A 144,179-nucleotide genomic window follows, 5' to 3' on the forward strand; every position below is an offset into this window, starting at 1 on the left:
AGAATTCCTGTATATTTTTTTAGAAAAACATAGGTGGATCTTTTTTGTATGAAGGCACAAAGATCTATACAATAAAGGAACCCACAAATACATCAGTGTTGCTTGGTGGGATGACCCAAACCTTAATCTTTTGCTGGAGTCCAGCTCCAACAGCCAGGGTGTCCCTATGGGGATGGACAGTGTCGGCGAAGCACACAGAAACAGTCTCTTTGTCCCTTCTTTCAGGGCGCTGGACTGCTCAAATTTTATTAGCATAGGTAACAGTTTATATAGACAACTTAATTGTAACTTACATCACAGTGCTTAAATCATATTTTCAAAGGTTAAATTTCAGACTACATGGTACAGTAGATATACATTGTATTCTAAGAATTTTAATTAAAACTAACGGATACAGTGCATCATGTAAAATTATAATGGGTACAAAACATCATGCAGAAAAAAAACATTAGATAAAAATAAGAAGTTTTGGTACAAAGCATCTTGTGGTTACTACCTATTATTATGTTAAGCTAATCATTAACAGCCAGAAAGGTCACAGGCATAAGAATCTGACATTAACAAAGTTCATGTTTAGATTAAAACCTAGGGTAAAAAACTTCAAAGCATTATGGTCAGGGGACAGTATGAGAAAATATTTTTTATATCAAAGCAACTTAATTTCATAAAACTTAAAAGCTTTTTACAAAATTCATTAAAAGCAAGATTATTATGTTTCTTCATGTATGTCTAACCTATTGTACATAGCACAATTACCTAACTCTAAAACCTATTCTTACTTATAACAAACTAATGGATACTTTGTTTTACCTACGTTGGCTCTGAATAGGGGGAATTCAACCAAGGTGAAGCTCTTATTATTTTATTACTGTTCCAATTTTTTGTTGTTCCAATTTTATTGAGTCACAAAACAATATAGGAAAATAATAAAGAATAAGAAACAAATAACAGGAAAGATTGAACAATAAGTAAATAAACAAGAAAGACTGATTTTTCCAAGAAGCGATTTTTATTCTTGGACTGTTGTGCAAAGCCTTCATTTTGTTATTGTAGCCATTGTTGTTGGGTTAGCAGGTGAGCCTCATTATTTTTAGAACTTGCCCTCAGAACTGTACCGCCGGGTAAGGCCTTTTCCCTATTTCTAAACCTGCCTTCAGAACTGTGCAGGAGGGTAGGCTTTTTTTCCTCGGTTAGGAACCCTGCCTTCAGAACTGTGCCATCAGGCTAGTTCCCTTCCTCAGCCTCCTGCATCTCCTCGGCTCCCCGCAGTCTTTGAATGGTCTGGGCCATTAATAGTCCTGCCTGAATTGGATACTTGTAATTTTCCCTGTCTTTAATCGAAAGGCACGGTAATATGATACTCCTAAGGAATTTCCTATATTCAAAACACACTCTTCCTAACTTCCACTGTGGAATACTGGTCCAATGTCCCCCTGGTAGTCAGGATCAGTCACCTCAGCCAGCACAGTAACTCCCTTCTTTGTCTGTTGATTCAGAGCCACGAAAAGACCCCCAGAGTGCTGGGGCAGCAGTCTTTACTTTCATTTCGATGGAATTGCTGTTGCCTCTCCTAGTGGAATTATTCCTCCCTTTGGAACTGAGGCCTCTAGGCAATCAGATCATAAGGCCACATGGATAGGAAATAAAAATTTTGCTAGTGGACCACTAGAGGCGCCTCTCCCATTTTTACCCCTTGGTAGGATCCTGGACCCATGAATCTCGACTGTGGGAACAACAGCACCATATTCTGGATGCTGATTCAGAACATATACCTTCTTCTAGGGAACTTTGCCCCATTCCAAGAGAGTATTGCCCTCTGACTGACACTCTAACTGAGCCTTCAAGAGGCCATTCTTCCATGCTATCAAGCCCCCAGTTTCAAAATGGTGGGTAACATGATAAGACCAGTGCATTCCATGACCATGGGGCCCATCGCCACACTTCATTTGCTGTGAAGTGGGATCCTTCATCAGAACCAATCCAGTGCAGAATACAACCATGATGGAGAAAACATTCTCTCAGTATAGTGATGGTAATTTTGGCAGAAGTACAACATGCAGGGAAGGCAAGTCCATATCTCTAATGAGTGTTTATGCCAGTAAGAATAAAATGTTGCCCAATACATGATGGAAGAGGTCGAATAGCAACAATCTGCTGGCAGGTAGCTGGCTGATCACCCTGAGGATGGTGCCATATTGGGGAATAAGGGTTATTTTCAGTTGCTGGCTGATTGGGCACTTGGCAATGCCCATAACCAGGTCAGCTTTGGTGATTGGACATGCATGTTACAGGGCCTGTTGTGTATAATCATTATCCATGCCACCACAGCCACTTTGGGCAATGACCAGAGTGACTGGGGAAAGAGGCTGACTGGTAACCATAGAACAGGTCATCGTATCTATTGGATTATTAAAATCCTCCTCTGCTGAGGTCACCCTTTGAGGAGCATTCACATGGGACACAATATATTCACATTTCTAACTGTTTTGAGAAGTCTAGCCACATACCACTTCCCCAGACTTCCATGTCACCAATTTTCATTCATGTTCCTTCCAATTCCCTAAGCATCCAGCCAAACTATTGGCCACTGCCCAGGAATCAGTACATAATTGAATGTCTGGCCATTTATCCTTCCAAGCACCAGAAACAACCAGATGCACTGTTTGAAGCTCTGCCCATAGGGAGGATTTCCTTTTACTGCTGTCCTTCAAGGAGGTACAAGAAAGGGGGTGTAGTTGTACAGCTGTCCCTTCTTGGGTAGTGCCTGCACATCATGCAGAATCATCTGAAAACCAGGCCTGAGTTTTCTCTTCTTTGTCAGTTTCTGGAGCCACTCCTGCTGCACAAATCCATGAAGAGATTTCTTCCCGAGAGGGGCAAAGTTGAAAGAGAAAACAGTAAAATAAAACAGATAATTCAACTCTTTACCAGTTACTACTCTATGGTTTCACAATCTGGTACAAGGAATTTGCTTTTACTTACTTTTCAGATTCCTCATTTAGGGATTTTTTTACAATTTTGTCTAGAATCTTTAGTTATAATAGGGATTGAATCCAGCCACAGCTTCAACCTGCACCACAGCTGTGGCAGTGCTAAATCCTTTAACCCACTGCGCAGGGCCAGGGACAAAACCTGTACCTCCGCTGAAACCCGAGCCACTGCAATCAGATTCCTAACCCACTGCACCACAGCGGGAACTCTAGAGCCATTTTAAGTTCATACAAAAATTGAACAGAAAATACAAATTTCTCATCTATCCCCATCCCCACAAATATTCAGCCTCCCCCACTTTCAATACCCTATTCCAGAGTGGTACATTAGTTACTACAACCGATGTACATACCCCAGTCACCAAAAGTCCACAGTTTTCATTATGGTTCATTCTTGGTGTTGACATTCCGTAAGTTTTCACAAATGTATACTGACATGTATCCACATGGTTTTTGTATGCACATACGTTTTCAATGACTTTGGGTTAATACCAAGAAGTGCAATTATGATATCATGCAGAATAGTTTCACGCCCTAAAAGTGCTCTGTGCTTTGCTGATTCATCCTTCCCTCCCCTAACCCTTGGCAACTACTAATCATTTTACCATTTCCATTGTTTTGCCTTTTCTAGAATATTGTAGAGTTGGAATTGTATGTAACCTTTCCATACTGGCTGTTTTCACTTAGTATACGGTATATTCTTTCCCACCTATATAGCTTCTTTGCTGATGTGTCTGTTTAGGTCTTTCACTTATTTTTTAAAAGAGTTTGTTCATCCTCTTTTTGTGGAGTTTTAAGAATTCTTTCTACATTTTGGGTTCTCCCAGTCTGTGGCTTGTCTTCTCATTCTCTTGACAGTGTCCTTCAAACAGCAGTTTTAAATTTTGATAAATCCAGTTTGATTATTTCATTATTGGGTTGTGCATGTGATGTTGTATCTAAAATTCGCTGTGATATTTAAGGTCATGCAGATTTTCTCCTATGTTATCTTCTGGGAGTTTTAAAGTTTTGAACTTAACATGTAGGCCTATGACCCATTCTGAGTTAACTTTTGTGAAAGGCTGTGTCTAAATTCGTTTTTTTCATATATGTGTCCAGTTGTTCCAGAATCACTTGTTGAACAGACTGTCTTCACTACATTGTATTTCCTTTCTCTCTTTTTTTTTTTTTTTTTTTTTTTTTTTGTCTTCCTATGGCCGTACCCACTGCATACGGAGGTTCCCAGGCTACGGGACCGATATGCAACTGCTGGCCTACACCAAGCCGTGTCTGCAACCTGCACCGCAGCTTGAAGCAATATCAAATCCTTAACCCACTGAGCAAGGCCAGGGTTCAAACCTGCATCCTCATGGATCTAGTCAGGTTTGTTTCTGCTGAGCCACAATGGGAACTCTGCTCCACTGTATTTCTTTTGGTCTTTTTGCTGGGGACTGTTTCTTTCTATTTATCTATTTGTCTTTGTTTTTTGCCAATACCACACCATCTTGATTACTGTACCTCAATAGTAAGTCTTGTGTTCTCCAGCTTTGTTATTCTCCTTCAATTTATGTTGGCTCTTTTGCCTCTTCAGATATACTTTAAAATCGGTTTGTCAATATCCATAAAATAACCCACTGAGATTTCAATCAGGATTGCATTGAATCTATAGAGCAAGTTGGGAAGAACTGACATCTCAAAAACTTTGAGTCCTCCTGTCTATGAAACGGAATACGTCTCCATTTATTTAGATCTTTGATTTCTTTCATCGGAGGTTGTCATTCTCCTCATATAGATCTTGTACATGTTTTATTTATCTCTAATATTTCATTCTTTTGAGTGCTAATATATATCGTAATGTTTCTGATTTCAAATTCCAGTTGTTCATCACTGGTATGTAAGGAAGTAATTGACTCCGATATATTAAACTTGTATCCTGCAACCTGGCTGTACTTCCTCATTGGTTCCAGGAGGGTTTTTTCCTACATAAACAATCATGTTCTCTGCAAACACAGGCAGTTCTCTTTCTTTCTTCTCAATCTGTATAACTTTTATTTCTTTTTCTTGTGAGCTAGGATTTCCAGTATACTGTTGTAAATCAAGGGTGCGAGCAGCCATCCTTGTCTTTTTCCTGATCTTAGAGGGAAAGCTCACTTTTTGTTGTTAACTGTTGGGTTTTTTGCATATGTTCTTTATCAAGTTGAGGATGTCCGATCTGTTCTGACTTTTCTGAGTTTTAGTCCTGAATGAATGTTGAGTTTTGTCAAATTCTTTTTCTGCATCTATTTATATGATCATGTGAATTTCTTCTTTAACCTGTTCCCTCACTGGATTTTCTGGAGAATAAAATTGGACTGCAAACTGGATCAAACTGGTGGTCTGAATTCAACAGATTGTTTGTAGCTATAAACCACTCAAATGATGATTGCATCATTTTACGTTAATGAGTGTTCTAAAAAATAACGATGATTCCACTAAAGAGCAGAAAATATGAGCAACAATTGAAATGTGGGCAAAGGATATACTCTGAATGATGACTAAACCAAATGTAAAACCAAACATAGGATGGAAGGGCTTTCAGAGGCAGACAGGGGGTACCTTCTCCCCTTTTTGAGAATCAGAGGTTCCTCCCCACAATGCTGAGCACTGGCATGATGTTGCTCTTGCTCTCAGTTGAGATACTTGAGAGGCCAGTCCTTGTGCACAGATGCTCTCTTGTGGTGGAATGTGAATAGCATTCTCATACCTGTCCGTAGGCACTGAGCATTATTAAGTCATGTGCAAATTATGTTAGGGTTTAGATGTGAATCTTTACTTTTCATGACATGGAATAGTTTATATTGGCTAACTGGCTTTCTGCAGAGTCCCATGATGGGCATGCAATCTAGATCACCACATTCACATGGGATGACTAGTTTTGTGCAGAGTCAATATCCTTTCTGTTACAGTCCCCAGAACTATGTTCTAGTAAATGACAATGACTGCTACTGAAGCCGTATAAATAATGATAAAACATGTAAGTTAATGTGGAGTGTAAGCTACCTTCACGATCTTGTCCAAGAGACAGGGAGTCAAATAAACCTTGTGAGATTTGATCCCTTACATCAAGAAGAGTGGAGTTAAAATGGGCTTTTCACTTCACAGGCCAATTTATCTCCTGTAGCAGTGGATTTCTTTCTTAAAGGAATGGTTTAGGTTTCATTCATCCTCCCACCCCTCTCTCTCTTCTCATCTCATTACTAGACCCAGTATCTTGATCTCAGGGTGTCTTCTGCTCTGAGCCCTCTACCTGGCTGTTCCTGAGCCACAGCCTACAACCTCTTCACTTTCCGTTCTGGATGTCTCTGGTGCAGGGTTAGTCCAAGTACAAACCTGAGCCCCCTGATAATTTAAAGCATCCATTTCCTTTCATTCATGGAAGCCTGAATGAAGCCTCGGTCCCACAAGGACGTCTTGGTGTCACTCACCAGGCACAGCTCAGCCACCAGTCACACACTTTCCATGTTATAGAAATACCCGCCTTTGCCAGCAGGGAGCGTCTCATAGTCAAGACTGGAAGACAGAGGAAGGGCGGAGGCTTAACCAGTCACACCTAGAGGGCCACAGGCTTCTGGGTGTGTGAGCCCCAGGCCTGAGTGTCCCTCGGGGCCTCCCCCTCTGTGTGTGGACAGCGGGGGGCACCAAGGGCCAGCTCTGCCTCTTCCTCCTGGAGGACCCTGGTCCTAGTGCTGTTCAGTCTTCTGCAGATGGCCTTCCTCTCCCTCCTGCTCTTCTTCCTCCTACCAGAAGCTCATTTCCATGGTTAAAGGGAAGTTGGCATAGACTTAATCTTCTTTTCTCACTGAAGGGTTGCATCATCTGCTTTTTTCCACACGATGGACTGGCTCTCCTGCCTGGACACTGGGGCAGGACACTATAGCCTAAAGAAGCAGCCCTGGATCCTGGATATTGAAGTCACAACCCACAGCCTGCCCCCTGACCTACTGTGGGGCTGCAGGCCCAGCCCTTACCCTCTTTAGCCCTGTCTCCCCACATGCATGGTGGGCTCAATCATTTTCCCAGCATACAGGCATGAACTTAAAGGGGGGAACTGAAGAAACGAGAGAGCAGATTTGCCCAAGAGGGGGAGGAACAGATCAGAACTGGAGGGGAAGGTCTTACATGGACCACCTCAGGCATTGCCCAGGGTTGCCTTCCTGGAAGTGCTCAGGGCAGACAGTCAGGTGGGGAAGCCCCTGCAATCAGAACCCTGGGCCAGCGCACGTTGAGGTCCTCTCTGGACTGCCCTGGGTGGCCAAACACTTGTGTCACAGGCTCCTTCCTGTTGAGCCTCACCTCTACCTTCAGGAGTCCCGAGATGAACTCAATGAGCTCCCTGACCCATGGGTTCCTACGACCCCTCTACAGTATCCAGGACCATGTGTCACCATCACCACAGACCCTGGTGAGCCCCTGTACAACTTATCTGAACAGTGGCTCCAGGGTGTGGAAGTGATTTTGATGATGTGCCATCCTTGATTACAGCCAGAGTGTATCTAAGTCATTCTCTAATGGATGGTTAGGCAGTGTTTGGTTTACTTTTTGCCATTTTATGCTAGCTGCAGTGAGCACTCTTGTACATATATTGATACTCATATTGTAAGTCTGTTTGTAGTAGCTCAAAACTGGAATCAACCCAATTATGTGCCAACAGAAAAACATGTGAATAAATTGTATCAAATTCATAGCATGGAATACTACACAACTACAAGAAGGAATGAGCTAAGCACAGACAGACATAAAAATGTTAAGTGAAAGATCCAAAACAGGACACGTAATAGGATCCCTTTTGTGAATACCTCTAAAACAAACAAAACTACTGTTTAGGCATACATACACTGTGTTGAAACAGACGTAGAGAAAGCAAGGATTCTAACCTGCCTAATGAGCAAATTTTTAGATTTTTATTAACGTAGTAAAACTGATGTGCGTGTATAGTTCTGTGAATTTCAACACATGTACACACGCATGAAATAAGCACTGCAATCCATGTACAGATCATCTATGTCACCGTAATATCCTGAAATCTTTATGCCTCCCTTCTATAGACACTCCCTTAGCCCATCCCTAAGCCCTGGCAAGCACTGACCTGTTCTCTACTACTATATTGAGCCTTTTCAAGAATATCATACACTGGAGTTTCTGCTTTGGTGCAGTGGGTTAAGGATCTAGCATTGCTACAACTGTGGCATAGGTTGCAGCTGCAGCTTGGATTTCATGCCTGATTCACAAACTTCCATATGCTGTGGTTACGGCCATAAAATTTATACACACACACACATATATGTATACTACAAATGGAATAATAATGCCTATAAAATTTTGATACTCCTTCACTCGGCATAATGCACTTATATTTCATCCAAGTTGTTGAATTCATTCTTTGAATTGCTGAAAAATGTTCCACTGTATAGATGTGCCAAATTTTGTTTTTTTTCTCATGTAACAGTGGAATTTCATTTTAAAAGTAATGGTTTAGGTTTAATTGATCCCCCACCCCTCTTGAATAAAGTGGCCTTCCTGATCTTCTTCTCCCTTCCTATCCCCATTAATAGGCCCAATATCTTTATGTTAGGGTGGCCCCTGCTCTCTGTCCTGAGCTCTCAGCCCTCAGCCTAGCTATTAGCAAAACACACCCTACATTTGAGTTATTTCCAGTTTGGGGCAATGAAGAATAGAACTGCTATAAACATTTATACATCGGTTTTGCATAAAAATAAATTTTCATTCAGCTAAAGTAAGTATCCTAGAGGTTCAATTTTTCTAACACTGTTTGATTAAAAGGACTGTTTTTATACAATTGGCCACCAATACACAGGCAGTTGATTTTTTTACAGAGGTGTGTCTCTCTCTTGGTTGTGTACCACAATGTGAAGATTATTCTAGCATTGTAATAATCCTTGAAGTTTGCTCTTGTTCAAAGTTGTTTTGGCTCTTCTAGTTCTCTTGCCACTGCACATAAATTTTAGAAACAATTAGTCTAATACCACAAGCTAGAAGAAAAAATTCCTGCTGGGATTTTGGTTGGAATTGCATTAAATCATACATCAATTTGAAGACAATTGACATTTTACCTATATTGAGTCTATCAACCCATTAATGCAATGTGCCTTTCCATTTAGGTCTCATCCTGTTTCTTTCATTAGCTTCTCGTAGTTTTTCAGCACACATATTCTGCACTTCTTTTCTTAGATTGGCACAGAGCAGGTTGTAAATGGTACCATGGGTTTTTTTAAAAACAAAATTTTCCCAGTAGTTCCCAGCTAGTCTATAGAAATGTGCCTGCTCTTTGTTTGTTGACCTTGTATCCTGCAAGATTGTTTAAATCACTTATTATTTTTCAAATATTTTTATAGATTATATAAGATTTTTCTATGTAAATAATCATGTCATCTGTAATTGGAGTAGTTGTATTTCCTCTTCCCCAATCTATAAGCCATTTATTTATGTCACTCGCCTTATTTAATTGGCTAGAACTTCCAGCACAGTGTTGAAAAGCAGGCATGAAATTTGACATCCAAGCTCAGATCTTGATATTAGGGCAAACCAATTAGTCTTTCTCTATTAAGAGTGAAGTGAGATACAGTATTTTCTTGTAGTGGCTCTCTATCAAGGTAAGAAATAATCCTTCTACTCCCAGTTTGCTGAGTTTTGGGTTATTTGTTTGTTTGTTTGTTTGTTTGTTTTTAGCATGAATGTCTGTTGAATTTGTCAACACCTTTTCTGCATGATATGACTATGTGGTTCTATTTCTTTGGTATGTTAATAGGGTCAATTGCATTGATTGATTTTTGAATACTGAAGCAGTTTGCATTCCCAGGATAAACCCAGTTTGGTCACGGTGCATTATTCATTTATGTATTATTTTGTTCAGTTTAGTAATATATATTGAGGACTTTTTGCATCTATGTTCATGAGGGATATTAGACCATGATTTTCTTGTGCTGTCTTTGTCTGATTTGGGAGTCAGGATAATGCCAATCTGATAAAAAAAAAATGGTTTGACAAACATTTCTTCTTTTCTGCTTTCTTAAAGAGATTATGTAGAATTGCTGCTGTTTCTTCCTAAATATTCAATGGGATTTTTCCAGTGAAATCATGGGGGCCTAGAGATTTCTTTTTTGAGTTTTTCCCTTGTGAACTGGGTCTCTTGATAGATACACATCTATTCAGATTACCCGTTTATTTTGGCATAAACTTTGATAGCTTGTATCTTTCCATTGTTCCATTTCATTTACATTGTCAAGTGTATGCCTGCAGGGTTATTCATAGTATCCTTTTAATTACTGTGGCACCTGTAACCTACTTCGTTTCTAATATTGGTAAGTTTTGTCTTCTTTTACTTTTTGGAGGGGGTGGCAGTCATTGATTTTCTCTATTCTTTTGCTGCTCTCAGTCTCAGTGCTTTCTGCTGCAATCTTTATTTCCCTCATTCTGCTTGCTCTGGGTTGTTTCAATCTTTTTTTTTTTTTACTAGTTTCTTAAGGTGGAAGCTTTCATTATTGACTTGGGTCCCTTTTGTTCTAATACAAACATTCAAAGGTATAAAACTTACACTAAGTATGAGTCTCCCAAGGCAATAGAAATAAAAACAAAAATAAGTAAATGGAACCTAATCAAATTGCCAAACTTTTGTACAGCAGAAGAAAACATAAGCAAAACAAAAAGACAACCCACAGAATGGGAGAAATGCAAATCAAAACCACTATGAAGTGTGACCTCACATCAGTCAGAATGGCCATCATCAAAAAGTCTACAAATAACAAATGGTGGAGAGGGTACGGAGAAAAGGGAACCCTCCTGCACTGTGGGTAGGAATGTAAGTTGGTGCAGCCACTATGGAAAACAGTATTGAGCTTCCTCAGAAAACTAAAAATAAACTTACTGGGAATCCCCATTGTGGCTCAGTGGAATACGAACACAACTTGTATCCAGGAGGATGTGGATTTGATCCCTGGCCTTGCTCAGTGGGTTAAAGATCCAGCATTGCCATGAGCTGTGGTGTAGGTCGAAGATGTGGCTCAGATCCCGTGCCATTGCTACTGTGGCATAGGCCAGCAGATGCATCTCCAATACAGCCCCTAGCTTGGGAACTTCATATTCCACAGGTGAGGCCCTGATAAGAAAACATAAAATAAAAATGAAAATAAACTTACCCTATGATCCAGCAATTCCACTCTTGGGCATATATCCAGACAAAACTATAATTCAAAAAGATATATGAACACTTCTGTTCATAGCAGCACTACTCACAATAACCAAGACATGGAAACAAGCTAAATGTTCATTGACAGATGTATGGATAATGAAGATGTGGTACATATATGCAGTGGAATACTACTCAGCCATAAAAACGGATGAAATAATGCCATTTGCAGCAATATAGAGATTCTCATGCTAGGTGACGTAAGTCAGACAGAGAAAGAAATATCATATGCTATCACTAATAGGTGGAATCTAAAATATGATACAAATGAACCTGTCTACAAAACAGAGACAGATTTACAGACACAGAGCACAGACATTTGGGTGCCAAGTGGTAGGGAGGAGGGAGAGGGATGTACGGGGAGTTTAGGGTTGGTTAGTAGATTTAGAATGGATAAGCAATTAATTCCTACTATACAGCACAGGGAACTATATTCAGTCACTTCAGAAAGGCCATGAGGGAAGATAATACAAGAAAGGAAATGTGTTTATATGTATGGCTGGGTCACTTTAGCTGTACTGCATGAATTGGCATAACAGTGTAAACCAACTCCACTTCAATTTTAAAATATGTCTAAAAAATATCCCTGAGAAATTATGACGTAGGGATAGAGAATTGACAGACCCATCAGGTAGGACAGCGAAAGGGTATTGTTGGCCTTGGGACCTGACAGCAAACTGCTACTCATGGCCCCCAAGGACAGGGATGGAGAAAAAAAGCATTTTCTAGGTGAGTAACTGCATACCAGATACCATGGTATGTGTTAATTTGCTCAGGCAATGAAACCACATCTGCTACAACAGCTGCAATTGAAGTCACTGCCTAGTTAAGCTTACACTAAATCCACCGTCATTCTCCAAGATACATCTAAGTCTTCTGTATAGGTCAAACAGGAAAGCAGGACAGGGACATAGTGTGAGAATCTCCCATCTTGCCTCTTTCAAGTCCTTGATGGTGGCATTATTCTCTGCACTTCCTCCAGGGATGTACAACTGCTTTAGCTTTACTATATTCCTAGGGAGAAGGAGTTCTAATGACTTCCACTTGGCCTTTCCCACCATAATAGCCCTCACTCTCACATCAAGGAAACAACATGAGTATGTAGTCCAATTCTGTATTTAGCAGCTGACACATGTGTTCTGGTTATGCATTCCGGACTGGGGAAATAAACAAGATGAGTTCGAGGACCCATAGAGCTGAGTTAACATTCCATTGAACACCTGACCTATGTAAGTCCCTACTCTGACTGATGTGCCACAGTGATGTTTAGGGTTTCCTGGAATCAATGTCAACTCAGAGCAAGGCTGAGTAGTCTCTCAAAGGTCTGATTATTTCCTGTTCTCCATTGTCCAGTGACTCTGGGGAAACTCATTTGGGAAAGGCTTGGAGAAAGATTTACAATGCAAATGTTCAATAGCATACCAGAGTCCTTTTTCAAAGGATCTAGGCCTCCCCTTCATTCAAGGGATTCTAGGTCTATAAAGTGACCCCAGTCAGGGAATTGCTTGAGGGCTCATGACTCTGACTTTGTGACTTGAATTTAGATTTGTTCGCCTGACCCAGAACTTTTTTGCATATACATATCAGGAATTTAGTTGACTTCCTATATATTTCACTTACAGGAACACCATGATTAGCCAATACCATAGTTCCACATAAGGCAGACTACTCATGTGTGTGTGTGTGTGTGTGTGTGTGTGTGTGTGTGTGTGTGTATTTAGGGCTGCACCCACAGCATATGGAGGTTCCCAGGCCAGGGGTCAAATTGTTGCAGCTGTCAGCCTATGCCACAGCCATAGCAATGCCAGACCCGAGACGCATCTATGCCACAGCTCATGGAAACGCCATATCCTTAAACCAATGATCGAGGCCGGGGATCAAACCTGCATCCTCATGGATATTAGCTGGGTTCCTTACCACTGAGCCACTAAGGAAACTCCCAAGGCAGACTCTTCTGATAGCTGCTTTAACTCTGCTGTCCTTTGTGGTAACCACACCACCTTGCCTTTGGCAATTGACTGCTGCTTCTTGGCCTCTGTCACCTTAGGATCCAATTATATTTAGATTTTTCCAGTTGAGGGGCTCTGGTTCCCACTGTAAGTGCTGCACTAGAGAGAAGACCAGTCATGCTGCTCTTCAAGAATGCTGGGCTCTGCTCATAGCAGTGATGAATTTATTTCTCACAGAAGTGCTGAATGGTATGTCTTCTGGACCTTCCCAGTGTGGTCTTAAATGAGAAATTCACTCTTTACATTTCAGTTTCCCAAAGCTTCTGAATCCCTTCTCTATATGAAACCAGGCATTTTCAGTTCCCTCATGGTGGGCTGCTTTTTAGCCTGTGTTTCAGACAACAAACCAAACAAACTGTTAAAGCCCTTTACAACTCCCTGAGCTGCATTAAAAGCAGAATCTCTGCCTACTGAACCCAGGTTAATAAATTTGGCCTGATCTATCTTTATGGTCCTTCCACTGTTATCCCACACCTTCGTATCCATTCCCACATGTGTTCTCCAAATTTTTGCTGATATAAAATTAGAAATATCAAGCAGTGCTTTTTCACTTAGTCGTGAGTCCCACTTTGAACCTCATTTTTGAAGGTCTGCTGGAACTTGAGTGTAGTTATAGGTCTGGAAGCAAAGAGGAGTAGTTGGAGTGAGTCTTAAGGAGAATCAGCATTGTCTTCTATGGCAACTGCCTCAGGGGAGAGACAATTACCATCTCCTCAGGCAATGCAGGGGTAACTCCCTCAGACAGAAGTAGAAAGGACTATATTTTACTGCGGGTGAGGAGCCTTCCACTGCCTCTGGAGAGACCTCTTCCACTGGCAAAGAAGACTCATCAGAATTTATGGGCTCATTGTACCCAGCTTCATCAGGGCCTTGCCAGGCATTGTCATCTCACCTTATAGGATCCCATTTGTCCCCAATCAATCCTCCGCACTTTAACAGTGGACGCTCTGCAAGGCTAGGATTCAACTTGAAATTTAATTCAATCAATTGCAGGATGAGATTCTACATTTAACTTTCAGCAATTTCAGCTCTGCAGCTGCAGGAGACAAGGCTCTACTTCAGGGGACACCTACAAGGTCTGTGGTCATTTATTACTCAGAATTCGGAGACTTCAGCTCATCTATTTCTTTAGCCACTTTGTCCAGGGACATTAGAAAAACCAATCAATATCACTATATTCCTTACTCTTCCAAAAATGTTCAAAAGTATATATAGTCATTTAGCTCCTTGCTTCTTATAAGTTTTGATTAGCAATATCCAATGCAGTTATTCTGTGTCTCTATAAAAGTTCATGGACTATCATTCCTCTCTTTACTACTAGAAATAAATAGATCCATTAGCATTTTTAAATGTAATCATATTAGCCAATTCCAAAAATACACAAACCTATTCAGAAAAAAATCCTTAAGCTTTGGTTCTTTTAAACACACCTTTAGAGTTCCCTGGTGGCACAGTAAGTTAAGGATCCAGCATGGTCACTGCTGTGGCTTCGGTCACCATTCTGTCACAGTTTTGATCACCTGCCCAGAATTTCCGCATGCCATGGGTGTGACCAAAAATAAAAAAAAAATAAGGTCACTCTCAGTACCAAAATCTACATTAGTCAGAGTTCTCCAGAGGAGCAGAGCCAACAGGATGGATGGATGTATAGCAAGATTCATAGAAAGAGAAATAATTATAGAAATCAGCTCCTGTGATTGTGGAGTGTCACAAGTTCCATGATTTATTCTCTGCAAGCTGGAGAACAGGAAAGTCAGTGGTGTAATTCAGTCCAAGTCTGAAGTACTGAGATTCAGGGTCTGATGGTAAGTCCCACTCTGTGTCCAAAAGCATGAGACCAGGAGCACTGACATCTGAGGGCAGAAGAAGATGGATGTCTCAGCTCAAGCAAAGAGAGTAAATTATCCCTTATTCTAATTTTCTGTTCTATTTAGGACCTCAATGGATTGGATAATGCCCTCCAAAGTAGGTGAGTTCAATCTTTTTCACTCAGTCTACTAATTCAGACAGTCTCCTCAGGACACATGTTCACAGACACACACAGAAACTATGTCTTGCAAAGCTATCTGGGCATTCCTTAGCCCAGTCAAGTTGACACATAAAATCAATTATCACACCAGTAAAGCCACAAAAGACTTGAATCTCATTTAAGCAAAATATTTTGGGTTTTTTTTTTGTTGTTTTCTTCTTTGTTCTTTTTTAGTGAATTCAATTTCTTTGATCAGTATGAGACTATACATGTTATTTATTTCTTGAATGAGCTTTGCTAGCTAGTGTCAGTCAAGGAATCTTCCCATTTCATCTATTGAACAAGTTTGGAGGGTAATATTTTCTATAATGTTTTCTGCCATACATTTAATATCTGAAGATTCTATACTGATATGACCTCTGGAATTACTGATTTTGGTAATTTGTGTGCCTTTACTTCTCTCTCTCTCTCTCTCTCTCTCTGTCATATCAGTCTCACTAAATGTATATTAATTTCAAAGAAACAGCTTCTGGGTTCACTGATTTTTTTCTATTGATTTCCTGGTTTCTATCTAATTTGTTTCTATTCTTTTTAAAAATTTTTTTACTATAGTTGATTCCAAAGTTCTGTCAATTTCTGCTACACAGCAGAGACCCAGTTATACATGTATATACATTCTTTTTCCCATATTATCATCCATCATGTTTTATCACAAGTGATTGGATATAGATCCCTGTGCTCTACAGCAGGATCTCACTGCTTATCCATCCTAAATGTAATAGTTCACATCTACTAACCCCAAACTCCCAGTCCCTCCCACTCCCTCCCCTCTAATATTTATTACTTTTCCTTCTTCTTTCTTTGCGTATAATTTGAATTTATTTTTCCAATTTCTTCAATTGTAAGTTTAGGTCATTGATTTTTGAGACTTTGCTTCTTTTCTAATATAAGCATTTAATAGTACAAATTCCCATCCATATGCATTGCTTTAGCTTCATCTAGCAAATTTTGACCTGTTGTATGTTCCTTTTCTAATTTTCCTTGAGATTTCTTTGATTCCTACATTACTTAACTTCCAGTATTTCAGAGTTACCAGATATATTTCTAAAACGATTTCCTATTTTAACTCTTTCGTATTCAAACAACATATTGTATATAATTTCAGTTTTTTGAATTTGTCAAGATGTGGTTTTTTGCCCAGTACAGTCTAGTTTGCACCCCTCTACCACAATGGAATGTTGCCCTTTATCCCTAGTAATCATTTTCACTATCTTGTATGTTTTGTGAGGCATTAAGCAAGTTGGCACTTCCAACTTGCTTTTGATTTGTGTTTGCAGGGTATACCTTTTTCCATTCCTATACTTGTAACTTATAGTTAGTTCGTTTTATTTAAAGTGAAGAAATAGTTCTTTTTATTTAAAGTGAAGGGTTTTTTGGTCATCCAAAGATGACAGTTCGGGAGGTGGGGGATGCACTGGAGTCATGGGATGGAAATCTTATAAAATTGGACTGTGATGATTATTGTACAACTACAAATGTAATAAATTCATTGAGTAATAAAAAAACCCCAATCCGAGCAATTAAAACTAATTTCAAAAATAAATAAATAAATAAAGGTTTTTTAAGAGTATATAATTTTTTACTGTCAATTTTTTATTAATTCCCCAATACAATTTTTCTCTACTGTACAGCATAGTGACCCAGTTACACATACATGTGTACATTCTTTTTTCTCCCATTATAATGCTACATCATAAGTGACCAGACAAAGTTCCCAGTGCTACACAGCAGGATACAGAAATGTGACTGATTTCTTATATCCTGCTACTTTGCTGAATTTGTTGATCAGTTCAAGCAGGTTTGGGGTTGAGTCCTTAGGGTTTTCTACGTATAGTATCATTTCATCTGCCTACAGTGACAATTTTACCTCTTCTCTTCCTATTTGGATACCTTTTATTGCTTTTCTTTGTCTGACTACTGTGGATAGGAATTCCAGTACTATGTTGAATAACAGTGTTGAGAGTGGGCATCCTTGCCTTGTTCCAGATTTTAGTAGGAAGGCTTTCAGCTTTTCTCTATTGAGTATTATATTTGCTGTGGGTTCGTTGTAAATGGCTTTTATTATGTTAAGGTATGTTCCCTCTATACCCACTTTGGTGAGAGTTTTTTATCATGAATGGCTGTTGAACTTTATCAAATGCTTTTTCTGCATCTATTGAGATGATCATGTGGTTTTTGACTTTTCTTTTGTTACTGTGGTGTATGACGTTGATTGATTTGCATATGTTGAACCATCCTTGTGAACCTGGGATGAATCCCACCTGTTCATGGTGTACGATCTTTTTGATACGTTGTTCGATTTGGTTGGCTAAAATTTTGTTGAGAATTTTTGCGTCTATATTCATCAAAGATATTGGCCGATAGTTTTCTTTGGTGGTGGTATCTTTGTCTGGTTTTGGAATGAGGGTGATGGTGGCATCATAGAATATCATTGGGAGTGTTCCTTCTTCTTCAACCATTTGAAAAAGTTTGAGGAGGATGGTTATCACTTCCTCTTTGTATGTTTGGTAGAATTCACGTGTGAAGCCATCTGGTCCTGGACTTTTCTTTGGAGGGAGTGTTTTTATGACATACTCAATTTCGTTTCTAGTGATCGCTCTGTTCAGTTGATCTATTTCTTCTTGATTCAGTTTTGGCAGGCTGTAAGTCTCCAGAAAATTGTCCATTTCTTCTAGGTCATCAAATTTGGTGGCATATAATTCTTGATAGTATTCTCTCATGGTTTTTTGTATCTCTGTAGTATCCATTGTGACTTCTCCTTTTTCATTTCTTATTTTACTTATTTGGGTTTTTTCTCTCCTCTTCTTGGTGAGTCTAGCCAGAGGTTTGTCAATTTTGTTTACCTTTTCAAAGAACCAGCTCTTAGTTTTCTTGATTTTTTTCTTTGGTTTTTTATTTATTTTTTTATTTTTTATTGTTATTTCCCCCAACACACTTTTTTCCCCCACTGTACAGCATGGGGACCCAATTACACATAAATGTATAAATAATTTTTTCTCCCATTGTCGTGCTCCATTGTAAGTATCTAGACATAGTTCCTAGTGCTCCACAGCAGAATTTTTTCTGTTGTTTTTTAATCTCTATTTAACCGATTTCCTCTTTGATCTTTATGATTTCCTTCCTTCTGCTGACTTTAGGTTTTGTTTTTTCTTCTTTTTCTAATTCATTTAGGTGGTGAGTTAAGTTTTCAATTTGAGATTTTTCTTCTATTTGAGGAAGGCCTACATTGCTACGAACTTCCCTCTGAGAAGTGCTTTTGCAGTGTCCCATAGATTTTGACATTTATCCAGCAAGAATATAATTTTAAAAAGAAGGGGAAATAAAGAATTTCTCCAACAAACAAAAGTTGAAGGAGTACAGCAATACTAAACCCATTCTAAAAGAAATACTGAAAGGGCTTCTCTCAATTAAAAAGAAAAAATAAAGGAAGAACTAGGATGGAGCAAACCACAATTGGAAAGCAGTGACTTAAATAAGCCAGCATACAGATCTAAATATGAAGATGCTAAAAAAAAAAAGACATCAAAATTGTACAATGTGGGCAAGGGAAGTACAAAAATATAGATCTTTTTATATTTTAATGCTGTGTTTGAGCCTATATGATTTTCAGACTAAAGGAAGCAGATATAGGAAAGGGTTAACGTACTTAAAAAACAGAGCAAACCACAAAAACTGAAAAGAAAGTATACAAGCATAAAATAAATGGAAACCATCCAACTGAAAAAAGGAAAGAGATACATAGAATCAACTGGAAAAAAAAGTTTAAAATGGCAATAAATACATATCTATCAATACTCACCTTAAATGTCAATGGACTGAATGTTCCAATCAAAAGACACAGAGTGGCAGATGGGATAAAAATGCAAAAACCCTCAATCTTCTGTCTACAAGAAACTCACCTTAGGACTAAGGACACATATAGATTGAAAGTGAGGGGATGGGAAAGATAATTCATGCCAATGGACAAGACAGGAAAGCAGGAATGGCAATACTCTTATCAGACAAAATCGACTTTAAAACAAAGGCCATAAAGAAAGGCAAATAAGGACACTATTTAACTGTTAAAGGATCCATTCAAGAAAAAGATATTACAATCGTCAATATCTATGCTCCAAATATAGGAGTACCCAGATACATACAACAAATACTAACAAACATAAGAGGAGTAACTGATGGGAATACAATCATAGTAGGAGACTTTAACACCCCACTCACATCAATGGAAAGATCTTCTAGACAGAAAGTCCATAAGGCAACAGAGATCCTAAAGGACACAATAGAAAAGTTAGACTTAACCCACATTTTTAGGACATTACATCCAAAAAAATCAGAATACACATTCTTCTCAAGTGCACATGGAACATTCTCAAGAATTGACCACATACTGGGGCACAAAGCTAACCTCAACAAATTTAAGAGTATAGAAATTACTTCAAGTATCTTCTCTGACCACAATGGTATGAAACTAGAATCAACCACAGGGAAAGAAATGAGAAAAAACCTACTACATGGAGACTAAACAACATGCTACTGGAAAACCAGTGGGTCAATGAGGAAGTCCAGAAGGAAATTAAAAACTATCTCGAGACAAATGATAATGAAAACAGTATACAATTTGCTTTTGCTTTTTTTATCCAGTCCAACAAATTCTGATTTTTAATCAACATGTGTAAGCAAATTACATTTAGCATGGAAAGTGTATGCCTTTAAATCTACTATCTTGTTATATTTCTCTTTTGTCACATCTGCTTTTTGTTTGTTTGTTTGTTTGTTTGTTTTTGTCTTTTTGCTATTTCTTGGGCCGCTCCCGCGGCATATGGAGTTTCCCAGGCTAGGGGTCGAATCAGAGCTGTAGCCGCCGGCCTACACCACAGCCACAGCAACGCAGGATCTGAGCTGCATTTGCAACCTACACCACAGCTCACGGCAGTGCCGGATCCTTAACCCACAGAGTGAGGCCAGGGATTAAACCCACAACCTCATGGTTCCTAGTCAGATTCGTTAACCACTGCGCCACGACGGGAACTCCACATCTGCTTTTTAATTCAATGTTTCCTATCTCCTCCTTTCTTTTGGGTCCATTGACCGGTTAGGATCATACCAGTTCATCATCACTACAGGCTTATTAGTTATATATCTTTGTTTAACATTATTTATAACTTGCTTAGGGTTTACAATATATCTTTTCAACTCACAGCATGCCTTTAAATAATTTTACACCAATACATGGACAATACAATATCTTCACTTTTCTTTCCTTCCTCCCATCCTTTGTACTATAGTTAGTTGTCTTACGCTTTAATTCTACACATGTGAGAAATCCCATATTACATTGTTAATACTTTCTTTAAATATCAATTATCTGTTAAAGAGATCAAATAAGAGAAAAGTGTTTGTATTTACCTACCATTTTACCATTTCAAGTACTACTCAATCCTTTGTGTAGATCCACATTTCCTTCTGATGTAATTTTTCTGCCTAAAGAACTTCTTGTATTGTATTTGTAAAGTAAATCTTCTGGGAATGAATTAAGTGGCTTTTTGTTTATTCACATGTGTAGATACTTTTATTTCATCTTCATTTTTGAAAAATTCTAGAGAATTCTGGATTGCATAGATTCTGGGGAGAAGTCTGCTGTCCTTTTTAAGTCTGTCCCACTGTATGCTATGTGTCTTTTTTATTTCTTGTATTCTTCTGTGAGGGCACTAATGTTGGTGTGTGAGTCAGCCTCATCAGTAGCTGAGCTGGGCTTTGGTTATTTCTATAGCTGTTTTTTGTTTGTTTGTTTGTTTTGTCTTTTTAGGGCCACATGAAGCATATGGAAGTTCTTAGGCTAGGGGTGAAGTTGGTGCTGCAGCTGCTGGCTTACACCACAGCCACAGCATTGCCAAATCTGAGCTGCATCTGTGGCCTAAACCACAGCTCACGGAAGCACTGGATCCTTAACCCACTGAGCAGGACCAGGGATTGAGCCCACATCTTCATGGCTACTAGTCAGGTTCATTACAACTGAGCCACAATGGGAACTCCTATAGTTACTTTCTTTTTTTTTTTTTTTTTTTTTTGTATGTCTGGCACAGTCTTTATTTCACCATCATTTTTTTTTTTTTTTGTCTTTTGTCCTTTTGTCTTTTTTTGTTGTTTTTGTTGTTGTTGTTGTTGCTATTTCTTGGGCCGCTCCTGCGGCATATGGAGGTTCCCAGGCTAGGGGTTGAATCGGAGCTGTAGCCACCGGCCTACGCCAGAGCCACAGCAACGAGGGATCCGAGCCGCGTCTGCAACCTACACCACAGCTCACGGCAATGCCAGATCGTTAACCCACTGAGCAAGGGCAGGGACCGAACCCGCAACCTCATGGTTCCTAGTCGGATTCGTTAACCACTGCGCCACGACGGGAACTCCTCCTATAGTTACTTTCAATACTCCACAGACTTGACATTCCTTCAGCAGTGTTAATGTAGCATCTGGAACACTGGTGTCTCTCTCAGTGATCTTATTCCTCATTCAACTTTCAGCATGACATGTACACCTGGGCCACAAGGGCTCTCCCTCAGCAGTTGACAAGAGCTGCTCTTGGTGGAGGCTGAGGGGGTTCTCAGTATTTGTGCTCCAACCTCAGTCTTAGGCAAGTCCTTTATGCCTAACCTGCGGGGTGGGGCTTTCTCAGCTTCCTGCACCCTCTTTGTGTTAGCCGAATTTTTCCTTGTATCAGTGGGGGTCTTGAATGCAAGCAAGTTATCTGCCTCTCCCCCAGAGTAGCAGACCTCCGCCTAACATCAGTATGGGGTTTGGAACCAAAGGAGCCTTTTCACTTCTCTTCCAGACACATCCGTTGCTTTCACCCCTCCCTCGACATCACTAAACCTTCGCTAGGGACCCAAGATGAAAAGGTTTTTCCTGTCCCTCCCACAGTGGCTGATGTCTCTGTTTCAACAGGACAAGGTTTGAGGAAGCAAGCAGGATTTCTTATGTATGTGCTATGGAGGTGGCTCTCTCAGGTCTCTAGGAATTCCCTCAATCTTCACCATGAATGCAAACAGAAGTCTGCAAAACACAGCTGGCAGATGAACTTGGATTTTTGGGGGGGGGGGTCCTGAGACTTTCAGGGAATCCAAACTCTCTCAATAGCTTATATTTGTCCATTATGAATTTGTTACCATTTCAGTTGTCTTCTTCTCGCCCACTTTTATGAATGTCACTTCTTCCACATGTGCTTTTCCAGAGGCGAAGAATTTTGTATGTCCCAACTCTCTTCAGAGGGGCTTATCACCCTTCAGTTTCAGTTTACATGTCTGCCTTGTTGCCTCACCTCTCTCAAAGTTTAAAAAAACAAACAAACTTGTAGGTTCATCAAATGTAACAAGTGCACTAGATGTTTATAATGGGGGAGGTTATGCATGTGTGAAGGCAGGATGCCTATGGGAAATCTCTCCACCTTCCTCTTAATTTTGCAGTGAACTGACAACTGCTCCAAATAAATATTTTTTAAAAAATCTATAATGTTGCAGATTATTGGGCTTTTTCTTACTGTCGGAGTGAAAGTGACTTTCTCTTGAGGCTTGTAGAACTCTCATTTGCTAATACTATCTATGACTGCTAGCAGAAAAATTACATTCAAACTTTTGAATTAAATTATAATCCAAATATGGCTTTCAAGCTAAATTCAGCCCATCGCAGGTTTATGTATAGCCGTTGAGCTAAGGATGCTTTTTACTTTTATTTTTTGTTTGTTGTTGTTGTTCTTGTTCTTACATTTTATTTTTTATTTTTAATTTTTTATTATGATTGATTTACAATCATACAGTTGATTGATTTACAGTCATTTTCTGCTGTAAAGCAAAGTGTCCTTGTCATACATATATGTACATTCTTTTTCTCACATTACCTTCTATCATGTTCCATCACAAGTGACAGAAATATAGTTCCTTGTGCTATACAGCAGGAACTCATTGCCTTGCACTCCAAAATGCGAGAGTTTTTGTCTACTAACCCCAAACTCCCAATCCATCCCACTCACTTCGCCTGCCCCCTGGCAAACACGAGTCTTTCCTACATGTCCATGATCTTTTTGTTTTTGTAGATAGATCATTTGTGCCATGTATTAGACTGCACATATAAGTGATATCATATGGTGTCTATATTCCTCTTTCTGACAGTATGAGAGTCTCTAGTTCCATCCATGTTGCTGCAAATGACATTATTTTGTCCTTTCGTGTGGCTGAGTAGTATTCCATTGTATCTATGTACCATAACTTCCTGATCCATTCATCCATTTAGGTTGTTTCCATGTCTTGGCTATTGTGAATTGTACTGCAATGGACATATGGGTGCATGTATCTTTTTCAGTTAAATTTTTGTGGGGATCTATGCCAAGGAGTGGGATTGCTGGTAGTTCTATATTTAGTTTTCTAAGGTATTTCCATGGTGTTTTCCATAGTGGTTGTACCGACTTACATTCTCACCAACAGTGTAGGAGGATTCCCTTTTCTCCACATCCTCTAAAGCATTTATTAATTGTTTCTTTGCTAATGATGGTGGTGAGGTGGTAACTCACTGTAGTTCTGATTTGCATTTCTATAATAATTAGTGATGTTAAGCATTTTTGCATGTGCCTGTTGGCCATCTGTATGTCTTCTCTGGTGAAATGTCTATTTTGGCCTTCTACCCATTTTTCAATTGGGACGATTTTAGTTGTTGTTCAGTTGTATGAGTTGTTTGTATACCTTGGAGATTAAACTTTTGTCAGTTGAGTCATTTGCAAAATTTTTCTCCCAATCTGTGGGTTGTCTTTGCATTTTTTTAATGGTTTCCTTTGCTGTGCAGAAACTTTGGAGTTTACTTAGCTCCCATTGGTTTATTTGTGTCTTCATTGTCTTTATTCCAGGAGGTGAATCAAACAAGATGTTGCTGTGGCTCTGGGTCGAGCCTGCAGCTGCATTAGCTACCAGGCTCCTAGGTGGTGGCACTTGTAGTTGGGCTACAGAAACCGGGTTGCCGGGCACCAGATACAATAAAAGCAGAGGGCTTGAGGACAGGATTAAGATGGTGGAATAGAAGGACTGGAGCTCAACTACTCCCTTAAAAACAACAAAATTCACAACTAAAGACTGAGCACGCTTCATCCAAATGCACCAGAAACCTTAAAAAAGATATCCTACTGCAGAAGAAAAAGAGGAGGACACATCAAGATGTAGGAGGGGCGATTTCACGATATAAACAACCCCATACCTCCTGGGTGTGAAGCCTCACAGACTGGAAACTAACTGGTTTACAGAGACTCACCTACAGGAGTGAGAGTTCTGAGCCCCACATCAAATTCTCACGTGTGGGGATCTGGCCCTGGGAGAAAGAGCCCCTGGAGCATCTGGCATTGCAGGCCAGTGGGTCTTGTGCCCAGGAGCTCCACAGGACTGGGGGAAACAGAGACCCCATTCTCAAAAGGTTCACACGGACTTTCACGTGCACTGGGTCCCAGGGCAAAGCAAAGTCTCCATAGGAATTTGGGTCAAACCTGACTGCAGTTCTTGGAGGACCTCCTGGGAACACAGGGGTGAACGTGGCTTGTTGTGAGGGAAGGACATGGAAAGCAAAGCTCTCGGGAATATTCAGCAGCCCATGCCTTTCTATGGAGGTGGCCATTTTGGGAAAATCTGGCCCACCCATCACTCAGTTGCTGAGAACCTCCAGGGCAAACAACAATCCAGGTGGGATCACAATCCTGCCCCTCAGTAAGCAGGCTACCCAAAGACCCCTCAGGCACACAGCTGCCTCTAATCCCATCCAGAGACTAAGCTACATCCACCAGAGGGATCAGAATAAGCTCCACCTACCAGTGGGCAGGCATCAGCCCCTCCCATCAGAAAGCCTACAGCAAGCCCCATACCAACTTCAGGCACAGGGGGGTGGACACCAGAAGTAAGAGAGGCTACAACTCTATTATCTGTAAAAAGGTCACCACACCAAAAACCTATAAAAATGAAGAGACAGAGAACTATAACTCAGATGAGGGAGAAAGGAAAAACCCCAGAAAACCAGCTAAGCCATGAGGAGATTCTTAGCCTCCAGGAAAAAGACTTTAGACTGTTGATGTTGAAGATGATGCAAGACATTGGAAATAAACTGGAGGCAGAGATGGATAACTTACAGGAAACACTGACCAAAGAGATACAAGATATAAAACTTAAGCAAGAAGAGATGCAAAATACAATAACTGAAATAATAAATTCACTAGAAGCCGCTAACGGCACAATACAGGAGGCAGAAGAATGAATAAGTGAGGTGGAGGACAGATTAATGGAAATCACTGAGGCAGAACAGAAAAGAGAAAAAAGATTGAAAACAAATGAAGAGACTCTCAGAGAACTCTGGGACAACATTAAACGCACCAACATCTGTATTATAGGGGTGCCAGAAGGAGAAGAGAGAGAGAAGGAGACAGAAAAAATATTCCAAGAGATAATAGCCGAAAACTTCCCTTACATGGGGAAGGAATCACTCACTCAAATCCAGAAAGCACAACCAGTACCATATAAAATAAACCCAAGGAGGGACACCCAGAGACAAAGTTAATTAAAGACAAAGAGAAATCAAAATTAAAGACAAAGAGAAAATCTTGAAAGCAGCTAGGGAAAAGAAACAAATAACATATAAGGGAACCCCAATAAGGTTATTGGCAGATTTGTCAGCAGAAACTCTGCAGGCCAGAAGGGAGTGGCATGATATACTTAACGTGATGAACGGAAACAGCCTCCAACCAAGATTATGCTACCCAGAAAAGCTCTCATTCAGATTTGAAGGAGAAATCAAAAGCTTCACAGTTAAGCAAAAGCTGAGAGAATTCAGCAATACTAAACCAGCCTTACAACAAATACTAATGGAACTTCTCTAGGCAGAAAAGAACAAGAGAAGAAGGAAAGAAAAAAGAGCAACAAAAACAAATCCAAAGCAATGAATAAAATGGCAATAAGAACATACATATCAATAATTACCTTAAATGTTAATGGAATAAATGCCCCAACCAAAGGACATAGACTGGCTGAATGGATACAAAAACAAGACCCATATATATGCTGTCTTCAAGAGACCCACTTCACCTCTAGGGACACATACAAATTGAAAGTGAGAGGATGGAAGAAAATATTTCATGCAAACGGGGATCAAAAGAAAGCTGGAGTAGCAATACTCATATCAGACAAAATAGACTTTAAAATGAAGAATCTTTTAAGAAACAAGGAAGGGCATTACACAATGATCAAAGGATCAATCCAAGAAGAAGATGTAACAATTTTAAATATGTATGCACCCAACATAAGTTCACCACAATATATAAGGCAACTGCTAACAACCTTAAAAAGACAAATCGACAATAACACAATAATAGTGGGGGACTTTCACACCCCACTTACAGCAATGGACAGATCAGCCAGACAGAAAATCAATAAAGAAACACAGGCCCGGAATGATGCATTAAACCACATGGACGTAATAGACATTTATAGGACATTCCATCCAAAAGCAGCAGAATACACATTCTTCTCAAGTGCACATGGAACATTCTCTAAGATTGATCACATCCTGGGCTACAAATCCAACCTTGGTAACTTTAAGAAAATTGAAATCATATCAGGCAACTTTTCTGACCACAATGCTATACCACTGGAAACCAACAACAAGAAAAAATCTTCAAAAAACACAAACATGTAGAGACTAAACAACATGCTACTAAACAACCAGTGGATCACTGAAGAAATCAAAGAGGAAATTACAGAATACCTAGAAGCAAATGAAAATGAAGATACGACACTCCAAAACCTATGGGATGCAGCAAAAGCCATTCTAAGAGGAAAGTTTATAGCAATACAAGCCCACCTCAGGAAACAAGAAAAAGCTCAAATAAACAAGCTAATTTTACATCTAAAGCAGCTTTACAGAGAAGAACAGACAAGACCTAAAGTTAGTAGAAGGAAAGAAATCATAAAGATCAGAGCAGAAATCAATGAACTAGAAACAAAGAAAACCATAGAAAAGATCAATAAAATGAAAAGCTGCTTCTTGGAAAAGATCAACAAAATTGATGAACCCCTAGCCAGGCTTATCAAGCAAAAAAGAGGACTCAAATCAATAAAATTAGAAATGAAAAAGGAGAAGTGACAATGGACATCACAGAAATACAAAGGATCCTAAGAGACTACTATATGCAACTATATGCCAAAAAAACAGAAAACCTAGAAGAAATGGACAAATTCTTAGAAAAGTACGATCTTCCAAGACTAAACCAAGATGAAATAGAAAAGATGAATGGACCCATCACAAGATCTGAAATTGAAACTGTGATTAAAAAACTCCCAACAAACAAAAGTCCAGGATCAGATGGCTTCACAGGCGAATTCTATCAAACATTTAGAGAAGAGCTGACACCTCTCCTTCTGAAACTATTTCAAAAAATTGCAGAGGAAGGGATTCTCCCAAACTCATCCTATGAGGCCACCATCAGCCTGATACCAAAACCAGACAAAGATACCACAAAAAAAGAAAACTACAGGCCAATTTCACTGATGAACATCGATGCAAAAATCCTGAACAAAATACTAGCAAACCACATCCAACAATCCATTAAAAGGATTGTACATCAGGATCAAGTGGGATTTATCCCAGGGATGCAAGGGTTCTTCAATATCCACACATCCATCAGTGTGATACCCCACATTAACAAACTGAAGAATAACAACCATATGATCCTCTCAATAGACACGGAAGAAGCCTTTGACAAAATCCAACACCCATTTCTGATAAAAACCCTCCAGAAAGTGGGCATAGAGGGAACCTACCTCAACGTGATAAAGGCCATATATGACAAACCCACAGCGAACATCATTCTCAATGGTGAAAAGCTGAAAGCATTCCCACTGAGATCAGGAACAAGACAAGGATGTTGACTCCCACCACTACTCTTCAACATAGTTCTGGAAGTCCTAGCCACAGCAATCAGAGAAGTAAAAGGAATGAAAGGAATCCAAATTGGAAAGGCAGAAGTCAAACTATCACTATTTGCAGATGGCATGATACTATACCTAGAGAACCCTAAAGACTCTACCAGAAAACTGTTAGAGCTCATCCACGAATTTGGCAAAGTCGCAGGATACAAAATTAATAGACACAAATTGATGGCATTTCTATACACTAACAATGAAAGAGCAGAAAGAGAAATTAGGGAAGCAATCCCATTTACCACCGCATCCAAAAGAATAAAATACCTAGGAGTAAACCTACCTAAAGTGACAAAAGACCTGTACTCTGAAAACTGTAAGACACTGATGAAAGAAATCAAAGAGGACACAAATATATGCTCTTGGATTGGAAGAGTTAATATTATCAAAATGACTACTACCCAAGGCAATCTATAGATTCAATGCAATCCCTATCAACTTTCCAAGACATACTTCACAGAACTCGAACAAAATAGTTTAAAGTTTGTTTGGAAGCACAAAAGACCCAGAATAGCCAAAGACATCCTGAAAAAGAAAAATGGAGCTGGAGGAATCAGGCTCCCTGACTTCAGACTCTACTACAAAGCAACAATCATCAAAACCATATGCTACTGGCACAAAGACAGAAATATAGATCCGTGGAACAGGATAGAAAGCCCAGAATTCAACCCATGCACCTACAGCCAACTCATCTATGACAAAGGAGGCAGGAATATACAATGGAGAAAAGACAGCCTGTTCAATAAGTGGTGCTGTGAATACTGGACAGCCACATGGAAAAGAATGAAATTAGAACACTCCCTAACACCACCCACAAAAATAAACTCCAAATGGATCTAAGACCTAGATATGAGACCAGACACTATCAAACTCTTAGAGGAAAACAGAGGCCAAACACTCTCTGACGTAAACGACAGCAACATCTTCTCAGATCCACCTCTCAGGGTATTGACCACAAAAACAAAAATAAACAAATGGGACCTAGTCAAACTTAAAAGTTTCTGCACAGCAAAGGAAACCCTAAACAAAATAAAGAGACCACCCACAGAATGGGAGAACATCTTTGCAAGTGAATCAACTGACAAGGGATTAATCTCCAAAATCTATAAACACTTTCCACAGCTCCATACCAAAAAAACAAACAACCCCATCCAAAAATGGGCAGAAGATCTAAATAGACAGTTCTCCAAAGAAGACATACAGATGGCCAAAAAAACACATGAAAAGATGTTCAACATCAGTCATTATTAGAGAAATGCAAATCAAAACTACTATGAGGTACCACCTGACACCAGCCAGAATGGCCGTCATCCAAAAGTCTGTAAACAATAAGTGCTGGAGAGGGTGTGGAGAAAAAGGAACCCCAGGACACTGTTGGTGGGATTGTAAATTGGTGCAAGCAGTGTGGAGATTCCTCAGAAAATTACAAATAGAACTACCACTTGATCCAGCAATCCCACTCCTGGGCATCTACCCTGAGAAAACCATGACTTGCAAAGACACATGTACTCCGATGTTCATTGCAGCACTATTTGCAATAGCCAAGACATGGAAACAACCTAAATGTCCATCGACAGAGGAGTGGATCAAGAAGATGTGGTACATATACACAATGGAATATTACTCAGCCATTAAAATGAATGAAATACCAGCAGTTTTAGCAACATGGATGGACCTAGAAACTATCATGCTAAGTGAAGTCAGCCATACAATGAGACACCAACATCAAATGCTTTCACTGACATGTGGAATCTGAAAAAAGGACAGACAGAACTTCTTCGCAGAACAGATGCTGCCTCACAGACATTGAAAAACTTATGGTCTCTGGAGGAGACAGTTTGGGGGGTGGGGGGATGTGCTTGGGTTATGGGATGGAAATCCTGTGAAATTGGATTGTTATGATCATTATACAACTACAGATGTGATAAATTCATTTGAGTAATTTTTAAAAATGTATTCTACCTTAAAATAATAATAATAATAATCTTTCATATTTCAATTATCATTGTTATTACTTACTATCATTTTAAACTCAAGTTCTGGTAGATAGTGAAGTCTTCTTCTTTATTTGTCCTTTCAGTGGATTTCTCTTGCTCATTCAATTGGGAATAATTCCTCTGCCTTTTCATTTTACCTAACTTTGTCTGTTTCTATGAATTTAAGAGAAACAGTTATCTAGTGAGGTCTTTGAGAGGTGTTTTATGTGGGAGCATCCATGTGTATACTCTGTGTGTCCAATATCTTTGGTGTAAGGGCTGGGGTTTTTTGGTTTTGTTTTTGCATTTTTAGGGCCCAACATAGGGCATATGGAGGTTCCCAGTATAGGGGTCTAATTGGAGCTGTAGCTACTGGACTGCACCACAGCCATAGCAAAACCAGAACCAAGCCACATCTGCAACCTATGGCACAGTTCATGGCAATGCCGGATCCTTAACCCACTAAGCGAAGCCAGGGATCATACCTGCATCCTCATGCATACTAGTCAGATCCATGTGTGCTGAGCCACGACAGAGACTCCCTGGTTTTGGTACACCATCTTAACTATTTTTTTTTCTTCTTTTTTAGGACCAGACTTGTGCCATATGGAAGTTCCTAGGCTAGCAGCCAATTCGGAGCTGTAGCTGCCAGCCTACAACACAGCCACATCAATGCAGGATCCGAGCCACATCTGCAACCTACGCTACAGCTCACAGCAATGCTGGATCCTTAACCCACTGAGCTAGGCCAGGTATCGAACTCACATCCTCATGGACACTAGTTAGGTTTGTTTCCCCTGAGCCACAATAGAAATTCCCCATCTTAAATATTTTTAAGTCTACAGTTCAGTAGTGTACAGTATAATCACATTGCTGTGCTACTATTCTGTAGAAAACTTTTCATTTTGCAAATAAAAACTCTATATCAGTTAGACAACAACTACTTATTCCCTCCAGCCTCTGGCATCTACCAACCTATTTTATCGTATGAATTTGTAGAATTATACAATTTTTACTAATACTTATACCCATTCTAAAACTTATATTAAATTTTTTGTAGTCTTATTTTGGTTTTGCTATATTTAATTTTAGATAGTTGGGGGTTTTTTGCTTTTGCCAAATGGTATTTTTTATTTAAATAAAGGTATCAAGTCATGGTTCAGGTGGACTGCAGAGAAAGTAATCACTCTAAAGGTGTTAAAGATTGCAGAGAAAATGATCACCTGAGGTGATGACTGAATTCTGGAAATAATTCTATTCATTAGGTCAACAATCAGTGATGCTTAGCAGGATTCTGGTAGTGTCCAGGAGAACTGATTTCCAAAATCTAGAATTATTCTCCTGGAGGTTCTCTTAGTTTCATGGGAAGCAAGACCAATTTATTCAATCTACACCAATTTATTAAGTATCTACTATATTCCAAAACAATTTTCTGGATGTGTGGGATACAACATTGCACAAAATAAACATTCCTGTGCCCCAGATTATTATATTCCTTCAGGAGCACACATATGTGAGCCATAGTATTAATAAGTTACAGATCATCTGATCCAGACACATGCCTGATCTCTGTAAGTAGCATATGAGACTTGAATACACCACAACTCCTTGTCACATACTATAGTGGGTATTTGTACCCCACCCCCCACTTGGACATAGGCAAAAAGAGATATTCAGATTGAAGATGTATAATCTGATGTGGTCCTGATGAATTACTCCCACAAATGGCACCCTTGGTGTGCCATGGCAACAAAATCTTGTTATTGTGAGGTAGATCCATGATGTCACTGAGTTCAGGAGGCTTTAAAACTGTGAAGTGCTACAGTTGACTGTCACCATTAATCTCAAGCACAGCCAACAACCAAATTATCTTGGGAAGCTATTAATTCATTTAAATACTCTTTCAGCAAGGTAAGTAAAATTTCATTATTTTATTCTATGAAGAACTACAGATTTCATTTTAGAATTTCTCATATTTTTGTTCTAAGATAGTTTCCAACTGATTCTCTTGATTTTGGGGGCATAGAAAGTTGATACACAAAAATCATGCTTTTTCAATCAAGCACTGACTCAGTGTTTCACCTAACTATTAATCTAAGATTGATATTATCTCAGATTTTTTTCCTTTTCCACTCTTTTGCTACTTATCCAGTAACCAATATTTCCTTTAAAACTTATTTCATTTTAAATGAAAATACATATATTTAATAATTTAAAAATTTAACAAACCCACTGGGAAAAACTGTATATAAAGTATGTTTTTAACATACAGCATGCATACATGTATCATACTAACACACAGAGAAAGAAAAATGGCTGGGCAATATGTGAAAATGTTAATAGTGTTTGAATATGGGCTATTTCCTTTTTTCATATCATTGAAATTACATGACTTACTAAATATGCTACCTTTATGACAAAAAAAGACCAAGAAATAACATTAAAGACCTCTCAAAGTAAAATATTTTATATTATGCAGTACCTACTATTTGGCACAAAGTTAAAGATTAAAGTGTTATCTCGTAGGTTGTATGGATCAATCATGTAAAAAGTAGATTACTATTTACTTTTATATAGGCCAAAATGAGATTGTTTTTCAGTAAGGTATTTTAATGAGCTGTTATCATTTCTATCCAGAAAAGATTTATAACTTCACTTGTCAAATATTAAAAAGTTTTAACCTCTATATGTTGTACAGGAAACTGACCAAATAAACATATCTCTTTATGATTCCAATCCCTTTATTGAATTTGAGAGTTTGAGTTGTAGTAGAGTTCTCCTCAGAAGTAAAAATATTTTCTTGGACACATGTGAAAGAAAGTTCACAGGCTGAGGTGGTAAATCAGAACTTTGACTCTCATTGACCCTGTGAACCTTATTTCAGTTACTTTACTTTGCTGAGCCTCAGTTTCCTCCTCAGTTAAAGGGGTCAAATCATTCCCATTAGAGATTTACGTTTTCAGCCTATGGTGATTGGCAGAAATAATCATTGTTATTACTATTGTTTTTAGCAAAAGGGAGGCACCAGATTGCACTGAACACATTTATAATTTCATGGTAAGATATTCACTTTCAATATTTACAATTGAACACAGGGAGACTGGAATTTGAAGTACTTTATTTTTTATTTTTTAATTTTTTTTTAATTTTTAATTTTTTTTTATTTTCCCACTGTACAGCAAGGGGGTCAGGTTATCCTTACATGTATACATTGCAATTACAGTTTTTCCCCACCCTTTCTTCTGTTGCAACATGAGTATCTAGACAAAGTTCTCAATGCTATTCAGCAGGATCTCCTTGTAAATCTATTCTAGGTTGTGTCTGATAAGCCCAAGCTCCCAATCCCTCCCACTCCCTTCCACTCCCATCAGGCAGCCACAAGTCTCTTCTCCAAGTCCATGATTTTCTTTTCTGAGGAGATGTTCATTTGTGCTGGATATTAGATTCCAGTTATAAGGGATATCATATGGTATTTGTCTTTGTCTTTCTGGCTCATTTCACTCAGGATGAGATTCTCTAGTTCCATCCATGTTGCTGCAAATGGCATTATGTCGTTCTTTTTTATGGCTGAGTAGTATTCCATTGGTATATATACCACTTCTTCCTAATCCAATCATCTGTTGATGGACATTTGGGTTGTTTCCATGTCCTGGCTATTGTGAATAGTGCTGCAATGAACATGCGGGTGCATGTGTCTCTTTTAAGTAGAGTTTTGTCCGGATAGATGCCCAAGAGTGGGATTGCGGGGTCATGTGGAAGTTCTATGTATAGATTTCTAAGGTATCTCCAAACTGTTCTCCATAGTGGCTGTACCAGTTGACATTCCCACCAGCAGTGCAGGAGGGTTCCCTTTTCTCCACAGCCCCTCCAGCACTTGTTATTTGTGGACTTATGAATGAGGGCCATTCTGACTGGTGTGAGGTGGTATCTCATGGTAGTTTTGATTTGCATTTCTCTTATAATCAGCGATGTTGAGCATTTTTTCATATGTTTGTTGGCCATCTGTATATCTTCTTTGGAGAAATGTCTATTCAGGTCTTTTGCCCATTTTTCTATTGATTGATTGGTTTTTTTGCTGTTGAGTTGTATAAGTTGTCTATATATTCTAGAGATTAAGCCCTTGTCGGTTGCATCATTTGAAACGATTTTCTCCCATTCTGGAAGTTGTCTTTTTGTTTTCTTTTTTTTTTTTTTTTTTAATTTTATTTTCCCACTGTACAGCAAGGGGGTCAGGTTATCCTTACATGTATACATTACAATTACAGTTTTTCCCCCACCATTTCTTCTGTTGCAACATGAGTATCTAGACATAGTTCTCAATGCTATTCAGCGGGATCTCCTTGTAAATCTATTCTACGTTGTGACTGATAAGCCCAAGCTCCCAATCCCTCCCACTCCCTCCCCCTCCCATCAGGCAACCACAAGTCTCTTCTCCAAGTCCATGATTGATTTTCTTTTCTGAGGAGATGTTCATTTGTGCTGGATATTAGATTCCAGTTATAAGTGATGTCATATGGTATTTGTCTTTGTCTTTCTGGCTCATTTCACTCAGTATGAGATTCTCTAGTTCCATCCATGTTGCTGCAAATGGCATGATGTCATCCTTTTTTATGGCTGAGTAGTATTCCATCGTGTATATATACCACATCTTCAGAGTCCAGTCCTCTGTCGATGGACATTTGGGTTGTTTCCATGTCCTGGCTATTGTGAATAGTGCTGCAATGAACATGCGGGTGCATGTGTCTCTTTTAAGTAGAGCTTTGTCCGGATAGATGCCCAAGAGTGGGATTGCAGGGTCATATGGAAGTTCTATGTATAGATTTCTGAGGTATCTCCAAACTGTTCTCCATAGTGGCTGTACTAGTTGACATTCCCACCAACAGTGCAGGAGGGTTCCCTTTTCTCCACAGCCCCTCCAGCACTTATTTGTGGATTTATTAATGATGGCCATTCTGACTGGTGTGAGGTGGTATCTCATGGTAGTTTTGATTTGCATTTCTCTTATAATCAGCGATGTTGAGCATTTTTTCATGTGTTTGCTGGCCATCTGTATATCTTCCTTGGAGAAATGTCTATTCAGGTCTTTTGCCCATTTTTCCATTGATTGATTGGTTTTTTTGCTGTTGAGTTGTATAAGTTGCTTGTATATTCTAGAGATTAAGCCCTTGTCGGTTGCATCATTTGAAACGATTTTCTCCCATTCTGGAAGTTGTCTTTTTGTTTTCTTTTGGGTTTCCTTTGCTGTGCAAAAGCTTTTCAGTTTGATGAGGTCCCATGGGTTTATTTTTGCTCTAATTTCTATTGCTTTGGGAGACTGACCTGAGAAAATATTCATGATGTTGATGTCAGAGAGTGTTTTGCCTATGTTTTCTTCTAGGAGTTTGATGGTGTCCTGTCGTATATTTAAGTCTTTCAGCCATTTGGAGTTTATTTTTGTGCATGGTGTGAGGGTGTGTTCTAGTTTCATTGCTTTGCATGCAGCTGTCCAGGTTTCCCAGCAATGCTTGCTGAATAGACTTTCTTTTTCCCATTTGATGTTCTTGCCTCCCTTGTCAAAGATTAATTGACCATAGGTGTCAGGGTTTATTTCCGGGTTCTCTCTTCTGTTCCATTGGTCTGTCTGTCTGTTTTGATACCACTACCACACTGTTTTGATGACTGTGGCTTTGTAGTATTTCTTGAAGTCTGGGAGAGTGATGCCTCCTGCTTGGTTTTTGTTTCTCAGGATTGCTTTGGCGATTCTGGGTCTTTTGTGGTTCCATATAAATGTTTGGATTGTTTGTTCTAGTTCTGTGAAAAATGTCCTGGGTAATTTGATAGGGATTGCATTGAATCTGTAGATTGCTTTGGGTAGGATGGCCATTTTCACAATATTGATTTTCCCAATCCAGGAACATGGAATATCTTTCCATTTCTTTACATCTTCTTTGATTTCTTTGATGAAAGTTTTATAGTTCTCGGCATATAGGTCCTTTACCTCTTTGGTCAGGTGTATTCCGAGGTATTTGATTTTGTGAGGTGCAATTTTCAAAGGTATCGTATTTTTGTATTCCTTTTCTAATGTTTCATTGCTGGTATACAGAAATGCAACTGACTTCTGAATGTTAATCTTATATCCTGCTACTTTGCTGAATTTGTTAATCAGTTCAAGGAGTTTTGGGGTTGAGTCCTTAGGGTTTTCTAGGTATAGAATCATGTCATCTGCATACAGTGACAGTTTGATCTCTTCTCTTTCTTTATTTCTTTTGTTTGTCTAATTGCTGTGGCTAGGACTTCCAAAACTATGTTGAAGAGCAGTGGTGAGAGGGGGCATCCCTGTCTTGTTCCAGATTTGAGTGAGAAGGCTTTCAGTTTTTCCCCATTGAGGATTATATTTGCTGTGGGTTTATCATAAACAGCTTTGATTATATTCAGGAATGTTCCCTCTATACCCACTTTGGCGAGGGTCTTGATCATGAATGGATGTTGGACTTTGTCAAATGCTTTTTCTGCATCTATTGAGATGATCATATGATTTTTGACTTTTTTTTTTTTTGTTAATGTGGTGTATGATGCTGATTGATTTGCGTATGTTGAACCATCCTTGTGAACCTGGAATGAACCCAACCTGGTCATGGTGTATAATTTTTTTGGTATGTTGTTGAATTCGGTTGGCTAAGATTTTGTTGAGAATTTTTGCATCTATATTCATCAATGATATTGGGCGATAGTTTTCTTTTTTGGTGGCATCTCTGTCTGGTTTTGGAATGAGGGTGATGGTGGCCTCATAGAATGTCTTTGGGAGTATTTCGTCTTCAACTTTTTGAAAGAGTTTAAGGAGGATGGGCACCAATTCCTCTTTATATGTTTGATAAAATTCACCTGTGAAGCCATCTGGTCCTGGACTTTTATTTGTAGGGAGTGATTTTATGACCTCTTCAATTTCATTTCTAGTGATCGGTCTGTTCAGTTGGTCTGTTTCTGTTTAATTCAGTTTTGGCAGGTTGTAAGATTCTAGAAAATTGTCCATTTCTTCCAGATTGTCAAACTTGTTGCCATACAGTTGTTCATAGTATTCTCTTACGGTTTTTTGTATTTCTGCTGTATCCGTTGTGTGATTTCTCCCTTTTCATTTCTAATTTTGGTGATTTGGGTTCTTTCTCTCCTCTTTTTAGTGAGTCTGGCCAGGGGTTTATCGATTTTGTTCACCTTTTCAAAGAACCAGCTCTTGGTTTTATTAATTTTCTCTATTGTTTTGTGAGTCTCTATTTTATTGATTTCTTCTTTGATCTGTATAATTTCCTTCCTTCTGCTGACTTTAGGACTTTTTTGTTCTTCTTTTTCTAATTCGTTTAGGTGGAGGGTTAAGTTGTCCATTTGGGATCTTTCTTCTTTTTGGAGAAAGGCCTGTATTGCTATAAATTTCCCTCTGAGCACTGCTTTCGCAGCATCCCATAGATTTTGAGAGGTTGTGTCTTCATTATCATTTGTTTCAAGGTAGTTTTTAATTTCTTTCTTGATTTCCTCATTGACCCATTGGTTTTTTAGTAGCATGTTGTTTAGTCTCCATGGAGTAGGTTTTTTCTCTTTGCTTTTCCCATGGTTGATTTCTAATTTCATGGCATTGTGGTCAGAGAAGATACTTGAGATAATTTCTATGCTCCTAAATTTATTGAGATTCGCTTTGTGTCCCAATATGTGGTCGATTCTTGAGAATGTTCCTTGAGCATTTGAGAAGAATGTGTATTCTGCTTTTTTTGGATGTAGTGTCCTGAAGATATCAATTAAGTCTAACTTTTCTATTGTTTCCTTTAGGATCTCTGTTGCTTTATTGGTTTTCTGTCTAGAGGATCTGTCCATTGATGTGAGGGGGGTATTAAGGTCTCCTACTATGATTGTATTCTCATCAATATCTCCCTTTATGTCTGTTAATATTTGTTGTATGTATCTGGGTGCTCCTATATTTGGAGCATATATGTTGATGATAGTAACATCCTCTCCTTGGATGGATCCCTTAATCATTAAATAGTGTCCTTCTTTGTCTTTCTTTATGTCTTTTGTTTTAAAGTCTATTTTGTCTGATATGAGCGTTGCGACTCCTGCTTTTCTGTCATGTCTATTGGCGTGAAATATTTTTCCCCACCCTTTCACTTTCAATCTATATGTATCTTTTGTCCTAAGGTGAGTTTCTTGTAGGCAGCATATTGAAGGTTTTTGCCTTTTTATCCATTCAGCCACTCTGTGTCTTTTGATTGGGGCATTCAGTCCATTGACATTTAAGGTGATAATTGATAGATGATTATTTATTGCCATTTGAACCTCATGTTCCAGTTGATTCTATGGTTCTACATTCTTCCTTTTTTTTCTGATTGGATGGTCTCCTGTTATTATCTGCTTGAGTGTGGTTTTTTTTTCATTTTTTGCAAATGCAATTTTTGGTTTTGGCTTGTGGTCGCCCTGTATTTTAAGTATGCTAACCCCTTCCCATAATTGTGTGTTTTAGCCTGATGGTCCTGTAAGTTCAAACACTTCATTACTATATTAAAATTAAGAAGAGAGACGTACATACAAACAAAAACGGTTATTTATTTCCTAACATCCCTTGCCCACATTTTATGGTTTTGATGACTCTTTTATTTCTTTCTTTTTAATTTTATTTTGTTTGAAGCGTGTTCATGATTAAATCTGTATGCTGGCTTATTTGAGTGACTGCTCTCTGATTGCGGTTTCCTCAGTCCTAGTTCTTCCTCTTCTTCTTCTTCTTCTTTTTTTCTTTTCTTTTTTCTTCCCTTTCCTTCCTTTCTTTTTTTTTTTTTTTGTCTTTTTGTCTTTTTTTTTTTTGTTGTTGTTATTGTTGCTATCTCTTGGTTCTTGGGCCGCTCCCGCGGCATATGGAGGTTCCCAGGCTAGGGGTTGAATCAGAGCTGTAGCCACCAGCCTACGCCAGAGCCACAGCAACATGGGATCCGAGCCGCGTCTGCAACCTACACCACAGCTCACGGCAACGCCAGATCGTTAACCCACTGAGCAAGGGCAGGGACCGAACCCGCAACCTCATGGTTCCTAGTCGGATTCGTTAACCACTGCGCCACGACGGGAACTCCCCTTTCCTTCCTTTCTTTTTGGTTTAGAGAAGCCCTTTCAATATTTCCTTTAACCTGGGTTTTGTGTTGCTGTATTCTTTAAGTTTTTGTTTGTTGGGAAAAATTTTTATTTCCCCTTCTATTTTAAATGATATTCTTGCTGGATAGAGTATTCTAGGTTGCATATTTTTTCCTTTTAGCACTTTAAATATCTCTTGCCATTCCCTCCTGGCCTGTAGCGTTTCTGTAGAGAAATCAGCTGATATTCTTATGGGGGTTCCCTTGTAGGTAACATTCTGTTTTTCTCTTGCTGCCTTTAGGATCCTCTCTTTATCACTAACTTTTGCCATTTTTATTATGATGTGTCTTGGTGTGGGTCTGTTTGGGTTCAGTTTGTTTGGGGCCCTCTGTGCTTCTTGTATCTTGAACCCAGTATCCTTTAGATTTGGGAAGTTTCCAGCGATAATTTCTTCAAATATATTTTCCATCCCCTTATCTTTTTCTACTCCTTCTGGAATTCCTATTATGCGTAGATTGGCCCGCTTTATATTATCCCATAGGTCTCTTATATTGCTTTCCAGTTTTTTGATTCGGTTTTCTGTCTGTTGACCAGATTGAGTGATTTCCATTATTCTATCTTCCATATCACTGATTCGTTCTTCTGCATTATTTATTCTGGTTTTTACTGCCCCTAGTTCAGTTTGCATCTCTGCAAATGAATGTTCTAGTTTTTCTTGGCTCCTCCTTATATTTTCTAGTTCCTTTCTGAGGGTATCTGCATTACTGTTCATATCGTCTCTTAATTCCTTCAGTATTTTCACTATTTCTCTTTTGAACTCCAGGTCTGTCTGACAGCAGAGATCTGTTTCATTGTTGACTGTTTTAGGTGAGTTCTCCTGTTGGTTTGACTGGGGGTGGTTTCTCAGCTTCTTCATCTTGCTTGTTGTTTTCTTTCTCCTGAGGGAGTTGTCCTCTCCGTTATCGGGCAGTGTTTGCCTTGTCACTGCCGTGGAATATTTCCTGAGGGCTGGCGTTGTTGGTCAATCTTTTTTGAGGCAGTGTGGCTTTTCTGGAGTGTTGATGGGGCTAACAGTGTTTCTTTGAAGCAAAGGAGGACTTCCTGAGGGCAGACAGGACTGGGAGGTCCACACCACGATGGTAGCAGATTTCACTTGGTCATGCAGAGCTTGCTCTGGTGTTTTTAGGCTGTGGGGTTCTTGCAGGGGGTTGGCGGTGTTGGGAAGCTGTTCCTAAGGAGTGCAGCACCCCCTGGGGGCTGGATCAGCTATCTGGGTCACTGAGAACCTAAGAGGCTCTTCCCTAGGGCAGCCCAACTCAGAAGGACAGCCTGAGAATGTAGGCGGATCTTTTCACAGTCTGGCCGAGCTTGTTGCAGCTTTTCTGGGCTGCAGGGGCTCTTCCAGGGGGCTGGTGGTGCCGAGCAGTTATTTCACGGGAGTGGGGCACCCCCTGGGGGCTTGGGCGGGTAGCAGGGCTGTTGGAGACCCAAGAGGCTCCTCCCCAGGGCAGCCCGACTCATAAAGACCGTCTGAGATCTTTTCCCGATTCGTCCAGGCTTGTTGCAGCTTTTCTGGGCTGCAGGGGGTCCTGCCTGGAGCTGGCAGTCCTATGCAGCTGGTCCACTAGGTATCAGCACCCCCTGGGGGCTTGGGCGAGTAGCAGGGCCGTTGGAGACCCAAGAGGCTCCTCCCCGGGGCAGCCCGACTCAGAAAGACCGTCCAAGAATTAGGCCGATCTATTCACAGCCTGGCTAAGCTTGTTCTAGTTTTTCTGGGCTGCAGGCCTTTTCTTGGGGGCTGGTGGTGTTTGGTGTTGCTCTGCGGAAGTGTAGCCCCTCCAAAGGGCAAGCAGGCCTGTGCAGGGAGAGCCCCTGCGGTGGTAGGCTTCAGGCAATTGTTGAGGCCAGCTCTCCTGGATGGCAGGCAGCCCCAGTTCAGTGAGAGCGTAGGGCGTGGCGGGGCTGGGGGAAGGGGATGCACTGGGAAGTACAGCTTTCAGCTAGCTAGCGGGCCTGTAAGCTTGCTGTGGCGTGGGGGGTATTCTATGGGGACCCACCCCTTCTTCTCTCCCCTCCCCAGCACGGGTGCAGACCAGGCTCTTCTCCCAGGTTCCCTCTGATGCGGCTTTCCACTTCCCCGCCCCTAGAGTATTGTTCCCTTCCTCTGCGACAGCTTTGTTTTCTAGTCTCCCAGGCAGTCTCTGCCCCGTCAAATGGTTTCTAGACCTCCCAAGCAGTTTCCGCTCTGCCCCGCCCCCCTAGCCCGGGGAGTAATCTCTGGAGCTGAAGTCTTGGTGCCCAGCCCCCCCCCAGGCGTCCCCCGGCCCCCTCTCAGGGACTAACCTCTGGAGGTGAGGTCTCGGTGCCCAGCCCCCACCCAGGCATCCCCCGGCCCCCTCTCGGGGACTAACCTCTGGAGGTGAGGTCTCAGTGCCCAGCCCCCACCCAGGCGTCCCCCGGCTCCCTCTCGGGGACTAACCTTCAGAGGCGAGGATTCGGTGCCCAGCCCCCACCCAGGCGTCTCAATTTTTGGTGACTGTGCCCGTAGTTCAGATGATCCGTTGGGTTCTTGATCGGCTTTTCCGTACTCCAACTTACTGCTACACTCTTCTCTGCATCTGGAGATTCCTCCGGTTCATTTGATCTTTCCCCCGGTAGGTGACTTTCCAGGGTGCGGGATCCCTTTCTCCTCCGCAGTTCCCTTTCGGGAGCGCCCATCCCGCTCGGATTCACCTTCTCTCACTCTCCTCTTTTCTCCCGTTCTGCCCAATAATGTCACGAACTTCTTGCCGTTATTGGAGTTTAGTTTCCTCTGCCAGAGATTGGTTGCTGTTCTGTGCGAGTCATTTATTCTGTAGATGTGCTTTTTTTGTTGTGTTTGTGGGAGAGGGCGAGCGTGTCCCCCTACTCCTCCGCCATCTTGTCCTCTCTCCCCTGAAGTACTTTAAAAGTAAAAGGTTTGATGAGGGGTCATAGAGTAAAGTACAAAGGATTCCAGTTCCCACTTTCTGCCTCAGTGAACCTCTCCGGGGTGAGTGTGGGTGGACTGAGTAATATGGAAGTTCTTTACTAGGGGAGTGGGGAGAGAAGCACCTACACATTTGGGAAAAGCTGCCAGGGCTCTGGTCTGGACAACTAAGTAGGTAATGATGACCACATCCAATAGCCTCCTCCTTCTGTGTCCAGCAATTTGCACTGTTCTCTCATTGACCATCTCCCTTCCTGCATCACTCAACCAAGACAGCAGCAAAATAAAGCTACCATTCACTGAGCACCTGCTCTGCACTAGGCACTTCATTCATTCCAGAGACTAATGTTTATTGAAGAACATCTATGTGCCAGGCAGTGTTTCAGGAGATGGATACACCAGTGAACTAAGCAATCTAAAATGTCTGACCTTGTTGAGTTTATATTCTAGGGGGAGAGACAGCAAAAAGCAATGAGAATAATACATTAACAAATGATGCAGTGCAGTATATGTCATTAGAAAACTAGTGAAGGAAAGGAAGCCTGGCAGTGCTGATTGGTGGACAAACAGGTTTAAATGGAGTGTTCAGGGTCAGCCTCATTGACAAGGAGACATGTGAGCAGATACTTGAAGACAGTGAGGAATTAGGGCACAGAGATATATAGAGGAACAAAGCTACAGGCATTGGGAACGGCCCTGCACTGCCCTGGAGAGGAGATGCGTGTGCTGTGAATTTCAGAACACTGGGCTGGGCACTGGGGTCGCGAGGCTGAAATCACATTCCACTGGGCTATGGAGAGACAGACAATTCCACAAGCAACTACAACAGACTTGCAAACACCACTTGGTTTATAGGAAATGAAGGGGACTTAATCAGCATTTGCCATTTGGGGGAAGTCAGAGGAGCTTGCCTGATGAAATGCCAGGAATCTCAGAACTGAGGGAGTAGGACAAGTTAACCAGGATGGGGGAAGAGTTTTCTCCACAGGGGCAGCAATGTGGCTACCATTAGGATGTGCATCTCAGGAATTTGATGGAAGGAAGATTAATTGCCTGAAGGCACCAGATGCTGCATTCTGAAATCCAGCTCTGCATTATTACTAGACCACCCTTCCCACAGGATGCTCTCAGGCTGTGACTGAGTGTGGCAAAATTAGGAAGGCAGGACTGTTCCTGGGAAGCTGCTTTATTTCCCTTCCATCTGACCTTGGAACCCTTGTGCCTTTTTTATTCCTTTTTCGGTACTTTGTGTGTGTATGCGTGTGTTCCGTTTTCCCTTTTGTAAGCTTCTTAGCAATACATTTTGTTTTCTTAGTGTTTGATCTTGAACTTATTGCCTATGCTTTTCTTAAAAGTCTATTGCAATAAAAGTATTTTTATTTAGCTGAATTATACTATGAGAATATTAGAGCAATATTCTGTTTCTCTCCACTCAAACTTTGTGGGGTTGTTACTTTCACGTAGGATGTTTATATCCCTACACTTCCTCGAGGGGATTCATAAACAGTCAAATATCTTTCATAAAGTTTAAATAGCAGGAAAAATTCTCACACCTTTGCCCTTGCAGTTAATATTTCAGATGCTCTCCATTCCTTTCCGGAGACCTATATCTTCATTTACTATCATTTTCCTTCTTCCTGAAAGACTTGTTTTAACACTTCTTGTCAGGCAGATCTGGTGATGAATCTTCTTAGATTTTCTGTGTCTGAAAAAGATAATTGGCCATCATTTTTTAAATGCTGCTGAACCAAAATAGGGTTCATTCACACATTCACAGTAAAGACAATCTTCTGACACCAGGTTGTGTCTGGTGAAGAAAAGTACATCATTTATTGCAAGGTGTCCAACATGTGGCAAAGCAAGGAGGATGGGCAGCTCATGCTCAAACCATAAACTCCTGAAATTCTTCCAGGGAAAGAGTCTTAAAGGCAAGGTGAAGGAGAAGGTCCAGTGATTCGTGGTCATGCTCAGTTCTCTGATTGGTGGAAGGTTAGGTAACTGGGTGATGTTTGGCAATCTCAATCTCAATAATCAACCTTCTGGTTCCAACCCGTCTGGGGTCTAGTGCTGGTGGTAGGCACACAGTTAACTTCCTCCTGCACTGAGGGTTTTAGTATCTGCAAAAATCACTCATGGATATGGCTCAGAATATTATCCATAGTCCTTAAATAGGAACTCAAGGTCCTTAACTTTGTTTCATAACCAGATTCTTATTATTTGTCTTGCTTGAATGTTTTCCCTTGTTCCTGGCCTTTCTCACTTCATTGATTAAATTGCTCTTCCCAGGGAAGGCATAGGAGGCTAAGGCTTTTCTACAGACAAAAGGAGAGGGGAGAGCAGGGCAGGGGGTGATGTCTCTGCCCTGGAATACCCCAAAGTGTCCTTCTCAGTTTCACCACGTATAGAATTCTAGGCTGATAGGATTTATTAAAGAGGTTGCTCCACTGTCATCAATTTGGATTATCTCTAAGGAAGAAATGCCTCTCTATAATTAACATAACTTGTTTCTCTGGCTCCTCTAAGATTTACTCTTTTTTTTTTTTTTTTGAGCTGCTCCCGTGGCATGTGGAGGTTCCCAGGCTAGGGGTCTAATCAGAGCTACAGCTGCTGGCCCACGCCCCAGCCACAGCAATGCACAATCCCAGCAGTGTCTGCAACCTACACCACAGCTCACGGCAACACGGGATCCTTGACCCACAGAGCAAGGCCAGGGATCGAACCCACAACCTCATGGTTCCTAGTCAGATTCGTTTCTGCTGCACCATGATGGGAACTCCAGATTTACTCTTTATCACTGGTTTTAAGCAATTTGATTATTATGTGTCTTAGTGCAGTTTTCTTCATGTTCTTTGTGCTTGGGCTTTTCTGGGCTTCTTGCATCTGTGGGATTACAGTTTTCCTCAAATATGGAAACACTGGGGACATTATTTCTTCACATGTTCTATCTGTGCCCACCTCTTGATGCACTTCTCCAGGGATTCCAACTGCACATATATCAGGCTGCTCAAAGTTGTCCCTCAGCTAATGGAGGCTCTGTTGATTTCTGAAAAGTATTTCTTTTCTCCCTGTGTTTAGCTTTGGATCATTTATTTTGCTCTCTTCAAGTTCAGTATTTTTGTTCTGCAATATCTACACTGCCATTAATCCCAACCAGTATATTTTTCATCTTTCACATTGTACTTTTCATCTAGAATTCATTTGTGTCTTCTCTATGTTTTACATGCCTTAAGTATTTGAACATATAGACTACTACTATAAGAACTGTTTCAGTGTCCTTGTCTGCTACATCTAATAATGTGTTTCAATATTTGGTGAGTTTTAACTGATTCATTCATCACCTCATTATGAGTTGAATTTTTCTGCTTATTTCCATGCCTACTAAATTTTGATTTGATACATGGTTTTGAATATTACCTTGTTGAATGACAGATTATATCTTTTTCTTTTTACAGCTGCACCTGAAGCGTATGGGAGTTCCTGTGCCAGTGGTCGAATTGGAGCTGAAACTGTAGGCATATGTCACAGCCTGAGCAACACTGGATCTGAGCCACACCTGTGACCTATACTGCAGCTTATGGCAACCCAGGATCCTTAATCCACTGAGCAAGGCCTGGGATCAAACACACATCCTCACAGACACTATATCGAGTTCTTAACCCAATAAGCCACAATGGGAACCCCTAAATGATGGATATTTTTGCATTGCTAAAAATGTTCTTGTGCTTTTTCTAGTCTATGGTTAAATTACTGGACATATTTTGATCCTTCTGGGTCTTCTTTTTATGACTTCTTTGGTAGGACTGACATTGGTCAGTCAATGGCTAATTATTCTCCATAACCAAGAAAATATCCTTCTGAGTATCCAACCCAATATCCCACGACTCCTGAGGTTTTTCCATCTCGGTCATTGGAGAACTATCCTCCTACATGTGCAAGCACTAGATATCGTCTTCATTAATCCTTTTCATGGTTTCCTCTGGCCTCCAGAAGTTACCTCACATCCAGGTGTTGACAGGGAACCTCTTAAGTTCTGACAGATTTGACATGTAAGTCTTCTTTTTTTTAGGGCCGCACCCACAGCATATGGAGGTTCCCAGGCTAGGAGTCGAATCAGAGCTGTTGCTGCTGGCCTACGCCAGAGCCACAGCAACACCAGATCAAAGCCGTGTCTGCAAACTACACCACATCTCACGGCAATGCCGGATCCTTAACTCACTGAGCAAGGCCAGGGATTGTACCCACAACCTCATAGTTCCTAGTCGAATTTGTTTCCTCTGCGCCACGATGAGAACTCTGACATGTAAGTCTTGATGCATATTACTAGTCTGCCTATCAGCTCATTCCAGCAGTGTGTGAAAGTAAGCATTATCCCTCATCTCCTCTAATATTATTTACTTACTCATTTATTTGCTTGTTTGTTGGTCGTTTCAGTTATTCATGTCCTTATGTTTAATATGATTTGTTAGATGGGATTAGAGCAGTGCTCCCAATAGGGCTAATTACTCCCACAACTGAAAAAATACCCTCCTGAGTCCTAACCAAATGTCCCAAATGAATCCTGAGGTTTTCCAGTCTGGATGATCCAACAGGCACTATGACCACCTGAGTCCAAGTGCTAGGCAGTGTTCTCTCTGCTCTTTTCACATACTTTCCCTGAACTCACACGCATGTGGTGAATAAGGAGGGGGGCTCTTTGATGACCTCTGGGTTTCTCTCACTTTCCACTTTTCTCCTCTCTGGCCCCCAATAGAACTCTAGCTGCCTTGATCTCCTCAAACACTCAGCTCTGACTCTGAACTTCAGGATTCCATCAGCTCCTGCTGAGGTCCCCTCCATGTGCTGCTGCAGACTGAAAGCTCAAGGCAGTAAGCTGGAGCAGTCTTTGTTCACACTTCTTTGTTTCTTCTCTCTCAGGGATCACTGTCCTTCACATGCCTGATATACAGTGATTTGCCAACCATCTTTTATATATATGATTGGTTTTTTGGTTCTTACAAGTAGGATTACCACTAGTTATGCCATTTGAGCTAGAAACAGAAGTTGATAGCCAACATTGTCTTAGTGACTTGCCAGTGACCTTGCAAACTCTACTTAGAAGTGCTGGGCAGTCTAAGATGCTTCTACTTAGCCTTTATTCCTTCTCTCTCCTTCACTGGGGTTCACACCAGAATCAGATTCTGATGGCTCTCCCAGTTTGCCACTTTTTCATATATAGCTATAGTAAAAATCTTTCTTCAGAAATCTTTAGACATATGTCCAATCATTTGAACAGAAGACATTTTTATAATGATTTTTATTTTTTCCATTATAGCTGGTTTGCAGCGTTCTATCAATTTTCTAATGTACAGCAAGGTGACCCAGTCACACATACATGTATACATTCTTTTTCTCACATTCATGCTCCATCATAAGTGCCTAGATATAGTTCCCAGTGCTAGACAGCAGAATCTCATTGCTTATTCATTCCAAAGGCAAAAGTTTTCATCTATTAACCCCAAATTCCCAGTTCATCCCACTCCCTCCCCCTCCCCCTTGGCAACCACAGGTCTGTTCTTCAAGTCCATGAATTTCTTTAATGTGGAAAGCTTCATTTGTGTTGTATATTAGATTCCAGATATGTAATATCATATGGTATTTGTCTTTCTTTTTATGACTTACTTCACTTAGTATGACAGTCCCTAGTTGCATCCATATTGCTGCAAATGGTATTATTTTGTTATTTTTTATGGCTGAGTATATTCCAGTGTATATATACCACATCTTCCTAATGCAATCATCTGTCAATGGACAATGAGGTTGTTTCCATGTCTTAGCTATTGTGAACAGTGCTGCAATGAACATCGGAGTACATGTGTCTTTTTCAAGGAAAGCTTTGTCTGGATATGTGCCCAAGTGTGGGATTGCTGGGTCATATGGTAGTTCTATCTACAGTTTTCTAAAGTACCTTGATACTGTTTTCCATAGTGGTTGTACCAATTTACATTCCCACCAACAGTGTAATAGGGTTCCTTTTTCTCCACACCCTCTCCAGCACTTATTGTTTGTAGACTTTTTGAGGATGGCCATTCTGTCTGGTCTGAGGTACCTCATGGTGGTTCTGATTTGCATTTCTATAATAGCAAGTGATGTCAAGCATTTTTTCATGTGCTTGTTGGCCATCTGTATATATTCTTTGGAGAAATATCTATTGAGGTCTTTTGCCCAAATTTTCAATTGGGTTGTTGTCTTTTTTGCTGTTGAGTTGTATAATATTTTTTTGTATTTTGGAGATTAGGCCCTTGTCACTTGCATCATTTGAAACTATTTACTCCCATTCTGTAGGTTGTCTTTCTGGGTTTTTTACGGTTTCCTTTGTTGCACAAAAGCTTGTCAGTTTGATTAGGTCCCATTGGCTTATTTTTGCTTTTATTTCTCTTGCTTTGGGAGACTGACCTGAGAAAACATTTATAAGGCTGATATCAGAGAATGTTTTGCCTCTGTTCTCTTCTAGCAGTTTGATGGTGTCTTCTCTTACATTTAAGCCTTTAAGCCATTTTGAGTTTATTTTTGTGCATTGTTGAGGGTGTATTCCAGTTTCATTGATTTACATGCAGCTGTCCAGGTTTCCCAGCACCACTTACTGAGAAGACTGTCGTTTTCCCCATTTTATATTCTTGCCTCCTTTGTCGAAGATTTATTAACCATAGGTGTCTGGGTTTATTTCTGGGTTCACTATTCTGTTCCATTGGTCTGTATGTCTGTTTTAGTAAAGTACCACACTGTCTTGAGTACTGTGGCTTTGTAGTATTGCCTGAAGTCTGGGAGAGTTTTGCCTCCTGCCTGGTTTTTTTCCTCAGGATTGCTTCAGCAATTCTGGGTCTTTTGTGGTTCCATATAAATTTTTGGATTGTTTATTCTACCTCTATGAAAAAGGTCATGAGTAATTTGATAGGGATTGTATTGAATCTGTAGATTGCTTTGGGTAATATGGCCATTTTTACAGTATTATTTTTTCCATCCCAGGAGCATGGAATATCTTTTCATTTCTTTGAATCCTCTTTAATTTCCTTGATTAATGTTTTATAGTTCTCAGCATAAAAGTAATTCACCTCCCTGGTCAGGTTTATTCCCAGGTATTTGATTTTTTGGGGGTGCAATTTTAAAAGGTATTGTATTTTTTTTCACAAGGAAAAGCCACTAGCATTTTTATTTATTTTTTTATAATTTTTTTTAATTTTCCCACTGTACAGCAAGGGGGTCAGGTTATCCTTACATGTATACATTACAATTACATTTTTTCCCCACCCTTTCTTCTGTTGCAACATGAGTATCTAGACAAAGTTCTCAATGCTATTCAGCAGGATCTCCTTGTAAATCTATTCTAAGTTGTGTCTGATAACCCCAAGCTCCCAATCCCTCCCACTCCCTTCCACTCCCATCAGGCAGCCACAAGTCTCTTCTCCAAGTCCATGATTTTCTTTTCTGAGGAGATGTTCATTTGTGCTGGATATTAGATTCCAGTTATAAGGGATATCATATGGTATTTGTCTTTGTCTTTCTGGCTCATTTCACTCAGGATGAGAGTCTCTAGTTCCATCCATGTTGCTGCAAATGGCATGATGTCATCCTTTTTTATGGCTGAGTAGTATTCCATTGGTATATATACCACTTCTTCCTAATCCAATCATCTGTTGATGGACATTTGGGTTGTTTCCATGTCCTGGCTATTGTGAATAGTGCTGCAATGAACATGCGGGTGCATGTGTCTCTTTTAAGTAGAGTTTTGTCCGGATAGATGCCCAAGAGTGGGATTGCGGGGTCATGTGGAAGTTCTATGTATAGATTTCTAAGGTATCTCCAAACTGTTCTCCATAGTGGCTGTACCATTTTACATTCCCACCAACAGTGCAGGAGGGGTCCCTTTTCTCCACAGCCCCTCCAGCACTTGTTATTTGTGGACTTATGAATGATGGCCATTCTGACTGATGTGAGCTGGTATCTCATGGTAGTTTTGATTTGCATTTCTCTTATAATCAGCGATGTTGAGCATTTTTTTTTGTCTTTTTGCTAATTCTTGGGCCGCTCCCGTGGCATATGGAGGTTCCCAGGCTAGGGGTCTAATGGGAGCTGTAAGCCACCAGCCTACGCCAGAGCCACAGCAACACAGGATCCGAGCCACGTCTGTGACCTACACCTCAGCTCACGGCAATGCCAGATCATTAACCCACTGAGCAAGGGCAGGGACCGAACCCGCAACCTCATGGTTCCTAGTCGGATTCGTTAACCACTGCGCCATGACGGGAACTCCCTGTTGAGCATTTTTTCATGTGTTTGCTGGCCATCTGTATATCTTCTTTGGAGAAATGTCTATTCAGGTCTTTTGCCCATTTTTCTATTGATTGATTGGCTTTTTTGCTGTTGGGTTGTATAAGTTGTCTATATATTCTAGAGATTAAGCCCTTGTCGGTTGCATCATTTGAAACGATTTTCTCCCATTCTGGAAGTTGTCTTTTTGTTTTCTTTTGGGTTTCCTTTGCTGTGCAAAAGCTTTTCAGTTTGATGAGGTCCCATGGGTTTATTTTTGCTCTAATTTCTATTGCTTTGGGAGACTGACCTGAGAAAATATTCATGATGTTGATGTCAGAGAGTGTTTTGCCTATGTTTTCTTCTAGGAGTTTGATGGTGTCCTGTCGTATATTTAAGTCTTTCAGCCATTTGGAGTTTATTTTTGTGCATGGTGTGAGGGTGTGTTCTAGTTTCATTGCTTTGCATGCAGCTGTCCAGGTTTCCCAGCAATGCTTGCTGAATAGACTTTCTTTTTCCCATTTGATGTTCTTGCCTCCCTTGTCAAAGATTAATTGACCATAGGTGTCAGGGTTTATTTCCGGGTTCTCTCTTCTGTTCCATTGGTCTGTCTGTCTGTTTTGATACCACTACCACACTGTTTTGATGACTGTGGCTTTGTAGTATTTCTTGAAGTCTGGGAGAGTGATGCCTCCTGCTTGGTTTTTGTTTCTCAGGATTGCTTTGGCGATTCTGGGTCTTTTGTGGTTCCATATAAATGTTTGGATTGTTTGTTCTAGTTCTGTGAAAAATGTCCTGGGTAATTTGATAGGGATTGCATTGAATCTGTAGATTGCTTTGGGTAGGATGGCCATTTTCACAATATTGATTTTCCCAATCCAGGAACATGGAATATCTTTCCATTTCTTTACATCTTCTTTGATTTCTTTGATGAAAGTTTTATAGTTCTCGGCATATAGGTCCTTTACCTCTTTGGTCAGGTGTATTCCGAGGTATTTGATTTTGTGAGGTGCAATTTTCAAAGGTATCGTATTTTTGTATTCCTTTTCTAATGTTTCATTGCTGGTATACAGAAATGCAACTGACTTCTGAATGTTAATCTTATATCCTGCTACTTTGCTGAATTTGTTAATCAGTTCAAGGAGTTTTGGGGTTGAGTCCTTAGGGTTTTCTAGGTATAGAATCATGTCATCTGCATACAGTGACAGTTTGATCTCTTCTCTTTCTTTATTTCTTTTGTTTGTCTAATTGCTGTGGCTAGGACTTCCAAAACTATGTTGAAGAGCAGTGGTGAGAGGGGGCATCCCTGTCTTGTTCCAGATTTGAGTGAGAAGGCTTTCAGTTTTTCCCCATTGAGGATTATATTTGCTGTGGGTTTATCATAAACAGCTTTGATTATATTCAGGAATGTTCCCTCTATACCCACTTTGGCGAGGGTCTTGATCATGAATGGATGTTGGACTTTGTCAAATGCTTTTTCTGCGTCTATTGAGATGATCATATGATTTTTGACTAAAAAAGGTATTGTATTTTTTTATTCCTTTTCTAATATTTCATTGTTAATATACAGAAATGTGACTGATTTCTGGATGTCGATCTTATACCCTGCTACTTTGCTGAATTTGTTGACCACTTTGAGTAGTTTTTGGGTTGAGTCCTTAGGCTTTTCTATATATGTTTTCTATATATAGTATCATGTAATCTGCATACAGTGACAATTTTACCTCTTCTCTTCCTATTTGAATACCTTTTATTGCTTTCCTTTGTCTGACTGCTGTGGATAGGATTTCCAATACTATGTTGAATAACAGTGGTGAGAGTGGGCATCCCTGTCTTATTCCAGATTTTAGTAGGAAGGCTTTCAGCTTTTCTCCATTGTGTATTATATTTGCTGTGGGTTTCTTGTAAATGGCTTTTATTATGTTAAGGTATGTTCCCTCTATACCCACTTTGGTGAGAGATTTTTATCATGAATGGCTGTTGGACTTTGTCAAATGGTTTTTCTGCATCTATTGAGATGATCATGTGGTTTTTGACTTTTGTGAATGTGGTGTATGACGTTGATTGATTTGCATATGTTGAACCATCCTTGTGAAGCTGGGAGTAATTGCACTTGTTTGTGTGTATGATCTTTTTTATATGTTGTTGGATTCAGTTGCCTAAAATTTTGTTGAGAATTTTTGCATCTATATTCATCAAAGATATTGGTGTATAGTTTTCTTTTTTTGGTGGTACCTTTGTCTGGTTTTGGAATTAGGTGTCATGGAATGTCTTTGGGAGTGTTCCTTCTTCTTCAACCATTTGAAAAAGTTTGAGGAGGATGGTTATCACTTCCTCTTTGTATGTTTGGTAGAATTCACGTGTGAAGCCATCTGGTCCTGAACTTTTATTTGTAGGGAGTGTTTTTATGACATATTTAATTTCATTTCTAGTGATCGGTCTGTTCAGTTGGTCTATTTCTTCTCGATTCAGTTTCGGCAGGCTGTAAGTCTCTAGAAAGTCAGCAGCGACCTGAGTCACTGCACTGACAAAGCAGATCCTTAACCCACAGTGCCACAAGGGACCTCCATACATTTTAATTTTAAAATGTCTTCTAGAGACTTTCTAGAAAATTTCAGGTTGTTCCTGGGATTCGTGGTTGCTCCCTGGCCCAGGAATTTCCACTAGCCACAGACATGGACAAATTAATTAATTAATTAATTAAACATTTGGATCCTGCAGTGTTTACATTTAAATCTTGATGCATACTCCTAGCTTCCCCCCTGTCTTACTAGGAATATATCCAGGTAACTGTTACCACACATCCTCTCCAACATTATTTATTCACTTACTTACTTATGCTTAGTATTATGTTCTAAGGGATGGCACTAAAAGGGAAGTAAAGCAGGTCTTTATATAACAAACTTGTTCTATGCATAAGAATTCCCCCTTGCTAAAGAAAGGAACCACAACTGAAGCTTTCCTGCACTTCAGACTGTAGGCAGTGAGCATGTCATTGATTAAGTGTGCCCTTGTCCTGGTTCCCAGAGCCAGTTGGTACCATGTTCTCATTTATTGCACCTGCTCCCTTAGGAAAGGCCTCTCAACACAGATGTGGGTGCACTGACTCTGCCTTTGGGGAAAGGCTTATCTGAAGTTGAATTCCAGCACCATCACTTACTGTGTGTGTGATCTTAGGCAAGCTGGTATGGCTCTGGGTGCCTGGGTTTCATGGTTCACACCTGAGGGGTAGGAGGTTGAGAGGCATAGACAAGTTTTGAGCCAAGGTCAGAGCAGGGGAAGGGTGCCAGTACTCTCAAAAATCTCATTTAGTTTCTCAGTACTCAGCAGTGTGCTGGAGCCAGATCACACTGAGTCACACATGCTGATCCATAAACACCCAGGGATTTTCAGTCCAGTTGTTAGATTGTCAGCTGCTTGACATCAGCAATGGCAGGAGTATTTACACCACAGAAATTAGCCAGCAAGTGCCACAGACCAGGGATGCCCTCCTGCACTCCCACCAAAGCCAGTTTATCAGTGCACTGGCATCAGGCTGGGGCTGAGGGAATGGGTGCCATCTCCATGCTCTTCTTTTAGTTTACACGTCCAGGGTACACACTTTTTATCCTTAGGTGAGTTGTGTAAGGGGAGATACAATTATATGTTGGAACAATATGGAGCTATCCCTCAGAGTTTGTTCTGTAACCAACTGTACCGACAGCGGGGTCCCAGCTTCTAAGTTGACATTATAGGAACTGGCTCAGCCTGGGTGGTTTTAAGGGGCATCAAAGGGGATGGATGAGGTTTGTCAGAGTCCCTGAGAGTGTCTCCACGAGTCGGCAGAAGACCCATCCTGTTGCTCTGGTATCACAGATGGGCCTGAGGATAACTTAATTAGGATACAGTCTTGAGATGGCGGAAAACATGACTAAATTGTTTTAACATACGATGAAAAATTATCCAACAAAAAGTCCATGGACAGAGTGGTTCTAAGCATGGCCAATTTAGCATCTCAATGATGCCATAAAATAACAAATTTCTATTTCTGGGCTTTTACCATCATTGGACGGGTTTCTCCTAAGCCTGGGTCCTGTTTTGGTACAAAAACTATGGCCAAATTTTCAGGCACCATATCCAGTCACAACAACTTTCATTGGAATACAAGGGCTTGGCCCTTCTGTGTGTATCCTATTCTGAGCAAAGAAATCCCTCCCCAAGACACTCAGATCTCTGACTGTATTTCTTTCCAGTTAACACATTCTATACCTGATTAAATGTTGGAATATTTGTGGATTTTATAATGAATGCCTATCATGTTCCTATTTAAAATGTCAGATTTCTTAACTGCACACCTCCATTCAGATTTAACCTTTGTTGGGTGAAAAGGAATTTGATGTTTGATTTCATATTTTGATTATTTCCCCATTCTAACATATGATATTTAGCTATGACACTGGATATGTGAAACAGTGCCTCCCAGATTATGGTAGGATCTGGGCTTCAAGGGAGGAAAAGACATGCCCAGCCTCTACGGTCAAGAACGCCCAGTCTGTTGGGAGGCATTGAATAAAACAAGCATTGATAAGTAACAGGGATAAATGCTTTCTGTTAGAAAGAAGGCAATGGTATGGACTTATCTGCACACAGCAGGGAATAACCTAGTTTCAGAGGGACAGAGGAAGCTCCTAGAGAAGGAAGTGTAACTGGAGAGCTGAAGGCAAGTAGCAATGGCCAGATGAAGATGGAGGGATGCATTCCTGATGGAGGATTATGAGACTGTGAAGATCAGAGAGGGCATGGGCCATGTGATGAACAGAAAGAGGTTCCAATTGACTGGAACAGACAATATGGGATGTTGATTCAAGATACCGAATGCCTAAAACATTGTGAGCTTATTGAGTGTTTTTTGTTTTGAATAATCTTTTGTAATGATCCTGATGGGAAGAACATTCATTTCTTGTAACAATACTGAGTGGTTATTTGTGTGGGCACTCATCTGTAACAGTTCCTCAGACATATTCAGGACACCATATTATATTTAGAAGTTGTATCTCTTTGTCTTCTATTTTTTGCCACTTCAGAAGCACATGGAAATTCCCAGGCCAGGGATTGAATTCACACCACAGCAGCAAGCCAAGCCACTGCAGTGACAAGAATGGATTCATTTTTTCTTTTGTCTTTTTTTTTTTTTTTGTCTTTTTGTCATTTCTTGGGCCGCTCTCACAGCATATGGAGGTTCCCAGGCTAGGGATCTAATCAGAGCTGTAGCTGCCGGCCTATGCCAGAGCTACAGCAATGTGGGATCCGAGCCGCATCTGCGACCTACACAACAGTTCACAGCAACGCCGGATCCTTAACCCACTGAGCAAGGCCAGAGATCGAACCTGCAACCTCATGGTTCTTAGTCAGACTTGTTAACCACTGCGCCACGACAGGAATTCCCTTTATTTTATTTTATTTTATTTTATTTTATTTTATTTTATTTTTTTGTCTTTTGTCTTTTTAGGGCCGCACCCACGGCATATGGAGGTTCCCAGGTTCCCAGAGCTACAGCTGCCAGCCTATGCCAGAGCCACAGCAATGCCAGATCCAAGCCGCGTTTGTGACCTACACCACAGCTCACAGCAAGGATGGATTTTTAACACACTGTGCCACCAGGGAACTCCTCCTTGTTTTCTATTCTCAGCCATTGCACCCATGAGTCATGGATCCATTTATTAAAGAATAATATAAGAAACAAAGTCTGGGTCCTGACTGTGCTCATTGTGACTCACCATACAAAACTCTCCAAGACAGAGGATAATAATTAGAAAATTAGTAAATCTTGGCATCCATGTTTTCAGGGGAAGAATCAACCCTGGAAAAAGTGCCTCAAGTAATATGGCTTTCACGTTATGTTTAATGATTAGCATATTTCACCATGTATGTATCATTTCAACTTGAAATATAGGGATATTTTTTCTCATTTAAAAATATAACTGTTTTGTGACTCTCCATGTTTTTTCTTCTATCTCTACGCTTTTTTTTGTTTGTTTGTTTTTTGCAGTTTTGCAACATTTGGCTTCAGTTGCTATAGTTCTTTTTGCACAAATTTCAAGACTTTTGAGACCCTCAAATTTCAAAATTCCTATCCAGCCCTGAGATTCAAGAGTAGATTCAAGCTATGGATCCATCACGGCGAATTACCGCTACTTTGAAATCTGAGTCCTCACTGGTTCCACCTAAAGAAACATCCCAAGAAGTTACATCCACCTCCCAGCCATCCTTCTCTCAAGTGCAAAGCTGCAATCTCACTAACTTCAACCGCAGTCCTAATAGCAAGTACCTCAGCTCTCTACCACAAGAACTCCGCCAGGAGCAGTACAGAGATGAGATGGCTGAACAAGAGAAGCAATGGGAAAAGCCAGAATCCCCTCAGAGGAAAAAGACACTCGTGGAGAACAAGAGACAGAAAACCCTCAATTATAAGTCACCTTTTCGAGCTGGAAGGGAAGGAAAAATCTCTTCCTTATATAATAAAGATTGGAATAAATGTAAATGTCATTACTGCCAGATCCAAAAAGAGACTGTTTCTGGGAATCCTGAAGGGCAGAATTCATCCTCTTGGAAAACGCTAGTACAGGACCTCAGTCAATTGAACCTCAGCCCTGATACCACACAGGCCCGCTGTGTGCCAGAAGAAGAGCTACCACGTGAGTAGGAAAAAGAGAAGAGCCATCAAAAGAGGAAGGAGGAAAAGCAAAAGAATTCCTCAGAGGCTCCAAAAATAGCAATTGAAATAAACCTGAGCATGTCATCCTCATGTGAGGAGGTTAGACTTGATTCAGATGTGTGAATATTTGTTTTTCGCCAGTTCCTTCGTTGGAACTTTTGGGGAATCACACAATTAAGAATGGTCAATAGGAGCAGCAAGAGCCAGTGTGTTAATGAAAAAAAATCTTATTAGCAAGCAACAGTTGTTCTTCTAGTGATTTTAGGGTCATTCTAGGAAATGCTAGGAGGAGTTAATCTGTGGCAAGAAAGATTGGTATACAATGGTATTAACTGCCCATTATTTGGTTTTCAGCTTCAACCTGTCTTTTTCCCACTTTGGATTTCTAGGTCCCTTATCCCATTGCCAATAAGGTATAAAGGAGCCATGCAGTATGAATTTCTTGCTGGTTGCAAAGTGCTTTTTATTACTATTTTATGGGTTGCTCACAGGAAAAGGCACTATGTCTGATGAAATGCCAGTATGTTTTGCAATTCTGAAGTTAACCATAATATGAGACCAACTTTTAAGGTTTTGAATGTGTTGCAAATGGATGTGTGAATATAATTGTGGGCTTCACATTGAAGTGTTTGGGTATGCTTTACCTATACCCATAGGCAAGTTTAAGAATATATTTTATGCTCCTTTACAATTAAGTACTAATCTTGCTCCTGAAAAAATTTATAATTCGTTGTCTCAATTGTCTGCACTGTATGTATAAAAAAAACTATCATTCAAAAAAATGATTTTATACATTCGATATTTGCTGGTGGTTTGAGTATATAAATTGAGGTACAGTTCTGGAGAAATATAATGGTTTGATTGCTTCTTATGACTCTGGCACTATTCTAAATATTTATAGGTACATGTCCATTTAGATATGCAACTAATCAGGAATTGATTAAAATCAAATCAGATTTTACTGGTGTGGATATTGACGTGCCTCTGCTAAAATTTATATGTAAATGCAAAGCATAGCAAACCCAATCTTGAAGAACAAAGTTGTTATATTACACTATCATTTACCAAGCATTGCTACAAGTCTGTAGTAACTCAGTTTTGTGTCTGCATAAGAATAGACACATAGAACAGTGCAACAAAATAGAAAGTCTAGAAATACTTCTAAACACTGTGTATTTTTTTTACATGCCACTGTAGTTCAGTGGGGAAAGACTGTTCTTTTCAATTTGGAAAGAAACAAACCTTGACTATTATCTTACAACACACAAAATATTAATTTGAAATGGGTCACCAAACTAATGGGAAGAACAATTCGATAACATCACTAGAAAAAAAAAAAACAGGATCATATATCTTCATGATTTGGGACCTGCAAAGATCTTTTAACAGGTTACAAAATGCACGACCTTTGAAATTAAATTTTGATGAATTGTAATTACTTGAAATTAACAATTTTATTCCTCAAAAGGAACCTTTGAAAGGAAACCATGCATTACTCATGTAAAGGATATACAGAGAATTCCTATATATATTTTAGAAAAATATAGGTGAATTTTCTCTTTATGAAGGCACAAAGATATATAGAATAAATGAACTCACAAATACATCAATATTGCTTGATGGGATGGCTGAAACCTTCATTTTTGAATGGTCTGGGATATTAGTAGTTCTGCCTGAATTGGATTCTTATAATTTTCCATTGTCTTTAATCACAAGGCATGGTAATATAATACTAAGGAATTTCCTGTATTCAAAACATATTCTTCCTTAAAAGAAAGACCAATACCATATGATATCACACATCCAGAATCTAATATACAGCACAAATGAACCTTTCCACAGAAAAGAAACTCATGGACTTGGAGAATAGACTTATGGTTGCCTAAGGGGAGGGAGAGGGATGGACTGGGTATCTGGGGTTAATAGATGCAAACTATTGCCTTTGGAATAGATAGGCAATGAGATCCTGCTGTATAGCACTGGGAACTATATCTAGTCACCTATGATGGAGCATGATGGAGGATAATGTGAGAAAAAGAATGTATATATGTATGTATGACTGGGTCTCTTTGCTGTACTGTAGAAAATTGACAAAACACTATAAACCAGCTATAATGGAAAAAAAATAATTTTTAAAAAAACCATACTCTTCCTTACCTCCACTGTGGAGAAATAGTCCAATATCCCCCTGGTAGTCAGGATCAGTCACCTCAGCCAGCACAGTAACTCCCTTCTTTGCCTATTGCTTCGGAGCCACAATAAGACCAGAGTGGTGGGGCAGCAGTCTTTACTTTCCTTTTAATGAAATTGCCATTGCACCTCCTAGTGGAATCATTCCTCCCCTTGGAACTGAGGCCTCTAGGGCATCAGAGCATAAGGTCACAAGGATAGGAAATAAAAATTTTGTCAGCAGATCACTAGAGGTAAAAAGGGGTAGTGCCACTCCCATTTCTACCCCTTGGTAGGATTCTGGACCCATGAATCTTGACCATGGCTATGGCTAAATGCTCAGTGGGTTAAGGATCCAGCGTTGCCATGCACTGTGGGGTAGGTTGCAGACACGACTCAGATCTGTTGTTGCTGTGGTTGTGCATAGGCTGGCAGCTGCAACTCTGATTTGACCCTGTGCCTGGGAACTTCCATATGCCATGGGTGTGGCCCTAAAAAGACAAAAAAAAGAAGAAATAGATCCATTAGCATTTTTAAATGTAATCATATTAGACAGCCAATTCCAATAACACAAGTACAAATTCAGAAAACTCTTCCTTAAAAATGTGGTTCTTCTACGGAGTTCCCGTCGTGGCGCAGTGGTTAACGAATCCGACTAGGAACCATGAGGTTGCGGGTTCAGTCCCTGCCCTTGCTCAGTGGGTTGACGATCCAGCGTTTCCGTGAGCTGTGGTGTAAGTTGCAGACGCGGCTCTGATCCCCCATTGCTGTGGCTCTGGCGTAGGCCAGGGGCTACAGCTCCGATTTGACCCCTAGCCTGGGAACCTCCATATGCCTCGGGAGCAGCCCAAAGAAATAGCAAAAAGACCAAATAAATAAATAAATAAATAAATAATTGAATTTTTACAAAAATGTGGTTCTTCTAGAACCACTTTCAGAGTTCCCAGGTGGCACAGTAAGTTAAGGATCCATCATTGTCACTGCTGTGACTTGGGTCACTGCTGTGATGCAGATTCAATCCCTCACCCGGATGCCATGGGTCCAGCCAAAAATAAAAATAATAAAATATAATCACTCTCAGTACCCAAATATGCATTATCCAGAGTTCTCCACAGAAACAGAAACAATAGCATGGATGGACAAATAGAAAGATTGATAGATAGATAGATAGATAGATAGATAGATAGATAGATAGATAGACAGACAGACAGACAGACAGACAGACAGATAGATAGTTATGGAATCACCTCATGTGATCATGGAGGCTGAGAAGTTCCATGATTTACTCTCTGCAAGCTGGAGAACAGGAAAGTCAGTGGTGTAATTCAGTCCAAGTCTGAAGTACTGAGATTCATGGGTCTGATGGTAAGTCCCACTCTGTGTCCAAAAGCATGAGACCAGGAGCACTGACATCTGAGGGCAGAAGAAGATGGATGTCTCAGCTCAAGCAAAGAGAGTAAATTATCCCTTATTCTAATTTTCTGTTCTATTTAGGACCTCAATGGATTGGATAATGCCCTCCAAAGTAGGTGAGTTCAATCTTTTTCACTCAGTCTACTAATTCAGACAGTCTCCTCAGGACACATGTTCACAGACACACACAGAAACTATGTCTTGCAAAGCTATCTGGGCATTCCTTAGCCCAGTCAAGTTGACACATAAAATCAATTATCACACCAGTAAAGCCACAAAAGACTTGAATCTCATTTAAGCAAAATATTTTGGGTTTTTTTTTTTTGTTGTTTTCTTCTTTGTTCTTTTTTAGTGAATTCAATTTCTTTGATCAGTATGAGACTATACATGTTATTTATTTCTTGAATGAGCTTTGCTAGCTAGTGTCAGTCAAGGAATCTTCCCATTTCATCTATTGAACAAGTTTGGAGGGTAATATTTTCTATAATGTTTTCTGCCATACATTTAATATCTGAAGATTCTATATTGATATGACCTCTGGAATTACTGATTTTGGTAATTTGTGTGCCTTTACTTCTCTCTCTCTCTCTCTCTCTCTGTCATATCAGTCTCACTAAATGTATATTAATTTCAAAGAAACAGCTTCTGGGTTCACTGATTTTTTTCTATTGATTTCCTGGTTTCTATCTAATTTGTTTCTATTCTTTTTAAAAATTTTTTTACTATAGTTGATTCCAAAGTTCTGTCAATTTCTGCTACACAGCAGAGACCCAGTTATACATGTATATACATTCTTTTTCCCATATTATCATCCATCATGTTTTATCACAAGTGATTGGATATAGATCCCTGTGCTCTACAGCAGGATCTCACTGCTTATCCATCCTAAATGTAATAGTTCACATCTACTAACCCCAAACTCCCAGTCCCTCCCACTCCCTCCCCTCTAATATTTATTACTTTTCCTTCTTCTTTCTTTGCGTATAATTTGAATTTATTTTTCCAATTTCTTCAATTGTAAGTTTAGGTCATTGATTTTTGAGACTTTGCTTCTTTTCTAATATAAGCATTTAATAGTACAAATTCCCATCCATATGCATTGCTTTAGCTTCATCTAGCAAATTTTGACCTGTTGTATGTTCCTTTTCTAATTTTCCTTGAGATTTCTTTGATTCCTACATTACTTAACTTCCAGTATTTCAGAGTTACCAGATATATTTCTAAAACGATTTCCTATTTTAACTCTTTCGTATTCAAACAACATATTGTATATAATTTCAGTTTTTTGAATTTGTCAAGATGTGGTTTTTTGCCCAGTACAGTCTAGTTTGCACCCCTCTATCATTATGGAATGTACTTCTTATATGTTTTGTGAGGCATTAAGTTAGCACTTCCAACTTGCTTTTTTTTTTTTTTACAACTTCATTCTAAATTTATGGGATGCTGCCAAATCAGTTCCTAGAGGAACACTCCTAGGGATACAGATTTTCCAAAAAAATATAATATTCAAAAATCGGTTGCCTTTCTGTATACTAAGAATGACATATTAGAAAAGGAATAAAAAAAAACAGTCTTTTAAAATTGCTCCACCAAAAATTAAATGCTTAGGAATAGTCTTCTTTTTTGGGGGGGGTTATTTTGAGGTCTTTTTTATTATTACTCAAATGAATTTATCACATCTGTAGTTATATAATGATCATAACAATCCAATTTCCAGGATTTCCATCCCATTACCCAAGCACATCCTCCCACCCCCCAAACAGTCTCCTCCATAAGTTTTTCAATGTCTGTGAGGCAGCATCTGTTCTGCAAAGAAGTTCAGTCTGTCCTTTTTTCAGATTGCAAATGTCAGGGAAAGCATTTGATGTTGGTGTCTCATTGTATGGCTGACTTCACTTAGCATGATAGTTTCTAGGTCCATTCCTGTTGCTAAAAATGCGGGTATTTCGTTCATTTTAATGGCTGAGTAATATTCCATCGTGTATATGTACCACGTCTTTTTTTTAAAAGCTGCTGTTATTTTTATTTTATTTATTTATTTATTTTGTCTTTTTGCTATTTCTTGGGCCGCTCCCGCAGCATATGCAGGTTCCCACGCTAGGGGTCCAATCGGAGCCGTAGCCACCAGCCTATGCCAAAGCCACAGCAATGCGGGATCCAAGCCACGTCTGCAACCTACACCACAGCTCATGGCAATGCCGGATCGTCAACCCACTGAACAAGGCCAGGGACAGAACCCCCACCCTCATGGTTCCCAGTCGGCTTCGTTAACTACTGCACCACGACGGGAACTCCTGTACCACATCTTCTTGATCCACTCCTCTGTCGATGGACATTTAGGTTGTTTCCATGTCTTGGCTATTGCAAATAGTGCTGCAATGAACATCGGAGTACATGTGTCTTTGCAAGTCATGGTTTTCTCAGGGTAGATGCCCAGGAGTGGGATTGCTGGATCAAGTGGTAGTTCTATTTGTAATTTTCTGAGGAATCTCCACACTGCTTGCACCAATTTACAATCCCACCAACAGTGTCCTGGGGTTCCTTTTTCTCCACACCCTCTCCAGCACTTATTGTTTACAGACTTTTGGATGACGGCCATTCTGGCTGGTGTCAGGTGGTACCTCATAGTAGTTTTGATTTGCATTTCTCTAATAATGACTGATGTTGAACATCTTTTCATGTGTTTTTTTGGCCATCTGTATGTCTTCTTTGGAGAACTGTCTATTTAGATCTTCTGCCCATTTTTGGATGGGGTTGTTTGTTTTTTTGGTATGGAGCTGTGGAAAGTGTTTATAGATTTTGGAGATTAATCCCTTGTCAGTTGATTCACTTGCAAAGATGTTCTCCCATTCTGTGGGTGGTCTCTTTATTTTGTTTAGGGTTTCCTTTGCTGTGCAGAAACTTTTAAGTTTGACTAGGTCCCATTTGTTTATTTTTGTTTTTGTGGTCAATACCCTGAGAGGTGGATCTGAGAAGATGTTGCTGTCGTTTACGTCAGAGAGTGTTTGGCCTCTGTTTTCCTCTAAGAGTTTGATAGTGTCTGGTCTCATATCTAGGTCTTAGATCCATTTGGAGTTTATTTTTGTGGGTGGTGTTAGGGAGTGTTCTAATTTCATTCTTTTCCATGTGGCTGTCCAGTATTCACAGCACCACTTATTGAACAGGCTGTCTTTTCTCCATTGTATATTCCTGCCTCCTTTGTCATAGATGAGTTGGCTGTAGGTGCATGGGTTGAATTCTGGGCTTTCTATCCTGTTCCACGGATCTATATTTCTGTCTTTGTGCCAGTAGCATATGGTTTTGATGATTGTTGCTTTGTAGTAGAGTCTGAAGTCAGGGAGCCTGATTCCTCCAGCTCCATTTTTCTTTTTCAGGATGTCTTTGGCTATTCTGGGTCTTTTGTGCTTCCAAACAAACTTTAAACTATTTTGTTCGAGTTCTGTGAAGTATGTCTTGGAAAGTTGATAGGGATTGCATTGAATCTATAGATTGCCTTGGGTAGTAGTCATTTTGATAATATTAACTCTTCCAATCCAAGAGCATATATTTGTGTCCTCTTTGATTTCTTTCATCAGTGTCTTACAGTTTTCAGAGTACAGGTCTTTTGTCACTTTAGGTAGGTTTACTCCTAGGTATTTTATTCTTTTGGATGCGGTGGTAAATGGGATTGCTTCCCTAATTTCTCTTTCTGCTCTTTCATTGTTAGTGTATAGAAATGCCATCAATTTGTGTGTATTAATTTTGTATCCTGCGACTTTGCCAAATTCGTGGATGAGCTCTAACAGTTTTCTGGTAGAGTCTTTAGGGTTCTCTAGGTATAGTATCATGCCATCTGCAAATAGTGATAGTTTGACTTCTGCCTTTCCAATTTGGATTCCTTTCATTCCTTTTACTTCTCTGATTGCTGTGGCTAGGACTTCCAGAACTATGTTGAAGAGTAGTGGTGGGAGTCAACATCCTTGTCTTGTTCCTGATCTCAGTGGGAATGCTTTCAGCTTTTCACCATTGAGAATGATGTTCGCTGTGGGTTTGTCATATATGGCCTTTATCACGTTGAGGTAGGTTCCCTCTATGCCCACTTTCTGGAGGGTTTTTATCAGAAATGGGTGTTGGATTTTGTCAAAGGCTTCTTCCGTGTCTATTGAGAGGATCATATGGTTGTTATTCTTCAGTTTGTTAATGTGGGGTATCACACTGATGGATGTGTGGATATTGAAGAACCCTTGCATCCCTGGGATAAATCCCACTTGATCCTGATGTACAATCCTTTTAATGGATTGTTGGATGTGGTTTGCTAGTATTTTGTTCAGGATTTTTGCATCGATGTTCATCAGTGAAATTGGCCTGTAGTTTTCTTTTTTTGTGGTATCTTTGTCTGGTTTTGGTATCAGGCTGATGGTGGCCTCATAGGATGAGTTTGGGAGAATCCCTTCCTCTGCAATTTTTTGAAATAGTTTCAGAAGGAGAGGTGTCAGCTCTTCTCTAAATGTTTGATAGAATTCGCCTGTGAAGCCATCTGATCCTGGACTTTTGTTTGTTGGGAGTTTTTTAATCACAGTTTCAATTTCAGATCTTGTGATGGGTCCATTCATCTTTTCTATTTCATCTTGGTTTAGTCTTGGAAGATCGTACTTTTCTAAGAATTTGTCCATTTCTTCTAGGTTTTCTGTTTTTTTGGCATATAGTTGCATATAGTAGTCTCTTAGGATCCTTTGTATTTCTGTGATGTCCATTGTCACTTCTCCTTTTTCATTTCTAATTTTATTGATTTGAGTCCTCTTTTTTGCTTGATAAGCCTGGCTAGGGGTTCATCAATTTTGTTGATCTTTTCCAAGAAGCAGCTTTTCATTTTATTGATCTTTTCTATGGTTTTCTTTGTTTCTAGTTCATTGATTTCTGCTCTGATCTTTATGATTTCTTTCCTTCTACTAACTTTAGGTCTTGTCTGTTCTTCTCTGTAAAGCTGCTTTAGATGTAAAATTAGCTTGTTTATTTGAGCTTTTTCTTGTTTCCTGAGGTGGGCTTGTATTGCTATAAACTTTCCTCTTAGAATGGCTTTTGCTGCATCCCATAGGTTTTGGAGTGTCGTATCTTCATTTTCATTTGCTTCTAGGTATTCTGTAATTTCCTCTTTGATTTCTTCAGTGATCCACTGGTTGTTTAGTAGCATGTTGTTTAGTCTCTACATGTTTGTGTTTTTGAAGATTTTTTCTTGTTGTTGGTTTCCAGTGGTATAGCATTGTGGTCAGAAAAGTTGCCTGATATGATTTCAATTTTCTTAAAGTTACCAAGGTTGGATTTGTAGCCCAGGATGTGATCAATCTTAGAGAATGTTCCATGTGCACTTGAGAAGAATGTGTATTCTGCTGCTTTTGGATGGAATGTCCTATAAATGTCTATTACGTCCATGTGGTTTAATGCATCATTCCGGGCCTGTGTTTCTTTATTGATTTTCTGTCTGGCTGATCTGTCCATTGCTGTAAGTGGGGTGTGAAAGTCCCCCACTATTATTGTGTTATTGTCGATTTGTCTTTTTAAGGTTGTTAGCAGTTGCCTTATATATTGTGGTGAACTTATGTTGGGTGCATACATATTTAAAATTGTTACATCTTCTTCTTGGATTGATCCTTTGATCATTGTGTAATGCCCTTCCTTGTTTCTTAAAAGATTCTTCATTTTAAAGTCTATTTTGTCTGATATGAGTATTGCTACTCCAGCTTTCTTTTGATCCCCGTTTGCATGAAATATTTTCTTCCATCCTCTCACTTTCAATTTGTATGTGTCCCTAGAGGTGAAGTGGGTCTCTTGAAGACAGCATATATATGGGTCTTGTTTTTGTATCCATTCAGCCAGTCTATGTCCTTTGGTTGGGGCATTTATTCCATTAACATTTAAGGTAATTATTGATATGTATGTTCTTATTGCCATTTTATTCATTGCTTTGGATTTGTTTTTGTTGCTCTTTTTTCTTTCCTTCTTCTCTTGTTCTTTTCTGCCTAGAGAAGTTCCATTAGTATTTGTTGTAAGGCTGGTTTAGTATTGCTGAATTCTCTCAGCTTTTGCTTAACTGTGAAGCTTTTGATTTCTCCTTCAAATCTGAATGAGAGCTTTTCTGGGTAGCATAATCTTGGTTGGAGGCTGTTTCCGTTCATCACGTTAAGTATATCATGCCACTCCCTTCTGGCCTGCAGAGTTTCTGCTGACAAATCTGCCAATAACCTTATTGGGGTTCCCTTATATGTTATTTGTTTCTTTTCCCTAGCTGCTTTCAAGATTTTCTCTTTGTCTTTAATTTTGATTTCTCTTTGTCTTTAATTAACTTTGTCTCTGGGTGTCCCTCCTTGGGTTTATTTTATATGGTACTGGTTGTGCTTTCTGGATTTGAGTGAGTGATTCCTTCCCCATGTAAGGGAAGTTTTCGGCTATTATCTCTTGGAATATTTTTTCTGTCTCCTTCTCTCTCTCTTCTCCTTCTGGCACCCCTATAATACAGATGTTGGTGCGTTTAATGTTGTCCCAGAGTTCTCTGAGAGTCTCTTCATTTGTTTTCAATCTTTTTTCTCTTTTCTGTTCTGCCTCAGTGATTTCCATTAATCTGTCCTCCACCTCACTTATTCATTCTTCTGCCTCCTGTATTGTGCCGTTAGCGGCTTCTAGTGAATTTATTATTTCAGTTATTGTATTTTGCATCTCTTCTTGCTTAAGTTTTATATCTTGTATCTCTTTGGTCAGTGTTTCCTGTAAGTTATCCATCTCTGCCTCCAGTTTATTTCCAATGTCTTGCATCATCTTCAACATCAACAGTCTAAAGTCTTTTTCCTGGAGGCTAAGAATCTCCTCATGGCTTAGCTGGTTTTCTGGGGTTTTTCCTTTCTCCCTCATCTGAGTTATAGTTCTCTGTCTCTTCATTTTTATAGGTTTTTGGTGTGGTGACCTTTTTACAGATAATAGAGTTGTAGCCTCTCTTACTTCTGGTGTCCACCCCCCTGTGCCTGAAGTTGGTATGGGGCTTGCTGTAGGCTTTCTGATGGGAGGGGCTGATGCCTGCCCACTGGTAGGTGGAGCTTATTCTGATCCCTCTGGTGGATGTAGCTTAGTCTCTGGATGGGATTAGAGGCAGCTGTGTGCCTGAGGGGTCTTTGGGTAGCCTGCTTACTGAGGGGCAGGATTGTGATCCCACCTGGATTGTTGTTTGCCCTGGAGGTTCTCAGCAACTGAGTGATGGGTGGGCCAGATTTTCCCAAAATGGCCACCTCCATAGAAAGGCATGGGCTGCTGAATATTCCCGAGAGCTTTGCTTTCCATGTCCTTCCCTCACAACAAGCCACGTTCACCCCTGTGTTCCCAGGAGGTCCTCCAAGAACTGCAGTCAGGTTTGACCCAAATTCCTATGGAGACTTTGCTTTGCCCTGGGACCCAGTGCACGTGAAAGTCCGTGTGAACCTTTTGAGAATGGGGTCTCTGTTTCCCCCAGTCCTGTGGAGCTCCTGGGCACAAGACCCACTGGCCTGCAATGCCAGATGCTCCAGGGGCTCTTTCTCCCAGGGCCAGATCCCCACACGTGAGAATTTGATGTGGGGCTCAGAACTCTCACTCCTGTAGGTGAGTCTCTGTAAACCAGTTAGTTTCCAGTCTGTGAGGCTTCACACCCAGGAGGTATGGGGTTGTTTATATCGTGAAATCGCCCCTCCTACATCTTGATGTGTCCTCCTCTTTTTCTTCTGCAGTAGGATATCTTTTTTAAGGTTTCTGGTGCATTTGGATGAAGCGTGCTCAGTCTTTAGTTGTGAATTTTGTTGTTTTTAAGGGAGTAGTTGAGCTCCAGTCCTTCTATTCCGCCATCTTGGTCCCATCTCCCCTCGGTTAGGATTCCCAACTTGCTTTTGATTCGTGTTTGATTTGTCTTTTTCTATCCTTATACTTTTAACTTATTTCTTTCTTTTTATTTAAAGTGAAGGGTTTTTAACACTATATAATTTGATTTTGCTTTTTTATCCAGTCCAACTAATTGTGATATTTAATCAACATGTGTAAGCAAATTACATTTAGTATGGAAAGAGTATGCCTTTAATCTACTGTCTTGTTATATTTTTCAATTTATCACATCTGCTTTTTGTTCAGTTTGTCCTGTTTCCTCCCTTCTTATGCATCTGTTTACCAGTTAATATCATACCAGTTTATCTTCACTACTGGCTTATTAGTTATGTATATATTTGCTTAACATTATTTGGAACTTGCTCTAGAGGTTACAACATAAATATATTCAACTCACAATATTCCTTTAAATAATATTACATCATTATTTGAATAATGAATGAGTTCCCTTTGTGGCACAGCAGAAACTAATCCAACTAGTATCCATGAGGATGCAAGTTCAATCCCAAGCCTTGCTCATTAGGTTAAGGATCCAGCAATGCCATGAGATGTGGGGCAGATTACAGAAACAGCTTAGATCTGGCATTGCTGTGGCTGTAGCATACAGCTACAGCTACAGCTCTGATTCGCCCCTAGCCTTAGAACTTTCATATCCTCTGGGTGTGGCCCTAAAAAGCAAAATATAAATAAATAAATAAATAAATAAATAAATAAATAAATAGTACTACATCAGTACATGGACAGTGTGATATCTTCACTTTTCTTTCCTTCCATCCATCTTTTTTACTATAGTTGCCTTTAAGTTTTAATTCTATACATGTGATAAGTCCCATAGTACATTGTAAACAATTATCTTTTCTTTAAAAGATCAATGAAAAGTATTTGTATTTACCCACCATTTTACCATTTCCTGTACTACTCAATCCTTCATGCAGATCCAAATTTCCTTCTGATATAATTTTTCTGCCTAAAGAACTTCTTATACTGTATTTGTAAAGTAAATCCTCTGGGAATGAATTAAATGGCTTTTTGTTTACCCACTTGTGTAGATATTTTTATTTCATCTTCATTTTTGAAAATTCTACAGAGTTCTGGATTGCATGGATTCTGGGGAGAAGTCTGCTGTCCTCCTTAAGTCTGTTCCTCTGTATGTAATGTGTCTTTTTTTTTTTTCCTTCTCTTCTTCTGTGAGGGCACTAATGTTGGTGTTTGAGTTAGCCTCACCAGTAGTTGAGCTTGGCTTCACTTTAGTTATTTCTATAGTTTTTTTTTTTTTTTTTTTTGTCTTTTTGCTATTTCTTTGGGCCGCTCCCGCGGCATATGGAGGTTCCCAGGCTAGGGGTCGAATCAGAGCTGTAGCCACTGGCCTATGCCAGAGCCACAGCAACGCTGGATCCGAGCCGTGTCTGCAACCTACACCACAGCTCACGGCAACGCCGGATCGTTAACCCACTGAGCAAGGGCAGGGACCGAACCCGCAATCTCATGGTTCCTAGTCGGATTCGTTAACCACTGCGCCACGACGGGAACTCCAATTTCTATAGTTTTTTTGTTTTTTTGGTTTTTTTTTTTTTTTTTTTTTTTTTTTTTGCTTTTTAAGGCCACACCTGTGACATATGGAAGGAAGTTCCCAGGCTAGGGGTCAAATTGGAGTTGCAGATACCGGCCTACACCACAGCCACAGCAACACCATATCCAAGCTGCATCTGTGGCCTATACCACTGCTCACAGCAGTGCCAGATCCTTAACCCACTGAGTGGGACCAGGGTTTTAACCCACATCTTCATGGCTACTAGTCAGGTTCATTACAACTGAGCCACAATGGGAACTCCTATAGTTATTTTCAATACTCCACAGACTTGACATTCCTTCAGCAATGGGCAGTGCCACTTTGTGTTAATGTAGCATCTGGAGCACTGGAGGCTCTCTCAGTGATCTTATTCCTCATTCTACTTTCAGCATGACATGTATACCTGGGCCACAGGGGGCTCTCCCTCAGCAGCTAATGACAGATGCTCTTAGTGGAGGCAGAGAGGTTTCTTATTTTTGTCCTCCAACCTCAATCTTAGACAGGTCCTTTATGCCTAACCTGCGGGGTGGGGCTTTCTCAGCTTCCTGCACTCTCTTTGTGTTAGCCGAATTTTTCCTTGTATCAGTGGGGATCTTGAATGCAAGCAAGTTATCTGCCTCTTCCCCAGAGTAGCAGACCTCCGCCTAACATCAGTATGGGGTTTGGAACCAAAGGAGCCTTTTCACTTCTCTTCCAGACACATCCGTTGCTTTCACCCCTCCCTCGACATCACTAAACCTTCGCTAGGGACCCAAGATGAAAAAGTTTTTCCTGTCCCTCCCACAGTGGCTGATGTCTCTGTTTCAATAGGACAAGGTTTGAGGAAGCAAGCAGGATTTCTTATGTATGTGCTATGGAGGTGGCTCTCTCAGGTCTCTAGGAATTCCCTCAATCTTCACCATGAATGCAAGCAGAGGTCTGCAAAACACAGCTGGCAGATGAACTTGGATTTTTTTTTGGGGGGGGGTCTGAGACTTTCAGAGAATCCAAACTCTCTCATTAGCTTATATTTGTCCATTATGAATTTGATACAATTTCAGTTGCCTTTTTCTCACCTGCTTTTATGAATGTCACTTCTTCCACACGTGCTTTTCCAGAAGTGAAGAATTTTGTATGTCCCAACTCTCTTCAGAGGGACTTGTTACCCCTTAGTTTCAGTTTACATGGCTGCCTTGTTGCCTCAGCTCTCTAACAGTTTAAAAAAAAAAACTGGTAGGTTCATCAAATTTAATAAGTGTCCTGTGTGGTGAGGGATGTTTATAATGGTGGAGGTTATGCACGTGTGGAGGCAGGGGGCATATGGGCAGTCTCTATACCTTCCTCTTAATTTTGCAGTGACCCAACAACTGCTCTAAATAAATAATTTTTTAAAAAATTTATAATGTTACAGATCATTGGACTTTTTCTTACTGTCAGAGTGAAAGTGGCTTTCTCTTGAGGCTTTCTTCATCCTATGTGAGTGTAGAACTCTCACTTGCTAATACTATGACTACTAGCAGAAAAATTATATTCAAATATTTGAATTAAAATATAATCCAAATAGGGCTTGCAAGCTAAATTCAGCCAATGGCTTGTTTTTGTATAGGCCCTTGAATGCTTTTTACTTTTTCAAAGGATTTTTTTTTTTGGAAAAAAAATAGAACCATATGTTGGAAAGACTATCTGTGGTCCACAAAGACTAACATATTTACTTCTGGGCCCTTTAAAGAAAAGGTTGGTGATCCAATATGATGCTAATATCTCTTATTCTGCTTTCAATAATTGCATGTTTTTATAAACATTGGTAGTAGTCATTTCACAATGCATATGTATTTTATTTTATTTTATTTTATTTTGTCTTTTGTCTTTTTGTTGTTGTTGTTGTTGTTGCTATTTCTTGGGCCGCTCCCGCGGCATGTGGAGGTTCCCAGGCTAGGGGTTGAATCGGAGCTGTAGCCACCGGCCTACGCCAGAGCCACAGCAACGCGGGATCCGAGCGGCATCTGCAACCTACACCACAGCTCACGGCAACGCCGGATCCTTAACCCACTGAGCAAGGGCAGAGACCGAACCCGCAACCTCATGGTTCCTAGTCGGATTCGTTAACCACTGCGCCACGACGGGAACTCCTGCATATGTATTTTAAATCATCATGCTATACTCCATTTGAAAAATTTTAAAACAAACAAACAAACAAACAAACAAAAAAAACAGGAGTTCCTGCTGTGGCACAGTGGGTTAAGAATCCGACTACAGCAGCTTGGGTCACCAAGAAGGCACAGGATCCCCAGCCTGGCCTGATGCAATGGGTTAAAGGATCTGGTGTTGCTGCAGCTTCGCCATAGGTCACAGCTGCAGCATAGGTCAGAGCTGCAGCTTGGAGATCCAATCTCTAGCCCACGAACTTCTGTAAACTGTGAATGCGGCCATTTAAAAAATCACATTACACAACTTAGTATATAAAATGTTTCTCAGTTAAACCTCAATAAAGCTGGGGGCAAAAGAATACAACCCTTCCAGACATTTTCTAGTTCACAAACACTCTCAATAGTTTGCTTCAATCTCAATCTATTTCCCTATAAATTATTTGAAAACTCTTTTTCATAACATAATATTAATAGTTTTCACAACCATCATTCATTTTTGCAGAATATTATTATAACTATGATTAAATAAGTTTATACTTTCACTGGCTAGCAGTGTATCTACTAATAGATTTTTATTCAAAGTTGCGTCTGGAAATGTTACCTATCTGTCTTAACAAAACTGTCATAGCAAAGCATTATAGACTGGATACTTATAACAACAGAAATTTACTTCCCAAGGTTCTGATGGTTGGAAGTTTGAGATCAGAGTGCCAGCATGATTGGAGTCTGGTGAGAGCCCTCTCCTGGGTTGCAGAATTCTTGTTCTATCCTCACATGGAAGAAAGAAGATGAGAGAGTTCTCTGGGATCCTTTTTATAGGGGCACTAATCCCATTCATAAGGGCTCCACTCTCATGACCTAATTATCTCCCAAAGGCCCTAGTTTCTAATGCTATCACAATGAGGATTAGGTTTCAACATATAAATTTTGGAGAGAAAGAAACATATAGTCCATTGCACTATAATTGAAAGAGTATGTTCAGACGATAACCATAACTTCAAGTGTTGTGTTTTGTTTTTTTTTTTAGATTGCTAATGATGTGACATTGGCTAGATATGATGATTTTTTCTAAGAATTATCAGGGATCACACTCTAGTACAGGGATGCCAGAAATCTTGTTGGCATACATTATTTGGCTACTTGGTCTTCCTAAGCATCCTAAACTGAAGTGAAGCTGAATGGTAGACTAAGGCCAAGTATTTGTGTAACATGCAAACTGTGTTTGGATGAATACATGCCATAGGAAACTTTTTAGGAATAAAGGAACATGAAAGGAACACATGATTTTAATAAGAAAGAATATCTTGCATACCCTCTGTAGTTTCAACTTGGAAACTTTTCTAACTATTCCATGACTTTATATTTCTCAAGTTAATATATTAAAATGTCAATATCTCAGAATCTTTGATTCTGTGTCTTAGTAAATGTGTCATTTATCTAAAGTGTATGGTGATACAAAAGTTCAAATGTAACAAACTATTAATTTGTTTAAAAATTCATCAGGATTACTGCCTAGTAAGACCTGACAGTAAACACTGATATTTATTTGCATTGAACGTTTCCAAGTACATTATGAGAAAATTGGAAAGAATACTCATATTGAAAATATTTTGAGTATGTGTAAAATGGGACAAAACCAAACATTACAGTTGCCACTGTCACTGTATGCTAATTAAATACATAGAAAGGCTCAATAAATTCAGGGAGAAAAGAGACTGGTCAAGGCAGCACCATACAAGTGCAAAATCACACACATGAACAAATCCTGCAGCTGTAGAAAGATACAAGAGGAAAGAATCTTGGCATTACAGAGATGATGAACCACAAAGCCCCACCACTAATCAGACTTTCTTCTCACAAACACAGGATTCCACAAGTAAGTTTGCTGAGGGTCAAAGTTGAACCAACATAAATTACATCAAGAACTATTTGCAGGATTATGTAGAAAGACACTGATAAGAATGAAGTTACTGTGAGCAGGTCCTAGTTCATCATTCTCATAGATAGCCAAAGAAATGGCCTATAAGCACTTATCTGATACCCTCTAAAGTAGTGATCTTCAAACTTTTCTACTGCAATGCATGAAAAATACACCTTTTGTAGATAATTCAGTAGGTATATAAAAATATGTACATGTGTAGTCTATTTTCATATTCTATATGCAGTTCAGGCTGACATTTACTACTTACTTTAACTCTTTTATTTAAAATGCTATTTGTGGATTTCCCGTTGTGGCTCACTGGTTAACGAATCCGACTAGGAACCATGAGGTTGCAGGTTCGATCACTGGCCTTGCTCAGTGGGTTAAGGATCCGGCGTTGCTGTGAGCTGTGGTGTAGGTCACAGATGCGGCTCGAATCTGACGTTGCTGTGGCTGTGGCGTAGGCTGGCAGCTACAGCTCTGATTAGACCCCTAGCCTGGGAGCCTCCATATGCCGTGGGTGCGGCCCTAGAAACGACAAAAAAAAATAAAATAAAATAAAACAAAATGCTATTTGTGCTTGATAACATTAATCTTATAACCCACTATGAATCACAAAACACAGTTTGGTAAACAGTAAAGTCTTCTCACAGAACATCTCCAATGATAAATAAATGCTGCTATTGAAGCACATGCAAATACATGTGAGAACACTCATTTTGTCCTCATCCTTAAAAATTCAGTATGTTCAGACAAAAAGGCCATCTTTGATATATGCCACCAGGGTCACTACAAAATATATAATTACTTAGGAAATGTAAGTGCCATTTGTAAAGCTTCACATAAAAATTCAGATAACAGTGTTTATTTTGCGCAAGACAACTACCACTTGATACAAAAGGGAACTCACAGGCAAAAGGGTCAGCAGGTTCCTAGGGCATGCTGTTCTTTTGGATGCTGTGGAAACTGTCCCTGGGCTTGGGCATAGCTGAAGGGCATGTACTGCTGTGCTATAGCAAAAGGACCCTAACTCCTACTGTGTTCCAATCTTACAAGGCAAGCTTGAGAGTTGCATTTCACATGACAAGTAATTAATAACTTGACCCCAACCACCAAGCAGTCCAAACTTAGATGCCAACTGTATGTGATACTCTGGAAAAAGGCAGCTTCCCAGAATCTGCAGAACTTGTCCCATCCCCCACTCAATGGTGATCCTGTGGAAATATAAACCTCTTCATAAATTCTCCTGCTTGAAAGAAGGAAAGCTGTACTCATATGGAAAACTGCAGGTAGAGGAGCTGCTGGTAAGCCCAGCTCTCCTTGTTTAGCAGCACACAGAGAGTTCCCAGAGTCATGTATTGGGCAGTTCTTTCATACTTTCTACTGCTTATTGTGTGTCACAAGAGCTACTTCACAATTTGCTTCTTCTGCCCAAATCCAAGGATGGTCCTTTATCAGGTTAGCCAGATCTCCCACAGGAATGGTGGGAAAAAGCTAAAGATTGGCATCAAGTTGAAGTCTGCTTTATGAAGTGGATGCAACAATTCAGCAATCAAAGCCTAGGTCCTCATGACCCGCAGCTGTCCAGCCATCTGAGAGCATGAATTTGACCGTTTGCTGGATAGGTGCTCACAGAACGTCTAAGTCCAGAAATTACTAGCTCCATTCTTGGAGCATTTCTTCAGTGAACTCCACAAAGAAAAAAAGGACTTGAAGGGAAAAAAAGTAAATAAAATTTGATAATGATAGTATATTTGCTGAAAAGGATCAAAAAGGATAAGCGATAAACTAAATAAGAGATAAAAGATTATGCGTTCTCACTTTTAAAAAATTGAAGAACTGTTAAGTCCAAGCTCATACTGCTCACCACAAGACAGACCAATAAATCAAGAGACAGGGTGCTGGGGCAAGGAATAGCAACTTTATTCAGTAAGCCAGCAGACTGAGAAGGTGGTGGACTAGTGTCCCAAAGAATTATCTTACCTGAGTTAGAATTCAGACATCTTTCATACCAAAAGGAGAGGAGGTGTTGCTGGTTATTGCAAACTTCTTAGTGCCAGAATCCTTTGTTCTTGCAGCTGTCCACATACATCTGGTCATGTTCCTGTAAAAATGCAACAAGACAATTGTTAGTCTCCATTCTGCAGATTTGTATCTCTATATGAATGGGAAAGTGTTATACCTTTAAGAGTCAAGCCTGGAAGGCAGAACCTTAAGAACAGGCTATCATTATATTTCAGGTTTCTTCTCTGTTACAGAACTACAATTCCTATTCAACCCTGCCGCCACATTGAAAGTCCTCCCTTGTCCAGCTCAAGGTATTTCCTTAAAAGATACCCAAGTGGATGTCAGCTCAACAATATGTCCTTATACATTTACAAAAGCTACTTTCTGATTAGGGCTTCCTTCCTTTCTGTATACTATTTCCCACACAAAAACTGGTATGTTATATAAAAGTAATTAGAAACCTGCTCACAGCTTCCTGACTACATTCACAAGAGTTTATATTCTACTGGCTTCAACAATATAACTACTAACACAGAAATTGCTCATTTAAGAAGATAAAAGTTCAAAATAACTTTATTGTTCATTCCAAAAACTACTTGAAAGACCCACCAACTCTTCAATAAAAAGTTCCAAATGACATTTTTCAACTCCAAGACCCTCTGAACTGTCTTAAAATTCTTGCCTTTTGGTGTCCACTAAACCTAAACCATTATATCACAATTCTTACTCAATCCTAATCACACCCTGCCACCTCAATGAAAGACCTGCTCTACACCAGACTTCAACATCTAAATAAATAGCCCTCCTGCTCTGCCACCTCTGAGACTCTAAGAAAGCTCTGTCCAGAGAGTGCTTTCCTGGCAGTGTTATGCAATAAAATCAGCTTTGCTTATCAAGTTGTTTGGCTGATATTTGGGAAGTACAGTATATGAAGATCATAGTCACACCGCTGTACATCATGTCACAGAGGACTGAGCTGAGATCCTAAGGCCAATATCTATAGATATTACTGGACCATACACTGACTGAATGACAATAAGTATATTCAGAGAAATCAGTTACCAGTACAGTGATTTGAATGTGCATTTCTCCAAGCAAAAAAAGAAACAGGTGAATGTATTCATCCTACAGATGTGAGCAAAGTCATTGCCAGTATGACAGAAAACCCAGAGGCAGAGAAAGAAACAGTTAATCAAAGCATGTATTAAAATAGGTATTAAAATCCTATAATATCTATTTCTATCATGGCCATCTTTCTGAGACATTCTCCACTAAGGGTAACCTGGGGCTGTCACCAGTCTGTGGATGCATAAGAAAGACTGGGTTGGAGGGAAAGAAACAAAAAAGAAAAAACACTTTTAAAATTTTTTTTCAAAAACCCACTCTTCCAGCCCCCTTTCTCGTCCTCAGGACACCTTGCAGTTCAGGCTTTCAGCCTCAGTGGCATAAAAAGTTCAGTATGTACAGCACACCTTCAGCCAGAGCACATGCGCGGGGCGTGTGCCCATTGTTGCGCATGCGCCTTGCTGTGCACTTTCCGTTGGCAGAGCTGGGCCAGTGTTGGACGTGTTCATCTCTTCTGTTCTTTCTGACTAGTGAAACTCAGCAGGTAGGTCCCCAGACTCGAACTGCCGAGAGTTTAGGGTGTGTGAGCGGATGGCGAGCTAGTGGGTCCAGGTGGTGCGCTCTGGGGCCTCTGAGGAAAGTCCCTGAGGTCGTCGTCCTTTTCCTCGCAGGTTTTGCAGCCTCCATGGCTCTCTTCGGGGTGGCAGGAAAGGGAGGATGGTGGGTGCCGAAGGGCGGGGGGGGGGTCAGGTGAAGGTGAGGAGAGTCTTGGGGGTCTTCCTTGAGGTTGTCTGGGTCCTGGAGGCCCTGGAACTGCTGACGGCACAGAATCCAGAGTCCACAGTTTCCCACAGCAGGTGGTGGGGCGGGTGGTCAAGGAAAGGCCTAGAAACTGGGAGCGCTGTGAGGTTGTGGCTGCGTCCTGAGATCTGTAGTGTCCCGCGCTGGGTGCCAAGGAAGAAGCGGGCCCTTTAGTCTGTATGCAGACTCGCCTCAGCCATAGACACTAGAAAACAGCCATAGGCAATATGTAAAGTATTGAGGCTTTCTGTGTGTTCCGACATAACTTTAAGGGGAATAAATGGGTCTTGTAAGTGGGAGTGTGACAAAAACAATAGTCACTCAAGTTGTAAATTTCCAGCAGCATTTCACTAAATGTCTTCAGGTGTTCCTGCTGTGGCATGGCAGTTAAGAATCCGACATTATCTCTGCAGCGGCTCAGGTTGAGGCTGAAGCATGGATCCAATTCCTAGCTCGGGAACCTCGATATGCCATGGGTGGGGCAAAAATCTTAAATGTCTTCTATGGGAATCCAGTTGTTAAACCAAACCGCATCTTTTGTCAGGTGCCTTTAAGGTGATTTCACCGCCAACCTGGCAAAGGTCAGTGGTTTTTCAAGTCCTTGTGTCTGGTGTGTACAGAAAGCACATACAATTATACCTACTCTGGAACTTATTTTGAAGCTATTTTCAAAGTAAAAAAAGAATTAAAAGAACATTTAATAATAGAAATGGTATAACTGTCCTCTTAAGTACATTTTCTGAATCACAGTATTCTGTTTTCAGTGTGAAATATGAGTGGGCATGTGAGATCGAGATCCATACCTGAAGGAAGACAAGATGATCAAGAATCTTACCAGCCATATAGCAATGTGAATACCCTTAACACTATTGAACTCTACACTTAAAAATTATTAAGATGGTAAATTTTAGGTTATGTGTATTTTACCACAGTTTCTCTAAGCTTAGTACAAAGCTACCTTAATCAAGACTAGCATTAGAGGTAGACATATGGATCAACAGAATAGAATTGAGAGTCCAAAAAACTCTTATAATTAATTTATTTTCAGTGGGGTGCCAAGACAACTCATTGTTGAAAAGATATCTTTTCAACAAATGGCACTGAGTCAACTGGATATCTACATGCTTTTACATGACATTGGACCTCTAACCACCACACCATATACAAAAATTAACTCAAACTTTATCAAAGACCTATATGTAAGGGTAAAATTATAAAATGCTCACAAGAAAACATAGTAGTAAATCTTCATGACCCTGGATTAGCTGATGGTTTCCTAGATACAATTCCAAAACACAAACAAGGGAAAAAAATACAAATTGGACTTTATCAAAATTAAAAACTTCTGTATGTCAAAAGACACCATCAAGAAAGTGAAAAAACTCACAGAATGAGAGAAAATATTTGCAAATCCTTTGATAATTTACTTACATCAGAATCTACAAAGAACTTTTACAACTCAGAAATAAAGAGACAGGAGTTCCCATTGTGGCTCAGTGGGTTAAGCCACATAGTGTCCATGAGGATGCGGGTTCGATCCTTGGCCTCACTCAGTGGCATGGGTTGCAGATGTGGCTTGGATCTGGTGTTGCTGTGGTGTAGGCCAGCAGTTGCAGCTTCAATTCAACCCCTAGCCTGGGAATTTCCATATGCTGCAGGTGCAGCTGTAAATAAAAAATAAAGAGACAAATAACCCAATTTTTACAAAACAAGCAAAGGATTTAAATTCACCTTTCTCCAAAGAAGATCTACAAATGGCCAGTTAGTATATGTAAAGATGTTCAACATCATTAGCCACTAGGAAAATGAAGTACTGGTACACGAGATCTCAATATGGATAAACCTTGACAATATTATGCTAAGTGAAAGAAGCTGATCACAAACGACTGCATGTTAAACAATTCTATCTATATTAAATGTCCAAAACAAATCCATAGAGACGAAAAAAGTGGACTAGCGGCTTCCAAGGGGCTGGGGTGAGGAGAATGAGGAGTGATTACTAATGGGCATGGGGTTTCTTTTGGGTGACAAAAAATGTTCTGAAATTAGACAGTGATGGTTGTTGTGCACTCTGTGAATACATTAATAATCACTGAATTGTATATTTTGAAATGGTAAATGTTATAGTATGTGGATTATATCTCAATACAGCTATTAATATATATTAAGCTTTTTTAAAAATTTTGAAATGTATTTTTTTCTGGAGATAGTAACTTTTTTTTTTTTTTTTTTTTGGCTTTTTGCCTTTTCTAGGGCTGCTCTCATGGCATTTGAAGGTTCCCAGGCTAGGGGTCTGATCGGAGCTGTAGCCACCAGCCTACGCCAGAGCCAAGCAACACGGGATCCGAGCCACATCTACAACCGACACCACAGGTCACGGCAACACCAGATCGTTAACCCACTGAGCAAGGCCAGGGATCGAACCCGCAACCTCATGGTTCCTAGTCGGATTCGTTAACCACTGCGCCAGGACGGGAACTCCGAGATAGTGACTTAATTTAAAAAAAAAAGAATCTTCCCAGCCAGTTGAGCCTGTTGTGAGTGTTTTGATATTTGAGGTTTTTTTTTTTACCAGAAAGTAATATTTTTGAAAATTTTGTACAGCTACTAGAGATACAGCAATAAAAGTTTTCCATGCTGATAAGGGGAATGGAATATTAATCCAGGAAGATTCTTCCTGAAAGAAACATTGATCCAGGAGAATTACATTCTGGGAGTTCCCTGGTGGCTCAATGGGTTAAAGATCCAAAGTTTTCACTGCTGTGGCTCTGGTCGCTGCTTGGTTCAGGTTCAATCCCTAGCCCAGGAACTTCCACATGCCATAAGCAAAGCCAAAACAAAATAAAGAGGATTACATTATGGTGTTGCCTGTGGAAATATGCACTCTGACTTTTTTCTCGTGCTTATTAGCAACAGACTGTATACATCCATCCCAGTGAAGTTTAAAATAGCTTCTAAAGTCCTTGTGGGTAACTTTTCTTGGAGTAAACACCCTGTGGGAAGAGTAACTTCATTAAAAATACGTATATAGAATGTTTTTAAATGTCTTTATACTTATTTATAACTAGATGTGTGTGTGTGTGTGTGTGTATATATATATATATATATATATATATATATATATATATATTATTGGCATGGATAAATAGAAATCTTTATTTGTGCACACACACAACCCTTAGGCCCAGCAGCCCAGTGATGAGCAACCTCAACAGGAGGAACCACCATCTAAGAGTCAGGACATTACACCTGATCAAGAGAAAGAGGATGGAGGAGCACCTGTGGTTCAAGGTGAAAGGAAGAGGAAGAAGAATGCCTGGGTGGGGCAGGGGTGTATGTGTACATCATGCATTATTACATAACAGGAGGAAAGAAAATAGTAGAAATTTCTAAAAATTAGTTGAAAATGTGAAGAGATTAGAGTTTGCAGCTTCATGCAATCCTTCCCTATTTCTGTGCTTGAAAATACAGTCTTTGATAAATCAGAGGATAATTTTAACTACAAAGTGAACATTATTTCAGTAGTTTAATATTTTTCTTCTTTGAATATTGTGTGGTCTTTTCAGTCAGAAGCATAAGCAACTTTGAATATCATGTGCAGGGTGCCTAGTCAACATATCTTATAATACCTGGGATAAAGCTTATTTGCATAGAGGTGTTAGCCCTATTTATAAATGAGAAAACTGAGGCTCTGGGATTGTGGCTTGCCAAAGAGTACTTGACTCATTAGGACATAGTTCCAAGGCTTGTGTTTTTCCTGCCATCTATGTCGTACAAAAAAACTGAATTGTTTTGTGTAAAATGCTCAATACTCAATTGTGTCTCTATGGTATACTCTTCTGGTATTGGCCCAGGAATAAATAGAGTTCAAAGGAGCAGGACAGAGACTCCAGAAAAGAGTTCAATGAGTGATAGCTACTGTGTCCTTTGACTGATATTTTGGTATGGTCAATTTGGTAAAAGCTGGATAATTCAGGATATTGGCATATAGGTAACTATATCAGTATGGTTTTTAAGTGTCTTTAAAAGGTGTTTAAATAGTTTTATGATTAGGAAAATCAAAGATATCTTAAAATTATCATGAAACAAATTATTTCTTCCAAATATAGTATTTTCATCAAACACTTATGGTCAGTTATTTACATAATTCAGACCATGGATTACTTTAGCCACTCACTAGTAAGAGGTTTCTATGATATGACTGACAACAAAGTTCATGAATTTCTTTCCACTCTTCTTCCTTTATTCTCACTGTAAGACAGAACTGTTGCTCTTTGTCACTAATAATTTGCTGTTATTTTTGATACTTTATTCTAAATGGAACTCATTTATGGATAGTTACATATAGGGCCTTTGCACCTAAGCATAGGTAGTAGTTAATTTTAACAAAATAAGTTTCAGATTACTTCAATAAGGGATGAGTGTCACTATGATAAGATTTTTCACAGACCCACAAATGCACTCAGCTAATCCTCCAGAAAATTACATTTTAGTTGCAATTAAAATCCTATCCACGGTATAAACGTTAGATTTCTTAGATAGCTGATACTCTCTACTTTTAAGACACTATGGTAATAAATAGGAAATGTAGCTGCAGTGTGGTTTAGGTGGTTATTTAAAATAAGGTCTCATAATACAGGAAAACAAAGAGTCCATCTTTCCATCACAATTATTTTTACACTAGCCTACAGGCTTTTATTTCATATATCTAAAAGAACATTATCATTTACTTATTTATATTTAATATTTACTACTTTAATTGATACCTTTTTTAAGGGTCTGACCTGGAAACTGATCTCCAGAAACCAGCTCCAACAAAGACTGAGGGTAGGGGCAGAGATAATCCTGCTGTCAGGGAGGAGATTCCATTATGTTCTGAGCCCATTAGAGTGCTGGAAGGAGGTATGTTATTTATCCACTAAGAGTGCAATTTATGTGGTTTCTGTTTTACAGAATATTATATCTTTAATAATATGGAGATAACATTACTGCTACTTAATATCAGTTTCTATGAAATATGCTGAGGCACTGAAGTAGGTTCTAGTACCAGCTCAAACATAATTTGTGTGGTGTGATTCTGGGAAATTCCTTAACTTCTAAACCCAGGTTTACTCTTATATAGTGACTTCCAATCAAATACAAAATCATTTTCAATGCTGCTTTTTGCATTCTCTGATTATGTTGGATAGAATACAGAGATATTCTGTTTTGCATGATTTGTGTACCATAAAATATCATCTTGAGTCAAATTTTAACATCTGAATTGAGATTTCATTGCTACTAAGGGTAATGAGTCAACACTCTGCTTGATGTTTATTTTTATGAATGGAGACATGGATTCCGGTTCTTAGATTCCATCATATTCTGCGTTCTCTAGCTCTTTAAATCCTTTCATCAATGAAGCCTTAAATGACAGAATAATAAAATGGCAAGAGATAGTCTAGTATCTCGCTTCTGTGGCTGATCAAGTTGAGAGGCTGCATTTTGTCAGTGATGCTCAAAGCAGGTGTAAGTAAGCTTCATATGCAAAGCATGCTCCCTCTTCACATTGTCAGTCTTAATGAACCACCACCATTCCTAAGAAAAATGCAGACACTATGATATAATCACTTCTAACCATATCAAAAGTGGCATATCAGCAGTTTCTGCCTTGGGACATCAGTTGATAGGATTTGAAGTTCAAGAACTACAACCTTAGGAATTCCTGCATAATCAACCTAAATATATTTTACATATGTGTTTTCAAAATTGCTAATCCTTGTAGAAGTTTAAGAGCTTCTGAATTTAAAGGAAAGACTTAATGTTTTATTTTTTTATTTGTTTTTGTCTTTTTAGAGCTGCACCCTTGGCATATGGAAGTTCCCAGGCTAGGGGTCGAAGCGGAGCTGCAACTGCTGGCCTACACCACAGCCACAGCAACGCAGGATCCCTAACCCAAGGACTTGATGTTTAGGTCAGAAATTAACTTTCATTAATCTTTCACTAAACTTTTTTTATTTTACATTGCTAAACCATTCATTAGAATATTTAGATTAGTTTTCAGACTACTTCCAGGAGCCTACTGAGCATGACTAAAATGTCCTCAAAGAAAGATCCTAGCCTTTAAATGGATATGTTATTATATAGATAATTATGGGAGCATCTAATATAAAAGGTAAGATAAAAAAAGAACAACAGAATAAACCTAAGGAAAACAGAAAGAGGTACTTAATAAAAGGTATGGATCCTTGGTAAAAGGAAAAGTAATGCAACTAATAAATCAGAAAGACTACTTTTTGAAAAAATATCTATAGAAGTTCCCACAGTACTGCAACGGAATCGGCAGCTTCTTGGGAGCACTGGGACACAGGTTCAATCCCTAGCCAGGTACAATGGGTTAAGGATGCGGCATTGCCGCAGCTGCAGCTCAGATCTGATCCCTAGCCTGGGAACCCCATCTGCCACAGGACGTCCATAAAAAAGATTTATAAAGCAGATCTGCTAGTTTACATAACCTTGAAGAAAATTGAAAATGCAGAAGTGTACACAATAAGGAATATGAACAAGATGCTAACAGTATTTTATATAATTGAAAGTGAATATATTCTTGAACGCTAATATTTTTAAAATATTGATGAAACAGTTGATATACTAGGAAAACATATATTATTTAAGATATCCCAGTAGAACCTGAATATCTAAACATCACAAATACCATGGGAAAATTTCTAAAATTTATAGGGGTTGTCCCTCAAAAACATTTAGCTAATAAGACAGTATTGTATACTTGAAAGTTGATGAGAGTTATATCTTAAGCATTCTTACCACAAAAAAAGTTAACTCTTTGAGACGATGGATGTTTTAATTACTTATTTTTATCTTGGTAGTCATTCCATAATGTGTGTGTATGTGTATGTCCACATAGATATATGTATATCATCATGTTGTACACTTTAAATATACAGAGTTGTATTTGTCAATTATTCCTCAGTAAATATTTTTTTGAAAAGCGCTTAACTTTTAGAAACAAATGTTTGGCTTGTCTAGGGCCTTTTCTTGCCCTCTCCCTTTCTTTTTCCCTCTCTCCATTTGTTTCTCCCTTCTTTTTGTCAGGCAGTAAGAAATGGTATGTATGTGCTTCACATTTTGATGTCAAAACCGATGCTAATGACTTAAAACTAGTGTGATTGCATACTATACAAATTGGAAGACTTTCAAGTGTTAAAAGGCATTACTCATAATTGCACCAGGACTACAGGTGAAAATGGGGACAAATGGTTACCCTACTTAAACAATCCCATAAGTGTTAAACCAGCCCAAAGAAACATTTTTGCTTCTACACAATAGAGGAAAAAAAGAAATGTAGTACTGGCTTTCTATTTACTTCACTTAAGCAGTAACAAATATGGCTTTACTGTTTTTGCTATCTTATATTCAGAATATTATTTCAAATTGAAGCATTAAAATGATAGGCTTTTGGGGGGGTAGGTCTTTTGGGGGTTTTTTTGTTTTTTTTTTTTAATTTTATGGTTGCACTTGTGGCATATGGAAATTCCCAGGCCAGAGATTGAATCTGAGCCACAGCTGCGACCTACAATGCAGCTGCAGCAACATGGGATCCTTTAACCCATTGCACTGGGTCAGGGATCGAACCCACACCTCTGCAGCAACCCAAGCCACAGCAGTCAGATTCTTAACCCACTACACCATGGTGGGAACTCCTAAATGATAGTTTTTTGTAAACTTCTTTCATTAGGTTTTTCTGTGTGTATTGTTTGGACTTTTAGTAAAAGTATGTGTGATTTTTTTTCCATTTAAAAGTGCATTCCAGTAAGTTCATTTTATTAAATGTATTCTGAACCTGAACATTATTTTTTGTTTCCTTGTACCAATAGAAAGAGTAACGTGTTTAAAAAATATTAGTAAAATATATACTTGGAAGTCTGTCTTATAAAACCAAACCTGTAGTGTCCTTTGTATAGTTTTAATGCAATCTAAATAAAATTCTGCTAAGTAATGTTATGTTTATCTTACAGGTGAAGGGGAGCCACAGGTTTAAACAAAAAACAAGCTGAAGGCATGCAAACTGTTCTTAAGCTGGATATTTGACTATTAAAATTCTCTCAATAAAGTTTCACAACTTTCTCCAAAGAATTTTGCAAATCTTTTGTTAAACTTATTCCTTAGCATTTTATGCTATTGAAAATTATATCAGTTAAAAAAAAGAAAATTATATCATTTTTGAAATTTTATGTTTTGATTGAGCTGGTATATACAGATATATTTGTACATTGGTATTCTCTCCAGCAATCTTGCTAAATATGCTTATCACTTCCAAAAGTTTGTCTAGCTCCTTTCTGACTTCAACATACTCAATCATATCTTCTTTGAATGCTATCAGTTTGTTTCTGCTGTTTTAAATATTATACTTTTTATAATGGAATTAGAAAGGTTTTGACATTTAACCATGTTTACTGTGAAGTAAAGGAAATTCCATTTTAATCCTAGTTTGCTAAGAATGTTTATCTTGAATATATGTTGTCATTCATCAAATACTTTATTGAGATGATCATAGGATTTTTTTTCCTCCACTAATCTGTTAATGTGAATTATGTAGGTAAATTCCTCTGTTTAAACCAACTTTGCACATTACTGGTGTGGGGGCGGGGAATTGGTTACAATATCCTTCTGAATAATCTATGTCCTAATAATTTGTTTAGGATTTTTGTGTGTGTCCTCATGAGTGGCACTAACCTATACTTCTAGTTTATGTACTCTTTCTTCAACTTTGGTATCAAGGTTATGCTAGCTTCATACAATGAATTGGGATATAAAACCTCTTTTTGTTCTCTACAACTGACGTCTGCAAGGCTGTGAGTAATATAGGGCCAGGCTTTCCTGTGATCATTTGTTTCTGGATTGCTTCCCTCTTTTAAGATTGGACTTTACTTAAAAGGCAAGATAGAAGGAGCAGCTCCAGGTTCCCACCCCTTCAAACTTTGTGAGGTACCCATCTTCCTTGCAAGATACCAGTAATAATGATGTCACTCTCAAAACTACCTGCTCCTGTATCTGTGCTGATAATAATCTTCTGTACACAGAAAGGTAAAAGCCTTTTAACTTGCTAAACTCTATTAACTTGCCTAGATGATTTTGATCTGTGCTGTATGGTCACGAATGGCTCACCAAACTCAAACCTGTGTATAGTTTTGATAATAACGCTATTTACTGAGTTCTTTTATAACAACAGGAATAATAACTCACATTTATAGGGTTTGTGCTTTCACCTACTTCCCTGTGCTAGATTCCATACATATATGACCTCATTTAATCCTCACAAGGCCAGAGAGTATACACAAAATTTATTTCTGATTCCAGTAAGAAGCAAATTGGGGTATTGAAGTCATAAGTTATAAGCACTTGCTCCTTTGCAAAGTAAATATTTCTGAAAATGTTGAATACAGAAGAACTAGTGTACATGATGACTATAGTGGTAATATGATATTTTCATAAAAGCTTAACATATTTTTTCAGTGCTTGCCATAAAGCCTTTGTTCTTCTCTTGAAAGAAATGTTTCCCAAAATGTGGCACACAGACCTCACGTGGTGTTCCAGATGAAATCACTGACAGAAAAAAATTTTTAAAGTTTTAATATAAACATATTTTGCCATGCTATTAAAAATATAACTAGAACACTAAATATATCTACAACCGTTTGTAGGGGGAAAAAAAAGAACTGATGTCATAAGCCCCATGGCAAAATGCCATAACATCTGCAAAAAGTTTGCTTTTCTTCAAAAGTTAAAGGCAGTGAGGGAGAAGCCACAAATCTTTCTCCCTCCACATAAAACTCCATCAGCCTAACAATCACATCTTAAAGTACCTCCAGAGGCTTTGTTCTAGCCTTATACCTTTATTACTGTATACAGTACAAGAATTACATCTCTGAGGCATCATTTACACCCTCACACACCAAAAACTACTTCTACAACAAAGGGCCCTACCCAGAATTCGCTCTGCTCAGGAAATGACAGGGGATTATTATAAGCAGTAGTTGTCCCCCCACCTTAAGAGGTTTAAAAATCTTTCCAGGTCCAAAAGGACTAAGATTCAAATCTAGTGTGAGACTTAAAGGTAGAGCATCCCATTTTACCACAAAATATATGACAAGCACCTAGGTTGTGAAGCTGCCTGAAAAATGCAGCTCCTAAGAAAAGAAAAATGAACCAGAGAAACTTGCTGAGGCAAAATGACTTATGTCTCATCTGTTCTGTCTCCTTATTAGCTATAGCATGAAACAACTATGGGTTTCAATGCTGGCCCTGACACACACGGTTTGATGGTGACAAAAACGTTTACATACTTTGGATCTGTTTCCCCATTTCTAAAATGAAAATGACAATATTTACACTAAATCATTGCTATGAAGAATAAATAACATGTATGAAGTAGTCATTGCATTGCAAATGGATGTAGTGTATTCTATCTTATTTAAACTTTCAAATATTTTTAATTTCATATGCCTTTACAATTACAAGTGATACTGTTGTTGAATATCAAGTAGGGTATAAGGCTAACTTTTAAAATTAATTTGAGGGAGTTCCCGTCTTAGAGCAGCGGAAACAAATCCAACTAGGAACCATGAGGTTGCGGGTTCAATCCCTGGCCTCGCTCAGTGGGTTAAGGATCTGGCATTGCCACGAGCTGTGATGTAGGTCACAGACGTGGCTTGGATCCCGCGTTGCTGTGGCTATGGTGTAGGACGGCGCCTACAGCCCCAATTAGACCCCTAGCCTGGGAACCTCCATATGCTGTTGGTGCGGCCCTAAAAAGGACAAAAAGACAAAAAAATAAATTTGAGTTCATAAATATATTTTGTTTAGATAAATATACTGATTAAATAGCAGTGTAGCTGGTGTCAGACATGGCATCCACTCTAAAGCTGGTTTGTAAATAAGGCTGCCTTACATCATGGTATGTTCCAAAAACTGCTCCTTGCTGTGTGTGATGTCAAAGAAAATAAGCCAATATTCTGTTCATGCAACTCAACACCAGAGTCTGGCAAGTGGTCAGTCTCTAAGTGGCACTGCAGCCACATGGTGCACTACTGTAGTTGTTAGGTTGACTTGTCATCCTTCCATAGACGACCAGTAGACAATGAGCCCAGAGTATTCAAACAGTTAACTTAGCGCAAAAGCAAGATGACCTTGGTGTCAGTTCCCTTTGTCCCTAGTCCCACAGTTTGACACTGAATCAGAAGTGCTCAATGACAAACATCACAGGTGATGAGTGTCTCTACTGCTAAGGAGCCCACAGCTAAACCGTAAGGCAGTGAGCAGTTCTGTAGTCTACAGCTGTACTCTCAGATGCAGGGTGGGGTGAGTATTGCTCTGCACTCAACTGAAACCAGAAACAGATGAGTTATAACCTTATATCAGCCTCCAGCCAGATAGGGAGGCAAGTGAGAAGCAGTTCCTCGCCATGTTACTGAACTCAGGTTTGGCTGTTCACTGCTCATAGGCCAATACTGGAGAGATGAGTATTGGCAGGAAAAAAAAATGTTGCTTTACTCAGGAGGCTGGTAACCTGGGAAGAAGGTGGACTCATGTCCAAAAGCCAACCCACACTGCCCATCAGGGAGCAAGACCTTTTAAAGGGTGGTTTCACGGAGAGGCAGAAGAAGGGGGATACATACAACATGCACAGTCAGCTCTGACAGTCATCTTGAAATTAGTCATGTGGTGGTCTGATCAGCATCATCTTGATTGTTTTAAGTACAGTTAATCTTCGATTCCAGGGTGGGTTTGTTCCCGTTTTCTTGAGACAAGTTCTCAGAACTGTGTAAGATGAAGCAGCTTATGTCATGGCTACAGTCTAGTCATCATATAGTTAACTTCTACCTGGTAAGGGTTTCAGTATCTGTAAAACAGCTCAAAAGATATGGCTCAGAAGATTATCTATAGCCTTTGAAGAGAAAATAAAGGTCCTTGACTTTGTTTAATGACTAAACTATTATTACCTGGTTGTATTTGTTTTCCTTTGCTTCTGTGTTTTCTCACTTCTCTGGTTAAATTTATCCTTTGGCTAAAGTTTTTCTACAGACAAAAGTCAGGTAGAGGACATGGGAGTGGGAGTCTGTCCTGGGAAGACCCCATAGATCCTGCTCTGTTACAACCAAGCTGCTTATCTCTCTTTGCTCACAGAGGAATCATAAGGTGTTCTGCCAAGACTCAGTTCAGCCTGCAATCTAGCCTTGCATCTATGCCAGTGGGAACTCCAGTATTTCATTGTTTTTGATACTATTGTGAATGGGACAGTTTTATTTCTTTTTCAGATATTTCATTATCAGTTTATAGAAATGCAACTGATTTCTGTATATTGATTTTATATCCTGTAACTTTACTGAAATCATTGATTAGTTCCAACAAACTTTTGGTTCAGTCTTTGGGATTTGCTGTATACAAAATTATATCATCTGCAAATGGCAACAATTTTACTTCTCCCTTTCTGTTTGGGTACCTTTTATTTCTTTGTCTTGCCTAGTTGCTTTAGCTAGGACTTCCAGTACTATATTTAATAAGACTGGTAAGAGTAGGCATCCTTGACCCTTGAAGAGTGTGTTCCTGATCTTAGAAGAAAAGCTTTCAGTTTTTTCTGTTGAGTATAATGCTAACAGTCATTTTGTGGAATGCAGCCTTTATTATACTGAGGTATGCTACTCCTATTCCCAATCTGTTGAGGCTTTTTATCATGAAAATCTGTTGTATTTTGTCAAATGCTTTCTATGTACCTATTGCAATGATCATGTGATTTTTATCTTTCATACTATTAATTCTATGTGTTGTATTTGTTGACTTGCATATGTGCATCCTAGGAATAAATCCCACCTGGTTGTGGTGTATAATACTTTTAATATGTTTATGAATTCAGTTTGCAAATATTTTTGTAGTTTTCAAATATTTTGTTGAGAATTTTTACATATGTAGTAATCACGGATATTGGTCTATATAGTTTTACTTTCTTGTAGTGTGCTTATCTGGCTTTGGATAATGCCAGCATTTTTGGATAATGCTGGTCATGTAGAATGAGTTTGGAAGTGTTCCCTCCTCTTTGATTTTTTCTCAGAGTTTGAGAAGAATTGACATTAATAATTCTTCTTTAATTGTTTGGTAAAATCCACCAGCAAAGCCGTCTGGTCCTGAGCTTTTTTTGTTGTTGGGAAGTTTTAAATTACTGATTCAATTTCCTAACTTGTTTATTGGTATTTCATATTTTCTGATTCTTCATGATTCGGTATTGATAGCTCATGTGTTTTGTGAATATACTCATGTGTTCTAAGTTACCCTTTGTATTTCTGTGATATCCATTGTTAGTTCTCCTTTTTCATTTCTAATTTTATTGATATGAGTCCTCTCTCTTTTTTGCCTAATAAGCCTGGCTAGGGGTTTATCAATTTTGTTGATCTTTTCAAAGAACCAGCTTTTCGTTTCATTGATCTTTTCTATGGTTTTCTTTGTTTCTATTTCATTGATTTCAGCTCTGATCTTTATGATTTCTTTCCTTCTACTAACTTTAGGCCTTGTCTGTTCTTTTCTCTTGAGCTACTGTAGATGTAAAATTAGTTTATTAGAGCTTTTTCTTATCTCCTGAGGTGGGCTTGTATTGCTTTAAATTTTCCTCTTAGAACGGCTTTTGCTGCATCCCATAAGTTTTGGAGCATTGTATCTTTGTCGTTTGCTTCTAGGTACTCTTTAATTTCCTCTTTGATTTCTTCAGTGATCCATTGGTTGTTTAGTAGCATGTTGTTTAGTCTCCACAGGTTTGTGTTTTTGCATTTTCTTGTTGTTGATTTCCAGTTGTATAGTTTTGTGATAGGAAAAGATGCTTGATAGGATTTCAATTTTCTTAAAGTTACCGAGGTTGGATTTGTAGCCCAGGATGTGATCAATCTTACAGAATGTTCCATGTGCACTTGAGAAGAATGTGTATTGTGTTGCTTTTAGATGGAATGTCCTATAAATATCTACTATGTCTGGATGATCTGTCCATTGCTGTAAGTGGGGTGTTAAAGTTCCCCACTATTATTGTGTTATTGTCAATTGGTCCTTTTACGGTTGTTAGTAGTTGTTAGGCTTATGTATTGTGGTGAACCTATGTTGGCTGCGTAGATATTTAAAATTGTTATATATTCCTAATGGATTGATCCTTTGATCATTATGTAGTGTCCTTCCTTGTCTCGTAAAATATTCTCCATTTTAAAGTCTATTTTGTCTGATATGAGTATTTCTACTCCAGCTTCCTTTTGATTCCCGTTTGCATGGAATATTTTCTTCCATCCTCTCATGTTCAATTTGTATGTGTCCCCAGAAGTGAAAAGCGTCTCTTGAAGAAAGCATATATGTGGGTCTTGGTTTTGTATCCATTCAGCCAGTCTATATCTTTTGGTTAGGGTGTTTAGTCCATTGACATTTAAGGTAATTATTGATGTGTATGTTCTTATTGCCATTTTATTCATTGCTTTGGATTTGTTTTTGTTGCTCTTTTTTCTTCCCTACTTCTATTGTTCTTTCCTCTTGTGGTTTGATAACTATCTTTAGTGTTGTATCTGCATTGATTTTTCTTATTTCTTTGTGTATCTCTCATAGATTTTTGGTTTGCAGTTTTTCTGAAGTTTTGATATAAGAGTCTATATATACACAAGATTGTTTTAAGTTGTTGGTCTCTTACCTGCAAGTGCATCTCCAGTGTCCTGCATTTGTACTCTCCTCTTCTCACGATTTCTGATTTTGGTGGCATAATTGTACGTGAATGATTTCAAATCTTTACTGTATATATACCTTTACTGGTGAGCCTAGTCATTTGTGGTATTTTGATTCTGGTTGAGGCCTTTTCTTTTCTGCCTAGAGAAGTTCCTTTAGTATTTGTTGTAAAGCTGGTTTAGTATTGCTCTTAAGTTAATTCTCTTAACGTTTGCTTAACTGTGAAGCTTTTGATTTCTGCTTCAAATCTGAATGAGAGCCTTGCTGGGTAAAGTAATCTTGGTTGGAGGTTTTTTCCTTTCATCATGTTAAGTATATCATGCCACTCCCTTCTGGCCTGCAGAGTTTCTGCTGAAAAATCTACCCATAACCATATCAGAGTTCCCTTGTATGTTATTGTTTCTTTTCCCTAGCTGCTTTCAACATTTTCTCTTTGTCCTTAATTTTGGTCCATTTGATTAATATGTGTCTTGGGGTGTTCCTCCTTGGGTTTATTTTATATGGTACTCGTTGTGCTTCCTGGATTTGAGTGAGTGGTTCCTTTCCCATGTTAGGGAAGTGTTTGGCTATTATCTCTTGGAATATTTTTCTGACCCTTTCTCTCTCTCTTCTCCTTCTGGCACCCACGTTTGGTGCGTTTCACGTTGTCCCAGAGTTCCCTGAGACTCTCTTTATTTGTTTTCAATCTTTTTTCTCTTTTCTGTTCTGCCTCAGATTTTTTTCCATTAATCTGTCCTCCACCTCACTTATTTGTTCTTCTGCCTCCTGTATTCTGCTGTTGGATGCTTCTAGTGAATTTTTTTATTTCAGTTATTATATTTTGCATCTCTTCTTGCTTAAGTTTTAAATTTGTATTTATTTGCTCAGTGTGTCCTGTAAATTATCCATCTTTGCCTCCAGTTTATTTCCAATGTCTTGCATCATCTTCAGCATCAACAGTCTAAAGTCTTTTTCTTGGAAGCTGAGAATCTCCTGATCACTTAGCTGTTTTGCTGGGTTTTTTTTTTTTCTTTCTCCCTTATCTGAGTTATAGTTCTCTGTCTTTTCATTTTTATAGGTTTTTGGTGTGGTGACCTTTTTACAGATAATAGAGTTGTAGCCTCTCTTACTTCTGGTGTCTGCCTCCCTTGTGGCTGAAGTCAGTACAGGGGATTGATTTAGGCTTCCTGAAGGAAGGGACTGATGCCTGCCCACTGGTAGGTGGAGCTTATTCTGATCCCTCTGGTTGGTGGGGCTTTGTCTCTAGGTGAGATTAGAGGCTATTGTATACCTGGGGGGTCTTTAGGCAGCCTGTTTACTGATGGGCGGGATTGTGATCCCACCTGGATTGCTGTTTGGCCTGGGGCTTCTCAGTGCTGATAGGTGGGGCCAGATTTTCCCAAAATAGCCACCTCCATAGAAAGGTATGCTGATGAATATTCCCAAGAGCTTTGCTTCCAATGTCCTTCCCCCACAACAAGCCACATTCACCCCTGTTTTCCCAGGAGGTCCTCCAAGAACTGCAGTCAGGTTTGACCCAGATTCCTATGGAGACGTTGCTTTGCCCTGGGACCCAGTGCCCGTGAAAATCTGTGTGTGCCTTTTAAGAATGGGGTCTCCGATTCCCCCAGTCCTGTGAAGCTCCTGCACACAAGCCCCACTGGCCTTCAATGCCAGATGCTCCAGGAGCTCTTTCTCCCAGTGCCATATCCCCACACGTGAGGGTTTGATGTGGGGCTTAGAACTCTCACTCCTGTATGTGATTCTCTGTGAACCAGTTGCTTTCCAGTCTTTGGGGCTTCTCACCCGGGATGTATGGGGTTGCTTCTATCACATAATCGCCCCTCCTACCTCTTGATGTGGCCTCCTCTTTGTCTTTCAGAGTAGGACATCTTTTTGAATGTTTCCAGTCCATTTGCTAGAAGATTGCTCAACATTTGGTTGTAAATTTTGTTGTTTTTAGGAGAGAAGTTGAGCTCCAGTCCTTCTACTCCGCCATCTTATTCCTATCTCCCTCTGTAGCCAGGAAGGCCTGCATCTCACCTTCCTAAGGCTTTTAAAAGAAGGGCAAAAGCTGGTCACAAGGAAGAACCATGTGTGTCAAAACTTTTAAGTTTAATTAGGTCCCATTTGCTTATTTTTGTTTTTGTTGTCATTACTCTAGGAGGTAGATCTGAGAAGATATTGCTGTGGCTTATGTCAGAGTGTGTTCAGACTAAGTTTTTCTCTAAGAGTTTTATTGTATACAGTCTTATATTTAGGTCTTTAGTCCACTTTGAATTTATTTTTTTGTATGGTGTTAGGAAGTATTCTAATTTCATTCTTTTACATGTAGCTGTCCAGTTTTCCCAGCACCACTTATTGAAGGAGCTGTCTTTTTTCCATTGTATATTCTTGCCTCCTCTGCCATAGATAGTTGCCTATAGGTTCATGCATTTAATTCTGGGCTTTCTATCCTGTTCCACTGATCTGTATTTCTGTCTTTGTGCCAGTACCATACTATTTTGATGACTATAACTTTGTAGTACAGTCTGAAGTCAGGAAGCCTGATTCTTCAACTCCATTTTTCGTTCTCAGAATGGTTTTAGCTATTCTGAGTCTTTTGTGCTTCTAAACAAACTTTTAAAAATTTTGTTCGTGTTCTGTGGAAAATGTCCTTGGCAATTTGATAGGGATTGCATTGAATCTGTAGATTGTCTTGGGTAGCATAATCATTTTAACAATATTGATTACTCCAATCCAAGAGCATGGTATGTCTTGCCATCTATTTGTGTCATCTTTGATTTCTTTCATCAGCATCTTAAGGTTTTCAGAGTACAGGTCTTTTGTCTCTTTAGGTTGGCTTATTTATAGGTATTTTTTTGATACAATGGTAAATGGGATTGTTTCCCTAAATTCTCTTTCTAATAGTCCATTGTTAGCATACAGAAATGCAGTCAATTTCTGTGTATAAATTTTGCATCCTTTGCCTTTACCAAATTCATTGATGAGCTCTAACAGTTTTCTGATAGCATCTTTAGGATTTTCATGTCATCTACAAACAGTGATAATTTTACTTCTTCCTTTCCTATATGGATTCTTTTATTTCTTTTTCTTCTCTGATTGCCATGGCTAGGACTGCCAAAACTTATGTTGAATAGTAATGGCGATAGCGGGTATCCTTGTTTTGTTCCTGATCTTGATGGGAATTCTTTCAGCTTTTCACCATTGAGAATGATGTTAGCTCTGGGTTTGTCATATATGGCCTCTATTACGTTGAGGTAGGTTCCCTCTGTGACCACTTTCTCGAAGGTTGTTATCAGAAATTGGTGTTAGATTTTGTCAAAGGCTTTTTTGCAAATGTTGAGGGCATCGTATGGTTTTTATTCTTCAATTTGATATCACACTGATTGATTTGCAAATATTGAAAAATTCTTGCATCCCTGAGATAAATCCCACTAGATCATGGCGTACAATCCTTTTAATGTATTGTTGGATTCAGTTTGCTAGTATTTTGTTGAGGAACTTTGCATCTATATTCATCAGTGATATTGGCCTGTAATTTTCTTCTCTGTGTCTCTTTGTCTTATTTTAGTATCATCATGATGGTGGCCTCATAGATTAAGTTTGGGAGTGTTCCTTCATCTTCAATTTATTGGAATATTTTCAGAAAGATAAGTGTTAGCTGTCCCCTAAATGTTTGATATAATTTGCCTGTGAAGCCATCTGGTCTTGGACTTTGGTTTATTGGAAGTTTTTAAATCACACTTTCAATTTCAGTACTTGTGATTAGTCTGTTCATCTTTTCTAATTCATCTTGATTTAGTCTTGGAAGATTGTACTTATCTAAGAATTTGTCCATTTCTTCGAGGCTGTCCATTTTATTGGTATATAGTTGTTGGTAGTAGTCTCTTAAAATCCTTTGTATTTCTGTGATGTCTGTTGTAACTTCTCCTTTTTCATTTCTAATATTATTGATTTAAGTCCTCTCTCTTTTTTCCTTGATGAGTCTGGCTAAGGGTTTATCAAATTTGTTTAATTTGTTGAAAAAGCAGCTTTTAGTTACATTCATCTTTTCTATGGTTTTCTTCATTTTTTTTTGTTTTGTTTTTTTGGGGGGTTTTCTGTTTGTTTTTTTGTTTGTTTGTTTTTTGTCTTTTTAGGGCCATACCCACAGCACATGAAAGTGCCCAAGCTAGGGATTGAATTGGACAGCCACAGCAGCATGGGATCCAAACCAAGTCTGTGATCTACACCACAGCTCACGGCAATGCCAGATCCTTAACCCACTAAGCAAGACCAGGGATAGAACCCATGTCCTCATGCATACTGGTCGGGTTCATTAACCACTGAGCCACAGCAGGAACTCTGTTTTCTTCATTCTACTTCATGTATTTCTGCTCTGATCTTTATGATTTCTTTCCTTCTGCTAAGTTTGGGTCTTGTCTGTTCTTCTCTCTCTAGTTGCTTTAGGTATAAAGTTAGGTATTTTATTTGAGGTTTTTCTTGTTTCCTGAGGTAGGCCTGTATTGCTATAAACTTTCCTCTTAGAACTGCTTTTACTGGACCCCATAGGTTTTCAATTGCTGTATTTTTGTTGTCATATGCTTCTAGGTATTTTGTGTGTGTGTGTGTGTTTGCATATTTTATTTTCTTTTGTTTTATTTTATTGTTTAACCTTTTTTTACTGTACCACATGGTGTCCCAGTTACACATACATGTATACATTCATTTTTCTCACATTACGTGTTCCATCATATGTGACTAGACAGAGTTCCCAGTGCCACACAGCAGGATCTCATTGTAAATCCATTCCAAAGGCAATAGATTGCATCCATTAACCCCAAGCTCCCGATCCCTCCCACTTCCTCCCTCTCCCCCCAGGCAGCCACAAGTCTATTCTCCAAGTCCGTGAGTTTCTTTTCTGTGGAACTGTTCTTTTGTGCTGTATATTAGATTCCAGTTATAACTGATATCATAAGGTATTTGTGTTTCTCTTTCTGACTTATTTCACTCAGTATGAGAGTCTCTAGTTCCATCCTTGTTGCTGCAAATGGCATGATGTCGTTCTTTTTTATGGCTGAGTAGTATTCCATTGTGTATATATACCGCATCTTCCTAATCCAATCATCTGTTGATGGACATTTGGGTTGATTCCATGTCTTGGCTATTGTGAATAGTGCTGCAGTAACCATGTGGGTGCATGTGTCTTTTTCAAGGAAAGTTTTGTCTGGATATATGCCCAAGAGTGGGATGGCTGGGTCATATGGTATAGTTTTGTAAGATACCCCCCATACTCTTCTCCATAGTGGTTGTACCAGCTTACATTCCCACCACCAGTGCAGGAGGGTTCCCTTTTCTCCACACACCCTCTAGCATTTGTTATTTGTGGACTTATTAATGATGGCCATTCTGAGTGGTGTGAGGTGGTATCTCGTGGTAGTTTTGATTTGCATTTCTCTAATAATCAGGGATGTTGAGCATTTTTTCATGTGCTTGTTGGCCATCTGTATATCTTCCTTGAAGAAATGTCTATTCAGGTCTTTTGCCCATTTTTCCATTGGGTGGTTGGCTTTTTTGCTGTTGAGTTGCAGAAGTTGCTTGTATATTTTAAAGAAACTGTCACCGTATGTAGATGACATGATACAACATATAGAAAACCCTAAGGACTCAACCCAAAAACTACTTGAACTGATCAACAAATTCAGCAGAGTAGCAGGGTATAAGATTAACATTCAGAAATCAGTCGCATTTCTGTGTACTAACAATGAAATATTAGAAAAGGAATACAAAAACACAATATCTTTTAAAATTGCACCCAAAAAATCAAATACATGGGTATACACTTGATGAAGGAGGTGAAAGACTTATATGCCAAGAACTATAAAATATTAATCAAGGAAATTAAAGAAGCTGTAAAGAAATGGAAAGAGATTCCATGCTCCTTGGTTGGAAAAAATAATACTGTAAAAATGGCCATACTACCCAAAGCAATCTACAGATTAAATGCAATCCCTATAAAATTACCCATGACCATTTGCACAGAACTAAAACAATCCAAAATTTTATATGGAACCTCAAAACACCCAGAATTGCCAAAGCAATCCTGAGGAACAAAAACCAAGCAGGAGGCATACCTCTCCCAGACTTCAGGCACTATTACATAGGCACAGTCATCAAGACAGGGTGGTGCTGGTACCAAAACAGACAGACAGACTAATGGAACAGAATAGAAAACGCGGAAATAAACCCAGACACCTATGGTAAATTGATCTTTGACAAAGGAGGCAAGAGCATAAAACAGGAAAAAGACAGTCTTTTCAGCAAGAATTGTTGGGAAACCTGGACAGCTGCATGCAAATCAATGAAACTAGAGCACACCCCACACCATGCACCAAAATAAACTCAAAATGGCTGAAAGACTGATATATAAGACCAGAAGCCACCAAACTCCTGGAAGAGAACATAGGCAAAACATTCTCTGACATCAACCTCATGAATATTTTATCAGGTCATTCTCCCAAGGCAATAGAAATAAGAGCAACAATAAACCAGTGGGACCTAATCAAACTGACAAGCTTTTGCACAGCAAAGGAAACCAAAAAGAAAACAAAAAGACAGCTTACAGAATGGGAGAAAATAGTTTCAAACGATGCAATGGACAAGGGCCTAATCTCTAGAATATACAAGCAACTTCTGCAACTCAACAGCAAAAAAGCCAACCACCCAATGGAAAAATGGGCAAAAGACCTGAATAGACATTTCTTCAAGGAAGATATACAGATGGCCAACAAGCACATGAAAAAATGCTCAACATCCCTGATTATTAGAGAAATGCAAATCAAAACTACCACGAGATACCACCTCACACCACTCAGAATGGCCATCATTAATAAGTCCACAAATAACAAATGCTAGAGGGTGTGTGGAGAAAAGGGAACCCTCCTGCACTGGTGGTGGGAATGTAAGCTGGTACAACCACTATGGAGAAGAGTATGGGGGGTATCTTACAAAACTATACCATATGACCCAGCCATCCCACTCTTGGGCATATATCCAGACAAAACTTTCCTTGAAAAAGACACATGCACCCACATGGTTACTGCAGCACTATTCACAATAGCCAAGACATGGAATCAACCCAAATGTCCATCAACAGATGATTGGATTAGGAAGATGCGGTATATATACACAATGGAATACTACTCAGCCATAAAAAAGAACGACATCATGCCATTTGCAGCAACAAGGATGGAACTAGAGACTCTCATACTGAGTGAAATAAGTCAGAAAGAGAAACACAAATACCTTATGATATCAGTTATAACTGGAATCTAATATACAGCACAAAAGAACAGTTCCACAGAAAAGAAACTCACGGACTTGGAGAATAGACTTGTGGCTGCCTGGGGGGAGAGGGAGGAAGTGGGAGGGATCGGGAGCTTGGGGTTAATGGATGCAATCTATTGCCTTTGGAATGGATTTACAATGAGATCCTGCTGTGTAGCATTGAGAACTATGTCTAGATACTTAAATCGCAATACAACGATGGGAGGAAAATGTATGTATGTGTGAATGTGTAACTTGGTCCCCATGCTGTACAGTGGAAATAAATAAATAAATAAATCTTTTTTCTCTTTTCTGTTCCACATCAGTGATTTCCACCAGTCTGTCCTCCACCTCACTTATTCATTCTTCTGCCTCCTGTATTCTGCTGTTGGTTGCTTCTAATGAAGTTTTTATTTCAGTTATTGTATTTTACATCTCTACTTGCTTAATCCTTAAATCTTGTACTTCTTTGCTCGATGTTTCTTGTAACTTATTAATCTTTGCCTCCAGTTTATTTCCAAGACTTGAATTGCCTTCACTATCATCAGTCTAAAATCTTTTTCATGGAGGTTGGTAATCTCCAGTCACTTAGCTGTTTTTCTGGGGTTTTTTCCTGCTCCCTTATCTGAGTCATAATTCTCTGCCTTTTCATTTTGTATAGATTTTTGGTATTGTTCCCTTTTTGCAGACAATAGAATTTAGCCTATCTTGACTCTGATGTCCACCGCCTTGTGGCTGAATCTGGTATGGGGGCTTGCTGTAGGCTTCCTAATGGGAGAGACTAGTGCCTGCCCACCAGTAGGTGCAGCTGATTCTTTTCCATCTGGTGGGTGGGGCTTTGTCTCTGGGTGAGATAAGGAGTGGCTGTCTGCCTGGAAGGGGAGTTCTTTAAGCAGTCTGTTTGATAATGTGTGGGGCTGTGATCCCACCCAGATTATTGTTTGGCCTGGGGTTTCTCAGCCCTGATGGGTGGGGCCAGATTTTTCCAAAGTGGCCACCTCTAGAAGAACACACACTGATGGTTATTCCTGAGAACTTTGCTTCCAATGTCCTTCCCCCACAATGAGACCCATTAACCCGCTTTTTTCCCAGGAAATCCTCAAAGAACTGCAGTTAGATCTGCCCAAGAATCCTATGGAATCTCTGTTTTGCCCATGGACCCAGTGCACATGAAAGTGTGTGTGCACCTGTCATGAATAGGTTCTTCATTTCCCCCAGTCCTGTGGAGTTCTTGTGTACAAGACCTGCTGGCCTTCAACACCAAATTCTCTGAGGGCTCTTTCTTCCAATGCCAGGTCCCCAGGCATGGGAACCTAATGTGGGGCTCAGAACTCTGACTTCCATAGGTGCATCTCTGTGATAGTTACTTTACAGTCTGTGGGCAATCCACCCTGTGGGGATGGGGTTTCTTATATTACATAATTGCCCCACTTATGGTCTTGATGTGGCCTCCTCTTTGTCTTCTGGAGTAGGATATCTTTTTTGATAGTTTTCAGCCTATTTGGTTGAAGGTTGTTCAGCAGTTGAGAGAAGATGAGCTCCAGTCCTCTATGTTTTCTTCTGAGTGTTTTGTAGTTTTAGCTCTTACATTTCAGTTTTTGATCAATTTTAAGCTAACTGCTATATATAGTGTGAGGTATAGGTCTAAATTCATTCTTTTGCATGTGAACATTCAGTTGTCCCAAGACCATTTGTTGAAACATTATCCTTTGCATTGGATGACCTTGGCACCCCTGACAGTAATCAAGTGACCATAGGGATATGGGTTTTTTCCTGGATTCTCCATTCTATTCCATTGTCTGTGTATTATCCTATGTCAGTACCATACTGTCTTGATTAAAGTAGCTTTTTATTTTATTTATTGATTGATTGATTGATTGATTCGTCTTTTGTCTTTTTTTAGGGCTGCACTTGTGGCATGTGGATGTTCCCAGGATAGGGGTCTAATCAGAGCTACAGCTGCCGGCCTACGCCAGAGCCACAGCAACGCCAGATCCAAGCCATGTCTGTGACCTACACCACAGCTCATGGCAACATCAGATCCTTAACCCACTGAGCAAGGCCAGGGATCAAACCCGTAACCTCATGGTTCCTAGTCAGATTCATTTCTGCTGTGCCACAATGGGAACTCCTAAAGTAGCTTTTTAGTCCAGCAATCCCACTCCTGGCATCTATCCAGAGAAAACCATGGCTCAAAAAGATACATGTACTCCAATGTTCATTGCAGCACTATTTGCAATAGCCAAGACATGGAAACAACCTAAATGTCCATCAACAGAGGAGTGGATAAAGAAGGTGTAGTACATATACACAATGGAATATTACTCGGCCATTAAAAGGAAAGAAATAATGGCATTTGCAGCAACATGGACCTAGAAATTATCATGCTAAGTGAAGTCAGTCAAACAATGAGAAACCAACATCAAATGCTATCACTTACATGTGGAATCTAAGAAAAGGACACAATGAACTTCTTTGCAGAACAGATACTGACTCACAGACTTTGAAAATCTTATGGTTTCCCAATGAGACAGGTTGAGGGGAGGGGGGATGCACTGAGGGTTTGGGATGGAAATGCCTTAAAATTTGTTTGTGATGATTGCTGTACACCTATAAATGTAATAAAATTCATTAAGAAAAAATGACAGGGAAAAAATAAATAAATAAAGTAGCTTTTTAGTAGGTTTTGAAATTGGGAAGTATAATTACTTCAGCTTTGTTCTTTTCCAAGAGTGTTTTTGCTATTCCAGTACCCTTTTATATATTACAAATCTAGGATCATCTTGTTAATTACTGGGGGGAAAGAGCAGTTCAAATTTTGTTAGGGATTGCATTGAATCTGTAGTTCCATAGGGGAGATTTTTGTCATCTTAACTTAATAGTTAGTCTTCCTCCTATCCATGAACAGAGATACCATTCCACTTATTTAGATCTTTAATTTCATTCAGTGATGTTTTATACTTTTCAGTGTACAAGTCTTGTATATCAGTTGTTAAATTTATTCCTGATATTATCCTTTTGATGCTATTGTAAGTGGAACTATTTTCTTAATTTCACTTTTGAATTATTCATGACAAGTTTATAGAAATATAATTTACTTCTGTGTATGATTTTGTATTCTGTAACCTTGTTGAACTCCTGTATTAGATCTAATAGCTTTTCTGTGGGTTCTTTAGGATTCTCTATACACAGTATTATGTCATCTGCAAATAGAAAAGTTTTACTTCCTTTCCAGTCTAGATTCATTTTATTTCTTTCTCTTGCTGAATTGCCCCGGCCAGAACCTCCAGAACAATGTGGAATAGAAGTGGTAGGAGATGACATCATTGCATGACTTTAGGGGAAAGTATTTCTGTCTTTTATCATTAAGTACAGTGTTAGCTGTGGAGGTTTGTAGACGACTTATATTAAGTTGAAGATGTTTCCTTCTATTTCTAGTTTAATTGAGTTTTTATCATTAAAGAATGCTGAATTTTGTCCAATGCTTTTTATTCAGCTGAGATGATCATGTGGTTTTTGTCCTTTATTCTATTGATATGGTATATTAACATAATAAATTCTTAATGTTAAATCAACTTTGCCTTCCTGGAATAAATCTCACTTGCTCATGCTATATAATTTAGCTTGCTAGCATTCTGCTGAGGATTAATATGTCTATATTTATTAAAATATTGGTCTATGATTTTCTTTTCTTGTGTTGTCTTTGTCTGGTTTTGGTGTCAGGGTAACAATGGACTCATAAAATTGGGTAAAGGAATATAAATTCTTTAATAGATATACGGTTATTCATCTTTATTTCTTTCTGAGTGGCCTTTGCTAGGCAGCATTTTTCAAGGAATGTTCTCATTTTACTTAAGTGTCAAATTTTTTGGATTTTTTTTCTGCTGTCCTTTTTTAAACAGCTTTATCAAGGTATAATTGATATACAACAAACTGTATATATTTAATGTGTACAACTTCATGAGTTTGGATGTATGATACCATCATCAAAATCAAGGTAATGGACATATCCAACACCTCCCAAAATTTATGTCCCTTAATTTTTATTTTTTGTTAGGTTGTGTGTGTGTGTGTGTGTGTGTGTGTGTGTAGTAAGAATACCTAACATAAGATATACTCTCAAGAAATTATGAATAATATTTTTATAATCTTCCCTTATTGTGCATTTAATATCTGAAAACTCTGTACAGATGTCCCTTATGGCATCACTAAAATTGGTAATTTGTGTCAACACCCCTTCTTTCTCTCTTTTGTTTTATCAATCTGGCTAAAGGTTTGTTATTTTATTGATCTATTCAAAGTTATCAATCATTGGTTTCATTGATTTTTTTTGGTACTGATTTTCAGGTTTCCATTTAATTGATTTCTGCCAAGATGTTTGTTATTTTTGTCTTCTCTTTCTTTGGGGTTTTTTTTCCATTTTTTTTTATTACTCAAATGAATTTATCACATCTGTAGTTGTATAATGATCATAACAATCTGATTTCACATGATTTCCACCCCACAGCCCAGGCACATCCCCCCACCCCCCTTTTTGGGGTTAAATTGATTTTATTTTACTAGTTTCTTAAGGTAGAAGATAATTGATTTTTGAATAATCATTGGCCTTTTTCCTTTTCTAATACAAGCATTTAATGCTATAAATTTCCCACTATGAATTTTTAGCATTACCTCATAAATTTTAAATTGTTGTAATATCAATTTCTTTGATCCTTGCATTCATTTGAAGTGCTGTTTAATTTATAAATAGTTTGTGATTTTCCAGTTATCTTTCCACAGCTATTTTCTATTTAATTCTTCTGTAGTCATATAATATACTTTGTGAGATTTCATTCCTTTTGAACTCAGAGTTTTTTTAATGACCAATTTTGGCGAACATTTCATGTGCACTTTAGAAGAACATATATTCTGCTGCTGTTTTTCTATAAATATCTATTATGTTAAGTTAGTTGATAGTGTTATTCAAGTCTTCTATAAATTTTCTGATTTTTTTTCTCACTTGTATTAATTACTGAGTGAGAAAGGTTAAAGTCTCCAACACAACTGTGGATTTGTCTGTTTCTTCCTTCCATCCTACCAGCTTTTGGCTCCTGTATTTTGAAACTGCATGCATAGTCATGATTTTATATCTTCTCAATAAATGGAATTCTCCATCATTATGTACTATCCCTATTTATCCTTGGTAAAAATCCTCATTCTGAAGTATATTTTAGATAATATTAATTTGGCCTCTCCACCTTCCATTTGATTCAGGATTTGGCAGTAAAACTTTTTCCATTCATTTAATTTTAAATTATTAATTTATTTATATTTAAGAAGGGGTTTTTGTTTTCCATGTATAATGTGATCTAACAAACTAGGTCTTTTAATTGACATGTGTAAGCAAAGTATGCTTAGTATGTAAACAGTTTTATTTATTTATTCATTTATTTATTTATTTGCTTTTTAGGGCCACAGCTGAGACATATGAAAGTTCCCAGGCTAGAAGTCAAATTAGAGCTGCAGCTGCCAGTCTACACAAAAGCCAAAGCAATGCCAGATCCTTAACCCACTGAGTGAGGCCAGAGATCAAACCCACATCCTCATGGATACTAGTTGGGCTCATAATCCCCTAAAACACAGTGGTAACTCCAGCAGTTTAATCTGAAATCTACCATTTGGCTATGCATTCCTATTTATCACGTCTGTTTTTTAATAACCAATTTTCCATTTCTTTCCTTCCTTTTGGATTAGTTGAGTGTTTTTTATTATTCCATTTTATCTCCACTGTTGGCTTACTAGTTGTACATCGATTTTAAAAGTCTTGGTAGTGGTGGCTCTAGAGTTCATAATATACATTTTTAACTTCTTATATTATGGCTTCACTTAATATTATACTACTTCATATATAAGAACATTATGATTGTATATTTCCCTTTCCTTCCTGCCATCTTTTGTGCTATTGTTCTCTTACATTTTATATCTACAAATGTAACAAATACCACAATATACTGCTACTGTTTTTGCTTTAGACAATTTTTATTTAAAGAAATTAAATATTTTAAAGGTATATTTATAGACAAACTTACCTTTCCAGCATTGCTCACTTATTACATAGATCCAAATTTCCTTCTGAGATCACTTTCCTTCTCCCTAAAGAACTTCTTTTTTTTTTTTTTTTTGGCTTTTTGGCTTTTTGCTATTTCTTGGGCCGCTCCCGCGGCATATGGAGGTTCCCAGGCTAGGGGTCAAATCGGAGCTGTAGCCACGGGCCTACGCCAGAGCCACAGCAACGCGGGATCCGAGCCGCGTCTGCGACCTACACCACAGCTCACGGCAACACCGGATCGTCAACCCACTGAGCAAGGGCAGGGACGGAACCCGCAACCTCACGGTTCCTAGTCGGATTCGTTAACCACTGCGCCACTACGGGAACTCCCTAAAGAACTTCTTAACAGACTTTGTAGGGCAAATCTTCTGGCAATGACTTTTCTCAGATTTTTAGTTTGTTTAATTATTGGCTTAAACATTTTTCAATTCATGTTCAATTTTTAAAAAGCATTGACACACTAATTAGAGAATTTTGAGAGGCATAGATTATGATGAGAATTCTGTTGTCTGTTTTAATTTTGTCCCTCTTTATGAAATATGTCTTTTTTTCTTCTCTGTTTCTATCAGAGAATTGCTGTTGATAATTGAGTCAATTTTTTCTATATCAAAAATTGCTATAGCTATTTTAATACAAGTTTTCTTGGATGCCAGATATTGAGAATTTTACATTGCCGGGTTCTGGATTTTATAAGAGTAGAAATAAAAATAGTAATAATTCCTTTAAGTTAAGATCTATCCTGTGATACTTTTTAAATACTTGGAAATGGTTTTATTCTTTCAGGTTTTCTTTGAGGCATTGTTAGATGGGACAAGAACAGTCACTAATCTAGGGCTAATTTAACCCACAACTGAGGTAGTATCTTGCTGAATAACCTACAAGATACACACATATTCTGAGAATTTTCTCCCTTCTGGCAGGTGAGAATAGAAAATATTTCCATCACTCTGTGAGCTCTGGGGTTCTTCCACCCACTCTTTTGTGGAGGTTTTTACCCTAGCCTTGGGTAGCTTCTTCACACAAATGAACAGATCAGAATTCAGCAGGGGGAGTTCTCTTGTGGTGCAGGGGATTAAAGATCTGGCATTAACACTGCAGTGGCTGGATGGCTGCTGTGGCACCCGGGAAATTCCACATGCCCAGGGTGTGGTCCCCCCAAAAAAAAAGCAAAGTGGAGAATACAGCATGACACTTCTAGGGGACCAACTGCTAAGCTCTGGAGAACTCTCTCTCTTCTCTCTGCAGCCCTCACCTCTCCATCATACCTACCTTGCCTTCCCTGAATGCTGAACTCTATTTCCTCAACTCTGGAAGAAATGCTGGCCTCTGTTCAGGTCTCTTCTCCCTGCAATGATGCCTGGAAACTCATTCCAGGAAGTAAGCTGGGGGAAACTGCAGTGCCCACCTCATTTCCCCCCCTTCTCTTAGAAATCGACATCCTGCATGGTTTGAAAGCCATCACTTCCAATTTTTAGTTATTTACAGTGGGAAGATAAACCCAAACTCGTTAATTTATCCAGGGCAGAACCAGTTCCTAAGTAAGTCTTAACTAGTTCCTGAATGCTGTGTGAAGAGGATCCATTATCTTTCTCATGAGGCAGATGTATGTGTGTGTGCACGTGCGCCCATACTGAGATGAAGAGGTTGGGGGAAACTTCTGAGGTCCTGTCAGGGTAGATGTTGCTATTCTGACAATTACTACTATTCATGATGATGAGAAGGTTGTTGTGAGGTTCTGGAGTCTGCACCAGCCCCATCTTTTCTTTAGTACCCACTCCGGAGGCTGATTGGTAGGGAATATTTACCGTGTGCTGCTCTTCCTCACCTTCCCCAGAGCTGGGTTCTCCTGTGCGCATTAACTGCCTGGCTCTGGGGCATGTGAGTTTGAGAACCCTGTCCTGGACACCATGCAGATGCCCTCACTCAAATGCTCTGTGACTTTGCTTTATAAAGAGTTATTCAATGATAGGTGAGTATGGGGTTGCCGTGAAAGATTCCATTAGTATATCAGTACATGGAATACACAGGTCATGACATTCCTTCATACTCTCTGTTTCCTGTGCTTGCAGCTGGGGTTAGTTATGGGCATTTCCTGGTTTCTTTCAAACACATTACTCTGTATTTCAACAACAAGAACAAACACGCACACACAAACACACACACACACACACACACACACTAGGCCCCACTATGAACATCCCCATTTGCTTCCCTACATCCCACAACATGCGGGAAAAAGATGCCTCTGATTGGTACACACTAGTCCCCTCATCCTTTTTGATGGACAGAGTGTTCTCCATGATATAATATGAAACCATCGCTGATCACTTCTCATCCAATGATCACTGCTTATTAATGGATATATAGAGCTTTTTAATGATCGCTGCTACCTTCCTTCGACACACAGCTCTGTGATTGCATGTTTACTATATATGACTAAGACGAATTTCTGACTCAAAACACAGTCATTCAACACACATCCAGTGTTTGCCTACTCTGCGCTGGGCATTGGGAAGACTGACGACACTGGGGGTATGGGAACTCCCCAGGTGTCTCCCCTGGCCTGTTGGAACAAAGACTCACTGTCACTGCCCACACAGCAGCCCAGAACTGGAGATGTGTGGCTCTGTGTCCCAGAGTGCAGCCTCTAGGCTCTGGGGGGAGGTGTGTGAGGCCTCTAAGCTGAAGGGGACCTGTTGCCTGGAGTGGTGTGCACTTAAAGCAAAACACACAACTTGAGAGTTGTGGGCTTAAGTTTTACTCGGGGTCATCCGGAGGACTACAGCCTGGGAGACAGCTCCTCGGTTAGCTCTGGAGAGGTAGCGGAGAAACCGAGATGATCTGGGGCTAGAAAATGCTAGCAGTCAAGCATGCGTATTGGTAAAAAGATTCCTGTTAACCACAAAAATCAGATAGCTAAGGTTAAGGAGGTTCACGCTTTTCTGTGGATGGAAGAATCTTGGGTCACTGAACTTCTTCCTGAGATATGCACATAACTAAATAAGGGCCTGCTTGTCCAGAGCACAGAGGGCCTCATCCTGTTTTTCACCCGGAATTCCTTCGGAGTGCACTGTTGGTCAGCAACTGCAGGGGTTTTACACCTTAACCCTTGCAGAACCCGTGGGGGGTGAATGCCTCTCCTTGTCTGAGGGATCCTAATTTTTCTGCATCCACAGTCAAAACTGTCTGAGCTGCTTGGGGACTGTGCAGACAGGTGTAATGTATTTGAGCTGTTTGTGGGTGGTGTCTAGGATGTGAGATGTCTGCACTCTTTGTGGGACTCTGTACCAGGGCATGAGGTCTCTGAACTGTTTAGGAGGGGGGTGTCTTTTTCCCAGAGGGTTGGTTCTCTGAGCTGTTCACGTATCTGAATCCAGAATGTTCTGGAGAGGAAGGCAGGATGGGCCTCACTCTCACAGGTCCTAGAAGAAGGCGTGAGATCTCACGTTTGCTGTGAGTCTCCCATGCCTGCCCTGGGACCATGGAAATGAAAGCTTAGGGTCCCCATCCTCAGGGAGGGCACGTCCTCAGTCATGTACACCTCACAGGAGACCACGGTAATGATAAGGATAAGGACAATATATTGTGGCATCACTCCTACCCTTGCTAGGGGGCCTGGGACAAAACCTATGTACACATATTCACGCAGTTACTCTGCCCAACCCCCAACAAGGAGGTCACCGTTAGCAGATGGGGAGCCTGAGGCCAGGGTGGATGGGAGTTCTCAGCTCAAGAGGACAGGAGGAAATGGATGCAAACTTGGGCTCCTGGGAGGAGGCAGGAAAGGCTCAGCACAGCCCAGGCCAGGCTGTGGGAGTATGGGGAGGGGGAGGTTTGGCCTGAGACAACAAGGACCCTGGGACCGACTCACCGTCAGGATATGTTTCTGTGTCTCTGGATCAAACACCCTGCTTGACTCCTGATGTATGGAATGGAACTCTCACCTTCCCTGTGGAGGGGGTAGTGAAAGTACAGGTGAGCCTCCAAGCAGGTTGGGAAATACATCCGATTCATCACTGCACCCAAGGACCCACCAAAAATGTAGAGATCCTTCACTCTTCTTTCCCCCTCAAGCCCTTCTTGGCACTGAGATCAACAGGAGGCCAGTCAAGAGCTAGAAGGGAGGTGGGGAAACTTGCGTACATCATGAACCTGCCTATAACGGGAACATGTCTTTGTCCTGAGGGGCAGAGGGCCCTGATGTGTGTCAAGGTAATGTGACTGAGGCCAGGACACAGGCAGCTGAGTCATTCCCTAGAGACAGTCCCTCGGGAGGGGCTTCTCATCCCCTGCAGAGCAGACACCACATCCAGTGACAGAGCTGCAGGCCCACGCGAGGGTGGTAATTAAGTGGGGACACTGTGTTCCCAGAAATAGTTTCTACGTCCCTGTCTCTCTAATGCTTTACCTTTCCTTCTGTCTTCTCTGTGCCTGTTACATTGTCCCTCCTGTGCTTTTGTACAGGACAGGGTGTGACCTCGCTCACACCATGAGGGCCCTTGCTTTTCCCCACATGAGCATATCATCTTTGGACATGGATATTCATGGGGAGCAGTTGGGGGGATTCCCCTTGAGTCTCCATAATCTTCCAGGAGAGCATGTTCAGCTTCCCCAGAGAGGCTGGGGAGGGGGCTCTTCTTTGGGGTAAACCAAGAGCTCCACCTCCTCAAGGGGGCGACTTGGGCCTCTGGCCTCAGAGAGACACACGGGAATTCTCTGCTAAAAAGGCCTCTGGAGGCTCAAGACAAAGTCCTCACCATGGCCCAGAAGGCTCTACAGGACCTGGCCCTCATTACCCCTTCACCAGATCTCCTACCCCTCCCTCCATCATGCTGAGCCAGCCAAATCAGCCTCCTCACCTTCTCACACATGACAGACTGAGTTACACCCCGGAACTTTTCCACTGACCCGTACCGAACTCGGGGGAGGGGGGGGGCATGCATCTCTTTCAGATGTTCCTCTCCTCTAGGTTTCCGCTCAAATGTCACAATCTTAGAAAGACCTTCCCTGACTGCTCTTTCTAGATAGGCCCCCTCCTCTCTATTTGACGATTCTGATTTAATTTTAATCACAGCAGTTACCAACACCTGACAAATCACATACCTTTGGGGCTGAATAGAATAGACCCTCCATGAGAGCAAGGGTTGTTTTTCTTCTCTTTCCCAACACCCATAATTGTGCTTGACATATACTTTAGAGAGAAGGAATGAATGAGGTAAGGAATGAATAAACAGATGCAAAGTTCTCGAGGGAGGCATAGCTAGACAAGCCAAGAATTCTGCCAGGGAACATGTTCAGAGGTAACAGGATGGTGACAAATCCTGTGAACTTTATCTCACGTCCTCAGGGACAGAGAGACCACTGGGAGATGGCCTTTTTTTTTTTTTTTTTTTTTTTTGTCTTTCTGTCTTTGCTAGGTCCGCTCCCGAGGCATATGGAGGTTCCCAGGCCAAGGGTCCAATCGGAGCTGTAGCCACCGGCCTACGCCAGAGCCACAGCAACGCAGGATCCGAGCCACGTCTGCAACCTACATCACAGCTCAGGGCAACGCCGAATCCTTAACCCACTGAGCAAGGCCAGGGATCAAACCCACAACCTCATGGTTCCTAGTCGGACTCGTTAACCACTGCGCCACGACGGGAACTCCAAGAGGGCCTTTTTCCTAACAGAACCAAAGGTCCTGCTCTCTTTTTCCCCTAGTACTCACAGTCAAGGACAGAGGCCTGCCCCTCACCAGGACATCAGAGACCCGTCGGGACCTTTCTCCCCCCTGCCCCTTGAGGAACCCTGGCTGGCTTGCCGCACTACACCTATTCTATATTACCCAGGGAGGCGCAAGCAAGCCCAATGCCCAGCACAGAGAAAACGCTTGGTGCCACTACAAAGAAGTACATTTCTGTTTAGCAAGACTTTTTGCCGGGTCCAAGACTCCAGCGAATTGTGAGGTTTTAATCCTAACTTTGCCCTCCCTCCCTTTGGGGACCACCCTGGAATAGTCCACTAACATCTGCATCGGCTGTTCCCCGATGACACCACCAAGGGGCGCGCGAGATGGAACATCTGTCATGGGACGTACCACTGACAGGGCCGGAGGTAAGACCATTCACTCGGAAGGTACCATTAGAGGGTAGGAGGCGGTCGTTCTGGAATAATCCATCGTGTTCCAATACTGAGGGTTCACGTACACTGCGGAGGGCGTTAACCACAGTTCCCGGAGGAGGCTCTCATGGAGCCGCTGGGTCCATCCCCATTGTATCCTCTCCGTCTTCCCGGAGCATTCGAGCACGAGTACACACTGAATACCAGGATGCAGCCTTCTTTCTACCTACTCCAAGTTCACCCCTTCGTTTCTATATGGTCACCTCTAGCTGGGGCTGACGGCAACGGGGCAAGGGATTGGCTCCCGGAGGCGGTGGGAGGGGTCGGAAAGGATTATGAGTGATGATTGGTCAGGGCGAGATTGCTCTTCCGTTGTCCCAACCAGCGACGGAAGTCCTCTACTCCCACCCTCCGTAGTCGTCTGCCCAGTTCCGATTGGCCGTCTGTTTGGGGGGGCCCCGAGGTCGCAGAGTTGAAGCGCAGCGTGAGAGGTGAACGTATGCGTCTTTGCGCTTGCGCATGCGTGCGTGCGTGCATTTCCGTGCGCTTGCGCGTGCGGGTATTTTTCACACTACATTTTCTCCGAGCGGGTCTGTGCTACTGACTGTCCGGAAGGGGTATCGTAGCTGCCCCGGTCAGTAGCGCGGTTAGGCTCAGTCGCTGGCTGTGCGGAGTGACGGTGCTGTCTTCACGTGAGCTCTTTCAGTCTTGTCGAGCCCACATTCTGGAGCTTGTGGTTCCCCATGGTCAATCGCACAGATTCACGTAAAGTCCAGAGAGAGGTCTCTGAGTTTGTTTGGTGTCTCTCCCTGGGAAGTAACGTGTGTCATGCAGTTCGAAGCTATGTATCGCTACGCCTGACATCATAGATGCTAGTTGGGTCCATGTGATGTCTTTGAGCGCTTTGGGGAGTTTTTGGTGAACGGAATAGTTTATCTAACTGGATTTTGGGAGCCATGGTTCAAAGAGCCTTAGGCTTTGTCTGCCTTGTATATTTGGGTATGCACTTTCTGAGCTTTGGAGTCACTGGGTTTTAGACTGCTCTGTAGGCGTGTGCACCCCGGACTGTGAGGTGTCTGAGCTATTTGCGATTCTGACTACCAACTTATGAAGTCTCTGAGCTGCTTTGGGAAGGCTTTGTCCAAAGGCGTAGAGGATCTCAGCTGTTTGGGGTTTGGGTGTCAGGAGTAACGTCTCTTACCGTTTTGGCCTTAAAGTCTCTGTCCAGGAACGGAGGGGTTTGGAACCTGGTAGATAGGATTCCAAAGCCGCGAACCCCACGTGCTGGTTGTGTGTCTTGAGCAAGTCACTTCTCTTCTGGAGTTGCACTATGTATCATAATGAATTAAATGGGGCCAATGGCCATCATGGGCAGTACCTGTGTAACAGTGTACTGTAACAGTGTAAAGGGCTGATTCCCAGCCATGGCTCAGCAAGTGTTTTCTGAGTACTGTTCTAGGAGTTTCGGACAGGACAGAACTGACAGAGCCTCTCCTTTCATAGAGGTGCTCGGTAAACACATTAGAGCACATCAAAGGTGGCAGGTGCAATGTAGACAGAAAAGGCTGGATCGGGGAAGGGGCATGGGGTGAGGATGTTTCTGTTTTCCTCGGGGTAACAAAGGCAAAGGCAGGTCTATCTGAAAGGTGACGATCGCGCAGACAGCTGGAGAAAGCGAGGGAGAAGGCCATGGGATTACCTGAAGGAAGAGCATTCCAGGCGGAAGAAGGAGCAGATGCAGCAGTCCTGGCGGGGACATCTACTTGAGGTGCTTCTGGGTCTCAAGAAGGAGTCCTGTGATGCCCTGGCTTTGGCTCCGAGCACTCATTGAACTGGTGTCTGGTGCTGCTCTGGCTCTTTGTCCCACAGCTTGTGGTCCTCCCCGTTTCACAGATGAAGGACCCGGGGCTCCAAGATGTGTCTTGCACCTTCTCCCTGCTTATGCTTGACATTACCGAAGAGGGGTGAAACCTTCTAGTCCGTCATGAGAGACAGAGGGCTTGAGTGGTAGAGCCACAGGGAGGACACCATCCACACTGAATGTCAGCCAAACAGCCAACATCACTTATAATACGGGAGTCCTGCTCCTCATAACGTTTCTACTCTTGATGGGGGGCAGGGCTTTAGGAATGAGAAAGGGACTGGGGCAAAGGAGAGGGGCAGGAAGGAGAAGCTGGAAGACAGTGAGAAAAAACCCACTGGCTTCATCATATTGCTTGGATTTGGCCCAGTTCACCTTGTTTAACTGATCATATGAGGATATACTCACCTTTTCCCCGTCTCTGCCATTTCTTTCCTTCCCTCTCTCTTGGGCCTGAGCAGTTCAGTCCTAAAGCCACTTGGTGCTTGAGGACAAGACAAGTGTAGGCGTGTAGGGACATTCAACTTGCAGAGTCAGAGCGCAAGGCAGTAAGGAGAATACCCCTGGGTTTGGGCGAGGGTGCAGGCTAACTGGCTCAGGGATTCAAGCTTGAGTTGGGGTGAGGAGGTCAAGGGCAAGGGATGGGTCAGTGCAGCATGTGAGGAGGACCTCAGTGGAGGAGGGATGGCTTGTTTACGTTGGGAATTCATCACCTCAGCAAATGTTTGAGGATAGTGGGCGCCACGTCTGCCCCTTCTGGAAAAGGGAATTTCTGATATGGAAAAGAAGTAAAGCAGAACACATTCTGAGGTGTTCTGCTGGAATTGGAAGTTCTCCATGAGAAGGCCTGGTTTTCAGTAGATAAGTGTGCACATGTAGACAGATACTTACATGTAGATGTGGAAGCAGCAAGATCCCAATGGCAATAAGTACACCCCGTCCCAGATCCTAGCTTCCAAATTCCATTCTCCACTAAATGCTGGGTTCCCAGGCCGAGGAGGGAGAGTATAAATGAGGCTGGCTTCACTTGTCATGTCAGCAGTAAGGAAAAGTTCAAGGAATGAGGAGGATGTGTCAAGGGGACAGAGAATACAGCTTGAAGGCAAAGGCAACCCCACTTGAAAAACCAGAGACTCTTTCATTCTTCCAGGTTTATTGAGGTATTACCGACTCAAACCATGAAAGTTTCAGGTGCTCAATATCATGATTTGATACACATATATGGCAAAATGATTACCACAATACGGTTAGTTAGCACTGTATCCACTCACATCATTATGTTTTTAAGAATTTTTTGGTGATAACATTTCAGTTCTTCTCTCTTTTCCTTTTATTTCTCTCTCTCTCTCTCTCTCTCTGTGTGTGTGTGTGTGTGTGTGTGTGTGTGTGTGTGTGTGTGTGTGTGTTGTTTTGTTTTTGGCTGCTCTGAAGGATGAGGAAGTTCCTGGTCCAGGGCTCGACCCCACTCCACAGCAGCCACCCGAGCCATGGCAGTGAAAACACTGGGTCCTTAACCCACTGCGCCACTTAATTTTCAGTACATAATACAATATTAAGTATCGTCACCATGCTCTACGTTAGATCCCCATAACTTATTCATCTTATAGCTAGAAGTTTGTACCCTTTGACCACCATTTCCCCCAGCCCCTGGCAAGCACCATTCTAAACTCTATTTCTGTGACTTAGACTTTGTTCAGATTCCAGATGTAAGAGAGAACATGCATTTGCCTTTCTCTCTCTGACCTCTTTCACTTAGCCTTCAACGTCCATCCATGTTGTTGCAAAAGGCAGGACTCTACTTTTTATGGCTGAATAATACCCCATTGTGTATGTCACCACGTTTTCTTTACCCATTCATCCTTACTTGGACACTTACGTTAACATATGTTGGCTGAAGCTGCATGGTAAATGTTAAAGTTGGTGTTAGTCCTCCAGTTTACTTTTCGAAAATTAATTTGGCTATTCTCGTTCATTTGCCTTTGCCTTACCACAGAAAGTTTGTAATCAGTCTATATGTACCAAAAAATCCTGCTGGCATTTTACATTGGAATTGTATGACATTGATGGATCTTTTTGGGGACTGTTGACATCCCAATTATATTGCATTTATCAACCTATGAACACAATATGTGTCCCCATTTTGTTAGATCATTTTACATTTATATCTGTGTCATTCCTCATATTGTTGTGTCTTTTTATCATTCTTTAAGATTTTTATTTTTTCTATTGTAATGATTTATACTGTTCTGTCAATTTCTGCTGTACAGCAAACTGACCCAGAAGTGTGTGTGTGTGTGTGTGTGTGTGTGTGTGTATTCTTTTCCCAAATTATCCTCCATCATGTTCCATCACAAGTGACTAGATATAGACCCTGTGCTATGAGGCAGGATTTATCATTTTCTGTGTCTCTCTGGGTGCAATTTTATGAATTCGTACTGCTCTTTTCAAAGAAACAACATTCGGTTTCATTGATTATATTTATTCTTCTTCTACTCTCTGTTCCAATCTCTATTCGTTTCCCTCCTGTGCTTTTGTACAGGACAGGGTGTGACCTCGCTCACACCATGAGGGCCCTTGCTTTTCCCCACATGAGCATATCATCTTTGGACATGGATATTCATGGGGAGCAGTTGGGGGGATTCCCCTTGAGTCTCCATAATCTTCCAGGAAGCATGTTCAGCTTCCCCAGAGAGGCTGGGGAGGGGGCTCTTCTTTGGGGTAAACCAAGAGCTCCACCTCCTCAAGGGGGCGACTTGGGCCTCTGGCCTCAGAGAGACACACGGGAATTCTCTGCTAAAAGGCCTCTGGAGGCTCAAGACAAAGTCCTCACCATGGCCCAGAAGGCTCTACAGGACCTGGCCCTCATTACCCCTTCACCAGATCTCCTACCCCTCCCTCCATCATGCTGAGCCAGCCAAATCAGCCTCCTCACCTTCTCACACATGACAGACTGAGTTACACCCCGGAACTTTTCCACTGACCCGTACCGAACTCGGGGGAGGGGGGGGGCATGCATCTCTTTCAGATGTTCCTCTCCTCTAGGTTTCCGCTCAAATGTCACAATCTTAGAAAGACCTTCCCTGACTGCTCTTTCTAGATAGGCCCCCTCCTCTCTATTTGACAATTCTGATTTAATTTTAATCACAGCAGTTACCAACACCTGACAAATCACATACCTTTGGGGGCTGTATGATTTCAAAAGAATGTAAGCTCCATGAGAGGTTTTTTTTTTTTTTCTCTCCTGACACCGATAATTCAGTTTGATGCATCCTTGGAGGGAAGGAATGAATAGAGAGATTCAAAGTTGTTCAGAGAAGTAGAGCTAGACAGGCCTAGAATTCTGCCAGGGAACATGTTCAGAGGTAACAGGATAGTGACAAATCCTGTGGACTTTATCTCACATACTCAGGGGCATAGCAACCCCTGCGAGATGGACTTTACCTAACAAGCAAAGGTCCCGTTGTCCTTTTCCCCCAGTACTCACAGTCAAGGACAGAGGCCTGCCCCCTCATCAGGACTTCGGAGCCCAGTCGGGACCTTTCTCCCTCCTGCCCCTGAGGGACTTTGGCTGGCTTCCACCAGTAGGCCTGTTCTGTATGACCCAGTGAGGCATAAACAAGCCCGATGCCCAGCACAGAGAAAACGCTTGTTAAAGCTCCCTGTTATAGTGGTGCCACTTCAGGGAGGTAAGTATCTGTTTAGGAAGACTTCTTGCCGAGTCCACCACTCCAGCGAATTGTGAGGTTTTCATCCTAGCTGTATCCTCCCTCCCTCTGTGGATCAGCCTGGAATGGTCCAAGGGCGTCTGAATGGGCTCTTCTGCGATGCCACCACCATGGGGCGCGCGAGATGAAACAGTTCTGTCCTGGGATGTACCACTGAGGGGCGGAGGTAAGGCCATCCACTCAGGAGGGTACCGTTAGGGAGGCGGCTCCATTATGGAATAATGCGTTATGTTCCAACACTGAGGGTCCCCTTAAACCACCTAGGGCATCAGCCACAGTTCCCGGGAGAGGCACGCATGGTGCCACTGGGTCCAACTTTCTTTGCTCCACTCTGTTCTCCTACAGCATTTGAGCCGGAGCGGACACTGAGTCCCATGCTGCAGCCTTCTTTGTATCTGCTCTAACCTCACCCCCTCGTTTCTAAATGGTCACATCCTACTGGGGTCAGCGTCGGAGCAGGAGATTGGCTCCGGGATGCGGGGTCAAGATTCGTTTTGGGTTATTGATTGGCCACGACGAGAGGCCAAAAATAGGTCTCGGGGTCCCAAAGCGGGGCCTGAAGTCCCACGTGCCACATTCCCATTGGCCGTCTCTCTGGTACTGGTCGCAGAGTTAGAATTTTGAGAGCTCTGTGTGCTTGTGCGTGCATGCGTGTGTGGCCGCGGTGACTTTTCAGGTTGTCCTTTTTTCTCCGAGTTGTATTCCACACCTAGCTGTTCTGCGAGGCATAGCTAGACGGGCCCAGGATTCCAACAGGGTACATGACAAAGCCCATGGACTTTATCTCACGTACTCACTGTCCTTGCGACCCCTGGGAGATGGCCATTTTCCTAACAGTACAGACGGTCCTGCTGTCCTTTTCACTTGTAATCACATTCAAGAACAACGGCCTGCCCTGCACCAGGATCTCGGAGCCCAGTCCTGCCTGTTGAGGAACTGGCTGGCTTCCCCCACCAGACCTAGTCAGTATTACCCGGGGAGGCACAAGCAAGCCCAATGCCCGGCACAGAGAAAACCCCTTGTAAAGCTCCCTCTTTAATGGTGCCACTAAAAGCAGGAAGTTTTCCGTTTAGGAAGCCTTCTCCCCAAGTCCAAGACACCACTGAGTTGTGGGGTTTTCGTCCTATCTCGGCCCTCCCTGCCTTTGGGGACTAACGCGCAATGGTACACGAACGTCTGCATCTGCTCTTCCCCTATCCCACCACCAAGGGGCGCGCGAGATGAAACATCCGTCGTGGGAAGTACCACTGAGGGGCGGAGGTGAGACCATCCCACTCAGGGAGGTACCACTGGGGGTAGGAGGGATAATCCATTCTGAATAATGGAATAATCCGTTCTGGAATAATCCATTATGTGACAACACGAGGGTACCCTTTCGCCGCGTAGGGCATCAACCGCATTTCCCGGAGAGGCAAGCATGGCGCCGCTGGGTACAACCCCATTCCTTCCGCGCTCTCTTCCTGTGGCATTCGAGCACGAGTGGACAGCGAGTCTCAGGATTCAACCATCTTTGTATCGACTCCAAATCCACCCCTTCGTTTCCATATGGTCACAGCCAACTGGGGATCGCAACGGGGCTAGAGATTGGCTCCCGGGAATGGGAGACAGGGTCAGAAAGTATTCTGGGCGGTGATTGGCCACGGAGAGATTGCTCTTCCGGGGTCCAAACCGCTCCGTAAGTCCGCTACTCCCACCCTTCCTAGTGGTCGGCTCGGTTCCGATTGGCAGCCTGTCTGGGACTGGCACGGTGATCACAGAGTTGGAGGGCGGGGTGAGAGGTGTACGTCTGCGTTTGCGTCTCCGCCCTTTTGCGGGCTTGCGTGCGGGTACGGGGGGCGGGGACTGTCACGGTGCTTTTTCTCCGAGTTGTTCAACGCTGCTGACTGCCCAGAAGTGGCTTCGTAGCTGCTCCGGTCAGTGGCGAGGTTAGGTTCAGTCGCTGGTTGTGCGGCGTGACCGTGCTGTCTTCACGTTGAGCTCTTTCCGTCTTGTTTAGCCTTCAGTCTGGAGCTTGTGGTTCCACACCGTCAGTCGCACCGATTCGTGTAAAGTGCAGAGAGAGGTCTCTGGGATTGTTTGATAGAGAGGTAACGTGGGTCATGCAGTTTGGAGATGCGTATCGTTACGTCTGACATTACAGATGCTGTTTGGGTACAGCTGCTATCTCTGAGGGTTTGCGGGAGTTTTTGATGAGAGAGGTATTTTATGAGTGGGTTTTGCGAGCCATAGTACAAAGAGCCTTAGCCTTGATGTGCTTATATACCTGGGCGTGTGTCTTTTCTAAGCTTTTGGGTCGCTGGGTGTTAACGGTGTATAACTGTGGAACCATATGTGTAAAGGACTGCTTCCCAGCCATCCTTCAACAAGTGTTTTCTGAGCACCTATCACGTACCTGAGTGCATCTGGGAGTTTCTGACAGGACAAAACTGACAAAGTTTCTCCTTTCCTAAGGTGCTCCGTAAACACATAGAGCAAGCACATCAAAGGTGGCAGGTGCAATGTAAACGGAAAAGGCTGGATCAGGGGAAGGGGCATGAGGTGAGGATGTTTCTGTTTTACTCGGGGTAACAAAGGCAAAATGATTACCACAATAAGGTTAGTTAGCACTGTATCCGCTCACATCATTATGTTTTTAAAAAGTTTTTTGGTGATAACATTTCAGTTCTTCTCTCATTCTTTTCTATTCCTTTCTTTTATTTCTTGCTCTGTTTCTTTGTGTTTTAGTTCATTTATTTGTTTGTTTTGTTTTGTTTTGGGCTGCTCCTGAAGCAAGCGGACGTTCCTGGGCCAGGGCTCGACCCCACTCCACAGCAGCCACCCGAGCCATGGCAGTGAAAACACTGGATCCTTAACTCACTGTGCCACTTAATTTTCAGTACATAATACAATATTAAGTATCGTCACCATGCTCTACGTTAGATCCCCATAACTTATTCATCTTATAGCTAGAAGTTTGTACCCTTTGACCACCATTTCCCCCAGCCCCTCGCAAGCACCCTTCCAAACTCTACTTCTGGTAGAGCTTCCATGCCTGCCTGCTTACATCTCTCATAAGCGTCCTATCTTAATAAATCTATTTCTTGCCTATCAAAGATAAATAAATAAACTCTATTTCTGTAACCTAGACGTTTTCAGATTTCACATGTAAGAGAGAACATGCATTATTTGTCTTTCTCTCTGACTTATTTCACTCACATATATATGCATATATATAACGTAGCAGGCTGGAGCCGATAATCCTTAGAAACTGTAGCTTGTTGACCTTACCTTGCATCCGGGAACTTGGATTTCAGGTGGTTTCCCACCGTTCCCTCCCCGAGAAGGGTAGGTTCCTCTTCCGAAACTGTCCAAACAATATGTTCGATGCTAAACGCCTGCTTGCCTCCCGGGACCCTGGAATCCTGGTACGTGCTGGGCAGAGAGTGTGCGAGGGACCAGTCCCCAGTTAAAAGCTTGGGCCCTGGGTTTCTCATGAGCTTCTCTGGCAGACAGTGTTTGAAGGAGCTGTCATGGCTCGTTGCTGGAGGGACAGATTGTGTGACTCTAGGGAGAAAGGACTCTCGAAAGCGTACGCTGGTTTCCTCTGGATGATGCCCAGTGCACCACTCCCCCTGGCTGTTTGTCTTTCTATCCTTTTGCAGTACTGATTCCTAGCCATGGGGATGACTGTATGCTGGGTCCTGTGAGCCCTCCTAGGGATTCACCAAAAGCAAGAGTGGTTTTGGACGTCTGAAACAGTGGGGGCAGCCATGAGATTCACCAGTGAGCTCCTGCCTCATTGATATGCAGTGAAAGCCTCGTTTGAAGGGTGGACGAAGCGGTAGGATGATGATCCTTTCATGCTCGGTGACTATGGATGTACCCATGCTATAGAGCAGCACTGAGCCACTGACGGGTGTGAGAGGTAACCGTTCCTTACTAAGTTAAAAGGAAAAGATCCAGAAGTTCCCTGGTTGCTCAGCGGGTTAAGGCTCTGGTGGTGTCACTGCTGTGCCTCTGGATACAGCTGCGGCAAGGGTTTAATCCCTGCCTGGGAGATTCCATGTGCAATGCGTGTGGCCAAAAAGAGGACCAAGAAATCCCGCATCAGAGGGTTAGCTCACTGCATCCCTGGGCTGCTTTGCTGAGCTGCCTGATGTGAGGGGGTACCTGTCATGAGCACCGGACTTTGGTGTTTGTTATTTCCTCTAGGCCCAGGCGGGGGGGGGGGGGGGGGTGTGTCCAGGCCTTGGAAAGGTGACCTTCGTGTCAGCCAAAAATGTTAAAAGTTTGACTTGCTCTCTCCTACAACTGGGAGGACACAAATCTGTTTCTGGGACGGAGAAAGCTTCAGATAAACCCGAGCGAGGCAAGAAGGGAAAAAAGCTCTCCAGCCTTTTTTTCAACGTGGCTGCTTCTGTGGCAGCTTCTCCCAGCATTCCCACCAGATCTGCCTTGGCCAGGTTCATTCAACAGCCCATCCACTGGCTACATGCTTGCAACACCCACGCTGAGCACTGGCCGCTTGATGCTTAGGAAACATTCAGTACAGTTGCTCCAAGCATCGTGACCCAGGTTCAACTGTGAGGGCAGAACTGCGGGCAGTGGAGGTACCAGAGTGACACACACGTGTGTAGTAGGCATTGTGGCCGCGTGTATTAGGAGTTTCCGGAAAGAGGCGGGTATGACAGATGCAGTCCTCCTCCCCTCACAGGGAAGAGACTGACTCCACAGATGTCCTCGTTACCCCATTCTCCTGGGTCATTTTTACGCAGAAATAACTGGCTCAAGAAGAGCCGCCTTTTATTAACAATAGACCTGGAGTCAGGGTCCTTTGTTCATTGAGGAAACAGTCTCAGCACCGCCAAGACACTACATCTCAGCCTCCTGGGCCTAGTTTGGGGATGTAGGGATGATGTGGGCTGGAACCTGCAAGCAGATGACAGCCACCTGTTGTGTGAGTGATGGCGGGATTTAAGTCCTAGAAACCTAGGAACACAGAGGAGGGCACTGACCCCTGCCAAAGTATCAGGGGGAGGGGTTGTGGGTGTTTGGTCAAGACACACTTCTCAAGGGTGGGGAGGTTCCTGAGGGAGGCACCGTGATCTTCCAGTTTACAGACACACAGGCTGAAGGGCACCGACAGCAAAACCAGTGCAGCCATTTTCCATTCTCAGTCTTTGGGCTCCAGACCACCATGGCGGCTGGGTCACCTCCCGAGAGGCCATGCAGCCACTGAAAGCACCTCCTCTGCCTCTGCTCGCCTCTCAATTCCTAGTATCTGCTAAACAGAGGGAGACGGGTCGAGTCCTAACTGGGCCGTAACCGGGCCTGGGGGGTGATGGCAAAGCCTCTCTGGCATGGTGCAGTGCCTCCCTGCAGGGAAAGTCAACGTCCTGCCTGCCTGTTGGCTCTGAGGCAGGCCCTTCCCACCAGTGGACTCCGGGTCTCTGGGCTTCAGAGCAGCTCCCCTGAAGGCGACACAGAGAGGGTCTGAGAGCCGTTCACGGTGCCTTTGCCCTGCTGGGTGCCTGGACGTCACCGGTGGACACGGTACTGGGACAACAGTGACTGTCCCATCATGGAACAGTATCTGCATCTCAGCAACAAAAACCCAAACCAAGTTTGTTGTGAAGTGACGGCAAAGAAGACTGGCTCAGGAGTCTGACAGACCCGGGGCGTGACTCCCAGATCCACCCTCCACTGCATCAGCGACTTAACCTCTTTGAGCTTATTTCCTTGTCTGTGGAAGGCGGTGGGTTGATACTTACCTCTCTGGCCCTTGGGGAAATAAAACCGTGTCTGCCCTGCTCACATGAGCTCAAGAGCCAGGCTTGAGGAAGAGCCGTTTACACTGCACCCCTGTTAGGGACACATCAGTGTGGAGGGATCCAGGCCACGGCCCCAGGAGTCTACTCCACCCTCTGACTGGGGTGGCTGTGGGGTAGGGGGGGTGGTGCCATTTCCATCTTTTTCTTTGACCTTACGTATCAGAGACACACGCTTCATTTCATACTTAGGTGTGTTCTGCTTAGAGGAGTTGTAGTGAATGAAGGGGATCCTCACAGCTGAGTGTGTAGCTGGTAGAACCTACACACTCTCTCTCCCGGACCTTCTAGGAACTGGATCGTCTGGGTGCCTCCAGGGGTTGACAGCACCCTGTGCAGACACCTGAGGAGCTGCAGGAAGGCACTGGCACATGACCTTGGAGGGTCCCCCCATCCTGAGCAGGCAGCTGATCCCTGCCACCCTCAGGGCCCCAAGAACTAGAAAATCAGCTCCACTGCAAAGAGAGGAAAGTTACTGTACTTTCTGTTGTCCTAACAGAGAACTCCGACTATAAAATCGAGTGGGAAATAGTGAACGTGTCATCAAAACAAAGTCCATGGGCAGAGCAGATCGGGCCTGTTCCATTTACTGGGTCACAGACACCATAAAGTGACAGGTATCTCCCATGTTCTGGGTTATCCCTCCTCACTGTCAGGCAGGTGATCACCCTGGATCCATTGATAGTTCCAAAATTGTGATCTGATTCCAAAGTCCATGTTCAAAGGCAAAAGTGGGCCCAAATACAATAAGCAGAGAGACCTTTGCCATCTGTCCCCTGTGCTTATTAGCAAGGAAGCTTTTCCCAAAAAAGGCAGGCATCAGATTGCATTTCAGCTCAGCTCACTGTGAACCACAGTAAACCTTGTTTTGATTTGGGGAATTCAACAAGAAATCCCCACCACATCCCATTCTATAAAAGTAGGAGTTAACTGACTTCTCATCCAGGTGCGGCCCAGGTAAAATGGAAATTGCACCACCCAACGTGACACCGAACCGAAGAAGGAAACCAGCAGATGAGGATGGCGGGAACAGCACCTGTGAGGATGTGCAGTCTGGGAGTGGTCAGCAGGAACGATTGTGAGCACACTGGCCATGTGAGGTACAGAAAGGGGTTTGGGGTGGTTGGAATGTCAAGTGGGGGGAATGGAGCAGGAGGGGTCCGGTGAGGATCAGGCACTCAGGGGCACGCGACTCCTGATGTGCCTAGTCCAGGAGGCCGGACACTATCCCTAGAGCAGCGGACAGCCCCCACAGAGGTTTGAACAGGTGTGGCGTTCCTAGATTAGGACTTCAGAAAGGTTCCTCGGGCAGTGGAATGGAAAAAGGGTGGCAAAGGATCAGGATTGGTGGTGGTCGTGCAGGGTAGAGCTGAGGGTGACCTGGACTAGGGATCTCACTGTGGTGATGGAGAGAAGTGGCAAGATCTTGCCTAGACTTAGGAGCAGAAAGGCGGGGCTTGGTGCCCGAGGGGATGGTGAGACAGAGGCGGCAGGCACAGATGACTGTAAGGATCTCTGGCCAAAGCAGCCGGGGAGAAGGCTGCCTTGCACTGAGTCAGGCAAACACTAGAGGAGGTGCAGATGTGTGTAGGGACTCGGGGTGGATGGCTTAGTTTGGACGGGCTGAATGTTCCTTGCCTTTGGGATTCAAACAAGTATGACCTGAATGACGTGGGGGAGCTGACCTAACCTCTCTGTGCCCAAGACACCTCATCAGTGAGAGGAGAATGAGTCTGATGATGAAGAAAACTGCTTTCTGTGTCATTAATTTAGTCTAGGGGAATTTTCTTTTACACCACAAAGTACCGTTTGACTGTCAGTTACCCCCTAGGTACAATGGCAACGTCTCTACCTGTACGCATGTCTGCTGGGCTTTACATATCTGCTTTGTGTCTCCTCTCCGTGTGGCCACTGTGCATCATGTATTGCCAACTGTAAAACAAATAAATAAATAAATTTAAAATAACAAGTGTTTATTGCCACATGCATGTAGTGTGCCAATCCATCAGCCTGTCTCCCGAAGAAAGAGCTCCCTCAGACCCTCCAGTCTTCCCCCTGTAGCCCCTCACTCCTGTCAGATGACCAGGGAGGTCTGTAATCTGCAGGAGGGGATTAAAGGGATTAAAGTGGATCTGGAAACCATCAGTGTGTGGCGGCATAGCAGGGAGATGAGGAAGCCACTGACAATCCAGATTTGAAACAAGGACCACGAAAATAAAACCTTTTGATACCTATAAAGTGTTGTTCAAGTGTCGATGACTTCCAGGGTAAGAAGGGACCCTCTCTTCTTATCCACATATCTGCTTGGACAGGCACGAAAGATGCCTGGCTCATCTTTACCATTTGACAAGGCTGAACTTCACCTGAGCCCCGAAAGAGCCACAGAAAAGACATCTCTGCAGACTTCTGTGTTCCCGAAGTGGCTTACCAGCAAAGACCGGCCTTCCCTTTAGGACTTAGGTAAGGCTTGCGGTCCACTCTTTGTCCTATTTGCCATAAGCCTCTCAGGTGTCCCATGGGTGTACCCTGCTAGCAGGCCAAACACAGACCTTCCTCCGAGTCCTTAAAGGTCAGACACAGACCCTCAGCTCCGTGTTTTCTGTCTCATGAATCGTAACTGAGATTCAAAGTCAGCCCTCCTGAAACCAGCTAGTCACAAAGACAAACATTTCCTGTTCAGTTGATTAGACTCCCCCCTCCCCCGAATGTTTCCCACAGTAGCACTGTCTATTAATCTCTCTCAAGTCCAATGCAAAGCCACCCTGCTGACACAGTCTGCTCTTCAGACCTGGGGTGGTCTCTCCATTGCAATCCGTAGAATAAAGTCAGTCTCTAGGTCAGTTCTGTGTCTTTCCACGTGTGAGGTGTCACACTGACTGTGAGTTGCAAGAACTGGTAAGGAAAAACTCTAGTAACCGGAGCCGTTTCTCGCAAGGACACACAACACAAATTACCCGGCAGGCACAAAAGCCCCACCTTCCAGCACCAATAGGCTACCACCCAGACGCACCGTCTGTGAGGTCACCTGCGCTACCCGGAAACACTTCCCGCGACTCTGGAAGCTATTACGGCTTCCAATCGCCAAGCTGCTGGGACGGGGGCTCCGGTACGCGGCCGAGACGGTCGGCTTCTGTCTTCTGTGCTCCGAATCCCCAGGCGCTAGTGCCGCTGTCCCCGGGTCGGAACCTACTCTCCTTCCGGTCGCTCCCGGCTGCCCCCCCGGGACAGCCGCAACAGACCGGGTGCCCAAGAGGACCCCGCCTCCCTAAGGGGGTGTGGCCGAGGGGGAGGGTCCCATCCCTGTGACGTCAGACGCAGGCCCTCAGACTCCACCTCCCCTTTGGGACGCGTAACCTCTCTAGGACTCCGGAGGACCAACCCCCCCACCTCTGTGGTCTTAACCCTTCTATTCCCAGGGGCCAAGATTCCGAGCCTGGGCTAAGGATGGGAGGCGGTCCGCTGGCACCGGGTTGGCGGGAACCTGATCCGGAGAAGGAACGTGCGTGAGAGCGAGCGCAGGCGACTGACAGAGGAACCGACAGCAGACGGAGGGAGAGTTCTCCCTAGGACCAGACCGGTACGCCTTCGTGTCTCAGGACCAGAATTCTCTTTAGCCAAGTAGGATAGGTGCTCTCTGAGAGAAGAGTTGTTTCTGTCCGACGCCTCATCTCTTCGGGATCAGAATTGCTGTCGGACAGTCTGGGTATGGCTAATGTTCTTTTCTAGCTGGGGGTTGCCATTGGTAACCCGAGAGCGAGGTAGTTGAAACTCCCTATGGGACCGTCAGAGAAATTCTTTCTCGAGGCTGTGTTAAAGAGGTCATGATGTGACATAGGAATAGACATACTTTTGATAGGCTCTTAGATTCCTGCATTGGTGTGCAGTTATTCCGACAACTTTTATCACCTGACTCAACTTGCAGCAGTGTGGAAGCAGTAAAAGGAGGAGAGCATCTTTTCTTGTCTTGTTTGGAAAGCAGGGGATCTTGGGCAGTGGACCTGCACTGTACCAGAAATTTGTTTCGAGAGGGTTGGTTTGGGGTTTTGTTTGTTGTTTTGTTTTGTTTTGTATTATTGCCATGCCTGTGTCATGCAGACGTTCTTGGGCCAGAGGTGGGACCTGTGCCACAACAGCGGCCAGAGCGACAGCAGGGACAGCACCGGCTCCTTAACCTGCTGAGCCACCAGGCAGCTCCTCCAGAAATGTGGATGTAAGATTAATTAGGGGTTTCCGTTTGTATTTCCAACACCATTTTCCTACATAGACGTATCCCTACTGGGCGTGTTGCATACGTTGTCTATGCGTTGGGGTTATTTTGCTTGCTCGGTGTTCAAAAAGAGAAAAGTGAAATGGCCTGTGCCTGGTCTCTTGGAGTGCCAGCAACAGAGAAGCCGCACCAGAAGAAAGGATTTCCATATTTTAAGAAGTAGTATTACACCAGCTCCCTCTGGGAAGGGAGTCTCCTGCCTAGAACTTGTTGGCATTCGATTAACTGTTTTGTGAGTGGTCGTGTCAGGGAAACAGTGGTTTTACTGTTTTTAGTTGAATATTGGCGACATTGCACATTGTACTTGTCATTGCATGAAATGGGTAAGTAAAACGGCAGATCCTAGGGATCCCTTTTCTTTATCCGGCATGTGGGTGCGATGCAGGCTCAAAATGCGAACGTTCGGTTTAGGCGGGGCCGACGTGCAGCCTGAGAAACTGTAATGTTTATGAAGTGGGGGGTCGAGGTGCCAAGAGGAAATCTGTGCTTTGTTAGAAGATTATGTATGCATCTAGGTAGTAGGTAGAGCCAAAGGACGTATAAGGTGGTGAATGCGAATGAAAACAGGTGAGTCCTTTAAGAGGGAGAGATCGGTGTGGTGAACAGTGCTGGGACCTTTGTATTTTAACAGACCTGGGTGAACATTGGTCGCGACCACTCCCCAGTGGTTGTGACCTTGAGTGGGAGTAGGCTTACCCTCTCTGATCCTCAGTTACCTCATCTGAAGATAGGGACACTAATATTATGTATGATTGCACCCCCGCCCTCCAGGCGGAGCTTGCCTGACCACCTGGCTTCCAGGGTTCTGGGCTGTGTCCCAGGGCCCGCCGTCTCCCACCAGCCCGGGCTCTCATCACGCCGGCTTCCCTGTTGTCTTCAGTTCAGCTCCCTGCCCACCAGACTGTGAGCTCCTCCAGGCCCATCTTCCTGCATGAAACGAGCCTGTGCGCACAAAGTCTGCCAAAGCACGGATCCCGGAGCCTGGTGCCCCACAGATGCTCTAACACGTTGACCTCTGTCGTCCTGTGAGTGATGATGGCACGAGTAACACGGGGTGCACACAGAGAGCGGTGTAGCTGCTGTGCTAGGGTCAGGCCCTTTGTTGGAAACAACACATCGGAAAGAGTGTCTAGAGCACATCTCTCAGGTTCGTTTTCTCTTGTTCCGGGAGGTGTGGTTTCTTGTATCCCCACCCCGTGCAGAACCCCATGGTGCCGGTGCAACACCCACATTGCCCTTCCTCGTTCATAACTATTACACCAGCCGTGTCTCTCCTGAGCACATTTTGCCAGTGAGTGAGCAGTGAACAGCCTCTGCTCAACTTGCAGTTCCTTTGAGTGGGTGAGGGGCATCTCGTCTGCTGCGGCCACCCTGTCCCGAGTTTCCAGTGGTCCGTCTCTTCCCTACTTTTCTTCCCTTTATTCCGTATCTTGGATAATCTTTTCCCTCTCAGGGTGGAGGTCTGCCCAAACTCGCAGCTGCATTGGGCAGTTTGCAGAGGGCACTGATGAACAGAAGCACCCTGGGTGACTACTTGTTGAATGAAAACAGCCCGGACAGCCCGGCTCCTTTGTTTCCTGGGTCAGAGGAGTGGCCATCACTCAGGCTGCCCTCAGCCGGATGGACAGTGCCAATCAGTGTCTTTGGGCAGGTCCACGTGGGCGCTGTCACTCATGGAAGGAGACTGCTGTCCCCATCTTCCTCTCGCCTCTGTGATTCTCCTGCTCCTTCTTCCCCCCCGCCCCCGAGCCCTCCTTTGCACTCCCACTGCTGTCTGTGTACACGTGCACCGTGCCTGAGCCCGCCCTGCCACCCACTTCATGTGGGTGACTGTGAATTACCTTTCCCATTAGGCCTGTTGTCTCTTGGCTCACAGCCCAAAGCAGACTTCCTGTTCCACTGAGTCTGGATTTCTGTTTTCCTTACCCTTCCCTTTTTCCTTTTTTTGGCGGAGCAGTATGGCATCTTGCTAAAGGACACTAGCTCTGATTCTAGGCAACCTTCCTTTCAGCCCCGTTCTGCCACTTGCTGTCGTATGGTCTTGAGAACTTTACTCGGCCCGCTGTCACCTGAAGAGGGGTTAATCCTTCTTGATGAGGAGGCCACCCGAAAGGGTGTTACTTGTGAATATGTCATAAGCTTCATGGAAATGTGCTGGCACGTTCGTTCCCCGTCATTACAACTGCGGATGCTGCCACGGGGCGGGCTGCAGGTCGGGCCTTACCCTGCATGAGCTCCAGCAATGAACTTCAACGTCCCACTAGACATCTCTGTCCAGCCCTAGAGGCTCTCTGTTTCTCTGGCCCAGTCCTCCAGCTTCTCCCCCTCGCCTGGAGGAGCTCTCAGCAGGCAGCTGGCACTTCCATTGCGGGTCTCCCACCTGGGGACCAACAACCGACGAGAGCTTCTGTCTTGTGCTTCCGTTCTGTCTGTGCCAGTTGTGTCCACGGGTGAGTTGGGGCTGCTTCCCTTTCCGAGCCATAGGCCCAGTGTTTCTGGGAGGCCTGCGTAGAGGAACGGGGCCAGGCATCCTTCCTCCTGGGAGACCCTAGTTCAGGTTCCTCAGTGCCTTGACCCTCAGCCTGGGTACCAAACCGCCCAGCCTTCTGCCAGACGGGGTGCTTCACCAGCAGGAGAGAGGGAGAACCTCCAACTAGAGATGCGACAGGAAAGCGGAAGAGTGTTTCGGAGGCTCCCAGCACGGTGGTTAGGCGAAAAGTGAGACTCTCATCCCCACCTGACATAGACCTGAACAGATTCAGACAGGGGTGCTGGTGTGTTGCCACATCCTGAGCGGGCCTTCCTTTGGGGACCAAACAGCGAGCAGTAGCCAGAGGAGGTTCAAGCGCAGAGTGAGCATTGGAAACCCTATCAGCATGAGACTTGATCTGATCCCAGGAAGGTCCTCATCTTTCCTGCCTGGAATTTCTGGATCATTCTGGGGCATCCTATGGCAAAGGAGATGGATTCCTAGTGGACCTTCGCTCCTAGATCAGAGCTTCCGTGATGCGTGTTATTACTGTCACACCCTGTCTCCCGCCCTACTTCGTTGTCAGTGGGGTACCCAGTGTCCCTGTACTATGCATGCTTTGCTGATGTCCATGTGCTTCTGTGCCATTTTATTGGCTGCCTCCAAGAAGCAGCGCTGGGGCTGCCGGAAGGCGGAAGGCTCGTGTGCTAGGCTGAGCTCCAGCTTTGATGGTATGAGGCCAGTCAAGCCGTGGTGAGGGGGTGTGGAGCCAGAACTGGGGGAGGGGTGGGGTGGTTCACCATTTCACGGAATTCTCAGTGTCAGTTCTTGCAACCCTGAGGAGCTCACCGGACGTGAAGGTCTTCCTGCTCCATAGCAATGACTCTTCTCCCTTGAAGGACCTTCTGACCGCTTCTGTCGTTGTTGATAGCAAATGAATACACACACTAAAGGAAACTAACATCAGAATCCAAGTTTGTTCATCTTGTTCTGTGCTAGGTGAAGTCTGAGGTTACTACCCTTCAATCCCAGAGCAGCAGATCCAAGTTTGTAAAGAGGCGCTCTCAACTGCGTAGGTTTGCAACAGTGCAGGGTGGAGGGCACAAGAGCACACCGTCTGGTCACTCTTGGTGGCTCTGCGGCCAGACCGGCCTTCACATGGCCCAGGTGGACAGGAAGGAAAGGGGCCCTCCGGCCCAGGGAGAGTTGTAAGCAGGGTCTGCTGTCTACAGCAGCTGGTCCTGCAGCTGGCGCTGGTGGCCCTGGCGTAGGGGGCCAGGGGACAGTCCTCAGGGTCGGTGCGTGTGAATCGCACTTTCACGGCTGCTGCATGGGATCCACATTCGGCCTCATTGAGTTGTTCAGGAGTGGTCTTGGGGGTTAGGACTTGTGCCTTTTCCTCGCAGGAGGCGTGACTGCTGAATCCACTTTCTCCCCACACACAACGTCCAGTGATGTGCACCCAGCAAGCGCCCGTGGGATCCTTCTGAACGGAAGAAATTCTGCTCTCTGTCAGCCTGTGCTGTTAGGTGTCCCCAGGAAACCCACGCGTCTTCTGCGGACAGACCTGGCTCGAGAACAGGTACGTTTATTGGATTCCGAACTTGTGGTCGCATCAGGGAGCGCGGCAGCTCACCTGACCCTGCCAGGCTTGTCTCCCAGCCGGAGGGTCGAAGGAAGGGCTTTTCCTCCTGAAGGTCAAAGGTCTAAATTCAGACAGTCATTTGGGGTGTGTTTAGCAAGGGTAACGTGGCATTCCACGTTTATTGACCCTTTACCAGGTATCAGGCAGTATTCTCCATGTGTCTCTCTATCCCCTGATCTAATCCCCTCTCACAGACCCCTCGTTTTGCAAGGTTTCCGTGCTCATTGCCAAGGCGAGAAAGTGGAATACGGAGAGGTTGGGGGACCCGCTCTGAGTCACACAGGCCATCAGAGGAGGAGGGACACCCAGACGTATGCATCCAGGACTCAGAGCCCACACACTTGACTTTTGAAGTTAAAGTTGACATGGGGTACTATATTCCTTTTAGGTGCACAGAAAGGTGCACAGTGTGTTTATACATTATGAAATGAGGACCACGATGAGTATGGCCACCATCTGTCACCATGCAGACTTATCACAATATTGTGGACTCTCTCTCCCGCATTGTATGTTCCGTTCCCCTGATTTATGTAGTTTATGACTGGAAGTCTGTATCTCTTAACCCCCTTCCCCTCTGGCAGCCACCGGTTAGTTAGATATGGAAGTACCTCTGACTCTGTTTCCGCTTTGTTCTCTGTGTTCGCTTGATTTATTTTTGAGGTTCCATATGGAAGTGTAATCATGTGCTATATGGCTTTCCTCCCTGTCTGACTTATTTCCCTTAGCATAATGCCCTCTAGGTCCTTCCGTGTTGCTGCGAATGGCATGATGTCATTCTTTTTTTACGGCTGAGGAACATTCCATCATGTATATGTACACACACGCACGAACGCACAACACTTTTTTGTCCATTCATCCATCAGTAGGCACTTAGGTTGCTGCTATATCTTGGCTCTTGTGAATAATGCTGCAGTGAACAGAGGAGTACATATATCTTTTCTGATTTCTTATTTGTTGTTGTTGTTTTGTTTTGTTTTCTTTAGATAAACACCAAGAAGCAGAACTGCTGGATCATATGGTAGTTCTAGTTTTTCTCTGTCGAGGAAACCCCATACTATTCTCTACAGTGTCTACACCAATTTATATTCCCACCAACAGTGCATGACGGCTCCCTTTTTTTCCTCATCCTCGCCAAGATTTCCCCTTCGTTGTCTGCTTCAATAATAGCCAGTTAATAGGCAGGAGGAAATATCTCGTTGTGGTCTTGACTTTTCTTTTCCCTGATGATTAGTGGTGTTGTGCATCTTTTAATGGGCCTGTTGGCCATCAGTAGATCTTCTTTGGAAAAATGTCTATCAGGGTTTGGGCCCATTTTTGGTCTGTTTTTTGTTTTGTTTTGTTTCGGCCTTTGCTAGGGCCACTCCCACAACATATGGAGGTTCCCAGGCTAGGGGTCGAATCGGAGCTGTGGCCGCCGGCCTACGCCACAGCCACAGCAACGTGGGATCCGAGCCTCGTCTGCCACCTACAGCACAGCTCATGGCAACGCCGGGTCCTGAACCCACTGAGCAAGGCCGGGGATTGAACCCGCAACCTCGTGGTTCCTAGTCAGATTCGGTAACCGCTGAGCTACGACGGGAACTCCCCTTTTTGTATTTTTTTTTTCTTTTTATATAGAGTTCTATGAGTCTTTATAAATTTTGAATATCTGTCTCTTTCTAGATATATCCTTTGCAAATATCTCCTCCCTTTCAGCAGGATGCCTTTCTGTTCTGTTGATGGTTTCCCTGGCTGGGTAAAAGCATTTTAGTTTCACGTGGTCCCATTTGCTTATCTGCTTCTGTTGCCCTTGCCTGAGGAGACCCATCCCAAAAATATATCGCAGAGACCTACGTCAAAGAACATAAGGGCTCTGAGTTCCCCTAGGGGTTTTTTTCATTTCAAGTCCTACATTAGTCTTTAATCCATTTTTGGTTGACTTTTGCATATTGTGTAAGGAAGTGGTCCAGTTTTCCCAGCACCATGTGTTGAAGAGATTGCCGTTTCCCTGTTGTATGTTCTTGGCTCTGTTGTCATCCATTAATAGGCCATGCAGGTGTGAGTTTGTTTCTGTCACAGCCCACACTCTTGACCATCACCGAGCAAGCATACCCGCCCTTAAGGCTGGAGTGAAGTGGGAGGAGCCGGTGACTGCAGTGTACCTACCCAGCTGGCGGCACCCCATCCGGGTAAGACACATCACAGGACCCTGCCCACAGTGCACTGGGGCAGGGGTGACCATCCCCACCCGGCACAAGTTCACCAGGGTGGTGATGTGATGGGTTCGCTCCAGCAGCCAACCCAGATCAGTCCTGCCAACCACAGTCAGTCGTTTAGCCAATCATGAAGGTTTTCACTGTGTCCCTTCCATGCCCACTCCGTGCCAGGCTGGCTGGCTGGTGAGCAGGAGTTGCAGAGCCAGTCACCGCCATCAGGAGCCGAGTCTTTAATCAGACAGAGAGCTAACCCCCACCTATGTCGTGGATTCTGGGCCGCAATCTGAGCCACGGGCACCCAGAGGCCAGAAAATAGTGACGGGGAGTCGGCTTAGGGTGTGATGGCCAAATAGCAAATCTGAATGTACCTATAGCAAGTAAAGGTATTAAATCATTAAGTGGAAAACCTTCCGACAAAGGGAAGTCCTGGGTCCGCTTACTTCATTGCTGAAGTCTATCAAATGTTTATGGAAGAAACAATGCCCATGTGTCACAGACTCATCCTGAATATAAAGGACAAGGGACTATTTCCTGCCGAACTCATCCTATGGGGACAGTTTTACCCTGCCACCAACACCACAAGCAACCTTTAGACTGCTATCTATCAGTAATAGCAATACACGGATCATCAACCAAATATCAGCAAATCAGGGAGTTCCCATTGTAGTTCAGTGGGTTACAAACCCGACTAGCATCCATGATGCGGGTTCGATCCCTGGCCTCGCTCAGTGGGTTAAAGGATCCAGCATTGCCGTGAGCTGTGGTGTAGGTCCCAGACTTGGCTCAGATCTGGCGTGGCTGTGAGCTGTGGCATAGGCCGGCAGCGGTAGCTCCGATTTGACCCCTAGCTTGGGAACTTCCATATGTCCCAGGTGCAGCCCTACACAGAAAAAAAAAGAAAGAGAAAGAAAGAAAGGAAGAAAGAAGGAAGGAAGGAAGGAAGGAAGGAAGGAAGGAAGGAAGGAAGGAAGGAAAGAAAAAGAAAATAGCAAATCCAGCAACATTTGCAAAGGGCTGTGAAACATAACTAATCGAGGTTTATCCAGGATTGCAATGTTGGAATAACAGTCAACCTCAGTTAAGGTAAACAGCATATTAACATGGTAAAGGACAAAAACCACCTGTCATCATCTCCATAGACAAAGCAAAAGCATTTGACACAATTCAAAACCCATTCATGGTGACGACAGTCAGGCAACTTGGAATAGAAGGGAGCTTCCTCATTCTGACGTGGGACATCCTCAAGAAACATCGGCTCTGTCGCTTCATATTTAGCACCGTGAGAATGAATGCTTTCCCCTTGAGATCTAGGACGAGGCAAGGCTGTCTGCTCCAGCCACTTCTATCCAGCTTTGACGGAAGGTTCCAGCTGGAGGATCATGCAAAACCAGAAATGAAATCATCAAGAAGTTAGGAATTCCCATTGTGGCTCAGTGGCAAGGAACCCGACTAGTATCCATGAGGACGAGGGTTCAATCCCTGGCCCCGCTCAGCGGGTTAAAGGTCCGGCATTGCTGTGAGCCGTGGTATAGGTTGCAAACGTGACTCAGATCATACGTTGCTTTGGCTGTGGTGTAGGCCGGCAGCTGCAACTCCAGTTCGACTCCTGGCCTGGGAACGTCCATATGCTGTAGGTGTGACCCTAAAGAGGAAAAAAGAAAAAGAAAATACATCATGGAGAAATTAAAAAGGAAACCCACGTGCATGCAAATATGTGTCCTTAGATGTTCACAGCAGCATTGACTGTAATCTCCCCAAGGTGGAAACCCTCTCAAGGTCTGTCAACTTGTGCATGGGAACAAAATGTGCCATGCCCATACAGTAGAATCGCACCGATGGATAGAAAGGGGCAAACTTCCGGTTGCTGCTACAACATGGGTGAGCCTCCAAAGCACTATGCTAAGCGAAAGAACCCAGATGCAAAAGGCCACTTACTGCAGGAGTCAACTTACATGACATACCCAGAAAGGGCAGATCAACCGACCCAGAAATTAGATTAGAGGATACTTGGGCCTGGAGGTACTAAGGGGAGTTGACCGCTAAGGGGTACAGGGGACTCTTTCGGGGGTGCTGGCAATGTCCCACAGCTGGGTTGTGGCGATGGTTGCACAACTGTGTAATTTGCTGAAAGTCACTGCATTGGTCCCATTGCGTGGGTGTGGTTTGTGGTAAGTAACTTATTCCTCAGTAAAGCTGTTTAGGAAATGTAATGCCAGTGTCCAAGTCAGTCATGCAGGAAAAGATATGCCAGTGATGTTGTGACAATAAGGATCCCCCCCCCTCTTTCCATGTTCTGGGTCCTGCCTCCACCATGTGTGCTAGACGCTCCCTCCAGATGGAGCCACTGGGCCAACGGGACAGAATTGCTGGGGGAGCGCACATGGACTCGTGTGTCTGTGTGTGTTCATCCGCAGGCACCCTTTGTGTGAGCACAGTTCAGTGGCTCACGGCAGGCTCCCACAGTTCATCCTTGGTCTGAAATTCCACCTAGGAGCTTTTCCATTCTTCTCCAATCCCAGGGCCCCAGCGTCCGTTTCCCTGGGAACCGATCTCAGCCCTCAGCTCCACCTCTGGTCACAGGAAGACTTGCAGTGTGTAGAGGGGGTTGTGTGTCCACCCCCCCCCCCACCCCACCCCATAAGGGCCCCGGCTGAGCTCAGCAACTCAGGCGGGGGTTACACAGCAGGGCAGTAACCAAGGCAACGGAACTCCAGCCTCCTCCCCCCAGGACCCAGGCCCGTTCCCTCCCCTTCCCTCCTCCTGCCTGGGGACCAGGTATGGAAGGGGACTTGGGGGCGTGGACACATTCCTGAGTCCCTGAAATGCTTCTGAACGTGGCTGTGAAATAAAATCAGTATGCCAAAGACAGCTCTTGAAAGAGAAGACACACAAGGGAAAAACTTTCATTTGTAGCAAACATGAAGTCCAAGGTTTCATCGAGAACCAGGACAGGGGTATCAGCACGGGATTGTGCGTCTCAGCCTAAGCTGTGCATCAGATCTGCCCTGGGGAGGCTTTACAGGAACAGGAGAGTCTGAGGCAGCAGGTCTGGACTGTGGTCCCAGCATGAGCACTATCTGAGAAGTTCCCTTAGGAAAGGCAAGATTGCAGCTCTGGAAACAGAGCCATCCTTATAGGAGGAAACCTAAGATCGGACACTTGAGAGTCCTCTTTACAAGGAAAGGAAGGCAGGCTTTCATCCTGACCTGCTACGCTTGCCACATGTCTCTGGCCGAGGAAAGGGACAACGTGTCCAAGGAAACATGTGTTTTAAAAGTGACCTTGTACCAGCTCTTCTCCCTGTTCCCGAAACCAAAATTTTGCAGTTAGCGTCCTGCATTGGCTAATGAAACTAGGTGCTTTTTAGTTCTCGTCAGGTGCCTTGTGCTCAGTTCCTTGAAAACGTTTGTGAAACACTGTAGGCATAACTTCATGCACCAGATCAGAAGAGTTCTCTGACAATGAAAGATGCTGGGAATTGTATCCATGCATGTAGAAGGATCAGCTCTCGCCTCATCTGCTGAGGGTGCTGATTTGCTTTGGAAAACGTTTTATCATTATTGTTATTGGTTTGGGGTCCCCCCCCTTTTTTTTTTCCTTTTTCGTACCGCACCTGGGGCATATGGAAGTTCCCCGGGCTAGGGGTCGAATTGGAGCTGCAGCTGCCATGGCAACGCAGGATCCCAGCTGTATCTGTGACCTACGCCACAGCTTGCAGCATCGCAGATCCTTAACCCCCTGAGCGAGGCCAGGCATCCAGCCCGCACCCTCATGGATACCAGTCGGGTTCTTACCCGCTGAGCCACAACGGGAACTTCCCTAAAACTTAGGAGCTCAATCTGACTCCCTGCTCAGTCAAAGACCAAGGAGGACCAGGGTGTTTATTGTGAAAAATACAACTGAGCAAGCCATTGTTTCATGAACACCCACCTCCCCAAACTGTCTCTTTCAGGGTCTCTTCTGGAGATTCACCTGCGCATCCCCAAAGGATGGGCTCACACTGCCGTGTCCTGACTCATCGAGTTTAGACCTTGTCTGGTGAGTTCTAGCAAAAGACAAGGCTTTCAGCCTCAGGCGCGTTGGACCACGTGCCCAGGTTCTCCTTGGAGGTCCTGTGAGGGCCCACCCAAAACCGGGCACAGGCCCGTGCTCAGGACGCGTTCAGAGTGTGTCTACCAAGAACGAGGTTTCACAGAGGAAGGTCCCCACGTCCTGGGCAACGTCAAGATCGAGGGTTCACCCTTGCCACAGCAGGTCCAAGGGAGTCAGGGCCCGATGGAGATCACACCCAGCGGCAACCCCGGGATTTGGGTGCAAGGCACTGGGTGGATGGCAGTGCCCATCCATGAGACGGGAACACAGGTTGGGGCTACCAGCAGATGTGCAGGGCTTGTGGGAGATCTGAGTGCAGATGCCTCGTTGGTCCGGCCTGTGGCAGTGGTGGGGCAGGGGCACGGGGACCTCTGGGGACCAGCTGAGATTTCTTGGGTGCCTTGGTGGTGGGAAAAGCCATCCGCATGCTGCGGGGTGCACATGTCAGATGGGTAAAGGCTCTGGGTGAGGGTGGGGTGAGGGGTCACCAAGGATCATGTATAGCATGAGAAGAGCACAGGCCAGAGGGTGGAAACCAGCCCAAGATTTAGGACGGGGTCAAAGGAAATGGACCGACAGTGAGACAAGTAATGATTGAGTGTGAGGGAGGAGGAAAGCCAGAATGGGCTGCTGTCCCAGGTTCTGACAAAGGAAAGTGTTTTGAAAAATGGACTGACAGCGGTTCTCTGGTTCGGCCGCATGGAACTCTTGGGAGGCGTTGGCAAGGGGGTGTGCCGTGGATGGGGGCCCATTGGGCAGGAACCAAATAAGGATGATCCTGGAGCATCTTTCAAGAACCTTGGCTTGAAAGGAATCAAAGACGCAGGTGAGTAGAAGCAGAAGGCTGTGTGCTGTCAGGGGCTGTCAGTTTCTGTCCCCCAAATGAGAGGAAAAACCCAGGATGCCGCTTCTAGAAACTCCTAAGGATCCTCAGGACAGCTGAATAGAGAGGACAGATGGAGAGAGTTGGGAAGAGCCTCACAGGTGTGTCTTCAGGTTGAGGTGGTGGGGAGCGGTGGCTTCAGTGCAGCAGTGGGGTTGCAGGAAGACGTCCATCCTCTCCCTCCAGGCCCCCTCTTGCCTCGCAGACCCTTGTTGACAGGAGGAGCCGGTGGGAGGGGATGCCGAGATCACAGGCTCACTCATGCTCCTCAGACTCCCGGGCATCTCGGTGTATTTATCCTCCCTGACTGATCTGATCCTCCTCGCGCGGGTCCACTTCCACACCGGTTAGTAGGAAGGGGAAACCCCACTGAATAGGTTTCTAATCAGGTAAGCGTGGTTGGATGCAACCAAGCGAACGGTCCACATACACAAATGCTCGCTCAGTCGATTCTGGCGGAAACGCTCAGGCTCGCATTTCCAACCCACCTCCCTTCTTTCCAAGACGGGTAAGGAGTATGTGTGTCACTTACAAGTCTCGTGGTGATGCGGGAAGTGGACCGATAACATGACACATCGGTGTTGCTCATGGTGGCCTGGGCGGTCCCTGAGGAAGGATGACCCTCCCCTCCAGGGAGCTGGTAGCCTGACCTGCACTGCCCATGGGTGGGGCTGGTGAAACTTGCATTTTTGTCTTTCTCCTCTTGGTGGGGACCTGGAGCTCTGAGGAGGACTCAGCCCTGCTCACTCTGCTGGCATCTGCAGACCCAGGGCGTCCACTCCACAGCCTCAGCTGCAGGCTCACCTTCTCCAGTGCCTGCTTAGGCTTCCGTAATAACCCCCTGGCTCTGGACTCGGGGAATGCAGAGCCCTGGGATCTCACCTGCACCACAGTAGGAACCAAGATCAGCTCCAGAAACAAAACTCCTGAACTGCAGCCATCTCTCTGCCCAGAGACACTCTTGGGTCATTGTACAGCATGTTCTCCTGTGAGTCCAAGTGATGGAATGCGGTGAAATCCTCCTGCCCTTGGTGCCCCTCTTCATTTCTTTCTTTTTTCTTTTTTGTGTGTCCTGGGGCACATGGAGTTCCCAGGGCAGGGATCCAATCCGAGCTGGAGTTGCATCCTACACCGCAGCTGCAGCAACAGGTGGGTCCTTAAGCCAGTGTCCCCCCTCCCGGGTTTCAACGTTTGAGTCCCTGCTGCTGCAAAGACACCTTCAATCTCGTGGCGCACAGCAGGAACTCCTCTTCATTTCTTTACACACCTCCCCTGTCTCAGCTGATTGACCTCTGCTGCACTTCCTCTGCGGGCTCTTCGCCCGCCCCCCGTGGTTTGGGCGGACCCTCTTTCCTTTGGCTTGTCTTTCCTTTGACCCAAGACTTCCACACCACATCCCAGTCAAAGGGGGCACACTGTAGGATGTGTACCTTGTTGGCAACAACAGGGGAATGTGTTTGTCAGGTAACCCCGCCCCAAATATAAAGAGAAACAGGGTAAAGAACAGAATGGTCAAAGGTGCCTGGGCTGTTGCCTAAAAGGGGCGCGAAGAGTGTCTGCGGATCAAGAAGTGTGGATCGGCTTGACAAGACAGATTGTGTGAAGTGATAGGGACAAAAGCTCCACCGAAGGGGGGTTGAGGAGGTAATGGTCTCCGTAGAGGTTGAGGCACTTTTGCTTTGAAGGGCAACAGATCATGTGCCAGTAGCTGCAGAAATGCGTGGTGAGGGAGGTGGGTGTCTCCTCTTTGTTGTGGAATGCTCCGATGTGGAGGGAGCAGGTGATGGTTCAGGGAGAGGAGTGATAACTGCAGGACAGAGTCCCTGAGGAGGTGGAAGGCACGGGACCCTGGACAGAGGTGAGGGGCTGAGTGCCGCCAGGAGCATGTGTGCATAAGGGCAGCAGAGGGCCAGGGTAGAAACAGGCAATAGGAATGAGGAAGTTTGAGAAGCCCCATGGGATTGCTTATGTCTTCTCAAGAATTAATTGGGGTCAGGGGTGGTTAGAATGGAGGAGGATTGGTAGTGAGTAATGCAGTGGTGTAGGTAGGTGAAGTGAAAATGAACAGCAATTCTCTCCTGGTCAAGGATTTAAGAGAAAACAATAAACAATTCAGTGAAGTTGTAAAGCGTTGTCTTCCATGCTCAGGTGGTCTGATACTAGCAGGGGTGAGTAGGGAAGAAGACTCAAGAACCCAAGAGGTGTGTCTGTGAGGGAGAGTCTCCAGCCCTGGGTCGGCTGAGTAGCGAGGGCCAGGTGGACGGTGGGGAAGGCCGTGGGCTGGAGGCTTCCGGGAGGTTGAGGCCACCGCTGCAGGGGCACTGGAGGGGAGGCAGCTGGCCTGGACCACCGGGACTTGGTGCTGGGAGTGAAGAGAACCAGGCAGGCTAGAAACAGACATCGTGAGGTCTTCCCTGTTGCCTAGGGAATGACCGTGGGCGAGGGTGGGGGGGGAGTGCTGGGGTCGGGGAGAGGAGAACATCGCTGAGGACCGAGAGGTTCCGGGTGACCAGGTGAGCCTCGTGAGCCCTGAGTTTGCAGATGGGTAAGAGGAGTGCGTTCTAAGGGAAGGGCCAGTGAGTGTGCCACCGCACGAGCGCGTTCACAGTTCAGGCGTGCGCAGGAGAAGCACCAGGGGATTGGCACGTGTCCCGTACGTGGGGCGGCCGGGGCAGTGGGCGACAGGACCCAGACACCGCCGGTCCAGTCGCTTAGCCGACAGACCACAGCGGGCGGAGAGGACCCTCCTGGCGGAACGGGTCTCGGAGACCGGCACTGATCTCCCGACCCTGGAGCGCTGGCCCAGAGCCCGCCAATCAGAGCGCAGCGTCGCGTACATCCTGGGCGCTGGGACTTCCGGCCGCTGTTGCTATGGTTCCCGGGGCGGGACTAGAGAGGCTGGGTGTCGGGCTTGTTCCGCCCGGCCGGCTCGGGCAGTTCTCTCCATTCTGTGCGCCATCACAGGAGGGTCCGAGGGGAACCCCTAGGGGAGCGGGACTCAGAGACTGCACTGATCTCGCTGGCTCCGGCCGCAGCCCGCCAATCGAGGCAGCGTCGCTAACTCCTTGGGCGCCGAACTCCGCCGCTGTTGCTAGGTCCGGGCGGACTAGCCGAGCTGCGGTGCCGGGGCTGGTTCGGCCGAGCCACCTCGAGCGGTTCGGTTCCGTTCCCTTCCGTTCGGGTCCGTGAGCTTCACTGCATCCGCCTAGCTTCCGCATCCGCGCTGTCCGGGTGCTCAGCGCGGAAAACCAGTGGAAAAGGTGGATTTAGTCCTCGGTTTTGCCGATCCAGTTTCTCTGGTCTGTAGGTGGCAGTGTTGCTTCGTGCTCCGCTCGGCCATTTTCCCCGCCCTTCGTGCTGAAAAAACTCTGTAGCCTTTTGAGCAGCGCTGGTGGATTTCTTCTTTCTTTTTCTTTTTTTTTTTTTTTCCGCTGCTCTGGCAGGCCCCGAAAACTGGCTTCAGCCCTTCGGCGGGGCCCCTTGTCCAGATCTCTGCTGGCTTTCAGCCCCCTTAGCGGCGGGGCCCTGTCCAAATTCTCTGCTGGGAGACCGAGCCGCTAGCTTTCAAATTGCTTCTCTTCCTGAGAAGGGTGACTGGTTCTTAGCAACTCTAATTCGGCTTTCTGGACGTCTTGTCATTGGCTTTCTCCAGTCGATTGGGGGTTTATAGATCTTTAATGCTAATTTTTACTAAGACATCGCTTAAACTCCACTTATATTGAGAAGAATAGAGAACAATTTCGTCACAGTCAATAACCAGTGAGACCATAATAAGAGTTCGTGATAATTTCTCACTTAAGGTCAATTGTAAACACACTGAATTCATATCCATTATATTTAAATGTTTGTTTATTTGATAAAGTATGTTAAAATTATTTGAAGAACCCGAATTTTTTCTCTCCCGAAGAATCCTAGTCTAAAGAGTGAAAACATATGTAATCTGATTGAAATGAATAATCCGACCCCCCACCCAAAGGAAATATCATCCTAAGGACGTCTATGTCTTTGCTTTTTGCTTATCATAGTATTTGCAGCATCAAGAAAACAGTGACTGGTGGTGTGTTCTCAATTCATATTTGTTGAATAAGTGAGTAAGTACTTGTTTTCTTCCAGGTGCTTTTTTTTGTAAATATGTCATAACACTGGTATACTATATGACCCGTTTTCTGTGTGGCTTTTCCCCTCTTTTATAGCCTTTTCTTGTTGAGTAATAACTGTTATTCCCCTTTTAAAAAATTTTGTAGGCTTTTTTACCATCTTCCCCAGTGAGTCTTTTTTCATTCTTGCATTGGGAGCAGGAACGCGTCCCGCAAACCATTGTGCAATATAGTCTGACAGACATGGGACCTGAATTTTGGGACTCTCTTTGAGGAGCCCCAAGACCCTTGACAGTTTCCACAGGCGTAAAATGAGGGCGGTAATACCATCTATTTCATGGGTAGTGGTCAAGCATCAATTACCCAACAAGTTCTTAGCTTGGCACTTACAGCTATTATGTTATTATTGTTTGTGCTATCTCAGTATGCCCTATAAAGTGTAGTAGGTAAAGATTTTCAATCCACAATACGTGGTGTGATAAAAATGTTCTCTAAATTTATAGCAGATATCTGTTCTTCACCTATCCATTTCTGCTTTTTGATAGAAAATTCATGCTAGTAATTTGTAGAGAAAGTATTTGCACCGTTGCTGTGGCTCTGGTGTAGGCCGGTGGCTACAGCTCCGATTAGACCCCTAGCCTGGGAATCTCCATATGCCGCAGGAGCGGCCCAAGAAATAGCAAAAAAAGACAAAAAAAAAAAAAGTATTTGCAGGGAAAACAAATTGATATATTCTTCAA

At 42.3% G+C, this 144,179-nt stretch overlaps 2 long non-coding RNA genes across 2 annotated transcripts; one reads left to right on the top strand and one right to left on the bottom strand.

The window, feature by feature from the left end:
- LOC102166571 lies at positions 42,116-112,692 on the bottom strand. The gene is made up of 5 exons (XR_309215.3): positions 112,375-112,692; positions 110,170-110,247; positions 76,295-76,415; positions 60,654-60,819; positions 42,116-43,965 (listed from the first exon to the last, which is right to left on the bottom strand). It is a non-coding gene; the product is annotated as an uncharacterized LOC102166571 (long non-coding RNA).
- LOC100523296 lies at positions 76,638-86,314 on the top strand. The gene is made up of 5 exons (XR_002340837.1): positions 76,638-77,927; positions 78,949-79,034; positions 81,367-81,475; positions 82,961-83,086; positions 86,200-86,314. It is a non-coding gene; the product is annotated as an uncharacterized LOC100523296 (long non-coding RNA).

This window comes from Sus scrofa, chromosome X (assembly GCF_000003025.6).
Source record: "Sus scrofa isolate TJ Tabasco breed Duroc chromosome X, Sscrofa11.1, whole genome shotgun sequence".
Classification (NCBI taxonomy): domain Eukaryota; kingdom Metazoa; phylum Chordata; class Mammalia; order Artiodactyla; family Suidae; genus Sus; species Sus scrofa.